General features: G+C 36.1%; 15 protein-coding genes across 23 annotated transcripts; 9 read left to right on the forward strand and 6 right to left on the reverse strand.

The window, feature by feature from the left end:
* Positions 1-12,231: 12,231 nt before the first annotated feature.
* On the reverse strand, positions 12,232-13,212 carry LOC110629299 (glucan endo-1,3-beta-glucosidase). Its single transcript, XM_021776206.2, has one exon. It carries the CDS (start codon positions 13,210-13,212, stop codon positions 12,232-12,234), a length of 981 nt encoding a protein of 326 aa, XP_021631898.1.
* A 1,345-nt stretch (positions 13,213-14,557) lies between these two features.
* On the reverse strand, positions 14,558-15,870 carry LOC110629622 (dof zinc finger protein DOF3.4). Its single transcript, XM_021776678.2, has one exon. The coding sequence runs from the start codon at positions 15,582-15,584 to the stop codon at positions 14,853-14,855; it is 732 nt and encodes a 243-aa protein (XP_021632370.1). The 5' UTR covers positions 15,585-15,870; the 3' UTR covers positions 14,558-14,852.
* Positions 15,871-19,532: 3,662 nt separating this feature from the next.
* On the reverse strand, positions 19,533-21,615 carry LOC110629745 (GDSL esterase/lipase At2g23540). Its single transcript, XM_021776848.2, has 5 exons — positions 21,103-21,615; positions 20,880-21,010; positions 20,479-20,727; positions 20,143-20,398; positions 19,533-19,912 (listed from the first exon to the last, which is right to left on the reverse strand). The coding sequence occupies exons 1-5, from the start codon at positions 21,377-21,379 to the stop codon at positions 19,689-19,691; spliced, it is 1,137 nt and encodes a 378-aa protein (XP_021632540.1). The 5' UTR covers positions 21,380-21,615; the 3' UTR covers positions 19,533-19,688.
* A 506-nt stretch (positions 21,616-22,121) lies between these two features.
* On the forward strand, positions 22,122-25,424 carry LOC110629396. 2 transcript variants are annotated; one of them, XM_021776348.2, is made up of 5 exons: positions 22,122-22,463; positions 22,849-23,085; positions 23,803-23,886; positions 24,017-24,149; positions 24,220-25,424. In XM_021776348.2, exons 1-5 carry the CDS (start codon positions 22,192-22,194, stop codon positions 25,117-25,119), a joined length of 1,626 nt encoding a protein of 541 aa, XP_021632040.1. In that variant the 5' UTR covers positions 22,122-22,191; the 3' UTR covers positions 25,120-25,424. The 2 variants fall into 2 exon arrangements, with proteins under 2 accessions (XP_021632040.1, XP_021632041.1); XM_021776349.2 differs by having other exon boundaries at positions 22,123-22,463; positions 24,020-24,149.
* Positions 25,425-30,259: 4,835 nt separating this feature from the next.
* Positions 30,260-34,419, forward strand: LOC110629417. The gene has a single exon (XM_021776381.2). It carries the CDS (start codon positions 31,083-31,085, stop codon positions 33,921-33,923), a length of 2,841 nt encoding a protein of 946 aa, XP_021632073.1. The 5' UTR covers positions 30,260-31,082; the 3' UTR covers positions 33,924-34,419.
* A 1,223-nt stretch (positions 34,420-35,642) lies between these two features.
* On the reverse strand, positions 35,643-41,301 carry LOC110630520 (protease 2). Of its 3 annotated transcripts, none has more exons than XM_021778049.2 (11): positions 40,847-41,301; positions 40,552-40,730; positions 40,244-40,466; positions 40,009-40,150; positions 39,720-39,920; positions 39,372-39,503; positions 39,145-39,273; positions 38,193-38,611; positions 37,810-38,026; positions 37,410-37,600; positions 35,643-36,264 (listed from the first exon to the last, which is right to left on the reverse strand). In XM_021778049.2, the coding sequence occupies exons 1-11, from the start codon at positions 41,206-41,208 to the stop codon at positions 36,087-36,089; spliced, it is 2,373 nt and encodes a 790-aa protein (XP_021633741.1). In that variant the 5' UTR covers positions 41,209-41,301; the 3' UTR covers positions 35,643-36,086. The 3 variants fall into 3 exon arrangements, with proteins under 3 accessions (XP_021633741.1, XP_021633744.1, XP_021633742.1); XM_021778052.2 differs by having other exon boundaries at positions 40,552-40,750; positions 40,847-40,986; XM_021778050.2 differs by lacking the exon at positions 39,372-39,503.
* A 441-nt stretch (positions 41,302-41,742) lies between these two features.
* Positions 41,743-43,280, forward strand: LOC110630424 (B3 domain-containing protein Os01g0723500). Its single transcript, XM_021777927.2, has 4 exons — positions 41,743-42,068; positions 42,147-42,519; positions 42,594-42,736; positions 42,818-43,280. Exons 1-4 carry the CDS (start codon positions 41,994-41,996, stop codon positions 43,076-43,078), a joined length of 852 nt encoding a protein of 283 aa, XP_021633619.1. The 5' UTR covers positions 41,743-41,993; the 3' UTR covers positions 43,079-43,280.
* Positions 43,281-44,800: 1,520 nt separating this feature from the next.
* LOC122721624 (B3 domain-containing transcription factor VRN1-like) lies at positions 44,801-63,669 on the forward strand. Of its 4 annotated transcripts, none has more exons than XM_043949977.1 (4): positions 44,801-45,286; positions 46,096-46,633; positions 46,789-46,943; positions 63,533-63,669. In XM_043949977.1, exons 1-4 carry the CDS (start codon positions 45,224-45,226, stop codon positions 63,584-63,586), a joined length of 810 nt encoding a protein of 269 aa, XP_043805912.1. In that variant the 5' UTR covers positions 44,801-45,223; the 3' UTR covers positions 63,587-63,669. The 4 variants fall into 4 exon arrangements, with proteins under 4 accessions (XP_043805912.1, XP_043805910.1, XP_043805911.1 ...); XM_043949975.1 differs by lacking the exon at positions 63,533-63,669 and adding an exon at positions 47,392-47,721 and having other exon boundaries at positions 44,805-45,286; positions 46,099-46,633; XM_043949976.1 differs by lacking the exon at positions 63,533-63,669 and adding an exon at positions 47,392-47,721 and having other exon boundaries at positions 44,806-45,286; positions 46,025-46,633.
* A 114-nt stretch (positions 63,670-63,783) lies between these two features.
* Positions 63,784-65,512, forward strand: LOC110629300 (B3 domain-containing transcription factor VRN1). Of its 2 annotated transcripts, XM_043949973.1 has the most exons (6): positions 63,784-63,918; positions 64,022-64,525; positions 64,602-64,724; positions 64,809-64,884; positions 64,962-65,098; positions 65,191-65,512. In XM_043949973.1, exons 1-6 carry the CDS (start codon positions 63,814-63,816, stop codon positions 65,434-65,436), a joined length of 1,191 nt encoding a protein of 396 aa, XP_043805908.1. In that variant the 5' UTR covers positions 63,784-63,813; the 3' UTR covers positions 65,437-65,512. The 2 variants fall into 2 exon arrangements, with proteins under 2 accessions (XP_043805908.1, XP_021631899.2); XM_021776207.2 differs by having other exon boundaries at positions 64,602-64,884.
* Positions 65,513-67,269: 1,757 nt separating this feature from the next.
* On the forward strand, positions 67,270-69,359 carry LOC110630513 (putative B3 domain-containing protein At5g66980). The gene is made up of 4 exons (XM_021778036.2): positions 67,270-67,505; positions 68,039-68,423; positions 68,536-68,747; positions 68,927-69,359. The coding sequence occupies exons 1-4, from the start codon at positions 67,425-67,427 to the stop codon at positions 69,233-69,235; spliced, it is 987 nt and encodes a 328-aa protein (XP_021633728.1). The 5' UTR covers positions 67,270-67,424; the 3' UTR covers positions 69,236-69,359.
* Positions 69,360-70,583: 1,224 nt separating this feature from the next.
* Positions 70,584-74,441, forward strand: LOC110628970 (uncharacterized membrane protein At3g27390). The gene is made up of 10 exons (XM_021775789.2): positions 70,584-71,228; positions 71,314-71,422; positions 71,554-71,752; positions 71,866-71,996; positions 72,126-72,414; positions 72,544-72,650; positions 72,756-72,903; positions 73,270-73,462; positions 73,649-73,892; positions 74,109-74,441. The coding sequence occupies exons 1-10, from the start codon at positions 71,135-71,137 to the stop codon at positions 74,248-74,250; spliced, it is 1,656 nt and encodes a 551-aa protein (XP_021631481.1). The 5' UTR covers positions 70,584-71,134; the 3' UTR covers positions 74,251-74,441.
* A 10-nt stretch (positions 74,442-74,451) lies between these two features.
* LOC110630522 (demethylepipodophyllotoxin synthase-like) lies at positions 74,452-77,425 on the forward strand. Its single transcript, XM_043949528.1, is given in 4 exon segments — positions 74,452-75,557; positions 75,560-75,717; positions 76,724-76,848; positions 76,850-77,425. Coding segments are annotated over 4 exon segments (1,566 nt in total). The 5' UTR covers positions 74,452-74,776; the 3' UTR covers positions 77,352-77,425.
* Positions 77,426-78,450: 1,025 nt separating this feature from the next.
* LOC110630024 (protein root UVB sensitive 4) lies at positions 78,451-82,589 on the forward strand. 2 transcript variants are annotated; one of them, XM_021777318.2, is made up of 10 exons: positions 78,454-79,155; positions 79,417-79,563; positions 79,758-79,904; positions 80,280-80,342; positions 80,437-80,513; positions 81,195-81,300; positions 81,527-81,629; positions 81,742-81,893; positions 81,984-82,049; positions 82,168-82,589. In XM_021777318.2, exons 1-10 carry the CDS (start codon positions 78,691-78,693, stop codon positions 82,399-82,401), a joined length of 1,560 nt encoding a protein of 519 aa, XP_021633010.1. In that variant the 5' UTR covers positions 78,454-78,690; the 3' UTR covers positions 82,402-82,589. The 2 variants fall into 2 exon arrangements, 1 of the variants encoding a protein (XP_021633010.1); XR_002490336.2 differs by having other exon boundaries at positions 78,451-79,155; positions 81,527-81,630; positions 81,740-82,049; positions 82,168-82,251.
* Positions 82,590-83,107: 518 nt separating this feature from the next.
* On the reverse strand, positions 83,108-88,418 carry LOC110630023 (extra-large guanine nucleotide-binding protein 1). Its single transcript, XM_021777317.2, has 8 exons — positions 86,729-88,418; positions 86,493-86,630; positions 86,298-86,402; positions 86,025-86,210; positions 85,288-85,465; positions 84,858-85,099; positions 84,319-84,482; positions 83,108-84,070 (listed from the first exon to the last, which is right to left on the reverse strand). Exons 1-8 carry the CDS (start codon positions 87,908-87,910, stop codon positions 83,479-83,481), a joined length of 2,787 nt encoding a protein of 928 aa, XP_021633009.1. The 5' UTR covers positions 87,911-88,418; the 3' UTR covers positions 83,108-83,478.
* Positions 88,419-90,495: 2,077 nt separating this feature from the next.
* Positions 90,496-92,190, reverse strand: LOC110629301 (protein JINGUBANG). Its single transcript, XM_021776208.2, has one exon. It carries the CDS (start codon positions 92,007-92,009, stop codon positions 90,597-90,599), a length of 1,413 nt encoding a protein of 470 aa, XP_021631900.1. The 5' UTR covers positions 92,010-92,190; the 3' UTR covers positions 90,496-90,596.
* Between the last annotated feature and the right edge of the window lie 35,599 nt (positions 92,191-127,789).

The following is a 127,789-nucleotide window of genomic DNA, read 5'->3' on the forward strand; positions in this document are numbered from 1 at the left end:
ACCACCTTCGGAAGCCAAAAGTGCCTCCGCAACTCCACCATGTTCGGCGGCCGAACTTGGGTTTCTCCTCCAAAACATTTTTTTTTAAAACTCAATTTCTTTCTTCATTAAAACCAAAAAAACATGTTAAAACATTTATAAAAACATTTATAAAAACATGATTTTACCCTTCTAGAGGGTTCCGACATCCGAGATTCCGCCGGAAGGCAGGAATTCCGATGCCGGGTATTACATTCTCTCCCCCTTAAGAACATTCATCCCCGAATGTTCACCAAACAAGCATAACATAGCATAACACACACAAACACATAAAAACACATAGATACTAACCTTAAAAGAGATGAGGGTATTGCTGGAGCATAGACTCCCGTGTCACCCAGGTACATTCTTCTATGTTGTGGTGATTCCAAAGGACTTTCACCATCGGGATTTCCTTGTTCCTCAGCTTTTTGACCTGTGTGTCCAAGATCCGTACTGGCTGCTCAACATAGGTGAGATCTCCTAGGATCTCCACATCAGGCTCACTAAGAACCTTGCCCGGATCTGACACGAACTTTCGTAACATGGAAACATGGAAAACCGGATGGATTCTCTCCATTGAAGCAGGTAAGTCCAACTTGTATGATACATTCCCGATCTTTTGCAAGATTTCAAAGGGTCCGATCTACCGTGGAGCTAGCTTACCTTTCTTCCCAAAACGAATCACCCCTTTCATAGGAGACACCTTGAGCAACACCAAATCTCCCTCCTGAAACTCTACTTGCTTCCTGCGGACATTTGCATAGCTCTTCTGCTGACTCACAGCAGTCTTGATCCTTTCTCTGATGATGGGCACTATTCTGCTGGTGATCTCTACTAGCTCAGGCCCTGCTAAGGCCCTTTCTCCAACTTTTTCCCAGCAAACAGGTGACCTACACTTCCTTCCATACAAAGCTTCATATGGGGCCATCCCTATGCTAGCATGATAGCTGTTATTGTAGGCAAACTCTACTAAAGGTAGATGCTGCCTCCAAGAACCGCCAAAATCTAGCACACACATTCTGAGCATATCTTCAATTGTCTGGATGGTCCTCTCTGACTGTCCATCAGTCTGAGGATGGAAAGCAGTGCTAAAATCTAACCTGGTACCCATAGCATTCTGCAGACTCTGCCAAAACCTGAAAGTGAACTGAGGTCTCCTATCAGACACTATTGAAACAGGAGCCTCATGCAACCTGACCACTTCATCAACAAATACCTGCGCCAATTTATCCACAAAGTAGCCACTCCTAACAGGGATGAAGTGAGCAGATTTGGTCAGTCTGTCCACAATCACCCATATGGAGTCTAATCTGTTGGACGTTGCCGGTAATCCCACCACAAAATCCATAGCTATATTCTCCCATTTCCACTCTGGAATCGGTAGTGGGTTAAGCATTCCAGCCGGCTTCTGATGTTCCAGCTTCACCCTCTGACATATCTCAAAGGCTGACATGAACTGTGCCACTTCTCTCTTCATAGCTGGCCACCAATAAACTCTCTTCAGGTCTTGATACATCTTGGTGGCTCCATGGTGAACACTGTATCTAGCATTATGAGCTTCCCTCATAATGTCACCTTTCAGACTCACGTCATCTGGTACGCATAATCTACTCCCAAAGCGGAGGATCCCTTTCCTGTCAAATCTGAACTCTTCATTCTTGCCTGATTGAACAGTCCTGGCAATTTTCACTAACTCTGGGTCCTCATGCTGTTTCTGAGCCACCTGCTCCAGAAACACGGGTGTGACTCTCATCTGGGCTATCAAAGCACCCGTACCAGACAACTCTAACTGCAACCCTTCATTAATAAGCTTATAGAACTCCCTCACCACCGATCTCCTCTTTGCTATAATATGGGATAGACTGCCAAGTGATTTTCGGCTTAGGGCATCTGCCACAATATCTGCCTTATCCGGATGGTACTGAATCTTACAATCATAGTCACTAAGCAGTTCCACCCATCTCCTCTACCTCAGATTCAACTCCCTCTGACTCAAGATGTACTGCAAGCTCTTATGATCTGTGAAGATCTCACATTTAACCCCATAAAGGTAATGCCTCCACATCTTGAGTGCAAAGATCACAGCTGCCATTTCTAGGTCATGTGTAGGGTAATTCAACTCATGCTTCTTCAGCTGTCTAGAGGCATAAGCAATTACCCTCTCATTTTGCATCAACACACAACCCAGTCCCACACGGGATGCATCGCAAAACACTGTGAAGTCTTCATTACTGGTAGGCAGAGCTAACACTGGTGCTGACGTCAATCTTTTCTTCAGCTCTTCAAAGCTTTCCTCACACTGCTCAGACCACACAAACCTCTGGTTCTTCTTGGTTAATCTGGTCATAGGAGCAGCAATTTTAGAGAAGTCCTGAACGAACCTCCTGTAGTAACCTGCCAAACCCAGAAAGCTCTTGATCTTTGTTACTGTAGTGGGTCTGGGCCAGTTAGCTACAGCTTCTACCTTTTTGGGGTCTACTTCTAACCCATTTTCTGATACAACATGCCCCAAGAATGAGATGCTCCTCAACCAGAATTCACACTTGGAGAACTTTGCATACAAGCCATGCTCCCTCAGGGTTTGCAGAACTAATCTCAGATGATGGGCATGCTTCTCTGCATTTCTGGAATACACTAAGATATCATCTATGAAGACAATAACAAAGTGATCCAGATACTGGCTAAACACTATGTTCATGAGATCCATGAATGCTGCAGGGGCATTGGTTACCCCGAACGGAATTACTAGGAACTCATAATGCCCATATCTGGTCCTGAACGCTGTCTTCGGCACATCCTCTTCTCTGATCCTCAGCTGGTGGTATCCGGATCTCATATCTATCTTGGAGAAACAACTTGCTCCTGCTAGCTGGTTAAATAGATCGTCGATCCTAGGTAACAGATACTTATTCTTGGTAGTGACTTTGTTCAACTGCCTGTAGTCGATACAAAGTCTCAAGGATCCATCCTTCTTCTTCACAAACAACACTGGAGCACCCCAAGGTGAGGTACTCGGTCGGATGAAACCCTTGTCTACCAACTCTTGCAACTGCTCCTTCAGCTCTTTCAACTCTGTTGGTGCCATCCTGTAGGGAGGGATAGAGATCGGTCGGGTTCCAGGCATCAATTCTATTTCAAACACTATCTCCCTAGCAGGTGGTAGTCCTAGAAGCTCATCTGGGAAGACATCTGGAAACTCTCTGACCATGGGCACTAAGGCGGGCTTCCTAACTTGACTATCCAGCTCTCTCACATGAGGTAGAAACCCCTGACAACCTCTCCTGAGCAACCTACGAGCCTGTAGGGCTGATATCAGACCTCTAGGCATACCCCTCCTGTCTCCTCTGAAGACAGCCTCTGACCCATCCTGATCTCTAAACCTGACTACCTTGTCTCTGCAGTCCAAGGTAGCACCATGAGCAGATAGCCAATCCATCCCTAGAATGACATCAAAATCCGTCAAGTCTAGAACCACAAGGTCGGCTGGAAGGCATCTACTCTCCACAAACACTGGACTGAACCGGCAGACTGACTCTGCCACTGATGGGTCACACTTGGGTCTACTGACCCAGAGGGAACACTCTAACCCAGAGACTATCAAACCCAACCTCTCAACAGCTTTCGGAGCAACAAAAGAATGAGATGCACCAGGGTCCATTAAAGCATACACATCTGAACAACCAATGATGAGATTACCTGACACCACGGTGTTGGATGTGTTCGCCTCCTGCTGTGTCATAGTGAAGATCCGAGCTGGAGCTGATGGACCTTCACCTCGAGAACCTACTGAAGAAGAGGCTGCCCCTCTCCCTCGGCCTCTGCCACTGCCCTGAGTCACGGTTGGAGCTACTGGCTTAGCCACACTACCAGAAGCTGTCTGCTGGGATGGTGCCATAAAAGGTGCCCTAGGACACTCCCGTGCCATGTGTCCCTCTTGCCCATATCTGAAGCAGGCTGTGGTCCTAAACCGACACACTCCCTTGTGTAGCTTGCCACATCTCACACATTCTGCACCATCTGAACCCGAGCTCGAGCCACCACCGAGTCCCAGACCTAATTTCAAGCGATTCCAGAACTTATTCTTCTTTGACTTTTTAGTGGTGCTACTCCACCTCTTACTGCCTGAAGCTGCTGCACTCAGAGAAGAGGTGTCCAACTTTCCCCCACCTGGGGTCTTGGAACCCGAGGACTGTGCCACAGACTGCTTAACTGTCCCCTGAATGATGGCATTAGCCTCCATTTTCCATGCTGCATCCACTATAGTGTGGAAGCTCTCCCTCTCCGCTGCAAGAATTAGGGAGGAATACCTAGAGTGAAGCCTCATGGTATACCTCCTTACTTTCTTCTGGTCCGTATCATAAGTTTGCTCCACAAATAGCAACAGCTCCAAGAACTTATCTGTGAACTCGTCCACACTCATCTCTTCAGTCTGCGGCCTCAACTGTTCAAACTCAATTATCTTCAATTCCCTTGAGCTATCAGGGAAAGCCCACCCTGCAAATTCATTAGCAAACTCTTCCCACGATAAACTGTCCAATCTTGGGTCCACATAATTTTTAAACCACTCACGGGCCTTTTTGCATTTGAGTGTGAACCCCGCCATCTGAATGGCTCTACTGTCATCTGCCCCTAACTCATCTGTAATAATTTTTACTGTCTTCAAGTACTCAAATGGATCATCTCCCGTCTTGAACTTGGGAGCATCCAGCTTCAGGTAATCAGTCATCTTAACTCTGCTCCCTCCAAATGAGCTAGGCTTAGGTACTTGGACTTCAGGAGCTACAGATTCAGGGGGTGGTGGAGGAGGTGCAACATTTCCTGGATTAGGGTTGGGTACATTTGGATAGAAAGGTGAGGGTGGATACATTGGATACCGGGGGTATGGTGGATAGAAAGGAGGGTAAGGCATGAAAGAGGGATAAGGGTTAAAGCTAGGGTAATCTGATGTGCCTCCCATCGAATACCTGGGGCCCTGTGGAAAGGGTTGATATTGGGTTGGTTGAGCAAACCCCGAGGCCTGAGTGCCTTCTTGAGATTCTCCCATGCCCTCTTCAGACATGCTTACACCCAAACTTCCATCCCTTCTTTGGTCAACATCCATTTCTTCCCCTTTAGCTGACACTACTCCCTAAACTACTCCCCTTCTTCTTGCATCAAAAGACCTTCTAGGGTCCCTTGACACTCTCTCCCTGCTAGATCTACAGGACATTGCCCTTGGCAATGCAGGGGGATGGGCATCCATGCCCTCATTTTCTGATGGGACTCCAGTCAATCGTGCAGATCGACGAGTACCTCTCATTCTTACTTACTGAAAAACAGCACACATCACACAAAATATTAGCATCATATGGTTCATGTGGAAACACATGACCCTCACCACATACATAACATATCATTAATGCACATGCATAAAATCATGGCATTTCACATCATCATTCAAGACAGGGCTCCACATCCTATCCTAGTGGACATGATTTTTCTATTGTGATTGCCCTTCTATGACAACTATAAGCCCGACATACTCTAGGTCCGACCATATGAACCTAGGGCTTTGATACCAATCTGTAACGACCCGAAATCGGACCGCTACCGGCGCTAGGATCCAAATCGACTTAAGGTCGCCGGGACCCGTAGCAAGCCTAACATACATCATGATATACCTGATAAATCCCATACATGATCATACATTTACATAAAACTTTAAACTTTTTCATTCACCAAGCTTGACCTGTGCATGCATCATAACTATAACATAAACCCCACACAAGAGCGCTCATCAAATGCTCTAGTGGGACATCATATCATACATCAAGCTTGGTCTAATATTTCTTAACATTAAAACATTTTATAACGATCATGTACAAAAGGGGATTAACATAATATTAGAGCCAAGCACAATACTAAACCTCATAACATTTTTACACAATACTTTACATTACATTATCTTTTATGTCCACAACTAACTATTACAAACATGACACCTTTATTCTTGCTGACTTCCTGGTCTATCCCGAACCTGCAAACCTGGGGGTTAAGGGAAAGTGGTGAACTACTAGAGCCCAGTGAGTAGAATAGTAAAACAATATATTAAAATCTATGCTTTCATGAAATGCATCACATCACAAACAAATCACATCAAGGATGGACTTGTCACCAATAGCCCTCAACACATTCCAATGGTGCCAGGGGCATAGAATGGGCCTTACTGGTCTTTCTCTTAACATAACATAACATAACATAATATTCCAATGTGTCAGGGGCGTAGAATGGGTCTCACTGGTCTTTCTCTTACATCGTGCCAAGGGCGTAGAATGGGCCTCACTGGACTTCCATACTGTATCATCGTCATCATATCATATCAAGGGCTACTGGGTCATCCAACATCCATCCACATCAACATCATAGAATGCAATGCAACATATTCATATTTTCTAATGCAAACAACCTAGTATATATCATGGCATTCGTGATGCATGAACATGTTTGAAATTTATTTGCTTTAAAACATAAAGATCCATTCTACTCACCTCAGGCTGACTCTGAAAAGACTCTAAAGCAGCTATCTCACTGCTGGGGTCCTCGGTTCCTCAGGTCTGAACCTACACAGGTGGACTCAAATGAGGGACCAAACATACACTAACATGACTCTAAACATCTTCCCAAAAACCCCCTAAAATACCATAAAATATTCATAGAAAGCATGCAAAGGAAGGCTGAACAGGGCACTTTCGACAGCAGGTTTGGCGGCCGAAAGTCCCTCCAGAGCCGAAACTCAGTCACCTTCGGTGGCAGGTTCGGCGGCCGAAAGTCCCCTCCAGAGCCGAAAGTCCAAATTTTCGGGGGCAGGGTTCGGCAGCCAAAACTGCCTCCTCAGGCAGGTTCGGCGGCCGAACATGGTTTTGGCGGCCGAACATGGTTTTGGCTGCCGAACCTGAGTTCTTCCAGAATGGCAGAACTCGAGCTTCTCTGCCACATTCAGCCAACCAAACCTTCCAACCAAACCAACTCATGCAAAAACATGCAAAAACACATCCTCAAGCATTTAGGGGCTTAGAACTAACCTATACCCCAAAAATATCTCATTTAACAAACAATAAACATACATTTCATCATTAACTCACATAAACCCTAACACTTTACAACTAGCCTAATCATGCATCAAAACTCTCTAAACCCCCCCCCCCCAAAAAAAAAACTTACATAAAACATAAAAGAAGGGTAGGATCTCCATTTACCTCTTGAAAAATGAGAGGAGAGGCGATCCAAACTCGGAGATGGGAGAAATCGAGCTCCGGGGTCTCCGAGCTTCAAAACTTCGTTCTTAGCTCAAAAATCTTTAAAACCAAGTTAAAACTTGTCAAAACTTGAAGGATTTGAGGATAAAACACAAGATCGACAAAAGGGGTGGCGGAGACTCACCTTGCCCGAAAATAGAGAGAGAAAACTCGCCCATTTTCGATCAGGGGGCCTTTTATAGGTGGCTGGCCAGACCACCTTCAGAAGCCAAAAGTGCCTCCGCAACTCCACCATGTTCGGCGGCCGAATATGGGGTTCGGCGGCTGAACATGGGGTTCGGCGGCCGAACCTAGGTTTCTCCTCTAAAATATTTTCTTTCAAAACTCAATTTCTTTCTTCATTAAAACCATAAAAACATGTTAAAACATTTATAAAAACATGATTTTACCCTTCTAGAGGGTTCCGACATCCGAGATTCCGCCGGAAGGCAGGAATTCCGATGCCGGGGTCTAGCCGGGTATTACAACCTCAATGAGGTGGGTGACCGATCTCGGAAATAAGACTGCCGGCATCACAAAATCGATTGAGGAGATGAAGACCTCAATGAAGTTGGTGATCGATATCAAAAATAAGACCTTCGACACCACAAAACTGGTTGAGAAAATGAAGACCTTTATAAAGTGGGTGACCAATCTCAAAAATAAGACCGTCGGCACCACAAAATCAGTTGAGGAGATGAAGACCTCAATAAGGTGGGTGACCAGTCTTGGAAATAAGACTGTCGACACCACAAAACTGGTTGAGAAAATGAAAACCTCAATGAGGTGGGTGACTGATCTCGGAAATAAGACTGTCGACACCACAAAATCGGTTGACGAAATAAAGGTCTCAATGAAGTGGGTGACCGGTCTCTGAAATAAGACCGCCAGCCCCACAAAACTGTTTGAGGAAATAAAGACCTCAATGAGGTGGGTGATCGATATCTGAAATAAGACCGCCAGCACCACAAAACTAGTTGAGGAAATAAAGACCTCAATGAGGTAGGTGACCAGTCTCGAAAATCGACCTCCGACACCAAAAAACCAAGTTGAGGAAACAAAAAAGTCCAATGAGACAGGTGACCAGTCTCAAAAATTGACCTCTGGCACCAGACAATCAAGTTGAGGAAAAAGAAGTCCAAAAGCAGACTAGCAAGCCAAAAAGCTCGGACAACAAAAAGCAAAAGCACTTGGATGAGATCCACTGCCAAGTACCAGAAGGTCCCCTCCAAAAGGAACACGAATTGACAACACATAATGACAAGGCCATCATGGCTAAAACAAGTCGCAAATGGCCTGCGACCTAATAAGACATTAAGATTTCATAGAAATGACAGGGTTGAGCATATTCCACAAGAAACACAATGAAAAGTCCAAAATGCTCGGACTAAGGTATGGGGAAAATAGTCCGGAATATCCTTAAGAGCAAATATCTCAGAATGAAGAATTAAGGCTTTGAGCCCCAAAATACTTAAAGGAAGATAGCCATGAGGAGCAAAATCACTCGGAAGAAGTTTGAGGGCAAATAGCCCGAAAAGCGAATAAGGGCAAGAATAGCCCGGAAAGCATTTGAGAGCAAAAGTATTTAGAAGTTACGAAGAACCAAAGAGCATGAAAGAAAGAATTAGTACTAAAAAGTATGCAGTATCATATAAAGAGTCAAAAGAGCTCGGGTGAAAAATCAAGACTAGAAAATCCAAAAAAGAGTTGAAATGCTCGTAAAAATAGTTAGGGTCAAAGAGTTCAAAATGATATAGAAAACCAAAGAGCTCAAATGAACGTTCAGGGCTAGAGAGGCCAACAAAGAGTTAAACCACTCATGAAACCAATCAGTTGAAATGCTTATTAAAAAACCTAGGGCTTAAAACCTGGAAGATGTCTTAGAATAAAATGCTTAGAAGAAGACCCAAAAGGGCAGACCATTAAGGTCAGATCGGAAAGGCAAGGCTGGAAGGGTAGAACACCCAATTCTGACCTTCCAAAAGAAGAAACTATCAAGGTTAAACTTTCTATGAAGAAGGCCACCAAGATCAGATCTCCTGAATGGAAAATTATCAAAATATAAAATTTGCTCTCTTGGTTCAGTCTATGTTAAGTTGACCAATTCCATTGATCACACTTCCTTTCGAAATTCATAAGCGTCATCCAAACGAAAAGGTGGCGTCGAATTAGTAGGTCAGGTTCCCTTCTCTAACGGTCATAAATAACCATTGGAGAAGTGAAAGGACAACGGATAACATATAACAAATAAGATCCCCCAAGTTTGCAATACGTGAATCGAAAGCCTTTTCATCTGGTTGGACTGAACAGTAAGAAGTCCAACCTATTGAGTATAAAGAATTAGACCAGCAACACCCCTGAGTTTATCAAAATTCACAATTGACAGATTGACCTCCTCAAAGACTGGAGAGGTCAGACAGATCGACCTCCTCAAAAGCCCGTACTACAATAAGGGTTTGAACACCGATGTGGCCTACCTCAGTAACCGAAAGGAGCTCATTTCTATATAGGTCGAATGAATCCGACATGACCTGATGAAGTTAGAGTAAAGAGGCCGACCTCCTACTAACTAGTCGCCTCCTTGGTACAACACGGAGATCATAAGTGTGCATATAAAAGGTACAAACCAACTAGCTCCACCTCTATCGTCCTATAGCCCATCATTAATATATTGCCTGATACATATACACAAAAGCATCCCTACACCATCAGAAGGGGACACCGCACCAAGGGCATCAAATTTATTCAAAGGTATTTATACACCAAACTAACCTTAAAAAATGATCTCTCTTTCTCTGAAAAAATATCTATCTCTCTCTATCACACAAAGAGAACCTGAAATCACTGTTCTATTCTCTTCTCTTTTTTACTTAACTCTACTAAGTTTCCAGATCTTACTTGAGTATCAAAGAGTCTCTATCAGAAACTCTCTTGATGGACCTCTGATCGTCTTCTTCATTTTACAGGACTCCTTCTTCAAAGTCAAGTATAGAGAAATCCAATGGACAATCCAACGAATCAGACATCTATCTAAGTGTCCTCATATGAATGCCTTGCCGAATCTCAACATTATCAGACAATATATTCATGGTATATATACAACAATTGCATAAATAAATTATCTTCTTATATGTAAAGATACTTGATGTCATATGGCTTTGATCTTTTAAAACACTTTTTTAAAAAAAAGTCAGCATCACATCCACTTTCCTTTGATTTCCACGTCATATATCAAATGATCAAAGATGTTTTTTTTTTTAAAAAAAAAAACCCTTAATAATTTAAGAAAAAAATTAATTTTTAAATATTAAGTGAAAAAGATAGTGAAATAAAGGGCCAGCATTACATCCACCTAGTTGTGATTTCCACGTCATAGAGCATAACATAATTGCTGAAATGTGTGAATCCAAATCATGTGACAACAGCATCAACTATCTCACCAACAACTTTCCTCTCCACACTTCATTTGTTTCTTCTGTCTGCTTTTAATATAAAAACGGCATCAAACCATGGCGTTTGCATATGCTCCACCAGAAATGGAAGCTAAGAGAGGCAAAGATCCTTAATTTGCAGGCTTCAATGGTGGTTTTCCAAGAAGAGCTGACATGGGTTTATGGTGTATTCCATCTCTTGCACACTGGACCAGTAAATTTCGGCCACTTCAGCACTGGTTGGTGTGCAAGTGATGGAATACATCATTGATCTATGCAGGAAAAAAGAAAAAAAAAAAAACTAAGTATCCAACCCATGTTTCTTCTTCAATGGAGGTGAGTTCTATTATAACTCAGGCAAACTTATTATATACAACCACAGAATTAAAACAGCTCTTCATCGTTGAGTAATTATAAAAATATTAGGTTAAAATTTTAATTTAGTGGCCAAAATTTCCTCATAATTTGTAATTCCTAATTTTAATATTAATTCCTATTTTTTGTAGGTTTTACATTAATAAAACAAAATCTAACGTTACTTACTTTAAATAAATATAAGCTACAATTATATTAAAATGATGTTATAAATTGTTTTCGTACATTTTTAAATTTAAATTAGTTAATGATTAGAAGTATCATTCGATTGATTTAATTTAAAATTAAATTAAATTAAATAAATTAAAAATTAAAATTTTAATATTTATAAAAATCAAATCGAATCGATTTTAATTAGAAATTTAATTGAAATGTACCGATTTGATTGGTTTAAATTTTTAATAAATTTTTTATTTTTTATTTTTTAATATTTTAAAATTTAATCGAAATATTTTAATTATAATATGATATAATTTTTTTATATTATTAAAAATAATATATTATTATTGTTAATTGGTTCGGTTTAATTTTTTTATTTTTTTAATTAAAACCAAACCGAACAAAAATAATTAAAATTTTTAAAATTAAAAATTAAACGAATTAAAATAAAAAAATTAAATTTAAATTTTAAATTAATTCAATTGAAACAATTTTTTTAATTTAAATTAAATGCTGCTGCCCACAACTATTTAAAAATTAATACATTGGACAAATGGGTAATCCAGTTTTTCACTTACCACAATCCTAACATGCTGGGCCCCAATTTTTTCAATAAAAAGCATATTACAATGTACAATCTGATCTCCATCTTTCATCACCGTATTTTCAGAATTTCTCCTTTTTATAAAAGATAAAATACATACACTAAATTTAAAGATAAAAATGAATTATTATTAAAATCATAATAATTTTGATAAAATTTTTTATCTTATATAAATTTTACTCATATGTATTTCATACTTATTTTTTTTTTAAATATAACTCATCCAATTAAAATTCGAACTCAAAATTTTTTATTCCGTAAAAGAACAGTACGATGTACACTTATTCCATCTCTTATTTGCTTTTTCTTCGATTGCTAAACACTTCTATTACGTCGTCACTTAGACAAATGAAGAACTCAGATCCTATCAGTAGATTTGTTGCTTATTAGGACGAAACAAACCAAAATTTCTGGTTTCTCCAATAGCTTGATTCTGTAAGTATAAATTATATATAAAAATCTGATTTGGCCATCTACTCTTTGGTGATTTGGCAGCTGCTGACAAACGCTTAAACACATTCAAAATATACGTTTCAGCATTCTGAGGGGTTGCAAGATCAACACCTGGAGAAATTGGCCATCCAGTTTCACTTACGTAAACCTTCACATCTAAAACTCCAACTTTTTCCATGGCAAACATAAAAGCGTCAATCAACCCATCAAGCATATTTGTATATCCAATGTTTCCATCTTGAACCATCACAGTAGATGAGCTGTGTAGAGCATAATCCAAGGCAATGTCCTTGTAAGCTGGATTCTGCTTATAAGCATAGTAAGGATACAAATCACACAACATAACAGGAGAACCTTGTTGAAGAAATTCAACAATAGGTTTAATTGTAATCATATATCTAGCATCAAAGGTCGCTGCAGATGGAGGGTGAATTTCCGACAGCCAGTTTATGTTTACTGGGGTGGTCACGTAGATGGTCAGCAGTTCTTCATCAGTATGCAATATATCTTTTAGGGCTTGCATGGCAGGAACCAAAGCTTGTGCCAATCTATCTCCAGGGTTTATGCCATGTCCAACAGCTATCATTGTAAACCCTACTGCTCCTTTATATGGCCTGACGTAAGTATTGACCCAATTTTCAGCGAAGCCTTTTGTAAAGGCTAGCTTTACAATGTCTTCATTTCCAACCCCCAGAATCACTTCCAAGGCTGAATGTTGTAGGGCATTTAGGGCATCTTTATGTGGCTTGTAAAGCCGAATCTTTCTTAGGCCTTTTTGCCTGCAGAGATCTATAGTTTCTTGTGCAGGCGGCAGGTTGTTTGCAAGCCTTGAATAGGTCACGCCGATGCTCACCGGAGGAAAGGCTCCTGCATGCATGTCAAGATAAAACTTCATTGATTAGAAGCTGCAAATTACTAACACCCCATTTGGAATAATTCTTATGATAGAAAATTGATATGAGTTTGTAAGAAAATTAATGGTAAAACAGAAACATACCAGCTAGATTCTGAAACTGACTCAAAAACAGATAAGTTAATACTCCATGGAATAAAGAAGAAAACATTGAAACTAGAGGTACTTGATCTTTAACCGATTTTCTTGGAATTTGAAGAATTTTATCGTATTAATGCGTTCATCTGATGGAATTTGGGTGATTGGCTTCTTGTTTCTTTTGCATATAAGAAAAGCTAGAAGCTAATTAAGATGGATTCTGGGTTGATTTCCCTTAGAGGAAAATTTTGTTGTGGCCTGAAATCATCACCATCTCGAAATGCAATCACATTCACTACCTTCATATATGCTATTTTGAGCCCTGGAACCTGAAAGATAATTACTAATGGATGTTGGATTTCTTCCGCACAATATATCCTATCAATTTTTTGCCACATTTTTTCTATAAATTATTTGGCATTTAAAAATTAACTTATTAATTTAGAGTCACACCGAACAAATTTATTAAAAATACTACTGAAAATTTTAATTTTTTTAAAGAAAATTTGAAATATATCAATTTTAGAAAATAAAAGATGCTTTGATTTTAATTTGGATTTACAAAATTTTGATTTGATTTTAATACTAATTAAATAGGTTTAATTTCAAATTTAAATCAGAATTTTCTCATGTCTAAATTTGGGGCGAGGCATTTTGTCATGCCCACTTGTTTTTTCTTGTTGTGGGTTGGCTTTTTAGAGTATTTGGATCATGATGATGGTCAAGGTTTCTTGCTTGGGTCTAGTCACACACACATTTAGTGGATAATGTTTTAATTTATTTCTTTATATAGCCCAAGATTAATCTTTAATTTAAAACTTTCAGTTTTGTTTTTTCAATGAGTTGGTCTGACGTAATTCAAATCAGTAACTTCAGACGGTGACAAATGCAGGAATGTAATTTAGGTTTAATTTAAATAAATAATTAAAGTAAATAAAATATATTATCTCTAATTTTATTATTTTATCATTTTTTTATTATTATCCTAAAATTATTATTTATATTAATCAATTTTGCATTTGCTTGTATACAATTTGGACCAAATTTTTCTCAAAATTACATAGTTTTTCTCAAATGTTAACAGTCATTGCATGGACAAGATGCTGATTTCAGAATAAATTAAGGATTATAATGCCATAATCCCATTGTGTAAATCACTTTTTCTGATAATTTTTGCAATGATCATCAATGGGATGAGGAAAAAAAATCAATTGATCTACCAATATTGCATTTCATCAAGAAAGGAAAAGAAGATTAATGAGCTCTAATATGAGCATGGGATATTGTAAAGTAGTCAAAGTCAGAAGATTATGTAGCCAAATATGGTACCATGTCAACTGCACATAAAGAGGTACATAAAGCTAACAAAATCAGATGGCATAGAGAGAAAATAGAAAGGGGGACTTCGACCAAAAAAAAATAAAAATACACATTTCTCTTCTAATTTCAACCTAATTATCCTCTCAATACTTGCTAACTAAACTTTTTTTTGGGGAGGGGGCAGGAAAGGGACAAAACCCAGAAGATAAACCAAAAGAACAGCATCATTTTAGACCATTTCCAGGAGTTGAAATAGCAAGATCAGGCCAAGAAAAGCAATCCCCACCAACAAATCCATTATCTCCACTCTCAAACTGCCACGTGTTACCCATTCCGCCTGACATACCACCGTGGCCTCCGCCATCACCAGCACCAACATCTCCCACACTAGGAAAAGGCCACACCCCTCTCCCAAGCCCACAGCCCATGTCCTCAAACCCAGACCCTAGACCAAGCCCAAATCCTCCCAGCGCCAAAAACCCAGGTCCCTGAGTATTCAACAAAGAAGTAAAGCTCCCGCAAACAGCAGAATCAGCCGTGGTGCTACTCCCACCACCCTTCCCATGGCCGCCACCACAGCCAAACTGAACGGACGTTGCATGATTGGTCATGAGTGGCACCAATACAGGAGTAGCAGGTAATGGGAAATTATCACCTGCTGTGGTTGTTATGGGTCCAATAAAATTTGCAGTAGCAGCAGTACGTGACCGCTTAGCATTCTTGCGGGTGCCGCCACCAACAGGGATGTCACGGAGGGTGCCACCATGGGTCCAATAACGGCGACAGGACTTACAGAAGTGGCGTGGCTGGGAGAAATTATAGTTGTTGTAGTAACAAAACTTAGTATTGGTGGAATCACAGCGAGGGCAAGGGAGGTGCTCTTGCTCAGGAGGTGGAGCTCCGGCGGTGTGGGGTTTGGTTAATCTTCGAGTTTCAGTGGAAGTATCTGATGGCATTTTGAGAAATGAGAATTGGGTAAGTGATTGAGAAAGAAGGAGATGAAAAGAAATGTGGCGAAGGAAGAATGTGGAGATGGTGGAAGTATGGATTGAGTGTGGACAGCGAAGGTCCTTTTATGGCGAGAGAGAGAGAGAGAGAGAGAGAGAGAGAGACTGAAAGGTTCTGAGTTCTGAGAGATATATGAACAGAGAGGAGAGAGAGAGAGAGTGCAGCTTTACAGTGTTCTGTTAGGCACGACATTTTCAGTCGGCTCCTCCTCATCTTGAACGGGTCGGCGGCTGTTCTCAGCTAGGTACGCGGCTTCTGTGTTTTTATTTCCACGTTTGCATTTAATATAGACCCTATTTTATTATTAAAATAAAATTTATAAAATAAATATTAATTATTCTAAAATTATATTTTCAAAAAAATTATTATTTAATTTTTATTTCATTGAAAATTGTATTAGTTGATGATCTGATTTTAAAAATTTACATTAAATGTACTCAAAACTTTAAAAAATTTTATTAATTAATATATTTTATTATTTAATTTTTATAATATAAAAAATCATTAATTAGTGTTTCAATTTTATAAAAATATATATTTTTACTGTATATAATTTTGTTTATTTTATTTTTCATAAATATTAAAAAAAATAATTTTTTAATTAACTTTTTTCATTATATCTATTTTAAAAATATTAAATTTATTAAATATTAAATTGTATTTTAAGTGATTTTTTAAAAATAAAATAAAATTATAAAACTCAATTTATATATTATTATAATATATTAAGAAATAAATAATAATTTTAAGATAATCATAAAAAAATATAAAGAAAAATTATGGGGTAAAAAAAATATACAGTCTATCTATATTATATTAAAGATATTTTAAATTTTTATACAATATTTAATCACTACACTTAATAAAAATAAATTAATTAATTAATTTTTTAAAATATTAAAAATATTTTATTTTTTAAAATCAAGTAATTAATTAACTAATTTTTTATATTATATTAACTAAATAATATATATATTTTTAAATTATATATGTAGTGGTGGATCCATTAAAGAAATATTTAAATCTTTAGATCAGAATCATAAGAACTTGGATTTTATAATCCAAACTAGATTAATTTCCCTCATTATCTAAAATTTATTAATTAATATATGTATGAATTTATTTCCATAGTGGATTAATATTCAGCAATAAAAAAATATCTTAACTAGATAATTCATCGTAACTAAACATAACCAAGTTTTTCTTTATTTTCAATTTTTTAAACAAGAATTTCAAAATATATATATTCAATAGTTAAGCATTCGATTAATTTTTTATTATTAATTAAATATTTTTTATTTTATTTTTTATAATTTAATCTATTTCTTTTTATTCGGTGACAGTGAAGGATGTGATGAGTTAGGTAGAGGCAATAAAATTATTGATAAAGAAAAAAAGGAAACTACATAGGAATTGATGGGTCCATCTTATTTGATTTTTCCATGCATTTATCCTAGAGCAATAATTTCCCCAAAAACTAAAAAAAAAAAAAAAAAACACATTATTCACTAAGGAACATTGGGTGACATATAATATATTTTTAGTTATTTTTATATAAAAAATAATAAATTAATTAAAATTAATAATAATGGTATCAAAATCCTTTTCCATCAACCTGAAATCACAGCATGATGACGATGATGAGTAGATAAATAATACAAGTGGATTGCAGCTCACACCATGCGAGAAAATTCTAACTTGGCCTTAGAAAAAAAAAAAAAATACAAATTGTCATCCAACACATAACTGTAATCATTTGAAAAACAGATAAGCGCATATGGCCAAATGCCAATGATGTGCTAGTGTCAGCTTCAGCTTCTTTCTTCCCTACTCACTCTTGGACTTATATAATATATATATTTTTTTTTAAAAAGCCAAGATTATGCCATACACTAATCAAAAGATTATAAAAATAATTCATATTAGATTCCCAAATTGCATAGATTTTGTGGGCTACACATCCTCCCATTATACTTAGCTCAATCCTATCATTACTTGCTAATTTTTTTTTATGTGCATACATATTAATATTTTACATAGCATACAAATTATTATCTTATGATTAAACTTGATTTCTTTGTTTATAATATCTAATATGGAATTAAAATTATTTGTATTTGTGTATATATATAAAAAAAATTGGAAAATGGGAATTAAATTTGTAATTGTAAATATAAAAAAAAAGGGGAAATAAATTGAAAGAGGGAGTGTGGGGCTAGAACTTGAATAAGCTAGGCGGTTAGGTAAGCAAAAGACAGTGAAGTGAGAGAATGAGAGCGACGAGAAGAGGTTGCCTCGGTGGTAAGACCGACAGAATCATGGATGTCGGAGTAGCGTGGATAGTAATTATTGGATCTTCCCTCTGATTTCGGACGCGTCGTGTCCGCATCAGATTCCTCCTCCGTACACTATCACCTATCTCTTCCCGGATTTCTCGCTTCACTGTTCTCCTCACCAAACTACACTCTTCCCATCCTTCCATCCTCACCCTTGATTCTTTTCTTCTCAAATCCTACGGCTGTTGTCCAAAGTTTGCATCATTCATCATGATCGTTTTTTTCATTTTTCTGTCATCATAATTTAAATGTTTTATATATTTTTAATATTCTCATTTAAATTTGAAAAATAAAAAGGAAAAAAGTTGATTTTAATAATTATTAATTATTTGTACATGTGATACAATGCAAAGCACGCACTTATCCAACGTTGATTTCGTTGGACGGACGGTCCACGTCCTTTCTAACATGAGATATCAACCATTCACCTTTTTCTTCATTTTATATTATTATTTTTACTTATTATTATTTGCAAATTAAGTTAATGAATACCCACCTCGAAATTTTAAAAATTAAAATTTTTTTATTGCAAAGGTAAGAATTAAATTATGAATTTTGTTTTGTAAATTAAATTACCCTTCGATTTAATATAGATATTTCTTACTAATGTGGAAAATGAATCCAGCTGCAGCCAAATTCGTGAGATAATCGTAACGAAAGGGTGCAAGTGAAGAAGTCAGGGTGTGGGGTCCGGTGGGGGGAGAGGCGTCAGAAGTGTCGGTGGATGATGGTGGTGGGGATTCTCTCCGGTGGCACGCGCGGCCTCAGTATAGGCATCTAAATGTCTACTTGAGAACATCATGTGTCGCTTTCAAGAGAATATTATTAAAAATGGTCGAGAGAGTCTTGTCTTCCCCTACAGCCCACTGTCCTACTCTGCCTCCCTATCACTGTTCATTCGGTCGCCAATAATAGCTGACAATTTCTCCTTTCTCTCGTTTCATCTGCTTTAGAATTCTGATTTTTCTTTTTGGCATTTTCTTCTTGCTTATCTCCCAAGTTTTTATATTCCCAAATGCCGATTTTTTTTTTCTTATCTCTCACCAACTTCATTCCTCATTTCCATCATTTCCCCCCAAATTTGTGAAATGAGATTATTTAAAATTAAAAAATATTTTACATTTTAATATATTATTAATGGCTGAAAAATTAATTTATATGTATTTTCTTTAATCTCTTCATATAAAATAATATATTACAAATTAGGTGGTTTATATTGAATTTTAATAAAACTAGATTATATTATCAGGCAGATCTTAATAATAGACCTAATCCCTATGAAGAGAAGTCATCATCATAGGCAACCTACTTCACAGCATTTCTTGAAGTAGGCCCAAGGTAGTTGGTCTAACAATTCAAGGACTACTAACCTTAGGGCATGTCATGCATTCCTGTTGATTTGGCCCAGGATTTTAGCTCATTTTTCCACATCTCCCCTCGTGTCCTCAACTAACATTGTTTTTTTTTTTTTCTTTTATCAGAGTTTGAGGCAGGAATCATATTCATTAAATTAAAATTAAAATTACAATTACAATCGCAATTATTAAATTTAAATTAAAATTATGATAATTTTCTCAAACTGTATATATTGCAAGAGAAAATAAAGAGATTAAAACAAATGAAGTTTTACCATATAGGTAGAGCAAAACCCTGTTGACAAAAGAAGGAGAAATTGGATTACTGCTCAAACACAGAGAAACAGAAACCTTTTTATAATCAAAGGTCTCTGAGTTGCCTAAGATTTATAGGAGATATGTATCTCTTGTCTCCCTCTAGCAGTTGCTTGGCAAGTAGAAGATTTGCAGCTTCACTTGGATGGTAAGGATCCCAGAACACATGCTTGGATCTATCTTGACACATACTTGAGGATGGTCCACATGGAATTATCCCTGCAAATTGCCCTCCATTTCCACAGCAAGCCCTTGTTGCTGTTGTAAATCCTGCACACATCCACAAATATATGATTTTCCTTTTATTCAGTATTGGAGTTGTCTTCAAGACTGAGAGCACTCGAGCTCGGCCCCAATCGGAACCGATTACCAAAAAAAGCAAAAAAGAAACGTGAGGTATATTAACAACAGGAGTCATCTCCAAAGCTGAGAGCTCTCGTGTTCCAGCCCCGGTTGGAGCCGATTGTACCAAAAAAAGAAACTTGGGATATAGCAGTTACCATATTTGTCATAGTTTGTGATGAGCTCCATGACAAGATCATAGACATTGGCATGAACAAAAGTAGCTCCAGGGAGATTATCATTCAATTCAGCAAGCAAATCTTTCAATCTGCCATTGTATTGAAGTGCTAATTTATTAGCCAACTCCACACATTCATTCTCTTTCAGTTGATTTATAGTCTTCTGATATGGTATGCAGCCTATTGGCCCAACATTTCCAATAACAAATTTTCTAGCATCTAATTGATATAGTCTCTGCCAAGATCAATAATCACTACATTAATAACCATTTTTAAACATAATTAATTGGGATTTATTTAATTAAATTTACTTACAGTAAGTTGGCCTCTTAAATGATTAAGCATATCATCAATGAATGCATCAGGACTTTCAGTAATTCTTGCTCCAACTGAGAGGACTGGAAGTAGATAATTGTTTAAGAAATCATTTGATCCAACAGTGATGGAGAAAATTGATTTCTTCATAATGTAATCTCTTGCCTTGGATGGACCCAACAATTTATCAATCTCTTTTCTTGTAATGTTGAAATAATCTATTTGAATATCCATTCCTAGCCTATTCACCTGCAACATCCATAATCAGCAAATTATGTAAGTATACAAATAATTAAACTGCAATCATCTAGATTTTAAATTCGAATTCCAGTCGAAACCAATTATAAAAAAAAAAAAATTAAAATGGATAAGTAAAATATGTAAATTTATGGAGTTCTTACAAATATTCTTCCAGTTGCATTCATAATCCCTCCACCTCCTGAAGCATAATTCACACCATATAGTATAGCTTTTCCAGTGGAATTTGGGGCTAGAAATGGGATAGCATAGTTTGGTTGCCCTAGTTCTTCCCCTAATTAAAAAAAATCAATAACTACAAAGTTAACAATATTTAGAAATATTAAGTAATTAGAAAGAAAAATCAGCTTAATTAATTACAATTACCTACAATATCACCAATGGTTCTGCCATTGGTGTACCGGCCAGTAGGGTTTCCGCCGGAGGCTTTAAAATCAATCCCATTAGGACGAATATTTGCTCTAGAAAGCGTGGGTAAATAGTTATTATTTCCGGCATCAACTAGAGAATCACCAAAGATAAAAGACGCTCCAAGCTTAGAATTATCATCACCATTAGCTGCCCTACAATGGTAAAAGCTCAAGAAGTTGGCAACAACAAAGAGACACAAGAGGGGCAAGTTATGACCATCGTTAAAGGCCATGTCAAAGCTTCTCCCAAGTGTTTGATGATGTTCTCAAAGAGAAGCATTAGCAATGAGTATTTATGTGGGGAAGAGAGAGGGAAAGAAGCCATGGGTGAAACTTGTAAGATTGATATAATGAAGATGAATTTGGTAAGACTCTTTTAGTATTGGAGAGAGGAAGAAAATTTGCATGAAGGAGGTAGTTTATCAAACATTGTTGAAAATTTCAATGCGTGGTATGAAGTTTTGGATTTTGCTTTTGTAATACGTAAATGGGTTCAGTTGAATGTCAAAGAAAGTGCATTGGATTTAATCAAGGTGACGCCTGCGATTGAATTTGAGTGTTTTTCTACGCAGGAGGAAGCGACTTGGGCAGTGTTTGGTTTGGGTAATGTGGGCTAAGGGCCGAGGCTAAGGCTAAGGCCCAGTACAGTAAACTTGGGCTATAATGGATAATTAAGAAAGGCCTGTTTACACTTTAGAATTTTAGAAATCAAGCTCTTTTTTTTTTAAAAAAAAATTGTCTAAAGAAGAATTTTATTCTGATTGTTAGGGGAAATATTGTTGAAAGAACAGTCATAAATTTTGAAATAATTGTATTTCATAAACGGTAAAATAGACATGAGAGAACAACGGATAAAAATTATTTTTCAAAGTAAAACGATGCCGTTTGTGCGGCTTATGTGACCGGTAGAAGGGCATTAATGTCATTTTATAATATCTATAACCCAGCTTTCCCTTTCCCTCTACTCCCCTCGTATTTAAGCTCAAAAGTGGACCGTTGGGAGAGCATTCACAGAGAGTGAAGTGACACAAACCAGAGCACCACTATGAGAAAGAGGGAAACACAATCTGTAGAAGCCAATACAAACCCTAATTCGCCAATCAACGATGACCAGACACCGAAGATGTCACCCTACGAGCTTTCAAGGGAAGAGAGAATCAAATCAAACCGTGAGAGAATGCAGAAGCTGGGTCTAGTGGACCTCTCTCTCAAGCTCCACTCCCTCACTGCTCCAAAACGCACCCCTAAAAATAACCCATCCCCAGCAAAACTGATCTCTCCTCTGCCGGCATCTGGGCCTGTTCGCCGTTCCTCTAGGTAATTGGATAATCTCCCCTTTTTAGTGACCATTTTGTCCATATTTGACTTGGCAGTGCCCTTGCTTTTGGGAAGTGTATTGATTGGATTTTGAGCTTGTATTTTGTTTGGGGGAATATGGTTTCACCTCAGTCTTCCTATTTTAATCAATTGAAGTTTTTCCATTTAAGTGTCTGTGTTCATTATCTAAGCAAAATCTTCCATTATGAACAATGGGAAACCTTTCTGCCGGTGAAAATTGGAATACAAAAGAGCTAACTGTAATAACCAAATATTGGACGGTTCTTAAATGCTATGAATGGTCTTCTTTGTCTTGTTTTTCCAGTTTTGATGATTGATTGTTTATTCGGGGTGTTTTTCCCCTTTTTCTTTGGTGTGGGTTTAGGTTGCACAATGTGACGCCTGTTAGCTATTCAGAAGCGGCGTTTGCAAAGAAGGATGGATTATTGGAGGAAGAGGATGTGAGACTAGAGGTTGGTTCAAAGCCAGAGGTTTACACTGAAGAGCATGAGAAGCTGTTGGGCAACACTGAGAAGAGCTGGACGCTGTTTGTGGATGGGTATGGGAAGGATGGAAAACGTATTTATGATCAGGTTAAGGGAAAGACTTGTCATCAATGTAGGTTAGTGTACTAACTGCTTGTTTTTAGCCTCGAACATTCTAAAAACATTTTCTAGAGCCTCAGCCTGTGCAGTAGTTAGTGAAGCAGTTCTTTTGCTTGGATCAGCATAACGATATTTTGGTGAATTTGGGGATTCTGATAGTAACGTGAGTGGCTTGGAGCTCACAGGTGGATGCAAAAATACTTGAAGTGGTGCTATCTGCCCGTGCAACATTATCAAGATGTTGATTCAAACATTTTGATATGGTTTATTATGAATGTGGTGTTAGCTGTAATTTGTTTTTTGGTAAACTAGAATTGAAACCTTTTATTCTTTTTGAAAGAGATGAGACTAATGCATTAGGTTCATTTGCCTGCCACTTTATTGTACCATATATATTAGATCTTTGAATCTCCCATTTCCCATTATTTTGTAATTGTTAAGTAGAAAATGCTTCCACGGAAATCTTTAAACATATTATTTATTTTATGTTTCATTTGGTGGTTCACAGTTCTAATATAGCAATCCAACAACAGAGAGCTGGACATAATGCATTCATCATGGATTTGAAAGTTCATAATATGAGATGCACATTCAAAAATGAAGTTCCCCTGCTGCCTTGTTTTGCTTATTCTGTAGCTATAATGTTATATGCAATTCGGTTTTTAAATCATATTCTTTTACAAAATATTTGTAATTTTGATCATTCACAAGATTGAAAGGATGCTTGTTAACAGGCAGAAAACTCTTGGTTATCGTACCTATTGCAGCAAATGCAACATTGTCCAAGGACAGTTTTGTGGAGATTGTTTGTACATGAGGTATATATATAACTTTTTTCCCTGAAGATTCTTTAGTTTGTTGTTATCTGTTCTGCAGTTTTTGTTCTTTTCAAGCTTTTAAACCTGTCAAAATGAAAACAATGTAGCATTTCCATCCTTTTTTGGCTAGTAGATATGGGGAAAATGTACTTGAAGCCATGGAAAATCCAAATTGGATATGCCCTGTCTGTCGTGGAATTTGCAACTGCAGTTTGTGCCGGCAAGCAAAAGGATGGGCTCCCACCGGAGCTCTTTACCGGAAGGTAACTCTCTATTAAATATAAATATTTGTTCTTTTCTTTTTCCCTGAGATAAAATCTGACCTACGTTCAGATATCAAGCTTGGGCTACAAGTCAGTGGCGCATTATCTCATTCAAACTCGACGCTTACAAAATAATTCAGGAAAAGATCTAGCGACTGCCAGTCACGTTTCCGCAAAAAGGTCACTGCCCTTCTCAGAAATGGAAATACCCTCTGAGAGACCTCCAATTATCAATGATGAACATAATGGACATTGTGAACACACAATGCATGATGAGTTAAAGATTAAGAGAGAGAAACAACTACCAAACAGTGGAAATCTGATCACTGATGGTCAGACAAAGTTGTTGTTGCCCAGTGAAGTCAAGTCTGAGAATATGGGATCCATAGAGGTCGATGATGAGGCTAATGAGCACCTTGGATTTTCAGAGCGTACCTCTGAAGACAAGAAAGAAAGTGAAGCACATTCTGAGAATTTGGAACCTGCAGCAGCCAAGCATGAATTTTGCGGCCATGCCAGATTATCAGAGCTGCATGTACTTGAAGATAAACGAGAGATTAAGTCTACGGATGCAAAGCGTAATAATTGCAATATTGTACTAGAAACCTCTCCCAACCTTGAAAAGAAGAGGGCATTGGCCTGCAAACCAAACCCAGATGGTGTTGCTGGAAGATTGAGGCAGCGGCATCAGAAAACCAATGGCCAAGGTATTATGGAGCCAACAGGTGTCAAAGAGAAGAATTCTGATGGCAAGCATTCTGTGAACATGTTTTCTAATAAAGAAGAGCCAAAAGAGGAGGAATTGCTAGTTGAGGATGACAAATGCACCGACAGGGATATCGTCTTAGACATTAGTCCAAAGCTCAATAAGAAAACTGCACGCACTGTTGAACCAAATCCAGACAGTATTGGTGGAAGATTACGGCAAAGGCGCAGAATGGGCCAAGGCAATGAAGAAATCAGAGTTTAGGAGCCAACCAAAATGAAGATGAATGTTTATATTTTGTGTCAAACGAGGCTTGAGCTTGGGATTTTCTTTTTGGCAAATGCACCTGATTTTTGTCTTAGGCGTTGTTTCAGGTTGCTTTCAGCATATTAGCATTCCATTAATGCTTTGCTTAAATTTGGCAAAAGCTTCTTTCTAAATAGACCTTGAATATTAAACAAAGTTGTACAAGTTAAAATTTGGTATGCTAATTTTGAGATCCATTCTCCAGTTTGGATTGTAATAGGTAGATGCATGAAGATCCATTTATAATAAGTTCTTTCTATTTATTTTCTATTTTTAAATTTATAAATATGTCACTTGCTTATGAATGGAAAATTGTATCGGAAGTTTTTTAATTTCCAAATATAATCAAAGTCCTAACAGCCCATGCAGAGCCTTTAAATATTTGGAGGCCCAGCCTAAGGTTGGCCCTACACTGATAACCAATCAAATCTATTTTGGGTGGAAAGAATCTACATCATAATGAGCACTTCAATGCATTGGGTCCTAAACTCTGTTATTAATGCATAAACAGAATCATTCTCACTAACTCTGCATATCATAAATTAAGGGTTAGATTTATTTCTCTGTGTCCTATAATCATATTGCTAATACATAAGAAAGAAAGAAATGGACATAGTGGGGAGATAGAAAAGCAATAAGGGTGAATGAAGAAAAAAGAAAAAGGGCATAATTACGAAAGAAAGAAGATCCATACATGGCCTTGCCTTGCTACTCATTGTCTTTAATTCATAATGAGCTTCTTAAACTTAGCTTTTGACGAAGTTACTGTGTCTTTCTGCCCTTAAAGTACTTCATTTTACTTTATCTTTATTGCTCACCCTGCAAAATCTTCTTTCAATCAATAAGATTTCAAATTTTAATTTGAAGTCAAATAAATAATACCAAAATTAATAAAATTGTTGAACCCATTTGAGATTCTTCTAAATTAATCGCACAAGGTTAACAATTGCCAAAGTTAAGTGATGCACGTGGTCTCCACGTGAATGATATGTGATTTGAGTGTTCAAATCCCTGTTTGGCTGCTGATAAATCAACAGTATATTCCTTATAAACAGATTTTGAGTTGCTTGGCTTTTTATACATGTCACTCTATGGGTTTTCAGTTTTGACTTTTATGTTTGTTTGCTTTGTTCAAAGTCATAATTTTGACCTTTAAACCTAATTACTATGATGAGTTTGATTAGTCAACATAATCACTATCTGCTGTTTACAACACTTTCTCCTCTCTTTTTTTACCCCTAATAATGTCATTTATTTATATTTTTTAAAGAAATTATGCAATTTCTAATTTTTTTTTTTTAAGCAAGTGGTGGGCTTTAGTCAATTTAACAAACTTTGTAAAAAAACCAAAAACAAAAAAAAACAAAAACAAAGCAGACAGTAATATAAATAGTTGGGTGGCTTTTACCTCTAAGGAAGCTTTTGGGGGTTTGTGCATTGCTCCTCCTCCGTTGAGCAGGGGAATCCTAAGGCTGCCTCCCTCAACTTTTCTACTCTTGCTTACTTAGGATTTTCCCTTTTTTTTTTTTTTTTTTCACTAGTTTTAAAAATAATAAAAATATATTGGAAGATATTAGGGACATAAGCCCCCACAACACCTACCATCTTAAATTGCCTTCTCATCACCCCATAACATTAATCATATTATAAAGTATTCATCATTTAAATATTCCTTAATTAAATACATTTTTTATTGCTAACAGTTAAAGGGTTGGCTCTGCCCTTCAGATTTTGCCTTTTGGACCCATGAATTTTCTTTTTCTTTTCTCTTCTTGGGCAAGAAAATGATGCATATTCAAGATACTATAACTAATTAGGAACCAATGAGACTCATTGGCTCTAATGAAAAATTTTACTTTTTTTTTTCGAATTCAAATCATTTAAATAAAAATATTTTCATTAGGAGAATTTCTCTTATTTAGATCGGATGGTGATAAGACGAAAGAGTTTCTCTTATTTAGATTGAACAACGGTTTAAGATTAAATTAGTCGAAATTAATGGTATAAAAATTGATTTGAAAAAAATAAATGGAAAAACAAGATGTGGAAGCATATGAACAAGTTGAGAGTTGTTGAATTGTATGTTTTAATAGGTTAGTATCTTGAATATATTAAACAAAATAAGCAAACATTGACAGTGAACTTGGCAGAGTTTCTATTATTTTATTTTTATTTTCTCTAAATAAATTAATAATACTCATCTAGAAGTTGACCAATATGTCATTTTGTGGTGATGGGCATAAATTAAAATTGGATTTTGAGATGTCTCATCTTGTCTTATTTTCTTAAATATTTTTTTTACAAAAAAAAAACCCAATCTTGATCTTATCTATTTATTTTAATATCATAATAAAAGTGTGTTAATTAACGTTTCTTTATTGCTTTTTGAACATTATTAAATTAAAAAAAATCCATATTAATTAAAAGAATTATTAGCTAAAATTCATTAGTTATTTTAATTAAGTTATATACTAAATTAAAATATTGTTCATTAGACTCAATATAGTTTAATTACAAGAACTTTAAAATAATTAATTATTCTTGAGATGCATTCAAAAAAAGTTTTAATAAATAACTAAAATGACAGTTTAAGAAATTAATTTAAAATTATAATTTCAAATAGACTATTGACTACAACAAAATGACAAGCTCCTCTCATATTAATTAGGTTAATTATTTCTTATATTGGTAGGAATTTAAATTAATTTAACCGCATTTATATGTGGGTATTTATAAAAAAAATTAAAAAAAAAAGAGACAACATTGACATAGTAAAAAACACCCACAACTAGATCCATTGGACTGGAAAAAAGAAATTAAGTTTAATGAAAGAAACTATTCATAATAATGAGAAATAACAGTTTTTTTATTATGCAATTGTAAAGTTGCATTTTCAAAATCAGGAGGCATAATTACAAAAAAAAATTACAAAAAATATTAAAAATTTAATATAAATATAAATAAATTATAATTTAAAATTAAATTTCAAAATTCAAAACTAAGGAAACGAAAATTACCGATGCAAATCAACAAAGCAAAATCAGAAATCTAACATTCAAACAAATTAAAATCAACGGCTAAATAGCAAAAGTCAGAAAGCGACATCCACCATTGCACTGCTGCAATGCTGGTGGCGGCCGACTTTCTCTATCCAAGAGGCGATGCTTAATCCTGAAACAAGATAAGAGCTCAAAGTCTATCGAGCCGTATGCAAATAGGTCAGTTCATTAATGCATGATCCAGCCTTGTGATCAGAAGTTGACCGAATTGATTACGCACGCGAACCTACCTATGAAAAACCTGGTCTGGTGATGTGACAGAAGAAGTAGTCCAGTCACTTCGTAGCGCTATCAATATGCGTGCCAAGGAAATTAAATGGTCGTCTGGCATAGAGAGATACTTTGACCCGTCCATACGTACAGCTCGAATGACAGAGATAGGTAACACTATAACATGAATACAGTTATACGTTATTAGAGGATAAAAGGAGAATGATTAAAGGAGAAGGGCAGCAGGAAGGCAATTATATGTTACTAGAGGATAAAAGAAAAATGAATAAAGGGGAAGGGTGTGATCTTCCCATAAATTTTATTTTCTGAATTTCATAATATCAACCGGTAAGCACAATAAGTATTAATATAGATCAAAAAAGCTAAAATCGATGATGTTTAGCGTGAAACCACCGCAATAGTAAAGCAACAAGAACGAAGAAAATAAAACAACCTAACAAACTTGCAAACAAGAAGAAAAGAGACTTAAAAAATCATCTATTGATAAAAGTAATCTAAGAGAGAAGATGTTGCAGAATCCTACTAAAAAAGGCGGACGTGAACATTAACTTAAATAGTTCAGTCCAAATTAATCGAATTATTTAGCAGTATTAAATTAAAATTTATATATTATTAATTTACTGATATGAGATTCTTTTCATAATAGAGTCCAACAATCATTATCTGTATTGAAAATTAAAGCCAAAATCTCTAAAAATAAGTCCTACTAATTAAAGTCACTTATTAAAATCACCATCAAAACATGTAAAAATAAATCAACATCAATAGAAAATAAAATAATTCAAATAAAAAAAACAAAAAAAACCACTATGTCCATCCCAATAGAAAATAAAATAATTCAAATAAAAAGAAATAAAAAAAAACCATTATGTCCATCTACGATAAGGGAAAGGCGAGAGAAACGGCAATACCAAACAAAATCTTCTTATTCAAAAACAGCAAAATAAAATAACTCTCTAAATACTAAGAGCAAATGAGAGTAAACAAAAATCGGAAAAAGGTAAAATCCCAAAAACCATAGCGACAAAACCCTCACCACCTTTCTCTTTTCCCTTTTCACTACCTTCTCTCCCTACCCAATTTGTATTTATTGCATTATTGTATTTTGATGATAAATAACAGCATACTTGACTTGAGAAGAAAATAAGTAAAAGAAGAAAGGAATAGAGTCTTTATTTATAATATTAAATAAATAAACTACTGATTAATATACTAGATGGATAAAGTAAATTTTAATAAGTACTTTATTTTAGTTTTATAGTTAATGAGAAAAAAAAAAAAAAAAGAGATGGGATGAGAGGGTGTGGACTTTGGTGGTAATTTTGGCTACAGCCTTAGCCTGCCTAGTTGGACAGAAAACAGCTTTTAAAAGCTAGCTGCTTATTTGACTTTTAGCAATGACCATGTCAAGAAAATGGCTTTTGTGGGACCCACACATCACAAAATAACGACAATAATAATAATTTTATTTACAAAATTTTTTATTAATATACTTTTTAAAAATAAAATGAATAATTTTTATTTGTGAAATTATGTTTTGCTTTTATTATAAATGAAAATTTTAATCATTTTACATGAACTATTTTAACGTTATCCTACACCAAGGACAGAAGTGTAATTTTAGCTTATATCAATTAGTAAAAATATTTTTATTTAACTAATATTTAATATGTTATAGGTGAAGGGAGGGGAAAAGAAGCTAGCATTTGGTTTGTGAAAGTCAATGTGCTTTCGCATTGTTTGTTAAGGGAGGCCATTGTGGAGAAGGGAGAGGGAGGGGGAGAGGGAGAGGGGTCAATTGAGAGAGAAAGAGAGCTTTGGGCAAAAAAAAAAAAATTGAGAGAGAGAGAGAGAGACACTGAGTGGGGCTGTCAATACTGGTATGTGTTGATTTGGATTTACTAGTAACACAGTAAATGAGCATTTAATGTGGAGAGGGGTTTGCTTTGCTTGCTTTTATTTGTGCTGCAGTGGAGAGAGAGAGAGAGAGAGAGAGGAAAGAGAGGTTCTTTTTGAGCTCTCTCAGGTGTGTTAATGGAGTCTTGACATCTCTTCTTCACTCACAGATTTGAAGGTTTTAAGGGCCTTTTTTGCACTCACCGTCTACAACACGTGAAACCCTTTTCTCCGTATTTCTTCCTGTGTTTCTTGCTGAATGCGAGGTTCTTTGCAAAATTTGGGGATCTGGGTTTTGGGTTCTAGGGTTTGACTATCTCTCTTTCTTGGGTTTCTTCCTAATTTCTATTTCTTGTTCAACTCTTCGCTGGAATGAGGCTTTGACTTTGTTGAATTCGGTCATTTCAATTTTTGGTCTTGTGTTTCTGGGGGTTTTCACCTGAAAATTTTTGAAGCTGAGCTGATATTTCTTAGCTTCTGCAAATTTCTCTTTCGTTTTTAGGTTCTTCATTTGCAGATGGACTTTTGAAGAAATCTAAATTTACAGTTACGTTGATCTGATTCTAGAGTCGAGACACTCTCTTTCTCGTTGCAGTGCCTAGGGTTTTAAACTGACCCTCCTTTGTTTCTTGTACATGGGCTAAACTCAACTGAATCCATCTGTTTTTTTGAGTATTGAGCTAGGTTTGCTTTCTTGGTTCTCTCTCCGACTGGTGGTTAAAGTCAAAAGCTTTCATGCATCTTTCACTGTGGAAGCCCATATCTCATTGTGCTGCTCTAATCTTGGATAAGAAGGGCAGGAAAAAGGATGGGTCTGAATCCAATCTTGAAATCAAGAAAAACCCATCAATTCTTCGGAAATTGCAAGAAAATAAGCTCAGGGAGGCTCTAGAAGAAGCATCTGAAGATGGGTCTCTCTTCAAATCCCAAGATATGGAGTCTGAGTCACTTGGAAACCAGGACGAGAGCCTTGGGCGATCAAGATCCCTAGCAAGACTCCATGCCCAGCGTGAATTCTTGCGAGCCACTGCCTTAGCTGCAGAACGCATATTTGAGACTGAAGATTCCATTCCTGACCTCCGTGAGGCTTTCTCCAAGTTCCTCACAATGTACCCAAAGTACCAGTCTTCAGAGAAGATTGATCAGCTAAGGTCAGATGAATATGCACATCTGACTCCAAAGGTATGCCTTGATTACTGTGGATTTGGGCTTTTTTCATATCTTCAGACTTTGCATTATTGGGAGTCCTCTACATTTAGCTTATCTGAGATAACTGCGAATTTGAGTAATCATGCTCTGTATGGTGGTGCTGAGAAGGGCACCGTGGAACATGATATAAAGACCAGAATTATGGATTACTTGAACATCCCTGAGCATGAGTATGGCCTTGTTTTTACTGTGAGTAGAGGGTCTGCGTTTAAATTGCTCGCAGAATCATACCCTTTTCATACTAATAAGAAGTTGTTGACCATGTTTGATTATGAAAGTCAGTCTGTGAGTTGGATGGCTCAGAGTGCCAGAGAAAAGGGTGCAAAAGTATATAGCGCATGGTTCAAATGGCCAACTCTTAAACTCTGTTCCACTGATTTGAGAAAGCAAATTTCAAGCAAGAAAAGGAGGAAGAAGGACTCTGCAGTTGGTTTGTTTGTGTTTCCAGTGCAGTCAAGAGTTACTGGGGCCAAGTATTCATATCAATGGATGGCGCTGGCTCAGCAGAACAATTGGCATGTCTTGCTTGATGCTGGGTCATTGGGTCCCAAAGATATGGACTCACTTGGGTTGTCCTTGTTTCGGCCTGATTTCATTATTACTTCATTTTACAGAGTATTTGGGCATGATCCAACTGGTTTTGGATGTCTTCTTATCAAGAAATCTGTGATGGGAAGCCTTCAGAATCAGTCTGGAAGTACAGGGTCTGGAATGGTAAAAATTACACCAGAATATCCTTTGTACTTGAGTGATTCTGTTGATGGTCTGGACAGATTGGTTGGCATTGAAGATGATGAAGTTGCTGGGAACGCTGAAACAACCACAGAAACTCGCCCGGGATCACAGTTGCCTGCATTTTCTGGTGCATTCACATCTGCTCAGGTGAGAGATGTATTTGAGACGGAAATGGAACAGGACAACAGTTCTGATAGAGATGGGACGAGCACTATATTTGAAGAAACTGAAAGTATTTCAGTTGGTGAAGTAATGAAAAGCCCGGTCTTTAGTGAAGATGAATCATCAGACAACTCATTCTGGATTGATTTGGGCCAGAGTCCATTGGGGTCGGATACTGCTGGTCAGTTAAACAAGCAGAAAATGTCCTCTCCCCTACCACCTTTCTGGTTTTCTGGCAAGAAGAACCACAAGCGACTCTCTCCAAAACCAACATCAAAGATATATGGTAGCCCACTGTATGATGACAAGGGGATTAACATGGGCCCACATGATGACCACCATATGCTGTCATTTGATGCTGCAGTAATGTCCGTTTCACAGGAATTAGATCGTGTTAAAGAGGTTCCAGAAGAAGAACAATTTGCAGATGCAAACTGCACTCCACAAAATGGTAGAAAGGGTTCTGATCATCCACATGTTCATGAGATCGAGGAAGAACCTGGAAGTAGCAACACAGTTTCAGTTGGTTCTTTGTCAAATTCTGATGTAAATAGATCTCACCTTAATAATTCAAAATTGGCTGCTGCACATCATGGCCTAGCAAATGGCTTGATCTCAGCAATTGGCTCAGAGGTGAAAGAGAGTGCTATAAGAAGAGAAACAGAAGGTGAATTCAGGTTGCTGGGAAGGAGAGAAGGGAATAGATATGCTGGTGGTAGATTTTTTGGTTTGGAAGAGAATGAACATCCAAGCAGGGGAAGAAGGGTATCATTTAGCATGGAAGACAACCGTAAAGAGCATCTGAGTCATACTCTGGAGCCAGGAGAAGTATCTGTAACCAGCCTGGATGATGATGAGTACACCAGTGATGGGGAATATGGAGATGGGCAAGAATGGGATAGGAGGGAACCTGAGATTATTTGCCGGCATTTGAATCATGTGAATATGTTGGGTCTCAATAAAACCACGCTCAGGCTAAGATTTTTGATCAATTGGCTAGTGACTTCATTACTTCAACTAAGGTTTCCCAGTTCAGATGGGGAAGGAAGAGTCCATCTTGTTCACATCTATGGCCCAAAAATAAAATATGAAAGAGGTGCAGCCGTAGCTTTCAACATTAGAGATAGAAACCAGGGACTGATAAATCCAGAAGTTGTTCAGAAGCTTGCTGAAAGAGAAGGCATCTCTCTTGGCATTGGTTATCTTAGTCACATACGGATCTTGGATAGCCCGAAACAGCAGCGTGGTGCTTTGAACCTTGAAGATACTACTCTCTGTATGCCGATGGAGAACGGGCAAAACAATGGAAAAAGTGGGTTCTTAAGGATTGAGGTGGTCACTGCATCTCTGGGATTTCTTACCAACTTTGAGGACGTGTATAAATTATGGGGTTTTATTTCCAAGTTTCTTAATCCAGCCTTTATCAAAGAGGGTAGTCTTCCAACGGTTGAAGAGGGAACAGAGTCGTGATCTCTCGGATAGCTATCAATGCTACAGTTGCAGGTTGAAAAAAGAAAGGATGCTGTTGGCATGGAAAACAAATTTGGGTTACAAAATCTGAGAGTCAGAGCTGAAGATCAAAAGCTAGAGAAGCTCAGAGGGTGTTGGTGGCCATATACTTTTGCTCTTCCTTTGGACTCTTTGATTCAACGGGTGAATTTGTTAATTCTTGTTTGTTTTATATTTTCCCCCTTTTTTCTCCTTTGGGTTCTTGTAGAAGGTGGCATTAGATTTTGTATCAACTCGGGAAGTTATGTTGACCTCAAAGCAGATTAGTATGGACAGCACTTTCACCACCACCGCAAAATTCTGCTTTCGGCCTATACAAAATCAAAATTTCTTGCTTTGTAAAAAAAACAAAACTTGACCTTTATTTTGCCTGTTGTAGTCTATAATACAATTCAGTGGCAGGAAGGTGTTTGCACATCTGATTGGAAATTGCAAAATCCCAAGTATTAACTTTGTTTCCAAATCCTATTGATGTGATGTAAAAACAGAATCAATGTTTATTTTTTTTCACATTTATGCAGCAACCTTCAGCTCTAAGAAAACTCAAGAGTCTTCAATTTTGCACTGTTGCACACATCCTAGGATATTTGCGTTTGAAAGTCAATAGCAAAGAGCTGTCTCTACACCAACCAGAGAGAGCCTTTTCTAAGTTATGTTCGGCCTTTACAGTAGCCTGTTGTCCAACTGTTTTACCAACTTTGATATCTCTGGTCAAAGAAACAAATCTTAAGGTCTTAAGAGTGGCAATATAAAACTTAACTGACGATGTTCCTATTCTTTGGTTGAGTTGGTAAAGTGTTCAAGTCCACCTCAAAATGGGGTCATTTTCTTGACATGGAGGCAATCAATTTTCTATTGCAGACAAATGTCTATTCAAGAAAGCTCAATGCATTTTCCCTTTATTTTAACTAAGAAAATCGAAGTCTATAAGGGACTAGAATGGGAGAAATCATGCACAAGGAACAGGGATTTGATGTTAACAGGAAATAGAGATTCCTTCTGTATAATGCAAAGCTCATCATCATAATTGTGGTATCTTTTCTTATGGCAATTATCAAAATTGGGCCATACCCATTGAGTTTTGTTTGCCATGGAAATATTTATGGATGCATGTATAATTAGTTCTCCTTTGCTTTTTTATTTTGTGTATTGATCAAGAAGAGTTTGAGTGGTTCCTTTATATAAAGTTGGGTTGGACATAGCACTGCAAATTTCTTTTTGAAACCAGATAATGATGGCCAAAACCTGCTTTTCCTTAAAAAGATACAAAATAAAGAGATCTCCAACCCTTCAGTTTCACTACAATATACTCAACTGTTTGAAATGAGAAATCTTCTGGACAATCCAAAAGATAGCATAAAGATTAAAGAAAAATGAAATAATGGTTCCATGTTTGACCAATTGTTTTGAGAGCATTTGTGGGGAAGTTGCATTCAAAATGGAAACTTATGTGGTGGTTGAAGATAATGAGACGTTGACAAATTTCAGCAGATTGAGTCGCAGTAGCCCATTTGGCTACTTAACTATTAGATTTCAAAGATTTTGCATATCATATTCATCATGAAGAAAATGTTATTTACATATAAAAAGAAAAGAAGAAAAGTATCCATCGTGAAGCTTCCCAAATTTTATAAGCTATTATCACAAGATAAGCCAAGGGTACCATCTTCCATATCAAAATTAAATTTGACTTTTATCAAGTTTTATAATAAGGGATTAGATTGATATATATACAAACGTTAAACTTACAATCTCAATATATGAAAGCAACCCACCAGCAACTGGACGTCTGATTTTCGAATATAATCTTAAGTTTTTCTGTCCTGATTCCATTGGCCGCTTTAGCAAGTTAATTCATTAAAAATACGCCAGATCAGCCAGTCTCACAAAGTTGATTCCTAGTCCCCACATATATATATATATATATAGATATATATAATAAAATTTAAGTGGGAGAAGAAATGCCAGTGCTATAGCTCCTGATTGGATCCTGGTTGGCAATTAAAGGTTGATTCGGATCTTAAAGATTGCTCTTTGCAAAGATGAATTCCCACTTCCTTGCCTGTCATAAAAATCAGATAGATTCAAAGATTGGATGTTGCGGTGGAACTAATAAAATCAAACTCATGATTCCATCATTTTTATGAGAAATGCAGTTTCCAGCGCTGACTCCTTGCACAGCAAGTATCTGTTCTCCTCCACAATATCTGTTGTTAAATTAAGCAGTATCGGTCGGTTGGGATCATGAATAGTACGTTCACGAACTCGAGCAACCCATTTTGCCGCTTCCCAAACTCCAAAACTGAAAGATGCCAAACATGAAGTATGAACACCTCACTCATAACAAAAGCAAATGCCAAAAAATGTTTATTTCTTGAAGATGAAAGGCAGGTCCACTTTATCATCATAAATATTTATACTAATATAGAAAGGAAATCAAAAGGAGGCTTCAATTAAGCATTGTTTCGAGCATCAAGTGTTTAGGAGGGCTTTTGTGGAAGGAACAATAGTTCAACCAAGATACATCAGCATCACCAATATATAACATGCATTTCAATGCTGAATAATTTGATATAAACAAAACTTATCTACTAGCACAAGTTCCGACCTCTTTTCTGCGTTTAATTCATAAATTGCATTTAGCATTAAAAAAGTTTCACTTGTGCTAGCATTGTTTTGGAGCAAACATAAACTCAAGTTGGCAGCTCTCAATAAGAATCAGATGCTGTATTTCAAAAACATTAAATTAAAAAGATATAAATGAATGAAACCACTAATCACAAATTGAAAATTTTCAGTCTTTTCAAATCATTTTATTCAGCCAGATGGCAGGATAGGTATGCTCAAGATCTTTTGCCACACATTTACTTCAAATGAACAATACCTGTAATAGGAATACAGATGTAGGCATATACTTGAAAAAGTCCCACAGCATCCATCAATACACATATATCTCAACAAATCAAGCAAAAAATGTTTTCCCCATTATCCATCAACCATGATCCAGCTGAATGGAGTAAATCTAATCTCATCTCAGATCAAACCTAGGAACATCATAGTCTATCACTGGAATTTAATTCTCAAATAAGTGAATGAGAAAAAAAAGATTACACACACACACATATATATAGTATGAATCCACTATAACACCAAAAGCACATGAAGTTACTAAATTGGAGAAAGCAATGGTAATAAGTTTTGAATATCAAGAGAAACCTCACTGCCACATTTAGGTCCTACCTATTTGATAGTTCATAATCATGTTTAAAGCTTATAATTTCTTTCTTAATTTCCTGATCTTTGCATTTCCATTATCCTATAGTTTGAAAACATGCATCAACAAAAGATGGTTTGGATTTTCAATTTAACACCATCCAACAAGTTCATGATTGTTTGTCGTTAGTATTGACGATATACAAAAGCCAGCACATTATGTTAGGGAATTACCGTGTATTAAAAGATGAAGTTATCAATACAGCAGGGTATAGAACATCTTTCTGAACATTTTCATATGGAGACAATTCCCGTATGGCATGAAATTCATCAATGTCCCCAGGGTATCCAAACTCTTCAAAGTCAGCTGCAGTAAGTGGTAAAACAGGATAGAGAAGGGTGTTGGTCGGATCCAGAAAGGGAACCTGAAACAGATGAAATATGGAGCGATACACAGCATAAATGGGTATATTGAAAATAATTCCAATTCTGTGTTTTATTCATTAAATGCTTCCCTGTTACTGGATCATTTAAAACATGTCAAGAAACTAGGAGAGCAGTGAACCTTCATCTGACCAGAATGCAAAAAACAAATGACAGAAACATAAACATAAGACATATATTTGATGCAGACCTTCAAAACTGCAGCACGAAATAAATATGGGCAACAGTTGATGGCAGAAGCAACCAAAAGTCCACCAGCACTATACCCCCAGCCTGCAAGCTTTTTATCTTGCACGATTTCATTTTCAATAAGAAATTTGGCACAGGAAAGATAATCTTGTATGGTATTAAGTTTCTTCGTACGCCTGCCATTGTGATGCCACTTCTTACCTTGACCGCCTCCTCCTCTGCAAACAAACCTATTAATTAAGCTAAATGCTCAAAATACTTGCAGTATATCTAAAGTAAACAACTGAAAGAAAATGACAGTCATTTACGTATCAGGAATTTAAAACACTTCACGTACATAAGTTGAAACCGTAAAAAAAAAGTAGTAGTGCAGCTGAAACAGACCTAACATCGGCGTATGCAATAACCCAACCACGATCAAGAAGGCTTTTCAACTCACTACGCCATCGTTTTTCAAGTAACTCACCATAAGCTCCATGCCCATGAAGCAACCCGGGGTTTTGATTTGCACATTTGTGTTTGTGTGAATATATGATAGTTAGAGGAACTGAAACTCCATCGTGAGATGAGACATCATAATGTTCACAAGCATAAAACTCAGTAAGGTCATTCCACAAGTTATCATTTCCAGATCTCACTTCACTAGAAGATCTAAAATTCACATTATTCGAGGATTTATTGGCAACACTCGTAGAAGAGGCAGTGCCATACAAAATTCTAGTTCTTTCATAAAGCATATTTTGTTGTTGAATGATATTCCACTTGCCATTTGATAGGTCGTAATCAACTACAGCATCTGGCATCTGTTAGAAATTTGGAGGCCAGGATGTGAGTAAAGATGCACAAATCTACTTAAAACAAACAGAACAAAAACAAAATGCATACACAAATAAATACATACATAGCTAATATAAATGATAAAAATTAATAAGTGTTTCCTCATCACAACTGAGATTAAACAGATATCCATAGACGGAATGGCATAAACAGAGTCAGTTGTGAGCAAAGGCTATTTGCAGGATCTTTAACCTCTAAATCTCACTGAACACATAAATACAGTTGATGAGCTCAGAGTCAACTATATGCCAAAAATTTAAACATCTTTAACCAGCAATTATCTGCATAGCTAACCTAGTACGCCAACATCTAAAAACAGTCTGAAAAGGGTATGGTATTAAAAGTAACTCATTGATATCCATTCGTATCTTCCAAATGTTATCAAGTTTAGGATCCATGTAAGAGTAATTGACTAATACAGCAAACTAGATATGATACAAATATAAACCGTAAAGCATGCCAAATCCCTTTACTGAAGTTTGGGCCAAATAACTTGTACCACAGGTGATGATACTGTAAAGCGCATGGTTGATGACTTGTAATCATAATTCGGTCCAGCTGAGATTTGAGAAACATATTTCGGAAGAGGAAGAAATCTGGGGTTAAGCTCTTCTAGATTAAATCCTTTCTGCAATCAATAACAATAGAAGACAAGGTGAGAATAACAAACGAGGACAACATAAACACACACATGGCGACTGTTAAGCCCAGTGCTTGGTTTCTTACCTTCCCAGAAGGCAAAGGTAAAGGAACCGAACAAAGTCTAAAGCTCAAACCTTCCCTTATAATTAGTGCCAAGTGTGTGTAGCAAAAATCAACATCCTCAACAATCAAATCTTGGTCATCATTGAATATACTCTGCAATAAATGACATGGGCTGATGAATGATACCGGCACTCACTAGTGTTAACTGAAGAAAATTTCTAAAAGAAATTAGATAACATCTAGAGATTAATGGAAGTAAGAAGACATACTAACTAAACACATGCAAGTGCCAAACTGTAATGAAATGAAAGAAACTAGTTGGAAGAGAACCGGAAAAAGAACAAGTGAATGTAGAGAAAACCAACTAACCTCCCATTTCCTCGGACTGGAAGAAGAATGAATAGGACTACATAGAAGATAATGGTGATCAACCAACTGGCCATCCCTGGCAGCATCAGTAAATAAATAAAGGTACCCTTGATGATGTTCAACCACGCAGTGGGCTAGACCCTCACACTCCCAAACTAATGTCATACCAGATAATGGATCAGCTGCATTTATCAGAAATACCTAAAACATGGTCATGATCGTTATACCATTTCATCGACTATCAACTAAAAGATCTCAAGTCTAGCACAAAGTAATCTGAAGGTGATACCTTTGAAAATGTTGTAGAAAAGACATTGACAGTCACAAAGTGAAAATCCTTTGTGTGTCTAATGTTCACAAAAACGTTGTCATTTGGTTCATCTAAAAGCAAAGCATCATCATCAGTTGATCCAATCATGCTACAATATATCCTGATGAGAAAAAGGAATAGGAACTTTAGTTTGTTGAATACAAGAAAGCCCATAGCAAGATAAAGCACATTAAAAAGATGCAACCATATTTACCGACAGGGCCTCTTATATTGATCAGTAACAACATAAAGCAATGCCTGACCATCCTTCGCCCAAGCCAAATTTGAAACCCTATCGGCTTGAGGCTTACTACACAATGCACCAGAATTCAGATTCCTTACAGATAACTTAAACCAGTCGTTGTCCTTATCATACATAGTATATGCGAGAAACCGATGATCAGGTGACACTTCCGACAATTCTTCATATGCATAGCCTATAAAAGAGTACAAATTTCCAATAAACAAACAAATCAAAGGTTGTCCAAAGAGTAGGAAAGGAATAATAAAATTTCAAAACACCTCCAAATCTCTCTGCTTCTTGATTGTAATCAAGCAGTTTCTGCTCAATTCTTTTCCCAGAGGTAAAATCAAATCCGCCAGCAGGAGATTTGCTGGAAATGAATTCTTCATTTAAGCTCAACAATCTCCGACAAAGCACTGGATACTGCATCCCTTCTTCAACTCTTCGATAGTATAACCTGCGGCGAGGAAAATCCACCTTAAAATAGTAAAACAAGGATTATTCAGATTCAAATCTTCCTCTATTTTTTTCTTCTCACAAGCCAAACAGATTGAGGAATTTGTCGAAACACACCATGGTCCCCAGCGAATGGGAGGAGTGGAGAGGTCAAATTGCATTCTTGGCGCCATTTCAGACTGAAGCTTACTTTGAAGCTTCTCAGTGTCAGACATTACGGCTTCCGTGTACTTCTCTTCTTGCTCCATATACACGTCCATATGGCGCATCGCCACCTTGTCGTTCAAGCTCGACATCCAGCTGTACGGATCCTCCCATACCGCGTCGTGGAACGTGAAGGATTGGGGTCTCTGCGGCGGTTTTGGAGGTTTTGGTGGGGCTGGTGGCATAGGCTGCTTTGGCGCTTTGTAGTGGCGAACATGGAGGACAGCTGAGGTGAGACGGTGGTGATGCCGGATGGCCGATAGAAGGGGCCGCATTATTTAGAAGGGGTTTAGGGGTTTGGGCGGTCAACAGGATTGTCGGGGGGTTTAAGGAGAAAATTGGCAATAGCAGAGACGAAATTCTAGTGTTCCCACTGCTTAAGTAAGAAGTGTGCATTCGCCGACGTCTCAATAATATATTGGCCAGAATCAAAAGTGGGGCCAAATTTTCATATGAATCTATGCAACTTATTTAAAATTTAGAAAAAATATTTATTTATAGAAAATATTAAATTTATGAAATTTATTACTTATTCCGTAAATTTTAATCAAACAATATCTAAATTAATAACAAAAATTAAATATTAAATTCAACTATAGAATTTATTTATTACTAATTATATTTTATTGAATTAATAACAAGTAAAACATGATAATGATTACAGTATCCAGTAACAGGGGATGATCTTGTTTGGATTCAGTTCTCGGCCGACAATTGGAAGCAACTTTGAAACTAGAAATAACAAAAATTGTCTGCCGTGAGAATGCTTCAATGATAATGATTATATTCTTTTTCAGCTTTTCTCGACTCCAATAACCCTTCAAGAGCATCAATCATCATCCAGAGCGATCGTCGCAGAAACCAAATCCACTTAAAGCGAAGAAGCGATGGATTTTCTCTCACGCTTACTTGATCTGCGTGGCTGCTGCAGCTTTTAGCCATTCTTTTGCATATCATATCTTCATATCCAAATCGACATGAGCAAATTTTTCTCTCTGCATGTCTTGTATATAAACAAGTCTCTGCATGCTTAAACAGAAGTCGTGTTAAGAAGAAGATTATGGCTAGGAAGCCAAAACGGAACGCTGGAGCTAAATTCTTCAAGATTTTGTTTGGTGACTTCACAAAGAAACTTGTAATGTTTCTCTCATTACGTTTTGCTTTTCTTATTGTATTATATATGTTGATGTTAATTAACTCGGTTGTTTGGCAGGCGATACCACCATTGTTTATAAAGACATTCAAGAAAAACATACCTAAGGAGCCAATCTTAAAGACTGAAAAAGGAAAATTTCTTGTATCAGTAAAATTTGACGACAATAGATATTTCTTCAAGAGTGGATGGAATAAGTTTGTTAAAGATCATGAGTTGGAGACGGGTGATTTCTTAGTTTTCAATCTTGTTGATGATAAAACTTTTGAAGTTGACATGTATGCGCCAACTTGTTGCTTGAAGAGCCTGAAACTGGCGTTTCATGAGAAGCGTAGCTGCAAAGATTGGGAAGCCAAGGTTACAGCAGAGCAAGAAATGCTCTCCAAGAAACGGGGTCGTCCGAGGAAACCACAAGTTTCTGCTAGAAAAGCTCGTAAGCTCTGTCTCCCTCTCTCTCTCTCTCTGTGTTATTTTAGAAACTGACACTTTTCATTTGGTTCATGCAAGATGGGAATGCTAAAAGAAGGCCAAATGTCCAGGGGAACACTGAAACAAGCCAGAGAGAAAGAGTAGCTGAAGCAATACGAGCTATCGACCCAAAGCATCCTCATTTTGATATGGATTTGAAGCATAACCAAAAATATATTTTGGTATTTCTCCTCTTTCCCTTATACAATCTATTATATTTCGCTCAATAGTTCGGAAAAATTAAGATTACTTTTATGCAATAGGTGATTCCCAGAAGGTTCGTGGACAAGACAGGGCTCGACAGCAAGAGGAACACATTGATGAAAGATCCGCAGGGGAGAGTGCACACAGTTGACGTCAAGGTCCGCAATAGGCAGGTTCGCCTGAGCAGTGGCTGGTCTGCATTTTATAAAGCTAATGGGCTAGCTACAGGGGACACTTGTGTCTTCGAGTCTTTACCCGAAAAGGGTAATCTCATTGAAGTTCAGATTATAAAAAAAAGGAGGCAGAGAATAAGTCATTGAACTTTTGGTTTTTGTGATAGAAATAGAATGCGAGACAGAGAAAAGATTTAGTGCTTTATTTTGTTCTTGGGGTTGAAAATATGGGATTTTGTTTAGAAGTTGGAAAGCAGGAGTTTTGGTAACTGCAAAATTTGTTTTGCTAATTTCTCTATGCAGATGATGTTTTGTTTATTCTTGACTAATGTATATATTTACTAAGGATTTATTTATTTAACTAATTAAATATGAAATTTATATTTTATATATTATTTAAAGTGTAATAAATTAAAAATTACTTAACGAATTCCTTATTATTTAAATTAATTTTCTTGTGCAAAATAAATAAAATAAGTTAATAATAAACTTTAAAGCTCTATATATTTAAAAAAAAATATTTTTTTTTGTATGCTATAGTGTTTGAAACATTAAAAAGAATTTATATACTAAATTTTTAAGTGAATTAGACTCTCATAAATTTAAAATATATAAATATGAATTTAATTTAATTTTTTAATAAAGAAACTCTATATTCACTGGGTAAATCAGTTCAAATAAGTTATATATATATAATCTACCACTCTTGATTTCTCCGAAAAATGAAAAATTTCATTTCCAAAAATTAAAAAAGCATAATGCATTTTAATTTAAAAATTCATTATAATTAACGTAATTATTGAAAATTATTTTCATAATATTTGTAATATTATAATCGAATTATTTTTTTTTATAAAATATTAGTTAATTAAAATTCAAAAAAAAAAAAACAAATATGACGTGCTTCTTGTAGGTATTTGATAGGTCCTTGCAGCTTTGTTATAGGCATGGTCAAATTAATAAAATAATTAATTAATAGATTTTTTTAAATTTTTAAAAATTAATAAATATTATTATAAAATGAAGATTAAATATTATTTTTTTAAAATCATTTACATGTTTAATTAAATTTAAATTAAAAAATTTAAAGTTGAATGGTCTTAATTAAAAATTAAATTTAATCAAAGTGGAAACCAGAACAGAATCAAAAACCAAAATCATTAGTGAGAGAATGCAATGAAGGAATCAATCACCTCAATCTGATTCTGATTGAGATTCATTTTCAATCAGTCATTGTTATGCTTTTGTTTTCTATTCGGCAATGATTACAGTTATGACTGAAACTAGTTAATAGTTTATAGATATGAATCAAATTGAAAACGGAAATAACTCTAAATAATTTCTCTCTATTTTCTAAGTTTAATTTAAAATTTTAAATCAATTAAATTTATGTATTTTTATTAAAAGTTAATAATTTTACTAATAAAATATTATTTATAGTTATTATTTTTTATAATTTTACTCATAATATTAAATATATAATCATTATTTCACTAAAATAAAATATATTTATTATTTGCATAACAAAATTATTGTTATATATTTTATTTTTACAATTAATTAATAATATAAAATGTATTATTTTATTTTATTTTAGTTAATTTGATTATAACTAAAAACTTTTTTTTAATTTCAATTCAATGGACAAAGTGCTCTTATGGGATGTAGCTATATGGATTTAAAATTCTCTGGAAATCTACCCTTCAAATCAAAGAAAGAGACTGATTGTGATCTGCTGATCCTTGAAAAAACTCACCATGCCATAAAAAAATAAAATTGAAGTCAAATAACTCTGCATGATGCAGGCTGCAGTTACTCTGTTTATTACATAGAGTACTTTCTTTTTCTGTGTACATGAACTGAGAAAAAAAAAAAAAAAGATAAAAGCTACCCAAATAATTCACTATCATGGAGAGAGAATGTACACAGAAGGGAAAACTTATAAAACTTTCTTGTTTTCTCGATGTTCCTACTAAAATTAATGTTCTTGTTTCTTTCTTATTAATTGTCTTGTTTTTAGTGGATGATGCTAAAAGCTGATTTGAGCTGTGCATGATTTGTCGTGTTTATATGGTGCTATGTTCTTTTTCTTTGCCCTTTCACAGTGAATAAGCCAGGATGTGTATTTGTTTTGCTTTAAAATCCTTTTACTGGACAAATTATTGAAGTATTAGTAACCATGAAATCTTTCGTCGATTTCTTTTGAAAACCCATTTAGATTCTTAACCAAGTTCTCTGTCAATCTGTTAGGCTTTCGCAGATGGGCTTCCATTAAGCTTATAATTCACTATCATGGAGACAGAACCCCATTTCTTCAAGCTAATTCTTGATGCTTCTATCCAGGAGGGAAAACTTGTAAGCTTTCTTGTTTCTTTCGATTTCCTGCAACTCTTAATATTCTGGTTGCTTTCTTGATATTTCTCTGGTTTTTGATGGATGATGCTAAGCATAAACTGATTTGAGCTGTGCATGATCTTATTGGAGTATTAGTAACCATGAAATCTAGTGTCACTTTCTTTTGAAAACGCATTTGGGTTCTAAACCAAGTTCTCTGTCAATCTTTTAGTCGATGGGTCTCCATTAAGCTTATCATGCAAAGCTATGTTGTACTGATAGCAAATGGGCAAATGCTTCCATAACTTAAACTTTAATGCCATCCAAGTTATCAAATCTCTTGCTTCGATTTAGGCTTGTTTAGTTGGGGTAATTCAACAAATAACTTCATGAAGTGTCAAGACTGTGTCTGTTGCCTGGGAAGTTGAAGGCATTTCTTAGGGGAGGTAATGACCTAGTTAAGTCAATTCCTGGAAGTTCACACCCATTTGCACCAAACAAGGCCTTAGTTCAGAAATATCAGTGCAGTACCCTTGATAGGTTAGACTTAGAACTGTTGGAATTCAATGTTCTGTAATTGATTATTGGTTACATATCCTTTTTGAGAAATTTCATACTGAATAGATCATAATTTGTGCATTTGATGCTTTGGCCCATGAAGAGTAAATATCTATAGCAATCTAGTGGTGGCAAAATAGTGTGATATTTTCATCTTATTGATGAATACTTCAGTAAAATTAAAGGCTCAAATCATTTCAGTTTTATGATTGCTCTGTATTTCATCTGCTGAGTGGATATGTGGGATGAGTTAGATTCAATATATGAATCAGGAGATTCCCAAAAAGTTCATAAGGAAGCATGGAAAGGATTTGCCAAGTCCAGTGATCCTTAAGGTCGCCAATGGTTCTATATGGAAAATAGAGTTGTCCAAATGCCATGGTGAAGTTTGGCTGGAGAAGGGTTGGCAGGAATTTGCTAAGCATCACTCTCTGGACCATGGATACTTTTTAGTCTTCAAATATGAAGGACATGGCCATTTCTGTGTGTTCATACTTGACAAGAGTGCATCAGAGATACAGTATCCATGTGAAGGGATCTGCACTGCAGATCAAAAGCCTGAACCTGTGGTGGAAAATAATGAAGATGGTTTCTCTGTTGAAATCATGGATGATCCGTCTCAAGGAAGAAAAGCTGGGGAGATGTCACCATTATCACCACATCAGCAGTCTTGCAAAAGAACCAGAACTGATCCAACTGCTAAAACATTGGATTCGATGTTTTGCAGTTCAACTGAATATCTTAGCAATAAAGCCACTCCATCTACTTGTATAAAGGTTGAGAGTTCAATTTGTTCCAAGGGATTTGGAGGTATGTTTTTACTAATATCATCTGCTTTTCATCCTAAAAGTTTAAAAAAGGTCCATCTTAGCTATGGTGATGCTCAAATTTTGGCACTTAAAAATGATGAACTTTAAGTATTGAGAAGAAACACTGTTCATTCATTATTTGTTGATTTAATGTAGGAATGCTCAAGCAATTAACAGGAAGCAAAAAGGATGCCTGTAGGAAGAGAACAAGGAGTGATTCTAAAGCTCTTGCGAATGCAAACAAGTTCGTGTCGAGTAATCCATTCTTCAAGTCTGTTGTCTGGTTAGATAAGCGGAAGAATTCTATTGTGGTAAGGCCATTAACACATTTATATCCAAACAAATAAATTGCCAGAGTTTGCATCAATCTTGATAGTGAAGAACAGTCATTTTTGGCTTTCTTGACAGAGGAATCTATCTATCTTTTGCATAAAATTCAGTATCTAAACTAACATCTAGGCGGTTTATTTTACGTGCCCTTCTCTCCCAAAGGAGAATTGTTCAATGCAATGTTGTATATACAACAACTAGATATTGACCATTGATCATGATAGTACCTATATAAAACTCACCATAATCAATATCTATAATAAAACCGTTGCACAAAAAATGGTTGTACTGTAGAATGTCTCCTCCCAGAAACACACACATACACTGCTTGCCTCTCTCTCTCTCGAGAAATTTTATAATACAACCATTGTATATATAACAATTATAATATAGTTATTGATTATGGTGGGCCTTATGTAAATTGTGCAGTGTGTCCCAGTGAGCTTCAGCCGGAGAAACATTAAGGACTGCGTAGCAAATTTAACACTTCAATTTGGTGATAGATTATGGCCTGTGAAGTTGATAAGATATTCAAAGTGGAATGTAGTAAGGTTTTGCAGCGGTTGGTCTGTATTTGCACGGGAAAATTCACTAGAAATGGGAGATGTTTGCATCTTTGAGCTGATAAAGATTGATGTGTTGAATGTATACATTTTCAAATGTGATAAATAAATGCTTTGTGTTGTTGCCATTATTTTCTTTCTCTTGGTTAGTACTTGGAACTTGGAAACCGTAAGAAGACAAGAAATCATTGGACAATTTCTATGTATCTTCTCTATTGAAATAAGTGTGTTTATATACATATTACAAGGTTTTATTAAGACAACTTCTAAGAATCCTCTATCAATCAATTAGTATTAATCAGCCTATGATTATGTAATCTTGAAGAATTTATATACAAAAAATCAACCTAAATTAGAAATATTTACAATAAGAATAAAATCCCTTAAATCAAGCCTAATTAGGATCTCAAAAATTTGAATCCTCCTAATTAGGAACCTCCCATGTTGGTCAACACTTTTCCTCAAGTTGCTGCATAGATATCACATATGTCCAAACTTGCAAACCAAGGTATGATAGGTCTTGTTGTCGAGCCATTTGGTAAACACATCAGCTAACTGTTTATCGAAAGTCACATAATCTAACCTCAAGATACCATTTATTAACTTCTCTTTAATGAAGTGTCGATCAATCTCTATGTGTTTCATTCAGTCATGTTGAACCGGAATGTGAGCTATACTGATGGCAGCTTTGTTGTCACAGTAGAAGAGGAGTTTGTCCCTCTCCAATAGTTTTAATTTCTCAAACAATCTCTGCAACTATAGGAGTTCATAAACATCTTGTGTCATCGCTCTATATTCCGCCTTAGCACTTGATCGAGCAACAACACTTTGCTTTTTGTTTCTCCAAGTGACAAGGTTTCCTCCCACAAGTGTAGAGTAACCACTAGTTGACCTTCTATCATCAAGGGATTCAGTCCAATCTGTATCTGTGAATGAATGTATGCAAGATGACCATATTTAGAGAATAAGAGATCTTTCTATGAGTAGACTTCAAGTATCGTAAAATGCAAAAAATAGCTTGCATGTGAAACTCACGAGGATCACGCATAAACTGACTGACTAAGCTGATTGTATATGTTGTGTCTGGTCGAGTATATGAAAGATAAATCAGTTTGCCTACCAACCTTTGACATCTACCCATATCTACTGATTTATCAATCCTTGCTTGTAGCTTGTAATTGCTCTCAATGGGAGTTTCTACTGGTTTGCAACCTAACATACCAGTTTCTTCTAAAAGATAAAATGTATTTTTCTGAAAAATAAATATTCCTTTCTTTGACCTGGCAACCTCGATTCCCAGGAAATATTGCAGTTTTTTCTAAATCTTTAATTTTGAACTCCTGAGCCAGAAGCTTTTTCAGCCGAGTCATCTCTTCAGTGTCATCCCTTGTCATTATTATGTCATCAACATAGACTATAGACTATAAGAAGAGTAATTTTACTCTTGTGATATATGATAAATAGGATATGGTCAATATTGCTCTGTTGATAGCCAAAGGAAATTATAACTCTACTAAATCGATCAAACCAAGTTTTGGGTAACTGCTTCAACCCATACAAGGTCTTCTTTAGCCTGCACAACTTTTTTTGTATTTTTTCATCAGCAAATCCAAGAGAAATTTCCATATATACTTCATTCTCCAAGTCTTCGTGGAGGAATGCATTTTTCACATCAAATTATTGTAGATCCCAGTCAAGGTTGACAACGCAAGATAATAATACTCTGATTAGGGCTGTAAATGAGCCAAGCTATTCGTGAGCTACTCGAGACTCGACTCGATAAAAACTCGACCGAGTTCGGCTCGTTTTTTAAACGAGCCAAGCTCGAGCTCAATTTTGAGGCTCGTCACTTAAACGAGCTGAGCTTGAACTCCATGGTATTCGGCTCGTTAAGGCTCGTGAGCTGGCTCGTTTTTAGGCTCGCGAGCTGGCTCGTTGAGAAGGCTCACGAGCAGGCTCGTTAAATAGGCTCGTGAGTAATATTGTTTAAATAAATTAGTGAACCAATTCGTTAAATAAATTTATGAACAAGTTCATATATTATTAAAAAAATAAAAATAACTATAAAGTTATAAAATTTAAACTATTATAAATACTTGAAAATTATAGTATTGAAAATTACAAATAATTAAGATTAATTATTATAATTAATATTCTTTAAAATTAAATTATAAAAATCTTTTGTATATAATTATTATAATAAGATTCCATAAAATTAATGTATAATCACAAATAATTAATATTAATTATTATAATAAGTATTCTTTAAAATTATAGTACTGCATGATAAATTGAGTTGTAAAAATTATATACATTTTAAAATTAAAGTATAATTATAAAAAAATTTTTGTATATAATTAAGCATACAATATAAAAGATGATAATAATTATCAAAGTATATTAATAATAATTAATTAAGGTTATATGAATGTTGAAGTTAAAATTCAAGTTAACTAATTGAACAAGCATGAAGATGATTATGAAGATAATTAAATTATATTAGCTTGTTTCAACTGTTGGAAGTTGGAATCAACTTTATTCGTTTGATATTAAACTTTGTGTGTAATCTAATTTTATTATGTTGTTGAATTTATATTTATTTGTGTTATTTTAGTTATAAATTGTGTTACTTAATTTTTTTTATGTACACTCTCTTTTTTTTTATATTATTTAAATTAATGATGATTAAAAACTGATTAAAGTGTAATTATTAATTCGAGCTCGAGCATGAACTTGAGCTCGAGCCTGAACTTGAGCTCAAACCAAACTTTTTAATTTTGAGCTCGGTCTCGAGCTTTTTTAATGAGTTTCTTAATCGAGCTTTCCAAGTTCGAGCTCGAGTTTTATTAACGAGCTTCTTAATCGAGCTTTTCGAGCTCGAGCTCGAATTAGGCTCGTTATTAAATCGAACGAGCCTTTCACGAGTCGAGCTCGAATCGAGCTCGATTATAATATTTAATTCTCGAGCCGAGCTCGAATCAAATATTAGATGTAACGCCCCGGAAATCCGGACCGCTACCGGCGCTAGGATCCAGATCGGCATAAGGCCGCCGGGAACCGTAGCAAGCCTGACATATAACCTGTAAACCTGTTTAATCCCATACATGATCATACATAACATAAACCTGTAATTTCTCTCATATATCAACCAAGCATAACCTGTACATAAACATAAACGTGAACATAAACCTCCACTGGAGCCCTCATCAAATGCTCCAATGGGGTACCTCATCATACATAAGCTTGGTTGAATCATAAACATTATAAACATATCGATCATGTATCAAAAGGGAATAACAATACTCATAGGGTCAAGCACATCTATAACTTCAATATACCTCATTACATAACATACTATGATCTCTTACATTATATCATAGTACAATTGTCATGTCCACAATCTAACTATTACATAACCATACTTCCACAACTCTGGCTAACCTCCTGGTCTACCCTGTACCTGCACATCTGGGGTTAGGGGAGAGGGGTGAGCTACAAAGCCCAGTGAGCAGAATAGAGAAAACATATATTAAAAATTTCATGCTTTCATGAAATGCAACACATCACAAACAAATCACATAAGGATGAATTTGTCACCAATAGCCCACTACATAATCCATAATGCCAGAACGTAGAATGGGTCCTGGTCTTTTTCTTATATAACATAGCATAACATTCCAATGTGCCAGGGACGTAGAATGGGTCTTCCTGGACTTTCTCTTAACATGGTGCCAGCGAACGTAGAATGGGTCCCACTGGTCTTACTTTCCGTACCGTACATAATCATATCATAGATTGTGGGCTATGGCTCATCCGCGTTCATCCACATCAACATAAAAATATGCAATGCAACATATTCGTGAATTCTAATGCAAGCAACCTAATTCATCACATGGCATTCATGATGCATGGAACATGCTGAAAAGTTCATTCTTCGCTTTAAAACATAATAAGTCATTCCACTCACCTCTGGATAGCTCTGACCAGACACTGGGGCAACAGACTCACTGCTGGGGTCCTTGGTTCCTCTGGTCCGAACCTACACAGGTGGACTCAAATGAGGGACCAAACATACATGAACATAACTCTAAACATCTCCCCAAAAAACCCCCAAAACATCATGGAATAATCATAGAAAAACATGCAAGAAATGGCTGAACAGGGCACTTTCGGCGGCAGGTTCGGCGGCCGAAAGTCCCTTCAGAGTCGAAAGTCAGGCACTTTCGGCGGCACCTTCGGCGGCCGAAAGTCCCAGACAGAGACGAAAGTCTCTTTTCGGGGGCAAGCTTCGGCAGCCGAATGCTGCCTCCACAAGGGGGTTCGGCGGCCGAACCTGGTTTCTGCCAGAAGGGCAGAAACTTGGTTCACATGAACCCCTTGCCTCCCAAAATCTCCAATCATGCATAAACCTTAACCAAAACATGCATACAAGTTCCTAGGGGTCTCAAACGGTCATATACCCCAACTACAACACTTCAAACACACACAATCAACACACATTGATCAAAACATCAATATTAACCCATAACTCAACATATAACCTAACATGCATTTCTACCCATAGATCTTGCATAAAACTTATTTAAAACACATAAGGAGCTTAAGATCGGCTCTTACCTCTTGAAGATCGAGAGGGAGACGACCTAAACTTGGAGATCCACGAAAATGAGCTCCTGAGTTCCCAAGCTCCAAAACTTGGTTTAAATGCTCAAAACTTGCAATGTGAGTTTAAAACTCAAGAAAAATGGAAGAGATTTGGAGGAAGAACACAAGAGTTGCAAAGGGAAGGTCGGAAGCTTGCTGTGGCCGAAAATGGGAGAAAGCTCGCCCATTTTGGCTAAGTGACCCTTTTATAGGTGGCTGGCCAGGCCATGTTCGGGGGCCGAATGCGCTTCCGCATCCATGCAATGTTCGGCGGCCGAACTTGACTTTCGGCGGCCGAACCTGGACTTCCCTAACTCATGCTTTCGGGGGCCTAACGTGCCTCCAAAACGCATGCATGTTCGGCGGCCGAACTTGACTTTCGGCGGCCGAACCTGGGTTTTCCTCCAAGGACTTTTCATGCAAAAACTCATTTAAAATTATACTCAAATCGTTAAAAACATGAAAATATTTCATAAAAACATGCTTTTACCCTTCTAGAGGTTTTCGACATCCGAGATTCCACCGGACTGTAGGAATTCCGATACCGGAGTCTAGCCGGGTATTACATTAGAGCTCGAGTCGAGCTCGAGCTCGAGCTCGAGCTTCCAAACTTTTTTAATAAACGAGCTTGAGCTTTACAAAACTCGGCTCGGCTCGGCTCGATTACACCCTAACTCTGATTGAGTTCATTTTGGCAATAGGCGCAAATGTCTCCTAGTAATCCACTCTATAGGTTTGAGTGTATCCCTTAGTCATTAGTCTAGTCTTGAATCTTTCAATTGATCCATCTGCTTTGTGTTTCATAATGAACACCCATTTGTAGCCAACAAGTTTCTTCCCATGTGAGAGAGTGACAAGCTCCCAAGTTTTATTTTTTGCCAGTGTTTTCATATCTTCAATCATTGTTTCCTTTTATTTAGGATCTGCAAGAGTTTTCTTCTAATCCTGTGGAATAGACATAGAAAATAGACAAGACAAAAACTCTATAGGATGGAGACAAAGAATCATAAGAGAGAAAGTTAAAAATAGAGTGCTTTGTGTAAGATCTAACTATTTTTCTTTTAGGAATTGGTTTATTTATATCATCAAAGGGATCAAGGTTTAGGGATGACTCACCAGATGGAGAAAAGAAAGATTTATAACACTGAGTAGGCTGCACAATGACTTTTTTTGCTTCTGTTTTGTCTCTTCTTGAGTATCTCCTTAAATCTAGTTTATCCAAACGCCAATTTGGTCCCCAATAGTCTCCCCCTGTATAATAGTCTCCTACTCACCAATAGTTTCCCCTTATATAGTAGTCTCCTCTAGAGTAAAATATTCTAGAGTTATAGGACTAAGAATCATCTTTTCTCTCTCATTGTCCTCCCCTTGAAGAGGTGATGGGATAATACTGAAGTAAGGTTCAGTCTCTCCAAATGTAACATCCATACTGACAAAGTATTTTCTAGATGGAGGATGGTAACACTTATAATCCTTCTGTGTGAAAGAATACCCAACAAACATACATTTAATAGCTCTCGAATCGAGCTTCCTACCTGTCCTAGTATGAACAAAATACGTGCATCCAGACACCTTTGGTGGAACAATATAAGCATTTTTCTATTGTAGTACCTTTAAAGAGCTTTTAAAGTCGAGTTTTGAGAGACATTCTATTAATGAGATAAGCTGCGGCTAAGACTGCATCTCCTTAATAGGTTTTTGGAAGGTTCATGGTAAAAAAAAGAGATTGGGCTACTTCCAACAGATGTCTTGATTTTAGCACAAAAGGTAAAAAAATGAGGAAACACTTCTAAACGATATTTCATAAAATAAATCCAAGTCATTCTGGAGAAATCATCCATAAAAGTGATAAAATATCTGAATTCAGTCTTAGATCCGACCGGACATGGGTCCCAAACATCCAAATTAACTAATTCAAAAGCAGACTCAGCTCGTTTATTGACTCTAGGACTTAAAGAACTTCAATGATATTTTGCAAAATGGCATGACTCACATTCCAGTGAAGATACCTTATGAAATTGAGGGCATAACTTTTTCAAAATCGATAAAGAATGATGTCCCAACTAACAATATGCTTCGAATGGAGACACGACACTAGAGCAGACAACAGACCGAGGCTCCCATGCATCCAAAATGTAGAGACCCCCAAATACATTTCCTTTACCAATAATCTGCTTCGTTACAAGATCCTGAATGAGACAATGGTTAAGAAAAAATGAAACACAACAATTTAGGTCTTTGATAAGTTTACTCACAGAGATTAATTTAAAGGCAAAATTAGGTAAATTTAGCACAGATGATAGGGTAATAGAAGGAGTAGGTTTAACAGTTCCAGAACACTCAGCATTATAGATTGACCCATCAGCTATAGTAACAGGAGAAGATGCTTTATGAGATTGAAAGATAGAAAAAATATGAGGATTACCTGTCATGTGATCCGTGACACCAGAATCAATAATCCATTTGTGTGAAGAGGAGATAAGGTAAGTTTTACCCGTTTCAGCAATAGTAGCTACAGGAGCGAACTTATTACTTGTATCTGTAACAGCCCGGAAACCGGTACCCTCTTTGTAACGGCCCAAACTGCTCGGCACTAGGATCCAGATCGGCTTAAGGCCGCCGGGACCCGTAGTAAGCCTGCTATGAACTCTGTGTACCTGTTAAAATCCCATACATGATCCGACTGGACTATTACTTTTTAAAACTTTTCTTTACAACTACCAGACTTAACCTTTAAAACACTGTACTATAGGTCCAATCATATGAACCAAATGCTCAGACCTACTAATCTGAACTAGCCCTCAGGGCTATCTGTAATAAACCAGTGATACTTTACCAAGTAACCTCCATGCACTATGCTCTGAAACATAGAACCCACCCTGTAGGGTCAGCATATCATAAGTTAACTTGGCTACCATAGAGTCACAGGAATCAAACCTGGTCTTCTCTATTGGCCTTTCTATGGATCACAGGAATCAAACCTGGTCTTTCCTCTGCACTGGTCTTTTGGGTCAAGGGAATTAAACCCTGTCTTCCCTCACAGTTATACTTCACTGGGTTTTTGAACCACAACATCTATTAAGCCTGGTTGACTCATTTCTCATCAAGAAACTTAAAACAGGATACATGCATATACTCAAGGGATCAACATACACTACTATAGGCAAAAGCACATTCTTAGCTCATAAGCACACTGACTTATTACATCACTTGCCAACTCTTTCTTTATATTTACATCATGTCCACACTATGCTATTACACATGCAATACTGCAATCGACACTCTGCTGCTTCTCACTTCCCAGCTACTCTGTACCTGCAACACTGGGGTTAGGGGAAAGGGATGAGCTACTAAAGCCCAGTGAGTAGAAACACTGAAAAACAGTTCATTCATACGCATTTACTATGAAAATGTATCACAACTCAAGCATCTCAATATATCTTGGATTAGACATGACCCCAAAACTCCCTCGACGGGCTATTGAAGTCGCCTTGGTCCAATCCCCACTAAGGTAGACATGACCCCAAAAATACCCTCTGTCAACACTGACCTGACACAATGACAGGAGCCGAAGCTTAGGCTATTGGAGTCGCCTGGGTCCACCTAATCTCTGATCACATAATATGCAATGCAACAACTTCGTGATTCTAATGCAAATCACCCTAATATAAATCATAGCATCCATGATGCATGAACTATGCTCATACAGTCTGTGTCTGTAGTAAAAAGAAGATTAAGTTTCGTTCTACTCACCTCTGCTCCTCTGGCAGAACTGTACTGACTCTGAAACCTCTAACACTGATGACCTCCTCGATCTCTCGGGTCCAATCCTAAATCAAATGGACTCGAATGAGGTGTCAAACATACTCAGAATCACTCTTAAACAATCCCCTATAAACCCCTCTGAACCTCTGAAAACCATCACATAAAGCATGCAAAAGAAGGCTGGACAGGACACTTTCGGCGGCAGGTTCGGCGGCCGAATGTCCTGAACAGAGCCGAAACTCACATACTTTCGGCGGCCGAATCTCCTCTTTCGGCGGCCGAACCCTTTCGGGGGCAATGTTTCGGGGGCCACTATACACTCCAGAGACGAAAGTCCCTGTCCTTCGGCGGCACCTTCGGCGGCCGAATCCCCCTAACAGAGCCGAAAGTCTAATCCTTCGGGGCAGGTAGGCAGCCGAAACCACCTCCTCATCACGTTCGGCGGCCGAACCCTCTTTCGGCGGCCGAAGCTGGGTTCTCCAGTTAGGCAGAACCTCGCTCTCCTCATACTCAACTTCCCCCAAAACTCACTCAACATGCATCTCAACACACATATCAAGCATATACTCAAAGATATGCACAAAGGGGCTTAGCCCAAGCTCAAAACCCCAAAAACAACTCAAACAACATACAAAGGCACAAAGGGTCCCTAAACCCTCACATGCACAACTCATGCAAAAACTCATGCATAACTCCCTTCTCCCTCCATAAAACTTGCTTAAAACATCATAAAACATAAGGATCAACACATACCTCTTGAAGAACAAAGGCTGGTGTGATCCCAAACTTGAAGATATGGAGATCCAAGCTCCAAAAGTCTCCAAGCTCCACCTCCTTGCTCCAAGCTCACCACTCTTGAATTCAAGGAGAAAACTCATGAAAACCTTGAAAGATTTGAAGAGAAACCATGAAATCAACCCAAGGAAAGCATGAACTCACCTTAGCCCAAAAGAGAGAGAAACCTCCTCTTTTTCCAGAGCAAGGAGCCCTTTATAGGTGGTCAACCGCCCCTCTTTCGGCAGCCTAACCTGCATGCGAAACCATGCAACGTTCGGCGGCCTAACTTGGCGTTTCGGAAGCCGAACCTATAGCACTTTCGGCGGCCGAACATTACCTTCGGCGGCCGAACCTGCATTTTGCCTCCTTAGTCTTTTCTCTTCAAAACTCATATCCTTTCTAACATAAAACCATTAAACCACTTAAAACCATCTTAAAACCTTTGTTTTACCCTTAGGGAAGGCTCCGACAACTTCGAATTCCACCGGACGGTAAGAATTCCGATGTCTGAGAAAGCAGGGTATTACAATCTACCCCCCTTACAAAAACATTCGTCCCCGAATGTTCTTGCTCTAAAACATGCATACATAAAAGAGACTCGGTATTACTGGAGTGAAAACTCTCGGTCTTCCTAGCACAGTAAACACAACTGAGCTAAGCAGGTGAGATCTCCGGAGATCTCCCCCTCTCTAGGAGACACCTCCAGTACTACCACAACGTCTCTTACACAGCAACAGCTTTCGCTGCACACTCTGATCCTTGCCCTTCTCTCTTCATCTGTACTAAACTAGCTGCTCCTCTTCTGACTTCTCACGACTAACTAATACTAACTTGAACTCACTACAGGTAGTACCCGGATCTCAGATCTATCTAGGAAACACGACCAGCTCCTGCTAGCTGATCCAATAGATCATCAATCCTGAATGGGAATACCTGTCCCTGGTAGTGACCTTGTCCAACTGCTTACAGTCGCTACAAGCCTCAAGGATTCATCCTTCGTTTCCCGCAACTATTCTGGATCATTCCAGAGTGAGGTACTAGGTCGGATAAAACCCTTATCTACCAAGTCTCACAACTGCTCTCTACTACTCGCTCAACTCTGCAGGTGCCATCATGTAGGGAAAGAAAGAAATGGTTCTGGGTCCAGAACCATTTCTATCCCAACTCTATCTCCCTGACAGATGATAAACCTGACAGCTCGTCTGGTCAGACGTCTAAGAACTCTCTCAACCACAGACACAGAGGCTGGTTCCCTAACCCAACTACTAAACTCTCTCACAGGAGTTAGAACCCTCTAACGACCTCTCCTGAGCAAACTCTGAGCCTGTAGGGCTGACATCAAACCTCTAGGCAATCTACTCTGTCCCTCCTAGGGACTACCTCTAGTCTATCCTAAACTGTGAGCCTAACTACCTTGGCTCTACTGACTCGGTAGCACTACGAGTAGCTAGCCACTCCATCACTAGAATGACATCGAACAGTCCAATCTAGAACCAAAAGGTCAGCTGGAAGGCATCCACTCGCTACATGCCCCGCCTCTGATGGATCATACTCGGGTCGGCTAACCCAAAGAGGTAACTCTCACTCTAAGCCTAGAAGTCATCAAACCCATCCTATCTGGCTCTCACAGCAACAGGAGTAGAAAAACAATAGGGTTCACAAAAACATGCCCATCAAAACACTCTAACGTGAGCATACCTGGCACCACTGTGTTTGATGCGACTGCCTCCTGTTGAGCCTGGGTGAAGATCCTAGCCGAAGCTGACGGACCTTCTCTATGGAAACCCCTGAGGGATAAGAGGCTGACCCTCTTCCTCTGCCTCGACTACTGGTCTAATCCCAGACCGGACTCTAACCTCTCCTAAACTCACTCTTCTTTTTCTTCTCTTCCTTTCCTGCTCTTACTTTTCTTACTCTTCTTGCTCTTCTCTTACTCTTCCTTTACTCTTTCTCTTACTCTTCTCTTCTCTTAGGGGTTGCACTTAGAGATGAGAGATCACTCTCACTATACCTGGGGTTATAAAACCCGAGACCATAGCATCTCCTAGCAACTCTCTCAGTACCCTCTCTGGCACACTAACCTCTAGCTACTATCTCTTCTCTGAACATCTCTCTCTGCTAACCTCGCTCATCAACTGACATCCTCTAGGGTCCAGTCCTCCTCTGACTGTATCAAAGGACTTCCTAGAGTCCCTTGATATACCCTCTCTATGATGCTATTATGCTGTGCTCAAGCAGAACAGAGGAACAAGTATTTCTACCTTTTCTCTCAGATGGAACTCCTGTCAATCCCATAGACCAACGAGTATCCAGCATCCTGCTTACTAAGAAAGGAGCACACACACAGAAACCATAGCATCACATAGTCCATGTGGCAACACATGAACCCACATCAAACATGGCACCACATAAACATAACATCATATGGGCATATCATCATGATATGATCCATGTGATAACACATGAACCCCATACACATGCAAAGCATCTCATCTCATACATCCTGAGGGCTAAAGGATCTTCCCAACATGCATCCATAACATCAGATATCTCATATCATCAATGCACATGTATCTCACATGGCATTACACATCATCATATAGACAGGACGCAACATCCTATCCTAGTGGACATGATCTTATCTTATTGTGCTTGCCCTCTACGACAACCTCTTTCCGATGTGAGATCTCTCTAATCCCTGAGCATCTTAGCTCAGCACACCGTACTCTAGAGGCCCTATGCTCTGATACCATCTGTAACAGCCCGGAAACCGGTACCCTCTTTGTAACGGCCCAAACTGCTCGGCACTAGGATCCAGATCGGCTTAAGGCCGCCGGGACCCGTAGTAAGCCTGCTATGAACTCTGTGTACCTGTTAAAATCCCATACATGATCCGACTGGACTATTACTTTTTAAAACTTTTCTTTACAACTACCAGACTTAACCTTTAAAACACTGTACTATAGGTCCAATCATATGAACCAAATGCTCAGACCTACTAATCTGAACTAGCCCTCAGGGCTATCTGTAATAAACCAGTGATACTTTACCAAGTAACCTCCATGCACTATGCTCTGAAACATAGAACCCACCCTGTAGGGTCAGCATATCATAAGTTAACTTGGCTACCATAGAGTCACAGGAATCAAACCTGGTCTTCTCTATTGGCCTTTCTATGGATCACAGGAATCAAACCTGGTCTTTCCTCTGCACTGGTCTTTTGGGTCAAGGGAATTAAACCCTGTCTTCCCTCACAGTTATACTTCACTGGGTTTTTGAACCACAACATCTATTAAGCCTGGTTGACTCATTTCTCATCAAGAAACTTAAAACAGGATACATGCATATACTCAAGGGATCAACATACACTACTATAGGCAAAAGCACATTCTTAGCTCATAAGCACACTGACTTATTACATCACTTGCCAACTCTTTCTTTATATTTACATCATGTCCACACTATGCTATTACACATGCAATACTGCAATCGACACTCTGCTGCTTCTCACTTCCCAGCTACTCTGTACCTGCAACACTGGGGTTAGGGGAAAGGGATGAGCTACTAAAGCCCAGTGAGTAGAAACACTGAAAAACAGTTCATTCATACGCATTTACTATGAAAATGTATCACAACTCAAGCATCTCAATATATCTTGGATTAGACATGACCCCAAAACTCCCTCGACGGGCTATTGAAGTCGCCTTGGTCCAATCCCCACTAAGGTAGACATGACCCCAAAAATACCCTCTGTCAACACTGACCTGACACAATGACAGGAGCCGAAGCTTAGGCTATTGGAGTCGCCTGGGTCCACCTAATCTCTGATCACATAATATGCAATGCAACAACTTCGTGATTCTAATGCAAATCACCCTAATATAAATCATAGCATCCATGATGCATGAACTATGCTCATACAGTCTGTGTCTGTAGTAAAAAGAAGATTAAGTTTCGTTCTACTCACCTCTGCTCCTCTGGCAGAACTGTACTGACTCTGAAACCTCTAACACTGATGACCTCCTCGATCTCTCGGGTCCAATCCTAAATCAAATGGACTCGAATGAGGTGTCAAACATACTCAGAATCACTCTTAAACAATCCCCTATAAACCCCTCTGAACCTCTGAAAACCATCACATAAAGCATGCAAAAGAAGGCTGGACAGGACACTTTCGGCGGCAGGTTCGGCGGCCGAATGTCCTGAACAGAGCCGAAACTCACATACTTTCGGCGGCCGAATCTCCTCTTTCGGCGGCCGAACCCTTTCGGGGGCAATGTTTCGGGGGCCACTATACACTCCAGAGACGAAAGTCCCTGTCCTTCGGCGGCACCTTCGGCGGCCGAATCCCCCTAACAGAGCCGAAAGTCTAATCCTTCGGGGCAGGTAGGCAGCCGAAACCACCTCCTCATCACGTTCGGCGGCCGAACCCTCTTTCGGCGGCCGAAGCTGGGTTCTCCAGTTAGGCAGAACCTCGCTCTCCTCATACTCAACTTCCCCCAAAACTCACTCAACATGCATCTCAACACACATATCAAGCATATACTCAAAGATATGCACAAAGGGGCTTAGCCCAAGCTCAAAACCCCAAAAACAACTCAAACAACATACAAAGGCACAAAGGGTCCCTAAACCCTCACATGCACAACTCATGCAAAAACTCATGCATAACTCCCTTCTCCCTCCATAAAACTTGCTTAAAACATCATAAAACATAAGGATCAACACATACCTCTTGAAGAACAAAGGCTGGTGTGATCCCAAACTTGAAGATATGGAGATCCAAGCTCCAAAAGTCTCCAAGCTCCACCTCCTTGCTCCAAGCTCACCACTCTTGAATTCAAGGAGAAAACTCATGAAAACCTTGAAAGATTTGAAGAGAAACCATGAAATCAACCCAAGGAAAGCATGAACTCACCTTAGCCCAAAAGAGAGAGAAACCTCCTCTTTTTCCAGAGCAAGGAGCCCTTTATAGGTGGTCAACCGCCCCTCTTTCGGCAGCCTAACCTGCATGCGAAACCATGCAACGTTCGGCGGCCTAACTTGGCGTTTCGGAAGCCGAACCTATAGCACTTTCGGCGGCCGAACATTACCTTCGGCGGCCGAACCTGCATTTTGCCTCCTTAGTCTTTTCTCTTCAAAACTCATATCCTTTCTAACATAAAACCATTAAACCACTTAAAACCATCTTAAAACCTTTGTTTTACCCTTAGGGAAGGCTCCGACAACTTCGAATTCCACCGGACGGTAAGAATTCCGATGTCTGAGAAAGCAGGGTATTACAGTATCCATGTTAAAATTCACAACAAGAAGAGTGCCACACAAAGGATCAAATGTTCAGACTCAAACAAGGCACATCACCTGCCTTCAAATAGAAACAAAAAAATACAGACCCAGCACAATACCAAAAAATAGAACAGAAAGGTATTGTACTACCCAAAAGAAAGATCCTTTAATCAGCCAAGCCCGATGATAGAAAAGGTACCAGAGGATGGTCGGAAATGTCGAGGTAGATGAAACGGGAGGTCCAATGGACGTCCCACACGCCTCCACTCGCTGGAGCGTGAAATCTGTAGCAGAGACAACGAACGGCGTGTGAGACCCTCTCACTTGCCGCTCGGTCACCGATCTTTGAAGATCGGCCGAAAATGCTTTTGCGCTTCTTCCTAGGGTGGTAGTGAGACAAAATATTCATTAGAAGAGGTGATTCAAACAAAATAGCCTCCTTTTCTAAGAAGACCATAGAAAAAAAAAATTTAGAATAAATCCAAAAACTCAATTCCAGAACAAGCTAAGAGACTCTTATACCATATAAGCAGATAAAAAATAATTAGGTAATTTCTGTGTATTTTCTCTATTTTATATACAGATTACAATATTTTATTAAGTCAACACTTAAAAATTCTCTATCAATCAATTAGTATTAATATTGTATAATCTCCTTAAATTATGGACATATTATATTCACATTCTAATAGAAATAAATTATGAAAATTTTATAAATTAAAAAAAATAAATTTTTTATTCCGAATAATAAATTTGATAGAAAATAAATAAATCAAGTGGAATTTTTGTGAAATCTTTGATTTCAAACCAGAGACTTAATTAAGTTTTTGAGTTCTATTTAACTTTATAATAATGCCAATTAAACTATGATGTTTTAGAGTCTTTGGTAATCTGTTTGCTCATTTGTATTGAAAATTTGAAGAAAACAAAAGCTTAGAAATTAATAAAGGACCATAAGATTATAGTATAATAATGATTTATTTCATTGTGAATTTTTTTTCTTCCTTTTGTGTATATGAAAATGTTTAAAGCAAATAACATTTTAAGTATGAATTTCTAATTTTATACCTCATAAAATATGCCAAAATTACTGAATTAATATTTTAATTTAGTTAAAGCATTTTTCAAGTAAAATACTAAATACAGATAAAATAGATGCATAGTTAAAACACAGAACTTATTACTGTATTTTTATATAAGTAAATTGGAAATAAATTATTTGTAAATAAAATAACTTTGATTTAAATGATTTAATCATGTTGATTAATATTTAAACTGAATAATTGATGGGAAATATGTTCCACTTGGAACGACATATTACCCCCTGTCCCTGATGTCGGATTCAACACAGGACTTCCCGTTCTAGCTGGAAAGGCAAGGTTGGCTAACCCATGGGCCCAAAAGTTGGCTTCTTTGTCCACAGGCTGCACCTAAGCTTGCCAGTTTCTGCTAAAAAGATTTTAACTTGCCAGTTTCTTTGATTATGGTTTTGCACTGATTTTTTTTCACACATCATTTTCTGGTCAATGTTTCAGAAATTCAGAACCAGCTCCCTGCAAGCTGCAACTTACACCAGAGCAGAAAACTGAGACCGAAGACAAGTCTACAGTAAAAAAGCTTGCCTTTTCCTTGCCCTTCAGTACTCTCACGAAGAAAAACTGCAGATTTCTCCAATTAGAAATCAACATAGGGAGCCGAATGAAGAACAAATTGGTTCCAATGCCTTCAAACTTTACTACTCTGCTCATCTGTCCTTTTTCTCTTCAGTAGTAATAAGTAGATCTCCACTGTGGATTACTTGTTTCCAGCCTCCAACATGGCTTCTTCTTGTTCCGAAAGACATGATGGTTCCTTGTTTCAATCCGAGAAAATCTTTTTCTTCAAGATAATTCTTGAGGACACTGTAAGAGATAAGAAACTTGTAAGCTTTTTGATCTCTCCTCTGTAATTCTTTGCTGCGGCTATGCATGGGATTTTTCTTAAAACTATGTTGAGCAGCTTTTGTATTCCCCCTTTTTTCACAGGCGATTCCCAGAAGTTTTGTGAAAAAATATGGAAATGCTTTATCAAACCGAGCAATCCTTAGGATCCCAGATGGTGTCTCGTGGAAAATGGAGTTGTTCAAAGGTTCTGATGTTTGGTTGAGTGAAGGTTGGCAAGAATTTGCAGATTATTACTATGTGAAATTAGCACATTTGCTGCTTTTTAAGTATGAAGGAGATTCCCAGTTCTCTGTAGTCATTTTTAGTAAAACTGCTGTAGAGATTGATTATCCACTGAGAAGTACCCATCAAGATTTCAAATTTCAGAATCTCAAAAGGGAAGAAACCGAAGATGGCGTCTCTGATGAAGCCATGGATGTTCATTCTCCTAGCCCAACGAGAAGTCATCAGGAAAGGGAGCAGCCATCGGAAAGACCTTATCACAATGAGAAAACTCTTCAGAGAGCTTCAGCTTTCAAATCCAAAAATCCACTTATGGTGATCACCATGAGACCATCATATGTGCCCCCTGCTGGAAGTAAAATGGTGATCTCATTGAAGCTAGAAAAACAAAGTCCCATGTTTATTTATTTGTTAATTTCTCAATCTTTTTGCTCTGCAGAATCTACCTGAAAGATTTTGCCGGAAATATTTGCTTACAAGTGAAGATTACGTTGTCCACCTTGTTTCTGGTGGGAAAATTTGGCCGGCAGGCTATGCTCATGATGAGGAAGGACGAGCAAGAGTAAGACTTCAAACCGGTTGGAAAGCTTTTGCAACAGACAATCACTTGGAAATTGGTGATGTATGTGTGTTTGAATTGATCAAGTCCACAGGTGGTAAAATTACATTTGAAGTTCATATTTTCAGAGTTGCTGAAGATGGAGCTTCTGATTCTTCACTAGGTAAGCAAAAAATCAATCTGCTAATTCTCCATTAAAGAGCATTTACACATCCTGGTTTTGCTAATCATGATTTGCAGGCAAGCTGCAGAGACATGAGAAGCCACCTCCATGCTCCATTTTTCCTCCACCACCATCTCAATCTGCCAGAAAAATTGTCTCCAAGAATCCATTCTTCAGTGTTGTTATGCAGGAATCTTATCTCCATCTATATTTGGTAAGATCAACAACTAGATCTTTCAATTTTTAAAACCCAGTTGCATCTGCTGATAATGGGTGATTAGCATTTTTGAATTTCACCTTGTGCAGCATATTCCGGCAGGCTTTGCTAGAAGGCACTTGAAGCACTGGAAAAAGAATACTATTACTCTTCAGGTTGAAGACAGATCATGGATTGCTACGTTAAAGAACTTTGACTCATGCAGCAGAATTACTGGAGGCTGGGCTCATTTTGCGAGAGAAAATTTTCTGAAAGTGGGAGATGTTTGCAAACTTGAGCTGATTGACAGGAAAAAAATGGTTCTGAAAGTCTCCATCTCCAGGAGTGAGAATTAAATACTACCTAATATTTGATATTTTGGTTTGCTTCCTACAGGGAATCATTAATAAAAAATATTTTCAAGTTACAAAGAAGGAAAGTACAAAAAAAAAGCTTGGTTTTATGAATTTTTTATTTTAGCACTTTCGTATACATATTTGTGTAATAGTATTATTTATAGTATTGGGTCGTCTTAACTTTTAAATATTAAAAATTATATTTTGATATATTAATTTAATATAAATTAAATTATAAATTTTGATATAAAAATGATCGAAATTATAATCTATTTTTTATAATTTTACTTTCTAATTAATAATTATATTTTAATTATTATATTATTATTTTTAATAATATCAAAAAATTATCATTATTTGCAAACAGTTTAATATTAAATATATATTATATGTATTATTTTGATATAAGTTAGCAAAATATTATATGTATATTATATGTATTATTTTGATATAAATTAAACAGAATATAATTTTTTTATTTTTTTTTTAAAAAATTAAGAAATTTTAAAGCAAAACGGCTAAAACTTTTTAAAGAATTTTTTGAAACTTTAGAAATTTTATATCAGAGTGAAATAAATGTATAATGTTAGTTAATTGGTCATTAAACAATAGAAAGTATAAAGTTCAAAATGAAAAAACAATATAAAGTATGATATTTTCTTGAAAAATAATTCTCTTAAAAACTATTTTTTCATACATAAATTATCTTCTATATTTTAATTAAATTTAATTTAATCGGGATAAATCAATTCAAAATCTTTAAATTTTTAATAAGTGCTAGAATTTAAATTTGTTTACTATTTTTTTTTTAATTTTCTATAAAATCAAAGCTCTTATTTCTATCGTCATAGGAAAATAATTAATTTCGAGAAAATAAATTATCACCATTTAAATCAAATAAAATCAAAAAATAGAATAATTAGCTCATCTGCTAAAGGCATGAGTTTTAGTAAAGGACCCATAACTTTATCAATTAGTGCATATATAACGTTACCATAATTTTTTTGGTAGTGACTCTCAAGGTTCCTTTGATTTTTTTACATAATTTATGTTTTATAATTTTTTTTATAAGTAAAAGAATGGAAAATAATTTGAAAAAATAAAGAGAAATATGCAAATTTGAGAAAAAAAATTAAAAAATATATATGCACCTTAAGATCTAAAAAGAATTCTCAAATTTTATTATTTTATAACTATAATTTGAACTCAGAAAGAAAAAACTACAATTTGAAATTTTCTTTTAATTATTGCACTTTACCGTAATTACATCCTTAACGGGTAACTGCATGTTACAATTAAATTGCCACCAAGAGTTGAAAAATAACTGTTAAAATTATAGGATCCGTCTCTCTAAGTCTCTAGTTTAAAATTATTTTATAGGCTAGAATTATGATAAATTATTTATAAAATAATTATTTTTTTAAAAATAGAAATTAAAGGAGTAGAATTTAAGTTTTCTTAGAATTATTCATATATACTTACCACCCGATTAAATCTGTGAGCGATAAAATAAAATTAAATATTTTTAATTTATTGGACTTATATTAAATTTTATTCATGTTACACGTATTATTAAAATTATAGTGTTTTAAAAATGTTTTGAATGATTATTCGCTTGATTTTAAGAAAAATAATTACCCAACTACTAATCAAGAGAAGATTACGGAATGAATAATCAAAATAATTTTTATTTACAAAATCATAAAGAGGGAAAATTTTAAGTTTTATTTTTATTCATACTATTTGCTCTTAGACGTAGCATGCAATGCAAAGGTGGCATGATTAGTGTCACAACTCTTCCCAACTCTCCCAAAAATTCAAAATTAATCACTTATTCCGTGACATTAGGTATGGAGGTTGTTGGATAGATTTGTACTCCCTCGCTGAGGTTCCTTGCTTTTCCGAGGCAGAGATAAATCAATCCTGCAGTAGTAGTAGTTCTCATTCCCATCGGTCAAGCTTCTTTCTTTCTTACCCTACTCCGAAAAATGGTGAAATCTCCCACAAATCTTCCCTCTTCCCTTGAGTTCTTCAAAGTTTTCCTCTCCGGCATCAGCTCTCAGCAACTGGTACTCTCTCTCTCTCTCCGTGTTTGCATTCGAATTTCTTTGATGGTTCTTTTGGTTCCTGAGTCAACCATAGTTGATTGTTTTATTTATCATGTACATAATCAAATCCAACATATGGGTTTCACTTCTTTTTACCATTTATCCAGGAGTCGGCTTTCTTCTTGATATAAGAAGAAATTACTATTTAGTTGCTATTCAATTAACCATTCAAATATTTCATGTGATTTGAAAAAATTCATCAGCTCGTTTTTCAATTTTAAAAAAAGTCTACTTATACTTTTACTTGGAGAGAGACTAAACAATGTTGTAATATTTTTATATTTTTTTTAAATTTGATAAATTAAATAATGAGTTTCACTCTAAAAAAAGACTGAATATCAAATTTTAGACTATAGTAATTTGGATTCTATTTTTTTTTTTTTTTTCCATGTCCCATGTATGGACACTTTTATTATGCAGTATTAATTCTTTAATTAGAGGTTTTGTTGCTTATTTATGCATTGATATTAAATTAAAGAATCTTAATGTTTCAGAGCTTACCTCCGGCTTTTGTCATGCAATTGAATGGATTTGCACTGAAAAATGCTACTCTAAAAGATCATACTGGAATGATGTGGAATGTCCAATTAGAAAAGACTGAAAACGACTTGATTATTAAAAAAGGTTGGCAAGAATTTGCAAGTCATCACTCTTTAGTTGATGCAGATTTTCTAGTTTTCAAGTATGATGGGAATTCTCAATTTTCCGTCAAATTATATGGTAAAAATGGGTTGAAGAAGGAAAACACTCTTCCTAGTAAAGTGTCCAGCACTCATATGGATGAATCAGAAACAGAAGAAGAGAAGAATAGGAGCCCCTCTACTGGTGGCTGCAAGCTGAAGTACTCAGAAATGACATCCAAAGAAAATGGAAGACAAGGTAGAATAAGTTGAAATCAACTATCTGTTATAATCTATCAGCCGCACTATCAAGTTATATCCAACACCTAAATCAAACAGATCCTTAATCTAAAACTTCCTTATGTTTACAGGTCGATATGGAGGAAGTAGCAAAGCTGCAGGTTCATCTGGAAGACGTCAATACAAGTTCAGACAGGCTGCAGGTTCATCTAGAGAAAGAAGAAGAGAATTAAGACAGAATACAGTTGCAAAAAATGAGAAATGCAAGTTGGGTAGAGCTTATGTTACCCCAGAAAATCCACATTTTGTGACAATTATGACTCGGTCAACACAATACACTGTGGTATAAGTTTTCTCATCTTTCCTTTTTTCCTGCCATTATGTGTTCTTGGCGTTTTCAATTGCATCATCTGTGATGGACCTATAAGAGGGACTGGTAGAGACTCGCAAGGCTGCTATTATTTGTAGTGTTTTTTTTATTACTTTCGATTGGATGTCTTACATAACTGTTGCTGATTGCAGCATATTCACAAGTCAGTGGTGAAAGCACACAACATTAAGTTGCAGGAAAAGGTGACACTTCGTGATGAGAATGGTCAGTTATGGCCTGTGAAAATCATTTTCAGAGATGATGGTCGGATTGGTATTTCTGAAGGCTGGTTTAATTTCCGTGTGAAGCACAAATTGGCAATCAAGGACATGTGTGTTTTTGAGTTTATGCCCAGAGAAGATAACATTTGCAATCTAATTCAAGTGCATACTGTTCAAAGAAATGGTGAATTTGATAAGAAACAAGCTCAACCCAACACGCACGTCCAGTCGAATGAGTAAACTTATCCCCCAAGGAACATTGCAGTTTTGGTTATTGATGAAGTTTGACATTGTATATTTGTAAGATTGCTGCAGGTGTGGGTCATATATACCATCAGGGCTATGCTAGATTTGGACATCTTTGTTAAACTAGCATCAAGAAAAAGGCTTTTAATTAATGGGAATGACTGTAGTGTATATTCAATTTCGCACAGTTAATTCAGTAGCTGGTAGAAGCAATCAAATAATAATAATAACAATAACAATATGCTTCATTTTCTACTTGCCTTGGTCTCATTCATCAAGTAAGCACCAGAAATGGAGCATGTTATTTGGAAAGGAATATGATGTGGAACCTAGCATCTGATAAAAAATTTCATTGCATAACTTGACAAAAGACGATGTTAAGATATTTTACAAAGGTTGATCTATTATATCTCTAATCAATAAATGTGATTAGTAATATAGATAATTAAGCAATTCTAGCTAGAGAATACAGGCTACCGAAAAATATAATGTAATCAATATCTAATCCTACTAATTTGACTTCTAAACCACAAAATGCACTAAGATGTTTCGTATATAAAATTTTTTAAAAGTAAATAAATGATTATTGAAATTTGATCTATGAATTTTAAAAAATAAGATCATTTTTTCTATTTAAAATTAAATTTTTAAAGAATGAAGATTTCAGTGCATAACTTACTGTATAAATTATGTTATTCCCATACTTGGCATTATAATATAAGTAGAAGAAGAAAGGAAAACACTAGAATAAACAGTTATTGGGCGATTGGGGCAATCTGAAAGGGAACAAGATCCCTGCAAAAGATGTCCTTACAGGGTAAAAGCGAGCTATTATTCTGTTTATGCTTAACATACTTAAACTTCCATGTGTTGTCCGTATGCCATGTCCTATTTTTGTGTTCCTTACATGATTGCTTAATTTTTAGTATTTATTACAGTAAGATTCCATCTTTAACCTGTGTGTAATGAGTCAAAACCTAATATATATATATATATATATATATATATATATATATATTAAACTAAAGACCAGAAAGAGTGAGGTTTTGACTGTAATAATTTGTATTCTCAAGCACTTTTGTCTATACTAGGAATAGGATATAGACACCGTTCAATTAATAAACCATTTATCACTAAAGTAATAATAACGATGAGTTTTAGAATAAAATATTGTGAGATTCATTAAAAAATGTATTTTCTTGAATTTTAATTGGTAAGGCATATAAATTAGTTTATTAATAATGTTCCATTTTTGTTATGCATATTGTGTTGGACTGTTTCATAGTTTCCTTTTCCTTTTCCTGGGATGTTGACTATAATCTGATCTCTCTTACAGGTCATAGCGAACTGCGGAACATTTCAAAGATGGGTTCTCTACTGACAACACTTAGTACTATACGAACATTGAATTATGCATTGTCTTACTCATCCATGCTAGAGATTCTGTGTGTTGTACGGTTTATCTTGTTCAGAACCTTATGCAGAAGTACATCAATGTTTGACTGAGATCTCTTTCTTTTATAGCTTTCATCTAAGCAAAGATTGGCTTCAAGCTCTTTGCTTTGGCTTTCTGGGAAATTTCCATCATTAATAGATGTTGAGAAAACAAATGGCTTAGGTACATGAAAATTTGCTTTTGCATTATGCTTCATCTTGGTTTCTGAGAAAATGCAGGAAAGTTGGCATCTACAAATGCTTGGTTTAATTAGGCCCCATAATTATTCCGGATTCTGATAAGTTTTTTTTTTTTTTTTTCCTTTTTTCTTTTTTAACTTTTATTTGCTTCCAGTTCTCTTTTCCAATATCAGGGCCCATATACTTGCTGTTGCGTCTGGAGAATAACAGAGAAAGACTCAATTTCAGGGAACTCAAAGTAGAGAATTCCCAGAGAAAATGGATGTTCCTGTGGGATTCTTGAACTACTTTTGTTACTTTATCTTTTTTCTTCCAGTTTTTGTGGTTCTATTCATCCTTGGAATGATCAAAGGTAGCTATATTTTCTTGTATGTTTGTATATCCGAATCTTTGTTAATCCATTGTAACTTGTTGCAAACCATAAAACAATGAGACAGGTGCTATTTTCAGCCCCTTTGTTTTCCTGGTCATTGCTTTTGGAGATACTGGCATTGTTATAGGTTTATGGCCACTTCATCTTGTTTGGAGCATCTGCTGCTTACTCAAGTAATCTTTTCCCTTTTCTTTCCCTCTTTATTTTCAGTTCATAGTAAAAAGTTGAAAAAGCTAAAGAGTATATTGTCAGTTCTATGAATGTTAACATCAGATATTTTTTGTTCTTTAAACATTGGAAACAGAACAAAGAAATTTGGCCCATATATGAAGTGCCTCTTGATTTTACTAGTTCCAATACCAATAGCACTGTGGACTGCCATTGGAGTTGCTGGTAGTGCTATTATGGGTGCTGGATATGGTTTTGTTTGGCCTGTAATGGAGACATTTAAGGCTATCAGCAAGGAAGGTCCAATACTCATGAAGCTGATTAGATGCTTGACAGTAATGTTCTTGTAGCTTTTCTCCAGTTGATATTTTTATAATGAGTTGAATATGTGTATCCAAATGCATAGATGAGACCAGTCAATTAATTGCTTCTATCATCACCTTAATAGGATGGCACCTGGACCTGTGTTTGGGGAGCATGGACTATTGTTCGTGATTTTGCAGATTTTTCCTTCCATTCGTACTTTTCTGTTATGGATGGGCTGGTCGGGTCAAAGGACGAGGAACCCATTGAGCTCAAGTATTAATCTTTTCCTTTTCATGCCAATTATGTTTGGTATCATTGGACTGTTTAGTTAGTGGATTTTTTATTATAGATTTTTATTTTCCCTTATGTGATGTATTTGATCTTCCATGGCATTTTTGATAGGGTTGCTCAGATACCAGGTTGCATTCTAGTAGCAATTCTTGGGATTTTGGTTGATGTGCCTGTTATAACCTTAATAGTTCTGTATAAAGCACCAATATTACTGTTCAAAGGATGGCACCGGCTAATACAAGATCTTATTGGGAGGGCAGGCCCATTTTTGGAAACTGTTTGTGTTCCATTTGCTGGGTTTTGGATTCTGTTGTGGCCAATTTTGGTTCTGCTATCAATTTTGGCAGGCATGATTTCAAGTTTCGGGTTTGGCTGTTATGCTGCAGTTGTTGCATATCAGGTGAAGCTAAATCACCATTTCATTCTACAGCTAGAGCTGATCTTTATTTTTAGAATTTTCATTAAATGCCTCTTTATTTGTGATTAATGTGGTTAGTTTCTGATAAAGTTTCATCATTTTTTGTATTAGGAAAATTCTACTAAGAAGGGATTGCTTTATGTGATTGCTTCTGCATCTGTATTTGATGAGTACACCAATGATTTGCTGTACCTGCAAGAAGGTTCTTGTTTCCCAAGGTATGTTTGCATCTTCTGCAGTACTTAGATATATGGTATCATTATTGTGCAATGCACAGGCCTTAGCTAAATTGTCTGATAGCTTCTGTTGTTGTCGCCAACCAGACCTAAATATCGTGAACGAGTTAGTTCCAGTTGTTCACTGCATCCACTTCCAGCAAAGAGACTGCAGGAACAGTTTGGTGGTGCTCGTGCTGGTGAATCATTTAAAAGAACTTCTGTTGAGAAAGCTAATACACTGATGACTCCAGTGGTAAGCCATTAATAATATTATGTATAGAGTAGGAGCTCTAATTATAATAAACACCACCAACAGAAATTGTTTTCTGAAATATTTGTCACTCACCAAACCCCAAAGAGGTCCGAGTACGAAATGGAGATCTAAAATTTGAGTAGGCCATGGATGCTTTATTTAAGATAATTGCATTGTGCTTCTCAAATTTGTTGATGAAAATGGTACTAATGTTCTTGTGAGAATGGAACCCCAATAATCTCTACAAGTTGTATGTAGCATGAAAAGTAATAAGTAAAATATCAAATATTATGTTTTTAGATACTTCAAACATCTTTTGGTTGCTTTATTTTCAAGATGCTCAATTCTGCATTGTATGTTAACCAGATATGGGATAGCTTCTTTAAAGCATTTGAAGATATTGGTAAAGAGCTTCTTAGAGATGAAGCAATAGGAATTTCAGATCTAGACGCCTGGAGAAACTCAAAATCAAATATTATCAACATGGGAATTCCTGCATATGCATTTCTTGAGTGCTTCCTCTGCTCCATTAAGACTAGCTCCAGTGGCTTCATCCTCCGTAAGAATCATTTCTGATTACCACTCTCTTTCTCTGTCTCTATTCTCTCTGCATTGTCTCATGCTAGGTTCTCTGAAAGTTGGTATCTAGTATCTATAAGTTTGTGAATCATATCTGCAAGTGCTAACCTCTGTATCATTTTCTAAAATGACCTGAAATGATATCCAATTCCCATTATTGTTTCAGGCGATAATGTTGAGATAACAAGTATGAATAGACCTGAAGGCCGTGTTTTCGATTGGCTGTACGAGCCAATGTGTATCATGAGAGAGCAGATTAGGAGTCTAAATTTAAACAAAAATGAGGAGTTGTACTTCTATAAACACTGCCTCTATGGAGGTGAACCTGTAAGAATCGAAGCTTGGAAGAATGGTGGTATCCCTCCAGAAGATAAGATTAGAAGAGCTCAGTTGGAGGGTATGAGTAGAAGGTATATCTAACGTTTCCATTAGATCTCTGAAACACTCAAGCTGTCTATGTTTTGTATTCAAAATAGTTGACAATGCATATAAGGTTTACGTTTACTTTCTCTTGATTTGGCTACAACACAATTGATTCTCGTGCATATTTTCTGTTTTACATTGCTTGATCTTATTTATTTTGCAGATTATGCTTTTAGTAAACTAATATTATATATTGAAATCAGGCTGCAAGGCTTTTGTTTGACACTGTCAAGGCTGCCAACTTCTAGACGTCGCTTCTTTGAGGTAGTGAAAGCTATTGAGCAGTGCTCGAAGGACTTGAACAGCCTTGCAGGTGGAAACAATGATATAGAGACAGCCAGATAGGTCCTTTCTGCAAAGACACATTTGGAATATCTACCTCTTAGATTGATGTGAAGTAGCTTATCATCTGGTCTAAGGAATACATATTTGTTAAGTGCAGTATCCACAGTATATATTGATGCTAATTCTAATTTATTTACCCATCTATATTTCATGAAGTTTTGAAGATACGCAGCTGATACACTCAATGTTAGACGGGGCTTTTTGCAATTTCAAGTTAAAAAAAATAATAATTCTGAAATTTTATTGGAACATATTTTCAGAATTTTTTTTTTTAACTTGAAATTACAAAAAGCCCTTTAAACTGAGAAATTTTGGAATTTTCCACTCTAGTGTCTTTGGCTTAATTGAGATTTTTTTTTTCTTTGGATAAAATGCCGTTTATTTTAGTTGGATTTATATGGATAATGGTCCCACATGTGAGTTGTACTTTTCTCCCAATTAAATGAAACCCAAATACTATTTATGAAAATCCAAGACCAAAAAAATATGTTCTCCTTCTATCTCTGTGATCTCTAATCCAAGCTTAATGGATCCTCTCAAATTATTATTAACTTTGATCTTTACCCTCTTTTCCCTTATATTCTATATCTACTTCTATCACGCAAGGAGAGCAACTAGCTGCTGCAGTGTGCCGCAGGCAGGTGGTGCTTGGCCTGTGATTGGCCACCTGCACCTCTTTGGTGGTCAGCAGCTAACTCACAGAACACTAGGGGCTATGGCCGATAAGTATGGACCTGTGTTCACTATAAAACTAGGTTCAAACAGAGTTTTAACTGTGAATAGTTGGGAAATGGCAAGGGAGTGTTTCACTTCACATGATAGAGTTTTCTCCACTAGACCAAGCATTGCAGCCTCAAAGTTGCTAAGCTATAACTTTGCCATGTTTGGCTTTGCCCCTTACGGTTCTTACTGGCGAGAGATGCGCAAAATAGCAATGATCGAGCTTCTGTCGGCCCATCGGATGGATATGCTGAAGCACATACGAGCTTCAGAAGTGGAAACTGCAATAAGGGAACTATATAAAACATGGGTTGGCAGAAGCAGAAAAGAAAATGGAGTCTTGGTGGATATGAAGCAGTGGTTTGGAGACTTGACACATAATGTTGCTTTGAGAATGGTAGAAGGGAGACGATGTTTTGGACCATATGCTGACATGGAGGAAGGAGAAGCACGAAGATGTCAGAAAGTGATAGGAGATTTTGGTTACCTGTTTGGGGTTTTTGTGTTGTCTGATGCAATACCATTTCTTGGTTGGTTAGATTTTAATGGATATGAGAAATCTATGAAGAAAACTGCTAAGGAATTGGAATTCTCATGGAAGGTTGGCTGAAGGAACATAAACGAAAGCGACAGTTCAGTGGGAAGGAAAAGGAAGAACAAGATTTCATGGATGTGATGCTTAACATATTGGAAGAAGCGAAGATTTCAGAGTTTGATGCAGACACCATTAACAAGGCTACTTGCCTGGTAAGTACCCAAATTCATCTATTTCATTTCCTATGATTGCTGCACAGTCAAATCACTTCAAGCTACTCAATTGTTTTCTAATTAAACTATTTCTTCCCGAGTTTATATAAAGATCCACTAGGCCCTGGAGGAGGAGTATCTTCAATTTCTTCCTATGCTTTGTTGCACATACACGTAGTGTACCGACTGTATTTTAGAATTTGACCGTAGGGGGAAATGGAAATTCCTTGTTGATGCAGGGAAGAAATGGATATCTCCATCCTCTGTCTATCCTATTGCCACGGCTATTTTTTTTATTTGGGATAGTTCATAGTATGAAAAAATTTACTAATTGATTCTTTAATTTTAAAAAATATATTAAAATATCTATAACGTTTTAAAAATCTATTATTTAATTTTTCTAATAATTTTAGCATATTACTATTTAATCGCTGTAGTTTGAAAAAATTTATTAATTGATACCTTAGTTTCATAAAAAGTATATTAATTTTTTTCGTGTATATTAAGAGTATTCTAAATTTTTTTTTTATAGTTTTAGACTTTTTTATAATATTTAACGGCTAAAATTAATAGAGGGACTAATTAGTACACTTTTTAAAAATCAGACATATTTTATTATATTTTTTAAAACTGATGTATCAACTAGTAAATTTTGCCATAACATACTAACTAAATAATATTTTTTCCTTTTTTTTAGCCCTTATCCTATTCATCTTTGCTGCAGAAAACTTGGGCTTTTTGTCACAAAAGTCAAGTAACAAGATAAGAATTACATAGTCCTTTTGTTTTTCCCTATTTAATGGTTGTAATGTTGTCAGAAATTGGATTTGCAGCTTGTGTCAAAGAGGCTTAGATTAACTTTATGTTTATCCAAAAGCCAATATGAGACCTAGAAGTTTTTAGAAAAATAATGATGGTAGCCGGGATCTTTGTGGGCAAAGATCATCATCCTTGTTTTTTTCTTCTGATTCAAACTTCTAAGTAAACTTGATTGTTATTTTGGCAGAATTTGATCTTAGCAGGAAGTGATACAACCATGGTCACTCTTACGTGGGCATTATCTTTATTGCTCAACAATCCTCATGTGCTCAACAAGGCTCAGCATGAACTAAACCTCCATATTGGCAGAGACAGAGACAGGCGATATAAATAACTTGATCTATATTGAAGCCATTGTCAAGGAAACGGTACGCCTTTATCCGCCAACTCCTATACTAGACCTTCGTGCTGCAATGGAGGACTGCACCCTCTCATCTGGCTGCCAAGTTCCGGCTGGCACACGCCTGATGGTAAATGCCTGGAAGATTCAACGTGATGAGCGAGTTTGGCCAAATCCTGATGAGTTCCAGCCTGAGAGATTCTTGACAAGTGCCCATAAGGATATAGACTTGAAGGCACAGAGTTTTAAACTCATCCCTTTTGGCTCAGGAAGAAGGTCTTGTCCTGGCATCTCACTAGCACTCCAAGTAGTTCATTTCATCCTGGGTAGTTTCTTGCATTGTTTTGAAGTTGCTAAGCCATCGTCAAGTGAAGATGTTGATATGAGTGAGAGCCCTGGCTTGACAAATTTAAAAGCAACACCACTTGAGGCTGTCCTTGTGCCTCGTCTTAATTCCAGGCTCTATGGATTGTAAACTCAAAACTAGGGTCGGCAATGTATCCAAATTTTCGGTACCGACCAAATCTAAGGAAGAATAATTATAATCGAGTTTGGAATGGATTTATATTTAAAAAATAATATTAATTGTGAGTTCAGATTGAATTCAGATTTTATGTATGGAGTATCACCGTCCGAACTCTTTTATATAAATAATTAATTTAATATAAAAAAATATATTTTATAATAATATTTATAAATTTTTTTATATATTTTTATTTAAAAATTAAAATTTAAATATTTTTTCAAAATATTAAATTTTTTAAGTGAAAATTATTAATAAAAATAATTTTATATAAATTATTAATTAATGTATATAAAATTAAATAAGTTTTAATTTTATTTGAATAGTAATAATTAAATTAAAAAGAAATTAAATATTTAAATTAATTTTTAATTAAATTTAAAATATATTTAAATATTATTAATATAAATCGAATGGAGATGATTTTTAGTTTTACATCCCTACTCAAAACTGGGACACTGTATGGGAGAAAGCACAAGCATGCAGAGAATAAGTAAGGGAGTGTTTAATTTAATGTTAGATATAACCTGTAGTTATAAATATTTAAATAGTTAAATTATATATTTTCTAAAATTTAAAATTATTTTGATTTTATTTTTTATTTAAATTATATTACTTTTTAAAATTTATTAATTATATTTTAAAAATTTATTTATTTATATTAATAAATTATTTAAAATTATAATAAACTGATATATATTTTATTAATTATTTTACATTTCATCAATAATACTTACATATAATTTATCAAATATTTAATTTAATAAAATCAATTATCCATTATCAATTATAATGTTATAGATAACCACCATCATTTAAATAAAACTGTCCAAATATATAACCTCAATGCTAAAACTGTCCAAATTTCTACAACCTGCGTGAAAGAAAAGCCATGTCAAAGGAATCTCACTGCCATGGCGAGCCTAACTACCGGATGTTTTTAAAGACAAAGATTATCGGTGAAAATAATCATTATTTTAATTTAATTTAATATTAATTTAGTATTAAATTAAAATTAGTGTCTATTTATTCCCTAATAACTTAAAACGACGCCGAGCCTAGTCAAAACGGAAAGAGGAAAGGAGGGAAACATTCCTCAAAACCACACACTGTCTTCTCGCTTCAAGTCCCCTCCACAAACAGTTGCCTTCTCCTCTTTGGTTCGCCGACCAGCGACCCTTCTCAACCTTAAAGCCGGGAACTTTAATGCCAGCAACCAACTTTGGCGGGAAAAAATAACAAACGATTCCTCTGTTTAACTCTCACTTGATAGTTGTTGCAATTCCTTTTCATGCAATCTACGTTATACTCACCCACTAATTCTCGCCAATTCCATTTTCCATGGAGACCCCATCATTTGAAACCCATCTCCAAGAAGCTCAAATTATCCTCACCCAGAGCCCCAACTCTTACCGCTTCACTCAGAACCTCCATCAATTACGAACCTGAAGAAGGTCTTAATGAGGGGCCGAGACCCATCTTGCCCGTGCGGCTACCGGTGGTGATTAGGCACTCCGGTAGGGTCTCCAGGTATTCGTGGGACGGGAGCAGCTTGAAATTGGTGAGTGTTGATGGCGGTGCGTTGTCTTTTTGTCTTGATTTCGAGGATGGGTTTCGTAAAATTTTTCGGGTTTCCAGTTTGGCTGTTAGGAATTTCTTTATTCCTAAGCAAGTCCCTGATAATTACATGGCTTACGTGAAATGGAAGCTCTTGCACCGCGTTTTTAGCTCCGCTTTACAGGTTCTTGCTACCCAGGTATTTCAGATATGCATTAAAGATTCTTTTTTCCTCTGATATGTATAGGCCAGTTGGTTGCTTTTTGCATTTGAACTTTTGCAATCTCTATCTGAATTCAGATTGTAGTTCTGAAGACAGTTTCTTTCCTTAATGAAGCTTGTGAAAATTCCTTGATTGATGATAGAACTTGAGAACTCGTTATAAAAATGAGCTGTTGATTAGAGAAAGCGACTACTGCATCTGCATGATTATTTATTTGGGAAAATGAATTCATCGCAGGCCATGTTTCGGGCTATAGGCATTGGTTATTCTCGTTCGCTTCCATCTGCAGCTGCTCTTAACTGGGTCTTGAAGGATGGACTTGGACGGCTGAGTAGGTGCATCTACACTGCTAGCTTGGCTTCTGCCTTTGATACCAATTTGAAGGTACGATTTCTATCTCCATTAGATTGTCTCATGTTTTATGAGATGCCTTTTTGTTTTTAAATGCTGAGTTGTGAAATTTTTGTAGCTATCAGCAACATATTTTGTTATTGGGGAAAAAAAAACCATAAGCTGCAAAATACGCTAATGTTTAGTAATCGTTTTTTTTTTTTTTTTTTCCATTTTCTTATGTGCAGAGAGTTAGGTTCTCAACATCTGTTCTCTTCAGTTTAAGCATTGGAGTGGAGCTGCTGACTCCTGCATTTCCTCAACAGTTCTTGCTTCTTGCTACTTTAGCCAATGTTGCAAAACAAATAAGCCTGGCTTCCTACTTGGCAACTAGTGTAAGATTTCTTCCTCTGCAAACTGCTGTTCCCCTTTCTATAAAACAAGTTGTCTTAGTTTTCAAAGTTTTGTGAAGAATAGCTTCAGCATTTTGCATTCAGTTTGTGTACTTGACCAGTTTAGCACAGTACAGCTTGATTGTGGTATGCATAAATTTCTTCCAAGTCCATTTCCTGTACAAATCTAGGTAGTTGGCTCACAAGTATTTCTACCTGGTCCATTATAGAAATTTTATCCTCACTTGGGGGTTGATGGATGTTCTCTACTCCTGTTTCACCATCATTTTCAGAGGCCCCACTCCTTGCAATCACTCCCCAAAAGTTGTTAAGCTTATTATTCAATGTGAAGAATTAATATCATTGCTTCATATGCAGTCCGCTATCCATAGAAGCTTTGCAGTAGCAGATAATCTTGGTGAAGTTTCAGCAAAAGCACAGGTTCTCTTTTCGTCTTTCTTTTAGCTTGTGCTTTTTGTCATCTGCATATATTTTTTCACATGTAATATAGCCTGACAAATGGTATGGACTTCAGATACAAACGGTATGCTTCGATAATCTTGGCCTCTTGATTGCTGCACTTTTGAATATGCTGTTCAAGAACAATCAAAGGTTTTCTTTTATCTCATTTAACATGTATTCTCTTAGGTGAAATTTTATGGTTATCTCTTGGTGTCCTTTCTTCCATTTGTCTTCCATAACTGAAACAATTGAGTTTGTTTTCAATTAATGATATTTTGCTGATGCATGTCTGGCATCTTTGTTCACATATAGTTTTGGTAAAATTGAATTGATATCCCCTTAACTGTAGTTCAAGTGTGCTTCAACTAAACATCTTTTTATTCGGGCCCCTTTAATTCAGTAAGAAATTTTTTTTGGCAAATTTTCCATGTGCCATCAAGGGAATGTTTAAACTTGCTTTGAGGGAAAAGATTATTTGCCTTAAATAATTGGTAGTAATGTGAATTAGCACAACTTTTCTGACAGTAATACAAATTAGAATTTCACAAGTTTAAGGGATGTTAACTAAAGCAAATATTATATCTCCTGTATTCAAATTAAAAAGGAAATTGAGATGGTTGACAGCACTGTTTTACCAATGTCTTTGTTCCCTGCTTCAGATATGAGCTTGTTTGGTAATTTTTCTTTCTATATTATCAAAATACTGAAACTGAAGTAGACCTTACACATTTTAGACAATTTTTTCTGCCTTTGAAACCTTTGCTGGGTATTTCCACTGGATTGCAGAAACACATGCCAGCTTATTTTGCTAACCTTTTATTATTACACAAGATTGCTTGCAGGGTTGCCTTTTGTTGTTTACCCTATTTTCTCAGCTATAGACCTTTTTGGAATATATCAAGGGCTTAAACATGTCCATCTGCAAACATTAACTAAGGTAAAGTTTGTGTAGCATCTATCTCTTTCTTTTCAGTACCTTTTTGGGAGGCATCCCAAGCTCCAGGCTGCCCAATGATTAACATTGTTATGGCAGAAAACAAAAGATCATCTTATTGCATTTTGGCATATGGACATCAGCATTGCTTCTTTACTTTTAGAAAACAGGGAAGCATTATCCTCATAAGGAGATGAAGTTCAGCAAACACTTTTTTTCCTCTATCCAGGATAGGCTTGAAATCATACTAAATTCATGGATTGAGTTAGGACATGTACTTTCACCTGCAGAAGCGAGTAAAATAGAAGGAATTGATTTTCTGCGCAGCAAAGGTGAGTTTTTTCCCATGCTTAATTGTTTGTGTTCTTTTTCTTCGATGTTAGCTGCTATGGAATTTGTGCACATCAATGATGCACCTTAAGCTACTGTTGAGTTCTTGATCAGGAAAAGAACTATGGCCCATTAGAATTGGGTGCATAAACACCAAGGATCAGGTACCTAAGTTGTCAATGATGGCAATGCAGTCTTTGAGTGAGAAGGATTTTTACTTCATATGCATGGAAAACTCTCACAGAAGATTGACAAGATCTAAGCAAGTAAAATATCAAAACCTAAAGTTTTTGTATAATTATGAAATTACTTCTCCATGTAAGACTTTTTCTTCCTTTTAACTGCTGAATTTCTAGCAAGGAATTCTTCTATGCATACGCGAGGGGGCTGGCACTGCAGATGTTATAATGGGTTTGTTGCAGGTAAGAGGAATAGATAAGGAGCTGCTGTGCTGTCTCTATTGGTTCTAATTGCATTGATAATTTTTTGTGGCATTGCCATAATTTTTTGTGGCGTTGTCATATTTTTGCTGTGATGTAGGCCTGCTACATTCGGAAGGCTCTACTTCTTAGTAGGTTGGGAACTATTTTGGAGGATAATGAACCAGAAGGCTCCGTTCTGAAGGAGTGGACTAAATTGATTGAGGATAGCAAGGGAGCAGCAGAAAGAGATTTGTCCCCATTAGCTAGTCAAATGTTGGCACTGGGCTGGGCTATCAAGAATATATTACTGAGCAATGAGGAGCAGGCTAGATACAGTTTTGTAGATGATTGAGCAATCAAACATCTGGGTGTACACTACTGTAAAGTTAAGGTGGCTCTCCCACTGACCGTAGGAGAGTTTTTGGGATCATTATTATTTTTATTCAAAAAGAAAAAAAAATTGCATGCAGCAATTTATCTGATGTGTGTCTACTTGTGTCAATAATATGCAGTCAAAAAGGTGAAATCCATGATTATTCAGATTTCATTTTGTCTCATATATTTATTAAAGGCAATGTTCTTTTATTCGTCTCTCTGTGTGGCCTGTGGGGCTGATGATTTTGTGGAGTGATATTTACCAATAATAGCTGGAAGCTAGTGTAGGAACAAGATCTTGTCGGCAGGTCCAGCTATAATGCACAAATGTCCATGCGAATTTGTTCCTGCGTTGAACAGAAGTCGCAGATTAACTGGTAGCTGAGCCTGAGGTCATAAATCTCATGTGATGAAGCCAATCAAAATCCACCATCCCCGGGGAAACGTGTGTAGATTTGGATCACTCTCCAAGTGCTTATCTTTTGACATTCAGTTCTGCAAAATCCCATGTTCAAACCCCGTTTTCTCCGATCTGCAAAAAAAATCTGGATAAAAGAAGCTATTTTATAACTAGAAATATCAGGTAAACACAGTAACTTGCATTTTAAAGCATCATTTCTCTGGTGGGGTCAACTGTGCTTCAGGTTTTACAATGGAGATGGAAAAAGATGGAATGAAGATACGACAAAAGCAGATCACTCTCAGGGATTCTACATTCTACCTGTTAATGGATCCAACTTAATATCATCTTATATTACAAATGAATATTTGAATCCTGTTTTAAAGGCAGAATAACTACACTGAATGGTACAGAAGGGAAAGAAAAAAAACACTAAAAACACAATATTCTGTTTCGTTCCTAACTGTATTCTGGCAATCTACGAAAGTATATAGCTGCATGACACTTAGTAATACGTAGATGGTTTGAGAGATCTTCTAGCTGCAATGGCTCATGGAAGTGAAGCATCTTCACTTGTTTCATTTACGTGACATTATATGTACATTGGGAATGACAAATGTTGTTGGAGATCCATTTACAAGCCTTTTTCTGAAATTAAGGGGAATAGGAGCTTGCCTCGGTGCTATAAAATGAATATTCGCTCAGGCTGAAGTTGGGTCTTTCTTCTTCCCACTTCAAAATCTCTCTTGCATATTTAAGAGCTGCATCGACACTATCAGGTTCCAGCCCCTTGACCGAAGAAACATACAACTTCTTTCCCGTGAGTGAAGCATAAAGCTTCTTGAACTTGACTGCAACGTAGTGGAAAACCAACTGACCGAGTGAAGGGTTACTATTGATGCTATTGCTGTTGCTGCTAGATTTATGTTGGCTGATCACAGGATGGAAATCATCAAACCATTCACACCGAGTCAATGGAACACGTTCAATCTTTTCCTCCAATAAATCAAATTTGTTCAGTAACAAAAGAAAATCCATATGCTCAAAAGTGGGATGAGTAACAATACTCTCAAAGAATCTCCTGCTCATCATCATCATGTTAGTAGAGCACCCATTGACATCAATTGTATATTGGTCATAGTCACTCAATGCAACACAGAAAATGACCATCCCAACATCTTCAAACATCTCAAGCCACTTGCAGTTCTCTCCAAGGCCTCGTGCATGTAAACTAATCAGTTGGTATCTGGAGAACCACCACAGAGAAAACAACAAATATGACAAGAATAATAAGAAACCACTTTATATGCAATATAGTAATTTCACCTATTATATTATACAGGTCAAGTCACTAACTAGTCCCTGTCAAAATCGAGGATGTACTTTTACGATATAGCAGCCACATGCACATATGGTAATTGCTGAATAAAGCACCCAAAATGGGGGCCTCTCCTATTAAAATGTGAGCAATATGCTTCAAACATTGGCACCTACCTGAGAAGAGAATCATGAGGATCATCAGTGTCAAATTTATCATCAAGTGCTGACTGGGGAAATGAGAAGTCCATACAAGAAAGCCCATTTGATGAAGTAACACCCTCAGCATACAGGATATCCAAATCTGAGGGTTCATAGTCTGTTCTCAATACATCAACAGCCTGAGAGAGAGAAATTATTCTTAGCAACAACAGCAATAAACTGCATGAATTTGTCATTCTTTACATCCATGTGTTAGCATGAATAGTAAGATTGGTGGAAGAAAAACATCTAACTGCAACTGTGATGCAAGTTGAGATTGATCAACTATTTGACAGGTCAACTTTGAATCATTAAAAACACATCCCATGTCATTGTTGACCCAAATATTGCTATGAGATCTATGCTCGAGCTGTTCTTGGCTCAGCTCAGTGTGGTTAAAACAAAACATTACAAGCCCATGAAAATCCCATTTATCATCCACTTATATTTTAATATTATGCATGACACAATTTAACAAATCTAACCAAGCAAAAGAACCTGAAGCATGATCTTACCCTTTCTAAAAAGTAACTAGCAACACTAGGTAGCATTTCCAGTTCATTTTTCCGGTTGTATGTAGCCTGAATGGCACGATCCTTCCACAACTCTTCTACTAATGGCGCATATTCACGAGTAGCTGCTGGAAAAATCACTTCCAAATTTCCTGCCGCCATTATCTTCAGAAGCCAATCCGAGAATGCTTTAAGCCTTGGACCGATAGCATAGATAGTTTTGCATTTGACGCTATTGCTACTCCCTGTTATGAACCAACATCTTGCTCAGGCTACTCTCTATTGACGACTTCATACATTAAAGCTCTAAATGCATGTTCTTTTGCCTTTTCTTACAAGTAAATGAATGCAAGATTGTGCAGATGTTCAGGTGAGAAAAAACAAATATATACACAGTACTGGATAATAAAAGAGAATCAAAAGGCATTAATACCAGTGGGGTCAGCTTCATCAGAACATTGCTCTTTATTTTCAGCCAAACTTTCTTCTTCAAAACGATCACGTCCCTCAAGAAGTATACCAAGATAACGATACACATTGCTCTGAATTGTCATTTTAATATTTTCACGCTCATCCTCTGTGAAAGGAACAGGTTTGTAAAGTATCTTGGCCTGAAAAGAAAAAAAAACGCATTTCAGTTAATCAAGTGTACCAATTTGTTTATGCTGCAGGCCAAACAATTTAAAGATTAGGTAACACACTAACAACAACATTTCTCAATAAGCTATTAAATAAGAAAAGGATAAGAGTAGCATAATAGGATTTATATCCATGCTAAACTAAAATGTCTAGAGAAAAGAATTTATCTACAACAATTTCCCAATGTGCAGCCATATACTACGGAGGACAACAGCATTAAAATGTGCATTTAGTAACTCAACAATCCTCAAAAGGGTTGACAACAAAAATTGATCTTCACCATTCAACCCCATCTAGGGAGATATAAACTACATTTTTCAGAATACATATAGTAATGGTTGCTATGATATACACTGCTTATCATCTGTTCCTTGGTAGATCATTTACGTTCCCCAGTTTAACCTGATGTTCAATAAATGTATAAACAATCATCCATTTCCTGAAACAAAGTTCGTATATCCTTGGATGGAAATGGAAAAAAATATATATATTAAAAGTGTCAAGTGTCACCACAAATCTCTAAAGAACTACCTGCTTAAAAATAGTACTTGTCCCTGATCCGCTGTATCCAACTAGGAGAATCTTCAGAAGCGTTCTTTGCTCAAGGTAGTCTGGGACACTTTTGCTCATCATACTGTTAACTTGTTCTCCACAAGAATTTGAAGATTTAGAGGGAACAGGAAGTGATAAGAAGGTACAGACAAGCTTCATTCCCGCCTGAAAAGTAGCTTAAAAGACCATGGATAAGCAATTACAGGTAAAATAACAAGGGAAATTTTATAAGCATTCACATATACACCATACCTTGCCCCAAATGTAACCTTTAGTGTTCTTCTGCCCCTCTTCTTGGTATGATCCATCCTCATTCACCCAAAAATGTGGGTTGCCAGCACACTGAACTCCAGCCAGCTGCAATGTTCAACAAAAATACCTTAACAAACCCTTCACGTTGATAATTGAAAATAGTAAAAGCAGAAGAAGATGTATATAAATTTCAACCTGCAACATCCTAAGCTCTACTTTTGTGATCTCTCGGCCATTTATGTACACTTGTGTGTTTCCATTGCTAGCATTTACGTTAATGGGACCCCCAACATTCAAATGGGGACTTATGATCTGGGAAGGCTTCTGCCCTTCCTGTTAAATTTAAATTAACACAACAATCAAGCTCCAAAACGAAAAAAGGAACAAAATGGGAAAAAAAATTGTAATTCTCAAAAGCACACTATATTCACCTTTCCCCAAAGACCAGACACTTTATCATACCAATAGTGTCCGGGTTTCAACTTCTTTGGTGGGTTCGGACATGCCTGCAAAACAACCAACTCCTCATGGGAAAGGGGCATTCCATTAACACAAACATACTCCGGGGGCAGCTGGTTTGCCTCGCACAACTTCTCAGCCTTCATTATCTGTCTAATCTCCAAATCATTCAGCAATCGCTTAAGCATTCTCGAACACTTACCCAAGTTCCCTCTTTTCGATTCATCAATGGGATACCCAATACAAGTAACACATTTCCTTCCTTCCGGCATCGACCCCATAGCTCTAAGCACACAAATACTACAATACTTGGCATCGCAAACAAGGCAAACTTCCTTCTCAGTAAACCTATTCCCCTTAAAACACCTATAACAAGTCCCTTTCTTCCCTTTACTCTGCGGTTCTCTCCTAACCCGCACAAATCTGGGCTCCTCCTCGCCAAACTCTTCACTATCGTCACCACCAACACCAACACCACTATCTGAATCAACATCACAAAAAGCAACAAACCGGGCTCGCCTACCATCCTCATTTCCCTCATTATGACTATGACACTCCCCAGAAGGTTTAAGACTAGAAACCCGCGAAGATGGGTAATCAATGCTCAAAACTGACTCACTTGAAGCCCAGTCCTGACTTAATTCATTAGAAACCCTCAATCTCGATGTACTGTCCCGCGATTTATTATCAAAACTATCAGAGAACTCTATAGCACTGGAGCTCCTGCCCCCATTTAGCAACTCGGTAGAAAGCTCCTTGCTAATAGAAGACGACCCACAACGCTCAGTGGAGAACTCCAGTGCACCTGAGCTAGTCAGCTCGCCGGACAACCCGCAATCCTGGTTACTTTCAGTGGCTCTATCGATGACTGAAGTTGGAGACACAGTTGTCGCTGCTTCTTCGGACCCCGGCTCTTTTTGAGGGACAGCAGATTTTAGCTCTTTAGATAAGTTTTTACCTGGATCGGCAGGTAACAGTGGTTTAACGACAGGCAAAGATAGTTTATCCGGCAGAGAAAGCTGAGATACGACGGAGGCAACCGGAATTTTGTTGACGTTAATCGGAACAGCGCGTGGGAGGTCGTAAGGTAACGGCGGGCCATTATACTCCAATGCGAAGGAGTAGTGAACCCCATCTTCGGTCTCCAGTGTCATCCTTGTTTTCCCTTTTCTTAGTTCCTTGTTTAAACCGATAACCGCTAAATTACAAGCCCAACTTCAACAAACATGGTTAAAGCGGAGGACGAGGAGGAGGAGAAGGAAGTGATCGCTGTATCTTTATCTCTTCTTCCTCCCTTTTGAGCTCAAATTTGAATCAAAGTGGAAGTACCCAATTATGTAGCTAGGTTTACAAGGAAAGAAAAAGGGGAAGAAAAGCGGATGGTGAATTAGAAGGAAGTGTAAAAACTTTAAAAAGAAAGAAAAAGGCAGTGGAATAAGGGTTTGCTTGGAAGCAGAGAGAAATGGAGGTACCCTTGAAACACACACAAACACGAATAAGAAGTTTTAAAAAATGGATTTTAGATTAACAAGAAGTAACTAATTAAGAAACAAGAGACAAAAATGAAAATCATAGGGAAAAAATGGAAAGGAGAGAGTGTTTGGGAAGGAGGAAAATGAGGTGGGAAAATGGAGAACGGGGGGAAAGAGTGAGAAAAGCGAGGGGCTTTGGGGGGGGAGGGTGGGTTGTTGGTGGGGATGGGGGGTGGGAGTGGGGACAAGAAGTTTTGTCTTTTTGAACATTGGTGGAGGAATCAGAAGAAATATATGTGCTTAGGATGTGGACCGTGGTGGGGGCCCACGTGGTGCTGTGTAAGAATTTTGTTTTTGCTTTGGTGTGCCACCATCCATGTTAATATTCCCATGGAATAAAGACTGATCATACGATTAGGTTTGATGATAATCAATCACAGCCAGTTTTTCCCGTCGCTGTGGGCTGCATCCAACCATGCCGTCTGCGAATTTTATTTATTATAAAAAAATTTTCAAGAATTTCAATTTAATTAATTTTTTACAATAATTTTTTTAATTTTAAAAAAATTATTTTAAAATAATTAGAAAGTTTGTCTAATTCTTTTTAAAAAAATAAATAAATATTTTTTTAAAAATCTTTTATTATAAAATAAATTATATCAGAGAGAGTTTAAAGTGAGAATAAATAACATAAATCAAGCCTAGTTTAGATTGATACTGTGATTAAATTTATCACTCTTATTTAGTAAACTTAAATTTAAAATTTTACTTTTCATTAATAAGTTCAACATCTACAATATTGAAAAAAAATAAACAATTTAAAATTAGATGAAAACATAGTCAAAATAAATTATAAACTTTCAAAATTAGATTAATAATCATTTAAAATTATTGATTTTAAATTGAAATTTTACGTACCATTTTGTAATGGTTATGAGATTAAATTTATTTTTAAATTATATATAAAATATTTAAAAAATAAATTTTATTTTTTCTTTAAATTTATTATTAATCTATCATTAAAAAAATTAAATAAAATTTTCGATTATTACAATTTAAAAAGTTTAAATTATATTTATTTAATTTTATTTAAATATTTTTAACTTATTATATAATAATAATTAATGAATATGTAATTAATTTGTAATAATTTTTAAATTTATTAATTCGATTAATTTATTTATTTGCGCCTTTTAATTTGTACATATTTATTTAGTCAGGAGAAATATAATATAATATTTATATTGGTTCAAAAGAAATTGTAAAGTTGTAAATTTAAATTTTAATCAAAATTGAACAATTATTAAATATTTTTATGAAATGTTTAAAATAAAGTTTAAATATCAATTTTATAGAAAAGTATGTTTAAAATAAAAACAAACAAGATAAGTTCACAAGCAAAGCCTTAACAGGATGCCTTTTCTAAGCTGCCAAAATGGGACCCAAGTGTTGCATTTTTTGTCTCACTTTTCGATTCTTGTAGGGCTGGGTAATAATTCGATTCTGATTTGAAATCGGATTTAGACCAGTAGTTTTGTAACTTTTGTTATACAACTGAAATTAGATTAATAATTTTCAAATTTTGATTTTTGTCTCAATTCTCCTTGTAATTTACTCTAAAATTAATTCAATGGAATTATCCTCTTTTTTTAAGCTGAAACAAGCATAATTACCTCTGCTTCACCCAATTTTTTTAAATTATCACTGTATATTTTATATTTTAATTAATATCTTAAATTTAATTATAATTTAATGTTTATAAATATCAAAATAAAAATTTGATACTTTAATTTATAAAATGAAATTATAAATAAAAAAAATATAATAAACAAACAAATTAGTTTATTAAATTAAGTCAAACAACTGTTAATAGTTCTACTTATATATGCAGAGACATCAAAATTAATTGGAAATAAAATTAAGAAAAGAGCTTCAAAATTAAAAAATAGACTTTTTACCTTTTTTAATAAAAAAAATAATAAAATGAGATGTATATTAGATATATCGATCCTTTCAAAATTAATTTTATCCTTTTCGATGTATATTAGATATAGATAAGTCATATAAATAATTATTGTTTTAAAAAATAAAATGATATATATAAGTAAATTAATTTATTTTTATGGATATATGAAATATATAATATATTTATAATAAAGAAGGATAAATATTTTAATATTATATTTTTTTTATACATATATACTTTTAAAATGAGTATATTAAAAAAAAAGTATAATTTTTATTTAAATGGAATCTATATATTGGCCTGATATAAATATATAATAGGTTTATATTAAATTTTATATATTTATATTATGAGTTACGGTAGATTTGGTCTAAGCATTGTAAGAAAAGCACTCTTTTGTTTCTAATACCTTGTATGCTTCCTTCTGCTACAATCAGAGCTTCGAGCAGGCGGCAGCGAAATCGGCATGGCATTAGCACACCCATTCCAAGCCACCGGAGGAGCATTTTCAGACACCCGCCATAGCTTCACAGACTTATCAAGACTTCCACTATACAAAATCCATGTGGTCTCTTGTGATGTATCATCTTTCTCGGCTGCCAAACACTTAACAGGCCCTGTATGCCCACTTAACAATGACAAGCATATATGGTCTCTTCCTAATCTTCTCCACACGCATATTCCTGTATCCTCTGACCCACTAAACACAAGGCTCCCTGCTGTGATTAAACACAGAACCGCCGACGTGTGCCCTCTTAAAACGCCGCCATGGGAGAGATTCATTTTCCTTTCCCAGAAGTTAACGAGCCCTTCTGATGAACCACCGTAGATAACGGTGGCTTCAGGGTTTACAGCGAGCGTAGTAATTGCACTTTCTTGTTTCAATAACGTTTGAGAATAGAAGTGCTTTGTTCCTTTCCCCATCATTTCTCTTCTCCAAACTTTGATGCTTCCATCTTCTGAGCCTGTAAATACCAAACCATCAAATCCTGATACAATGGAGTTCACTGCATCCCTGTGACCTGCGACGGTTTCGAGGCATTTTGAGTCTGAAATTCTCCACACTTTGAATGATTTGCCCCGTGACGCAGAGTAAAGAAGTGTCTTATCTTCGCTTAAGCTAAGACATGAAATGGCATCAACTTTCTTGAGCCAAACCATGCTTCTGTTGCGTTTAATGGGTTTCATTGAGCTCTTGACATGATCTTTAAATTTTGGTAGAGTCCCAACTCGCTTGTGAATGCATGGATTTTCTGACGATAATTTCCATAACCTTATTTTCCCATCTTGATGCCCTGTGAATATTCTATCTTCAGATATTAAAATTGCTTTAACAAACCCAGTATTCCATCTAAACCCAGAAATCTCCTTCCGGTTTTTCCACACTCGAATTTTCTTGCCATCAGAACCCGTATACAAAAGATCACCAGACGTGGCCAATGAGCATATATGTCCCTCTTCACGTATCAATGATCCCATAAGCACATTAGGAGATTTACATTGATCATCATCATTATTCCAATAATCTTCATCTTTATCTTGACAGTCTCGGTTCACCTGAGGCTGAGGAGGCCATGGATAATTTCTAAACGGAGAAGAAGGGGAGACGTCGTTATTATTAATGGCAGAAGAAGCTACGTCAAACTCGAAGAAAGAAAAACCTTGAGAACTTCCATTCGTGCTTAAAATGGAAGAACAATCACCAACACTGGAGTTTTTGTTTCTGCGGCCATGACCAAGGCCAGGGACCATGCCTCTTTCCCCAGAGAAAAACCGAGCTGCTGCCTTTCCGCCCTCCAGCATCGAGCCCTTCATTAAAGATCACGACTTGATATTCTTGAACAAATCTAAATATATTATTACAATGTTAGAGACGAACAACAATGGAATAATCTGAAGGTCGCATCAACAAGGGAGAAGAAGGAATGAAGAGGAAAACCAGGTGGGAAGGAAACCGAAAGCAAAGAGAAGAAGAGGAGAGCCAGAGAATGAACAAGGGGATCCTTGGATATGAACCCGTGATTACAAATTTTTCCATTTTTTAAAATTTTTTTGGGGCTGTCATTAACGTTTTCCTTTTCAATTATGTCCCATATTCGACAGGTTAAGGAATGTAAGTTTTGCCACGTGGAAGAAATTAATTGGCAGTTACGATGATGTCCTTACTTCTGACAGGCTGGCAAACGTAATTGGCCCGAAGGAACCGGGAAGGTTTGGGGTGTTATGACGTGGAAGGAACAACAATGGAGTCAGCAGAAGAAACAAACTTTTGACTTGCTCTAGAGGCTATAATTTGATGCGATTTGTATTATGGTAAATTTTAGTTTGTATTTCTACTCTCTCCCAATTCCCAAAAAAGGGATTTAACCACCTAACCATTAAAAAATTATTTTTAATATATTTAATTAATAATTTTTAAAAGTGCTATTTTTATAGCAATTTTAATAATAATAATAATAATATCAAATACATTTTTATTTTATATAAAAAATTTCAATCTATTTAAATAAAATTAATAAAATATAATGCATTAAAAATATTAACTTATTTAAATTCTTTTGAAATATGTTAATTTAATTAAAAAACTTACACATTTTAAAAGTCAAACTATTTTGTTTTAAAAAATCAAATATTTTATTATTTTTTATTTTTTAAAAAATATAAATTAAATAATTAATATATTACGTATATTTAATACTAACTGTGGTGAATTTGTCATGAAACTCAAAGTGGCATAGATGGGATGGCTGATAAGAAGACTGAAATGAATGACAAAACTGTAATGGAAAGAGTTTAAAAAAATAAATTAAATCTTTAAGGGAGAAGATGTGATGATATATGAATGTTTTAGATCTCTTTTAATCAGTGATTTTAATTTTGAGTTTTAAATATAATATATTTTAAAATTTGAAAAAGTATATTTTACTTTTATTAATAAATTTATATGAATCTGAATTTATCGAATAAAATAAGTTAAATATTAAATTATTTTTAAAAAAATTAAAATTTAAAGAATTAAATTAAAAATATATTGAAAGTTGAAAAAATGTGAGTGAAAATTGGCTTGCGTAGAGCTAAGTAGAATGTGCGATTTTGGTTCTGAGACTGTTCACGGTAGAAATTGAAATCCAAGGTGAAAGTTGATTTTTTAAATTTTTTGAAATCAAAATCAAATTTTAATAGTTTTATGTTTTTTCAATTTCAGTTTAGTTCTAATATTAATTCTGATTCAGTTTTATTATGGATTCTTTTTCGATTTTAATTTTGATATAATCTCTTATTTTTATAATAAAATTTAAATTTAAATAAAATAATTAAATATTTTTAACATAATATTAATATTATTTATATCAAATTAACAAATCTTACATTTCTACTTTAAAATAATATCCAATATTTATAATATTATATAATATTTTCATCTAAGATATATTAAAATATTAAATAACTACATATAATATGATTTTTCTATTACAATTTTTAAACTTTAAAAGAAAAAAATAAAAAAAACAAAAAAATTCAATAGAATTTTTAAAAACTTTATTATAACGTTTTCATAAGAAATAATTCTAATTAAATGAGTTTTTACCATTTGTCTAATATATTATAAATATATTTATTTTTTTTTGGCAAAACTAAATAATTTTAAATAAAATTGCGTAATATCTAAAATCATATAATTTAACTTAATAGTATTTTTTTAAAATAATCACAATTATTTTAATTTAATTTGCTTTTAATTTTATCAAATTATATTTTATTAATATATAATTTAATTAAAAATTATATATATAGGGTAATAATAATAATTACAAATATATGTATACGTAATTGATTTTAATAATTTATATTATATTAATATGAAGATAGTGTATAATATAATATATTTAAATAGAATGAAATGTAATTAACGAATTAAATTAATTGAATTATATTATTATAAAACTTTAATAATTTACTAGTACCTAAAATATATAATAATTATATATATACATATAGCTATTAAAAACAATTATAAATACATATACATATATCAATTTATATATAATTATTTTAATAATTTATATATTATTAATATTGAGATAGTATATATATATAATATTTTCCGCGGCATCTCTTTCTGTAATGCCAACTCTTTGTTTATAAATATTTCCTACTATGACCATTTCTTTGGTTATTTGTATTATTTCTGTTTCTGATAGATCATCTATGTTCCATTCGTAAATATTTTTTGCATTATATTGTTTTTGTTTTCTATCTAGAATTTGTAAATCATCTGGTCTCTTATTTTGTCTTTCTATGGTGTTTATGGAAACATTAATGTCTTGGTCAGAGTCTGATACGTCCAAGGGATTGTATATAGTTTCATTATCTGAAGAGGAAGAAGTTTCATTATATTCAGTAAGGATGGTTATTTTTCCTTTGTCTTTACTAGGTTCTTCTATCTTGATTCCTCCTAAGGTGCTAGTTTTTGGAGACATACTCTGTTCATTTATTATTTTTTGTAATAATTTTGACATATCACTTAATTCTGTCTTTGGATTTATTGTTACTGGAGAATTAAGAACTTGGTGGGATAAATTATTAAGCAACGAGATAAAAACTAATATATTAACAGCAAGAAGAATTGATAGTACCACAGGTGAACCAGTTATTGATCCAGCAACAGGACAACCACAATCTTTTACCCTAGCATATCTAGTATATAATATTATATCACATTTCATAGGAGACTTAGATTTATATACAGAAAGAAACAGTGAAATTCTACAAAACCTCAAATGTAGAAAACTAGAAAATTTTAGATGGTATAAAGACAATTTTCTCAAAAGAGTTTATGTTCTAGCAGATCCTAATGCATATCATTGGAAAGAAAAGTTCTTAACAGGACTACCAAGATTACTTGCAACAAAAGTAAAAGAAACAATTGAACAAAAATTTGGCCATATATCATACGATGATTTAACATATGGAGACTTAATAACATGTGTTAATTTAACAGGAATAAGATTATGTAGGGATATGAAATTACAACAGAAATTAAAAATAGAAAATAGACAATCTAGAAGAGAACTAGGAAATTGGTGTGAACAATTCGGTTTCGGAACCATAAAGAAATATAAACAAAAGAGATATAGACCTTTTAAGACAAATAAGATTTATAAAAAATATAATTACAAACATAAACGATATAATAAACAAATAGACAAGAAACCCTTCAGAAGAAAACAATTTAAAAGAAATAATTATAATAGAAAAAATAACTTCAAAAGACCAAATAATAAAAATAATATAACATGTTATTTATGCAACCAGAAAGGACATTATGCAAAAGAATGTCCTGCTAGAAAGAAAATATATGAATTAGGTTTAGAATTAAAAATTGACAACATAGAACAATTATTAGATAAGATTGACCAAATTAAATTATCTTCTTCAGAATTAGATGATGAATATAGTAGTGACAATTCATCAGACACAATAAGTAGTACAGATAGTAACCATAATTGTCAAGGAGAAATTTGTAATTGCAACAATAAAATAAATGTCTTAACAGAATACTATCAAGTATTAGAACAAATAGAATAAGTACAAGATTCTAATATAAAACGTAAAATGTTTAAAAAATTAACCAAATTAATCAATGAAGAAATAAAACAAGAAACTGAACCTCCAACAAAGTTTGAAGATATTGAACAAATGTTTAAAAACAAAAAATCAGTAACCACAATTTCTTCTATGGATTTACAATTAGAAATAAGACAATTAAAATCAGAAGTAAGACAATTAAACTTAAGATGTGACCAATTAGAGCAAAATCAAATTTCTAAACAAATTCTACATGAAAGTCAAAATATAGGACAAAGTTCAGGAAAGAACAAAACTAAAATAGAAGAATTAATAGATACAGACACAGAAGAAGAACAAGCTTTGAAATTCAATGACATTACTAGAATTAAATATCAAAAATGGTATGTACGAATAAATTTGACAATTAAAGATTTTAATATAGAGACCATAACTATGTTAGATTCAGGTGCTGACATGAATTGTATAGATCAAGGGATCATCCCAAGTAAATATTTTCATAAAACAAAACAAACTCTATCTGCAGCAAATTCCACTAAAGTCAAAATAAATTACAAAATACCTAGTGCACATATTTGTAATAATGGAATATGTTTTAAAACCAGTTTCATGTTAATAAAAAACCTTAATACACAAATCATATTAGGAAATCCATTCTTACAAATGTTATATCCCTTTAAGGTAACACAAGTAGGATTAGAAACCAATGTGTTAGGACAAAATATTCTTTTTCAATTTATATCCCCAATAAATTACCATGATGTAAATTTATTTCAACAAGAAAATGTAAGTAAAATTAATAATCTAGAAAACCAAATAAAATTTTTAAAAAAAGACTTACATTCAATAAAAATAGAAGAACAATTAGAAACCCCAAGGGTCAAACAACACATAAAAGACATTCAAGAACAATTTGAAAAAGATTTATGCTCAGATTTACCAACAGCATTTTGGAATAGAAAACAACATATTGTAACCCTACCATATGAACCAGACTTTAAAGAACAAGATATTCCTACAAAAGCAAGACCAATTCAAATGAACCTAGAAATGTTAGAATTTTGTAAAAAAGAAATTCAAGATTTATTAAACAAAAATTTAATTAGACCAAGTAAATCACCATGGTCATGCGCAACATTTTATGTCATTAAAAATTCCGAGATAGAACGAGGTGCACCAAGATTAGTAATCAATTATAAACCATTAAACAAGGTTTTAAGATGGATCCGATATCCCATACCCAACAAACAAGATCTCTTAAATAGATTATATAACGCATAAATCTTTTCAAAATTTGATATGAAATCAGGTTTTTGGCAAGTACAAATAGATGAAAAAGATAAATATAAAACAACATTTACCGTACCATTTGGACAATATGAATGGAACATTATGCCATTTGGCTTAAAAAATGCACCAAGTGAATTCCAAAAAATTATGAATGACATCTTTACACCATATGGTTTTATCATAACTTATATAGATGATGTTTTAGTATTTAGTCAAAACATTGATCAACATATTAAGCATTTATATATCTTTTATAAAATCATAAAAAGAAATGGATTGGTTTTATCCAAACCCAAAATAAAAATTTTTCAAACAAAAATTAGATTCTTAGGTCATGAAATATATCAAAATACTATAGTACCAATTCAGAGGAGTATAGAATTTGCAGATAAATTCCCAAATGAAATTAAAGATAAAAACCAATTACAAAGATTTTTAGGTTCTTTAAATTATGTTGCTGATTTCTTACCAAATATTAGAATATTATGCAAACCGTTATACAATAGATTAAAAAAGAATCCCAAACCATGGACAGAAGAACATACTAAATTAATACAGAAAATTAAAAAGCATGTAAAAACCTTACCATGTTTAAACCTTTGTAACCCAAATTATCCTAAGATTGTAGAAACAGACGCATCTGACCAAGGATATGGTGGAATATTAAAACAAAATATAAATCATAAAGATTATATTATAAGATATTATTCTGGTATATGGAATCCTACACAAGAAAAATATTCTACAATTAAAAAAGAGATTTTAGCAATAGTTTTATGTGTTACAAAATTCCAAAGTGACTTGTTAAATCAAAAGTTTACCATTAGAGTTGATTGTAAAGCTGCGAAAGATGTTTTGACCAAAGATGTAAAAAATCTTGCAGCCAAACATATTTTTGCTAGATGGCAAGCATTTTTGTCTATTTTTGAGTTTGAAATTGAACATATTAAAGGAACTGATAATTCCATAGCTGATTTTCTAACTAGAGAATTTTTGCAGGGAACACCATGAACAAGGATAAAGGCAAGGAAGAAATACCAAAAGTCTCTTTAAGACAAAAAGCCAATTTGACCAATGCAAATATCAATTTATTTTCGGGACAAAGTCCTCGACCAAATTTAAACTTATCATCAATATCAGGACAAAATCCTAGACAAAATGCATACATGCATAGGCCCATGTTTACTAGTAGTACAAGTATAATGAATAGACCCTTAAGCCCAATGTCCAGCGCTCTTATTGTCAGACCAAGTTCTCCTCAGCCCAAGTCACCAAGCCCACAATTTACTTTACTAAATAAATTTACCCCTTTACAACCTCAAGAGTTAATCACTCCCTCTACCTTCAAACAAGCTGTCACAGGACAAAGCTCAAACCCAAATCCATCACCAATAAGATTCTCACCAATAGAGCAATCAGAATATAGTTACAAAGATCTTGAAGACATTATTCTTACCATAGAACCAGAATATTGGATACAAAATCCAAACCTTAATGCCTACCAAATTTGCAACTCCATTTTCCCAAAAACTCATTTTTATATTCCAGACAATTTCTCTAAAAATCAGTCTTTTTATGAGTCTATCCTTGTTAAAACCAATTCTATAATTATGCATAATAATTTTGATCCTCATATTCCGAATAAAATAAGTATGCTCTGTGCTTGCAGTATAAACTGATCTGGCACATCAGAAACTGTATTCACCATGGAAATTGAAATAGGAATATTTTATTGTCATATTTGTAAACAATTTTACATTTTATATTATTGTTATGACTGTAGGAATTGGTATACTGTTGATATTACCGATCCTTATCTTAGTCTTGATATTGTATAAAATAAAATAATGAAATATTTATTTTATGTTTAAACAGTAACAGTTAGACCATGTTTATCATTTTATTTGATACTATTGAAATAGAAAATGGGTATATTCTTAAATATTATATTTCAACAAGAACTGAATATATTATTGCATATTATTTTTATGAATATATCAATTAAATTATTATCATGAGATTTATAATATCTGCATTAGAACAGTTAAGTTTAATTGATTTAACAAATAAAGGTGAAGTAGAAATTTTTAGACATTGTTTAGTACGACAAGGAACACATATGTATGAATGGCATATAACAAACCATAACAATTTTTGTGATTGTAGAGAAACACAAAGAACATTAGATTTATTTAATTGCATCATAGCCTACTTAGATCAATTATTAAGAAACAATAATTTTTAATCAAAGTAATTAATTGGATAAACTGTACAATTCGTATTAAAAACTGTATTAAGAATTAAATCATACCTGTACAATTCGTATTAAAAACTGTATTAAGAATTAAATCATACCTGGGATCGTTTTATGGTATCAGAGCCAGTGAAGGCTTTATTTATCTTAAATAAATTCAAATTAAATTTTTAGGGTTGGAACTGTGTCACGAAAGTCATAAGTCAGGCAAAAGGTGTAAGTCCTGCAGAACGAGTAGAGAAGGAAGTGTATGCGAAAACCCTAGACGTTTAAGATGAGTTTATTTAGGAGAAATAGATCTTCTAGGTCCAGACAACCAGATGACGAACTTATAAATGATTTAAATATTAATACAGATAGTAGTAAAACAATATTATCTAGAGAAAGTATTTGGAATAATCAACAATTAACAAATTGGAAACCTCCCAAAACACCAATAGATACAATATATAAAACAGGTATATTAGATTTTAAATCAGCGAGAGCAATTAAAACAAAAGAAAAGGTAGTACCTTTATATTCTGAAAACCAATCTATGAATCTATTAAGTAAAAAGACCATCTTAAAATATATCAATCAAGGATACAGATTTATGCATATAGGATTAGTACAAATTGCCATAAAACCATTAACAGTAGAAGGATTAAATACAAGTATGCATGTAGCACTAAGAGATTGTAGATATCTGAATTACAAAGATTCTTTATTAGGATTATTTGAAACCAGTTTAACTAATGGACCCATATATTCAAACTGTTTCCCTAATTTTACAATCTCATTAACTGACCCTCATATAATGAAAATATTAACATTAGACATATTAACACATAATTATAATATGTTAAAAGGATCCCATATTTATGAAGTATTTTATAGATTAAATTATAAAATAATGAATACAAGATTATGCCCTAATGCCATTGATCATAATAGACAAACAGGAGAAACAATTTTTTGGGAAATTGACCAAACCAAAGCTAATATAAATATACCAAAGGCTATACAATGGAAAGATATTAACCTACCAGATACATGGAAATATCCAGTCAAAACTATGCCAAGTTTACCTGCCAAAGAAAATACAGAAATAGATTACATTATTCAAAACAATGATGGAACGGTAGAATTAAAATTCAAAAGATCCAATTCTTTTAGACAAACTACTCCTAGTATATACCAACCATCTAGACATTCCTTAGAATCCTCCCGTAGAAGACCTAACATAAACATACAAACAGATACTAGTATATCAGATGATTCTACCATCCCACATTACCAAGGACCTTTTGTAGGAGAAACCTCTGGCACTAAACCAGTAGAAGAAACATTTGACCAACATACTAAACCACAATATACGACTCAAGGTATCAAAATACAAGAAGGAGTTTTTAGACAAGGACAATTTAGTCACCCATATGAAGACAGTACTTTTACCATTAACACATTGACTCAAACCTTTGAAATTGATAAAGACCAAGTTCAAGCTGACTATATGTCAGATCAAAACCGGGGGAAAAGAGACACATTTTTACAAACCTATTCCAGAAAAGAACAGAGTTTAATTAAAAAACAATTTTTTACATTTTGTGATTGTAGAGAAACACAAAGAACATTAGATTTATTTAATTGCATCATAGCCTACTTAGATCAATTATTAAGAAACAATAATTTTTAATCAAAGTAATTAATTGGATAAACTGTACAATTCGTATTAAAAACTGTATTAAGAATTAAATCATACCTGTACAATTCGTATTAAAAACTGTATTAAGAATTAAATCATACCTGGGATCGTTTTATTACTGTTTAAACATAAAATAAATATTTCATTATTTGATTTTATACAATATCAAGACTAAGATAAGGATCGGTAATATCAACAGTATACCAATTCCTACAGTCATAACAATAATATAAAATGTAAAATTGTTTACAAATATGACAATAAAATATTCCTATTTCAATTTCCATGGTGAATACAGTTTCTGATGTGCCAGATCAGTTTATACTGCAAGCACAGAGCATACTTATTTTGGTCAAGGTTCCTGCAACGTTAATCTGGAGTCCCAGAATTAACTCAGATTGTTGAATGAAGAGAGAGAGAAATAGTTGCCGTCAACACGGGCTTACTTTGTAACAATTGTATAATACAAATATTATTAATACAAAATACAACTTACTTAATTACAAACTTTGTTTAAACATAAACTGCTACGTTCCAGTTGTAGTAAACTTGGAACTCCTTACAATTTGTAGAAAAATAAGCTAAACTAAGCATGAAGTACATGGAGAGAGAAATTTCTTGGTGAATTTCAGTGTGGAATTCAGTGTGTTCTCCTTTGAGTATGAGAGTGCCTTATATAGGCGACGGATTTCAAATTTTTCTTCATTTTGGTTGAGCGGTCCGTGAGTTGGTTTTGTCTTTTTCTAGTAGTGCTTTGTCGAGTCACTTGTCTTTTTCGTTTTTCTTTTTCTTTGTCTGCTTTGTCTTTTTCTTTCAGTGCTTTGGTGAGTCACTTGTCTTTTTCTCTTTTTGTCGGCCACTTGGTGTCATTTCTGCTTTGTCTTTTTCTTTCAGTGCTTTGGTGAGTCAATTGGCTTTTTCTCTTTTTGTCGGCCACTTGTTGTCTGCGTCTTATCTTTGTTGCTTACATCATATGCCTTTTGGTGCTTACATCATATGCCTTGTGGGTCCTGTGGGGGCCATTTATATCTCTGCTTGTGTGAAAAAATCATCATTGTCGTTGGAGAGATCTATAGGAGAAGAGACAAAGCTTTTGGTTTCTTTTATTTCTTCCAATAATTTGTCATATTCTTCTTCTGAAGTACATTTGGCCATTTGGGCCATGACTTGTTGTTTCCTGGCTAGGAATGTTTCTTGTTTGGTAATTTGAATTGGGCTCAAAGTCTTACAATATTGAGGTTGAGAGGACAGAAATTGGTCTACAGCTTTTGGGCTACAATTATTTGGATCGGTTTTCGTCCACCATTTTATTTTGTATTTGCGGACGAGATTTGGTATTTGAAAATTATCTAGGGTTTGGTCTTTTATTTGGTATTCTGACATATAAATCCATGGAATATGAAAAAGGTGGGAATAAATAAGCCATTTAGGAGATGTGATAATATGGTCAGGTAATTGGGCATTATCAAAAAATTGATCATGGGCTAGGTGAACTGACTCTGGTATAATACTTGAATCTATACCAAATTTATTCCACCAATGATGGAACCAATAAGGTATTGGATAGGGAAAGTCATCAGAGATATAAAAGAAAAATGAAATGGACATTTGGTCATTTTGCTTTAGAAACGTTCGTTCCCAAGCATTTTGGCAATCATAGTAATTAAATTTGGTCAATTGTCCATTAGACAAAGAAATATCTTTACTTTTGTGGGGCTCTTGTCCCCAATCAGAAATGGTGAGAACTTTGGTAATTCTTACTTTGCAATATCTTATTTTATTCGGAATATGAGTATCAAAATTATTATGCATAATTATAGAATTGGTTTTAACAAGAATAGACTCATAAAAAGACTGGATTTTAGAGAAATTGTCTGGAATATAAAAATGAGTTTTTGGGAAAATGGAGTTGCAAATTTGGTAGGCATTAAGGTTTGGATTTTGTATCCAATATTCTGGTTCTATGGTAAGAATAATGTCTTCAAGATCTTTGTAACTATATTCTGATTGCTCTATTGGTGAGAATCTTATTGGTGATGGATTTGGGTTTGAACTTTGTCTTGGGACAGCTTGTTTGAAGGTAGAGGGAGTGATTAACTCTTGAGGTTGTAAAGGGGTAAATTTATTTAGTAAAGTAAATTGTGGGCTTGGTGACTTAGGCTGAGGAGAACTTGGTCTGACAATAAGAGCGCTGGACATTGGGCTTAAGGGTCTATTCATTATACTTGTACTACTAGTAAACATGGGCCTATGCATGTATGCATTTTGTCTAGGACTTTGTCCTGATATTGATGATAAGTTTAAATTTGGTCGAGGACTTTGTCCCAAAAATAAATTGATATTTGCATTGGTCAAATTGGCTTTTTGTCTTAAAGAGACTTTTGATATTTCTTCCTTGCCTTTATCCTTGTTCATGGTGTTCCCTGCAAAAATTCTCTGGTTAGAAAATCAGCTATGGAATTATCAGTTCCTTTAATATGTTCAATTTCAAACTCAAAAATAGACAAAAATGCTTGCCATCTAGCAAAAATATGTTTGGCTGCAAGATTTTTTACATCTTTGGTCAAAACATCTTTCGCAGCTTTACAATCAACTCTAATGGTAAACTTTTGATTTAACAAGTCACTTTGGAATTTTGTAACACATAAAACTATTGCTAAAATCTCTTTTTTAATTGTAGAATATTTTTCTTGTGTAGGATTCCATATACCAGAATAATATCTTATAATATAATCTTTATGATTTATATTTTGTTTTAATATTCCACCATATCCTTGGTCAGATGCGTCTGTTTCTACAATCTTAGGATAATTTGGGTTACAAAGGTTTAAACATGGTAAAGTTTTTACATGCTTTTTAATTTCCTGTATTAATTTAGTATGTTCTTCTGTCCATGGTTTGGGATTCTTTTTTAATCTATTGTATAACAGTTTGCATAATATTCTAATATTTGGTAAGAAATCAGCAACATAATTTAAAGAACCTAAAAATCTTTGTAATTGGTTTTTATCTTTAATTTCATTTGGAAATTTATCTGCAAATTCTATACTCCTCTGAATTGGTACTATAGTATTTTGATATATTTCATGACCTAAGAATCTAATTTTTGTTTGAAAAATTTTTATTTTGGGTTTGGATAAAACCAATCCATTTCTTTTTATGATTTTATAAAATATATGTAAATGCTTAATATGTTGATCAATGTTTTGACTAAATACTAAAACATCATCTATATAAGTTATGATAAAACCATATGGTGTAAAGATGTCATTCATAATTTTTTGGAATTCACTTGGTGCATTTTTTAAGCCAAATGGCATAATGTTCCATTCATATTGTCCAAATGGTACGGTAAATGCTGTTTTATATTTATCTTTTTCATCTATTTGTACTTGCCAAAAACCTGATTTCATATCAAATTTTGAAAAGATTTCTGCGTTATATAATCTATTTAAGAGATCTTGTGTAATACCCGGCTAGACTCCGGTATCGGAATTCCTACCGTCCGGTGGATACTCGGATGTCGGAGACCTCTAGAAGGGTAGAGGCATGTTTTATAAAATGTTTTCATGTATTTTAATGTTTTAAAGTATGAAACTAAATGAGTTTTTGCATGAAAATAGCATTGGAGGAAAACCCAGGTTCGGCCGCCGAAAGTCAAGTTCGGCCGCCGAACATGCATGCGTTTTGGAGGCACGTTAGGCCCCCGAAAGCATGAGTTAGGGAAGTTCAGGTTCGGCCGCCGAAAGTCAAGTTCGGCCGCCGAACATTTGCATGGATGCGGAGGCACATTCGGCCCCCGAACGTGGCCTGGCCAGCCACTATATATGGGGCACTTAGCCGAAATGGGCGAGCTTTCTCCCATTTTCGGCCACAGCAAGTTTCCGACTTTCCCTTTGCAACCCTAGTGTTCTTCCTCCAAATCCCCACCATTTTTCTTGAGTTTTAAGCTTGCATTAAAGGTTTTGAACTTTTGAAACAAGTTTTGGAGCTTTGGGAACTCAGGAGCTCATCTTCTTGGATCTCCAAGTTTAGGTCGTCTCCCTCTCGATCTTCAAGAGGTAAGAGCCGATCTTAAGCTCCTTATGTGTTTTCAATAAGTTTTATGCTAGATCGATGGGTAGAAATGCATGTTAGGTTATATGTGGAGTTATGGGTTAACCTTGATGTCTTGGACAATGTATGTTGTTTTTGTGTGTTTGAAGTGTTGTAGTTGGGGTATTTGATGTTTTGAGGCCCCTAGGAACTTGTATGCATGTTTTAACTGAGGTATATGCATGATTGGTGAGTTTGGAGGCGAAAATGCATTTGGGAGCCAAGTTTCTGCCCTTCGGCAGAAACCAGGTTCGGCAGCCGAAGGCACTTTCGGCCGCCGAACATGGCTGGTGAGGCAGGCCTTTCGGCTGCCGAAGTTGCCCCCGAAGGGAGACTTTCGTCTCTGTCTGGGACTTTCGGCCGCCGAAGGTGCCGCCGAACATGCATGAGTTTCGTCTCTGTCTGGGAGTTTCGGCCGCCGAAGGTGCCGCCGAACCTGCCTGACTTTCGGCTCTGGAGGGACTTTCGGCCGCCGAACCTGCCGCCGAAAGTGCCCTGTCCAGCCATTTCTTGCATGTTGTTATGTGATTGTTTCAGGATGTTTTAGGGGGGTTTTTGGGGAGTATATTAGAGTTATGTTTATGTATGTTTGGTCCCTCATTGGAGTCCACCTGTGTAGGTTCGGACCCGAGGAACCGAGGACCCCAGCAGTGAGCCAACTGCTACAGAGTTTGTCAGAGCTAGCCAGAGGTGAGTGGAATAAACCTTAAGTTTTAAATAAATGAAATATGAATTTTGAGCATGATCCATGCATCATGAATGCCATGAGATATAATAGGTTGCTTGCATTAGTATTCACGAATATGTTGCATTGCATTTATGATGTTAATGTTGATGTGGATTGGTTATTGGATGATCCTTTAGTCCTCCTATGATATGATTGATGTTATGGCATGTTATGGTATGGAAGTCCAGGTTGTACCCATTCTACGTCCCTGGCACGATGTAAGAGAAAGTCCAGGTTGTACCCATTCTACGTCCCTGGCACAGTTGGTCCATATAATATGTTATGATAAGGGAAAGACCGGTTGACCCATTCTACGTCCCGGCACAGTTGGACCTATGTAGAGGACTATAAGTGACAATACCATCCGAGATGTGATTTGTTGTGATGTGTTGCATTCCATGAAAGCATAAAATTTTAATATAATGTTTTATACTATTCTGCTCACTGGGCTTTGTAGCTCACTCCTCTCCCCTAACCCCAGATGTGCAGGTACAGGGTAGATCAGAGGGTTAGCCAGAGTTTTGAAGTATGTCTTATGTATGTAATAATTAGTTTGTGGACATGACAATTGATGAAATGTAAAAATATTCAGAATGTTATGTAATGAGGTTATTGAGGATAGAGTTGTGCTTGACCATAATGTATTGTTAATCCCTTTTGTCTATATATGATCTTATGTTATGATGTTTATGTAAACTAACTCAACACAGGCTGTTTGCCTTTAAGGCTTGATGAGATCCCACAGAGGGACTATGTTATGTATATGTTCAGGGTATGCACAGGTTGAGTTAGTTGATGACAGTATGTATGAGGAAAAGTTTTAATTTTTATGTATGATTGTTGATCATGTATGGGATTGAACAGGTTTACAGGTTACATGTCAGGCTTGCTACGGGTCCCGGCGGCCTTAAGTCGACCCGGATCCTAGCGCCGGTAGCGGTCCGATTTTCGGGTCGTTACAGAATGGTATCAGAGCCCTAGGTTCATATGGTCGGACCTAGAGTGTCGGGCTCATAGATGTTATAGAAGGTCAAGCACAATAGGAAGGTCATGTCCACTAGGATAGGATGTTGAGTCCTGTCTTGCATGATGATGTGAAATGCCATGACTTTATGCATGTGCATTAATGATATGATATACTATGTGATGTATGTGATGAGGGTTCATGTGTGCTCACATGAACCATATGATGCTAATGTTTGTATGTTGTGTACTGTTTTCAGAAAACAGGATGAGAGGAACTCGTCGATCTGCACGGTTGACTGGAGTGCCACCTGAGGATGAGGGCACGAGCGCCCGTCCTCCTACATTGCCTAGGGCAATGTCTTGTAGAGCCAACAGAGAAAGAGTGTCAAGGGACCCTAGAAGGTCTTTTGATGCTAGCAGAAGGGGGACTGATAGAGGAGGAAGTTCTTCAGATGTGAGGGAGGTTATGGAAGAGGATCAGAGGAGGGATGGGAACCTGGATGTGAGCATGCAGGAAGAAGGGACAGGGGAGTCACAGGGAGGCGTTCAGGCCTCGGGGTATGGTTTTCCACCCCATTATCCACCCTTCCCACAGGGTTCAGGGTATCCGATGGGAGGTACATCGGATTACTCCAGCTTTCACCCCTACCCTACCTACATGCCTTATCCACCTTTCTATCCACCCTACACACAGTACCCAGCTTATCCACTGTTATAGATTTGTAAATTAAGAAGAATTGTAGAACAAGAAAGAGAAAAGAGAGAGAAGAAATTAAGATAAGAATTTGAGATGAGAAAAGAGAATAATTGTATTCATCCAAAAAACTGACAATACCGTTCAGTACTGACTCATATATAATCATATTACTAACTAACTTGACAGCTAGGAATATTCCATCAGCTCATTAAGTAAATAACAACTAAAAGCATAAATGGTAAATAACAAAATGGATAGATTAAGCCTTGTTCTTTGGCCCAATGACACCTCTCTTCCTGAGCCCATAACCATGCTTCACAATTCCATCTAAGCCCTGGCCCGATTCTATGACATTACTCCCCCTTTTAAGAGACACCTTGTCCGCAAGGTGAAGTTCTGGAAATTGAGAATAGAGGAAAGTCAAATCCTCCCATGTGCTCTCATCTGGATGTAGATTAACCCATTGCACGAGTGCTTGCTTAACCAGTTGACCATTCCGAATGACTTCTCTCACCTGAAGAATTCCTGCCGGTTCTACCTTAGTAGTGCCATCTGTCGAACAGAGGGGAAGTGGAGTTGTCACAAGAGGATTTCCGACGGCTTTCTTCAGCAGTGATACATGAAAGACGTCGTGGATCTTAGCTTCTTCCGGCAACTTCAACTGGTAAGCCACCTCTCCTATTTTAGCCAAGATCTGATATGGGCCATAATATTTAGCACTTAATTTGAGATTTCGGCGAACTGAGACTGAGCTTTGCCGATATGGTTGTAATTTCAGGTATACGAAATCACCAACTTCAAAGGTTCTTTCCGATCTACCCTTATCGGCTTGCTGTTTCATTCTACTCTGAGCAAGCAGTAACTGATCTCGGATTAAGGAAGTCATATGCTGCCTTTGTTGAACAAATTCCTCAGCCGCGGCAGAAGGTGTGTGAAAATCAGAAATGAAATGGAAGACCGGAGGTTTTATCCCATAAAGAGCTTCGAATGGAGTCATTTTAAGACTGGAGTGGTAATTGGTGTTATACCACCATTCGGCGAGGCTCAACCAATTACTCCAAGCTGTCGGTTTATGGAAGCACATGCATCGGAGATAGTTTTCAAGGCACTGATTAACTCTTTCAGTTTGACCATCAGTCTGCGGATGATACGATGTAGACAACTGTAACTTAGTCTGTAATAGCTTAAAGAGCTCCTGCCAAAACAAACTAGTGAAGATCTTGTCCCGATCCGACACAATGGTGGAGGGTAATCCATGTAACTTAAAAATAGTGTCGAAGAACTGTTGAGCTACACTCTGGGCTGTGAAGGGATGCCGCAGTGGGACGAAATGGGCATACTTGGTAAATCTATCAACCACCACCAGAATGGTGTCTTTGCCATTGGAGCGAGGAAGTTGCTCGATGAAATCCATAGAAATGTGTTGCCACGCTGACTGGGGAACTGGCAATGGCTGTAGCAGTCCAGGATAAGCTACGTGTTCTGACTTACATCGTTGACACACGTCGCAGTTACCCACCCAATCCTTGACTGATTGTATCATATTAGGCCAGTAAAATAAGGTACTCAACCTCTTGTGGGTTCCTCCTACACCGGCATGCCCACCCAATGCAGAGTTGTGAGCATTATTTAGCAGCTGATCTTTCAATTTACTATCTTGACCGATATATAATCTTCCTTTGTAGTAAAGCAGGCCTTCTTGCAGGGAGTAATGTGGCTTAGCAACCGCATCAATTAGGAGGATTCTAATCATTTCCTTAACAGCTTCATCGTGTTCATAGCTGGTAAGTACCTCTTGGACCCAAGTAGGAACCACTGTGGAGATGAGCAAGTTCATTTCACCCATTTCTGTCCAGTCTCTTCTTGATAGGGCATCAGCGGCCTTATTTTCTTTCCCTTTCTTATAACAGATTTTGTAGTTCAAACCGAGAAGCTTAGTAATCCCTTTTTGTTGGATGTAGGTGTGTAGTCGCTGGGACAACAGGTGCTTGATTGCCTCTTGATCGGTCTTAATTATGAACTCTCCACAGTCAAGATAGTGCCTCCACTTCTGCACGGCTTGTATGATGGCTAACAATTCTTTTTCATAAATGGACAGCCCCTGATTTCGTTGGCTCAATGGTTTGCTCATAAATGCTATCGGCCTACCGTCTTGCATTAGAACCGCGCCAATACCAGTACTGCTTGCATCAGTCTCAAGCACGAACGTTTTAGCAAAGTCAGGAAGAGCTAAAACTGGTGCTGAACCCATAGCCTTCTTCAGTTCAAGAAAAGCCTGTTGTGCTTCATTCGACCATTCAAACGCGTCTTTCTTGAGAAGATTGGTCAATGGCCTAGCTATAGCCCCATACTGATAGATGAACTTCCGATAGTAGCCCGTTAACCCCAAAAATCCCCTCAAACTCTTGAGATTTGTTGGTACTGGCCAATTCTGCATAACCTCTATTTTACTGGGGTCTGTGTGTACACCGTTTTCATCAATTACATGACCCAAGTATTCAACTCTAGTCTGAGCAAAGGAACATTTTGACTGTTTGGCAAACAACTTGTGTTCACTAAGTATGTCAAAGACTTTCTTTAGATGGTTTAAGTGCTCCTCAAGAGTTCTGCTATATATCAAAATATCATCGAAGAAGACTAGAATAAACTGCCTCAAATAAGGCTCAAAGATTTGGTTCATCAAGGATTGGAAGGTAGCAGGAGCATTAGTCAAGCCGAAAGGCATTACCTTAAATTCGTAGTGCCCATGATGAGTTCGGAATGCTGTTTTGTAAACATCTTCCACTCTTACTCGAATTTGATGGTAACCGGCTCGCAAGTCGATTTTGCTGAAGAATCTTGCTCCATTTAATTCATCCAGTAGATCATCTATGACAGGTATTGGAAATTTATCTTTGACTGTCATCTCATTCAATTGTCTATAATCCACGCAAAAACGCCAAGTTCCATCTTTCTTCTTAACTAACAGGACTGGAGAAGCGAAAGGACTGTGACTACATTGAATCACTCCAGTGTTGAGCATTTCTTTTACCTGTTTTTCTATTTCCGTTTTCTGAAAATAGTTGTGGTGATAAGGTCTGATGTTAACAGGTTTTGTGTTGGGCAGGAGATTAATAGCATGGTCATGTGATCTTTCCGGAGGCAGAGCCGTAGGTGTTGCGAAAATGGTCTCATATTGCTGCAATAATGCCTGAACTGGTTCTGCTATTCCGGTGTTCAACTGATTTTCCACCGTGGGTTCTGTAATTTTGATGGAGAATAGCTGAGCAGGTAGTAACGCTCCCCCTTCTTTGATAAGCCTTGTCATCTTCTTCCCACTCACACAATGCAGCTCTCCTTGGTCTTGGATGCCCTGTAATTTAACCTCATTCCCATCTCTGTTGAAAGTAAGAGTCATGCCCACAAAATCAAAAAGCAAAGGATTATACATGATCATCCAATCCACTCCTAATACAATATCATACCCAACCACTGTAAGAACCCGTAAATCAAAGGCGTACTCCTGTCCCTGCATATTCCATTTCATTCCCTGACATACTGTTTGGCTGAGTATTTGTTCTCCATTAGCTACTGTGACCGAAAGAGTAGCTGTCGTGACAATAGCTGCCTGCACTCTCGCAGCTATCCCAGCATTCATGAAACTATGGGTGCTGCCCGTGTCTAACAAGATTACCACAGGAACTCCATGAATGTTTCCCTTGATCCTCAGCGTATTGGGCGATTTCTGACCTGTTACCGCTGCGAGTGACAGTTCTCCTTTGAGATTTTCTCCTTCGGTTTCCTCACAGGTAAGTTCTTCTTGAACAATGTCATCTATATTGGCTTCCATAGCCAAGAGCGTCTTGTTCTTGCACTGATGTCCAGGGCTGAACCTATCACCACATTTAAAACATAACCCGGCAGCTTTTCTTTGTTCCCATGTATTGGTCTTCCCTCCCGAATCCTTATTAGTTTCTTCTTTCGGTTGCAGGATTGTGGGTTTTGGCGATGGAAAACTGATAGGATAGCTTGACTTCCCCGTAGTAATCTTACCCGGAATCAGTTTATGCCTCCTAAGGACAGCTTCAAACGATTGCTCCTGATATTTTGCTTGAGTGAAAGCCTGATTCAAGGTGATTGGTCTGTGTACCATTAACATAGCTCTGAGTTCCTCACTCAACCCACTTATAAAGCTCGAAATAAAGTATGATTCCGATAGCCCAGGATTGAATTTCTGCATTATTGCCTTCAGTTGCTCAAACCTTTCTTGATAACATACCACAGATTCAGCGCCCTGCTGCAGTTTGTTAAACTCAGCCACGATTTCCATGCTTGATTTCTCTCCAAACCTTTCACACAAATCTTTGGAAAACTGAGACCATGAGGAATTGGTTTGATTGCTGACCCATCCTTGAAGCCAGTTGTCAGCTATATCACCAAATCGCATCGTCGCAATCTCAATCTGTTCTTCTTCTGCAATACTATAAAACCGAAAGTATTTTTCACATTTCCGAATAAAGTTCCTTGGGTTCTCACCATTAAAATCTGAGATTTCCACCTTGGGCATTTTTGCTCCCTTAGAGGAGTAGCTACCCTTTGTAGAGGTCGGGCTGTATCCTCCTTTGTCGGTTGTTTTGGGTGTAGGTAAAATTCCTTTACCTGTATTGGATTGAATCTCAGATCCTGAAGCTATTGTGTTAACGGTAACAGCAGCAGGTGAGTCTCTATTTTGCGAGATTTGATCCATCAATAACGTGAACTTGGATTCAAGATCTTCCATCCGTTTGGTTGATCGTTGCTGATTCTCCACTACTTGCTTCATGATTGTAGACTGTTCAGCGAGATTAGCAGATAATTGTTGAAATTGGGTTTCTAATTCCTTGATTGTCATTGTAATAGTCCCGGATCGATTGCTTAATGGTAGAAATTAAGCAATCTGGCTCTGATACCACTGTTATAGATTTGTAAATTAAGAAGAATTGTAGAACAAGAAAGAGAAAAGAGAGAGAAGAAATTAAGATAAGAATTTGAGATGAGAAAAGAGAATAATTGTATTCATCCAAAAAACTGACAATACCGTTCAGTACTGACTCATATATAATCATATTACTAACTAACTTGACAGCTAGGAATATTCCATCAGCTCATTAAGTAAATAACAACTAAAAGCATAAATGGTAAATAACAAAATGGATAGATTAAGCCTTGTTCTTTGGCCCAATGACACCTCTCTTCCTGAGCCCATAACCATGCTTCACAATTCCATCTAAGCCCTGGCCCGATTCTATGACATCCACCCTCACCCTTCTATCCAAACCCGGCAAACCCCACCTCGGGGAATGCTGCACCTCCACCTCCGCCACCTACAGAACCAGCAGCCCCAGTTACTCAACCTCCTAGACCTAGCTCAGTTGATGGGAGCAAGGTAAAGATGACAGACTACCTCAAGTTAGATGCTCCCAAATACAAGTCAGGGGATGACCCCTTTGAGTATCTGAGAGTGGTGAAGACGATAACTGATGAGCTAGGGGCAAGTGACAGTAGGGCCATTCAGATGGCAGGGTTCACTTTAAAGTGCAAGAAGGCACGGGAATGGTTCAAGTGTTATGTGGACCCGAGACTAGACGGTATGACGTGGGAAGAATTTGCGAATGAGTTCGCTGGATGGGCTTTTCCAGACAGTTCTAGAGAACTGAAAATGATTGAGTTTGAGCAACTGAGGCAGTCAGAGCACATGAGTGTAGAGGAGTTCACGGATAAATTCTTGGAGCTATTGCCTTTTTCAGGGCAAGCTCTAGATTCAGATACGAAGAAAGCCAAGAAATATGTTATGAAGCTGCATTCCAGGTACTCCTCGTTGGTTCAGTCAGCTGAGAGAGAAAGTTTCCACACTGTGGTGGATATGGCTCGAAGAATGGAGGCAAGTGCTATAGTTGAGGGGTCAGTGAAGCAGTCAGTGACCCAGTCTTCAGGGGTTAAGACCCCAGGCAGAGGAGGACCAGGGTTCTCTTCTCAGAGTTCAGGCAAGAAGAGGTGGGATAACACCACCAGGAAGTCGAAGAAGAATAAGTTTTGGAACAAGTTGAAATCCGGTTTGGGATTCGGCGGTGGCTCGAGCTCAGGCTCAGATGGTACAGAATGTCAGAGATGTGGAAGACCGCACAGGGGAGTGTGTCGAGCTGGGACTAACACATGTTTCAGATGTGGACAGGAGGGACACATGGCTCGGGATTGTCCTAGAGCACCTTTTATGGGCCAGCCCCAGCAGACAGCTTCTGGTAGTGTGGCACAGCCAGCAGTTCCAGCCACAACTCCGGGCAGTGGCAGAGGTAGAGGGAGAGGGGCAGCCTCTTCTTCTGGTTCCCGAGGTGAAGGTCCATCAGCTCCAGCCAGGATCTTCACCATGACACAGCAGGAGGCTAACACATCCAACACCGTGGTGTCAGGTAATCTCGTCATTGGGTGTTCTGATGTGTATGCATTAATGGACCCGGGTGCATCTCATTCATTTATTGCTCCGAGAGCCGTTGAGAGGTTGGGTCTGATAGTCTCTGGGTTAGAGTGTCCCCTATGGGTCAGTGGACCCAAGTGTGACCCGTCAGTGGCAGTGTCAGTCTGCCAGTACAGTCCAGTTTTTGTTGAGGGAAGATGCCTCTCCGCCGACCTTGTGGTTCTAGATTTGACAGACTTTGACGTCATTCTAGGGATGGATTGGCTATCTACCCATGGTGCTACCTTGGACTGCAGGGACAAGGTAGTCAAGTTCAGAGATCAGGACGGGTCAGAGGTCGTCTTCAGAGGAGACAAGAGGGGTACACCTAGAGGTCTGATATCAGCTCTTCAGGCTCGTAGGTTGCTTAGGAAGGGATGTCAGGGGTACTTAGCTCATGTGAGAGAGCTAGACAGTCAGGTCAGGGAGCCAGCCTCGGTGCCAGTTGTCAGAGAGTTTCAGGATGTCTTTCCTGATGAACTTCCAGGTTTACCACCTGCTAGGGAGATAGAGTTCGAGATAGAGTTGGTACCTGGAGCTAGACCAATCTCTATCCCTCCCTACAGGATGGCCCCAGCAGAGTTAAAGGAGTTAAAAGAGCAATTGCAGGAGCTGGTAGAAAAGGGTTTCATCCGACAGAGTACCTCACCTTGGGGTGCTCCGGTCTTGTTTGTGAGGAAGAAGGATGGATCCCTTAGACTTTGTATCGACTACAGGCAGTTGAACAAAGTCACTACCAAGAATAGGTACCCATTGCCAAGGATCGATGATCTATTCAACCAGCTAGCCGGAGCAGGTTGTTTCTCCAAAATAGATCTAAGATCGGGGTACCATCAGCTAAGGATAAGGGATGAGGATGTGCCGAAGACAGTCTTCAGGACCAGATATGGGCATTTTGAGTTCCTTGTAATGCCGTTCGGGTTAACCAACGCCCCTGCAGCATTCATGGATCTCATGAACAGAGTATTTAATCAATACCTGGATCACTTTGTTATTGTCTTTATAGATGATATCTTAGTGTATTCCAGGAATGCAGAGGAGCATGCCCATCATCTGCGGTTGGTCTTGCAGACTTTGAGGGAACATGGCTTGTATGCCAAGTTCTCTAAATGTGAGTTCTGGCTGAGGAGCATTTCGTTCTTGGGGCATGTAGTGTCAGAGAATGGTATTGAGGTAGATCCCAAGAAGACAGAAACTGTGGCTAACTGGCCTAGACCCACTTCAGTGACAGAGATTAGAAGTTTCTTGGGTTTGGCAGGTTACTACAGGAGGTTCGTTCAGGACTTCTCAAAAATAGCAGCTCCTCTAACCAGACTAACCAGGAAGAGTCAGAAGTTTCTGTGGACCGACCAGTGCGAGGAGAGTTTCGAAGAGCTTAAGAAGAAGTTGACTTCAGCACCAGTGTTAGCTCTGCCATCTAGTGGAGAGGACTTTACAGTCTTTTGTGATGTGTCCCGTGTGGGACTGGGTTGTGTACTGATGCAGAATGAGAAGGTGATTGCTTATGCTTGTAGGCAGCTGAAGAAGCATGAGTTGAATTACCCCACACACGACCTTGAGATGGCAGCAGTAATCTTTGCACTCAAGATGTGGAGGCATTACCTCTATGGAGTGAAATGTGAGATCTTTACAGATCATAAGAGCCTGCAGTACATCTTGAGTCAGAGGGATTTGAATTTGAGACAGAGGAGATGGGTGGAGCTGCTGAGTGACTATGATTGCAAGATTCAGTACCATCCGGGTAAGGCGAATGTTGTGGCAGACGCCTTAAGCCGGAAATCACTCGGTAGTTTATCCCACATATCGGCAGAGAGGAGGCCAGTGGTGAAGGAGTTCTATAAGCTTTTTGAGGAAGGTCTACAGATGGAGTTATCTGGTACAGGTGCCTTGGTGGCCCAGATGAGAGTGGCACCCGTGTTTCTAGAGCAGGTGGCTCAGAAACAGCATGAGGACCCGGAGTTAGTGAAGATTGCCAGGACTGTTCAGTCAGGCAATGATAGTGAGTTCAGATTCGACAGTAAGGGGATCCTCCGCTATGGGAGCAGACTATGTGTACCAGATGACATTGGGCTAAAAGGAGACATTATGAGAGAAGCTCATAATGCGAGATACAGCATTCACCCCGGAGCCACCAAGATGTATCAAGATTTGAAGAAAGTTTATTGGTGGCCAGCGATGAAGAAAGAAGTGGCACAGTTTGTGTCCGCCTGCGAAGTGTGTCAGAGGGTGAAGCTGGAACATCAGAAGCCGGCTGGAATGCTTAACCCGCTACCTATTCCAGAGTGGAAATGGGAGAATATAGCTATGGACTTCGTAGTGGGGTTACCGGCAACGTCCAACAGATTGGACTCCATATGGGTGATTGTGGACAGACTCACCAAATCTGCTCACTTCATCCCTGTCAGGAGTGGCTACTCTGTGGACAAGTTGGCGCAGGTATATGTGGATGAGATCGTCAGGTTGCATGGGGTTCCTGTTTCGATAGTGTCAGATAGAGGGCCCCAGTTCACCTCCAGGTTTTGGCGGAGTCTGCAGAATGCCATGGGTACTAGGTTGGATTTCAGTACTGCCTTCCACCCCCAGACCGACGGACAGTCAGAAAGGACCATCCAGACTATCGAGGATATGCTCAGAATGTGTGTACTGGACTTTGGCGGTTCTTGGAGGCAGCATCTACCTTTGGTGGAGTTTGCCTACAACAACAGCCATCATGCTAGCATCGGGATGGCTCCATATGAAGCTTTATATGGGAGGAAGTGCAGGTCACCTGTTTGCTGGGAGGAAGTTGGAGAAAAGGCCTTGGCAGGGCCTGAGCTAGTAGAGATTACCAGCAGGGTGGTACCCATAATTAGAGAAAGGATCAAGACTGCTGCAAGCAGACAGAAGAGCTATGCAGACGTCCGCAGAAGACAGTTAGAGTTTCAGGAGGGGGAGTTGGTATTGCTCAAGGTGTCTCCAATGAAGGGAGTGGTTCGCTTCGGGAAGAAAGGTAAACTAGCCCCACGATACATCGGACCCTTTGAAATCTTGCAAAAGATTGGGAATGTGTCGTACAAGCTGGATTTACCTGCTTCAATGGCGAGAATCCATCCGGTTTTCCATGTTTCAATGTTGAGGAAGTTTGTGTCAGATCCGAGCAAGGTTCTTAGTGAGCCTGATGTGGAGGTCCAAGAGGATCTCACCTATGTTGAACAGCCAGTGCGGATCATAGACACCCAGATCAGAAAGTTAAGAAACAAGGAAATCCCGATGGTGAAAGTCCTATGGAACCACCACAACTTGGAAGAATGCACTTGGGAGACACGGGAGTCCATGCTCCAGCAATACCCTCATCTCTTTTAAGGTTAGATCCCTATGTGTTTATGTGCTTATATATGTTGTGTTGTTTGCTATGCATGTGCTAGTTGAGGAACATTCGGGGACGAATGTTCTTAAGGGGGGGAGAATGTAATACCCGACTAGACTCCGGTATCAGAATTCCTACCGTCCGGTGGAATCTCGGATGTCGGAGACCTCTAGAAGGGTAGAGGCATGTTTTATAAAATGTTTTCATGTATTTTAATGTTTTAAAGTATGAAACTAAATGAGTTTTTGCATGAAAATAGCATTGGAGGAAAACCCAGGTTCGGCCGCCGAAAGTCAAGTTCGGCCGCCGAACATGCATGCGTTTTGGAGGCACGTTAGGCCCCCGAAAGCATGAGTTAGGGAAGTTCAGGTTCGGCCGCCGAAAGTCAAGTTCGGCCGCCGAACATTTGCATGGATGCGGAGGCACATTCGGCCCCCGAACGTGGCCTGGCCAGCCACTATATATGGGGCACTTAGCCGAAATGGACGAGCTTTCTCCCATTTTCGGCCACAGCAAGTTTTCGACTTTCCCTTTGCAACCCTAGTGTTCTTCCTCCAAATCCCCACCATTTTTCTTGAGTTTTAAGCTTGCATTAAAGGTTTTGAACTTTTGAAACAAGTTTTGGAGCTTTGGGAACTCAGGAGCTCATCTTCTTGGATCTCCAAGTTTAGGTCGTCTCCCTCTCGATCTTCAAGAGGTAAGAGCCGATCTTAAGCTCCTTATGTGTTTTCAATAAGTTTTATGCTAGATCGATGGGTAGAAATGCATGTTAGGTTATATGTGGAGTTATGGGTTAACCTTGATGTCTTGGACAATGTATGTTGTTTTTGTGTGTTTGAAGTGTTGTAGTTGGGGTATTTGATGTTTTGAGGCCCCTAGGAACTTGTATGCATGTTTTAACTGAGGTATATGCATGATTGGTGAGTTTGGAGGCGAAAATGCATTTGGGAGCCAAGTTTCTGCCCTTCGGCAGAAACCAGGTTCGGCAGCCGAAGGCACTTTCGGCCGCCGAACATGGCTGGTGAGGCAGGCCTTTCGGCTGCCGAAGTTGCCCCCGAAGGGAGACTTTCGTCTCTGTCTGGGACTTTCGGCCGCCGAAGGTGCCGCCGAACCTGCCTGACTTTCGGCTCTGGAGGGACTTTCGGCCGCCGAACCTGCCGCCGAAAGTGCCCTGTCCAGCCATTTCTTGCATGTTGTTATGTGATTGTTTCAGGATGTTTTAGGGGGGTTTTTGGGGAGTATATTAGAGTTATGTTTATGTATGTTTGGTCCCTCATTGGAGTCCACCTGTGTAGGTTCGGACCCGAGGAACCGAGGACCCCAGCAGTGAGCCAGCTGCTACAGAGTTTGTCAGAGCTAGCCAGAGGTGAGTGGAATAAACCTTAAGTTTTAAATAAATAAAATATGAATTTTGAGCATGATCCATGCATCATGAATGCCATGAGATATAATAGGTTGCTTGCATTAGTATTCACGAATATGTTGCATTGCATTTATGATGTTAATGTTGATGTGGATTGGTTATTGGATGATCCTTTAGTCCTCCTATGATATGATTGATGTTATGGCATGTTATGGTATGGAAGTCCAGGTTGTACTCATTCTACGTCCCTGGCACGATGTAAGAGAAAGTCCAGGTTGTACCCATTCTACGTCCCTGGCACAGTTGGTCCATATGATATGTTATGATAAGGGAAAGACCGGTTGACCCATTCTACGTCCCGGCACAGTTGGACCTATGTAGAGGACTATAGGTGACAATACCATCCGAGATGTGATTTGTTGTGATGTGTTGCATTCCATGAAAGCATAAAATTTTAATATAATGTTTTATACTATTCTGCTCACTGGGCTTTGTAGCTCACCCCTCTCCCCTAACCCCAGATGTGCAGGTACAGGGTAGATCAGAGGGTTAGCCAGAGTTTTGAAGTATGTCTTATGTATGTAATAATTAGTTTGTGGACATGACAATTGATGAAATGTAAAAATATTCAGAATGTTATGTAATGAGGTTATTGAGGATAGAGTTGTGCTTGACCATAATGTATTGTTAATCCCTTTTGTCTATACATGATCTTATGTTATGATGTTTATGTAAACTAACTCAACACAGGCTGTTTGCCTTTAAGGCTTGATGAGATCCCACAGAGGGACTATGTTATGTATATGTTCAGGGTATGCACAGGTTGAGTTAGTTGATGACAGTATGTATGAGGAAAAGTTTTAATTTTTATGTATGATTGTTGATCATGTATGGGATTGAACAGGTTTACAGGTTACATGTCAGGCTTGCTACGTGTCCCGGCGGCCTTAAGTCGACCCGGATCCTAGCGCCGGTAGCGGTCCGATTTTCGGGTCGTTACATCTTGTTTGTTGCGTATGAGATATCGGATCCATCTTAAAACCTTGTTTAATGGTTTATAATTGATTACTAATCTTGGTGCACCTCGTTCTATCTCGGCATTTTTAATGACATAAAATGCTGCGCATGACCATGGTGATTTACTTGGTCTAATTTAATTTTTGTTTAATAAATCTTGAATTTCTTTTTTACAAAATTCTAACATTTCTTGGTTCATTTGAATTGGTCTTGCTTTTGTAGGAATATCTTGTTCTTTAAAGTCTGGTTCATATGGTAGGGTTACAATATGTTGTTTTCTATTCCAAAATGCTGTTGGTAAATCTGAGCATAAATCTTTTTCAAATTGTTCTTGAATGTCTTTTATGTGTTGTTTGACCCTTGGGGTTTCTAATTGTTCTTCTATTTTTATTGAATGTAAGTCTTTTTTTAAAAATTTTATTTGGTTTTCTAGATTATTAATTTTACTTACATTTTCTTGTTGAAATAAATTTACATAATGGTAATTTATTAGGGATATAAATTGAAAAAGAATATCTTGTCCTAACACATTGGTTTCTAATCCTACTTGTGTTACCTTAAAGGGATATAGCATTTGTAAGAATGGATTTCCTAATATGATTTGTGTATTAAGGTTTTTTATTAACATGAAACTGGTTTTAAAACATATTCCATTATTACAAATATGTGCACTAGGTATTTTGTAATTTATTTTGACTTTAGTGGAATTTGCTGCAGATAGAGTTTGTTTTGTTTTATGAAAATATTTACTTGGGATGATCCCTTGATCTATACAATTCATGTCAGCACCTGAATCTAACATAGCTATGGTCTCTATATTAAAATCTTTAATTGTCAAATTTATTCGTACATACCATTTTTGATATTTAATTCTAGTAATATCATTGAATTTCAAAGCTTGTTCTTCTTCTGTGTCTGTATCTATTAATTCTTCTATTTTAGTTTTGTTCTTTCCTGAACTTTGTCCTATATTTTGACTTTCATGTAGAATTTGTTTAGAAATTTGATTTTGCTCTAATTGGTCACATCTTAATTTTAATTGTCTTACTTCTGATTTTAATTGTCTTATTTCTAATTGTAAATCTATAGAAGAAATTGTGGTTACTGATTTTTTGTTTTTAAACATTTGTTCAATATCTTCAAACTTTGTTGGAGGTTCAGTTTCTTATTTTATTTCTTCATTGATTAATTTGGTTAATTTTTTAAACATTTTACGTTTTATATTAGAATCTTGTACTTGTTCTATTTGTTCTAATACTTGATGGTATTCTGTTAAGACATTTATTTTATTGTTGCAATTACAAATTTCTCCTTGACAATTATGGTTACTATCTGTACTACTTATTGTGTCTGATGAATTGTCACTACTATATTCATCATCTAATTCTGAAGAAGATAATTTAATTTGGTCAATCTTATCTAATAATTGTTCTATGTTGTCAATTTTTAATTCTAAACCTAATTCATATATTTTCTTTCTAGCAGGACATTCTTTTGCATAATGTCCTTTTTGGTTGCATAAATAACATGTTATATTATTTTTATTATTTGGTCTTTTGAAGTTATTTTTTCTATTATAATTATTTCTTTTAAATTGTTTTCTTCTGAAGGGTTTCTTGTCTATTTGTTTATTATATCGTTTATGTTTGTAATTATATTTTTTATAAATCTTATCTGTCTTAAAAGGTCTATATCTCTTTTGTTTATATTTCTTTATGGTTCCGAAACCGAATTGTTCACACCAATTTCCTAGTTCTCTTCTAGATTGTCTATTTTCTATTTTTAATTTCTGTTGTAATTTCATATCCCTACATAATCTTATTCCTGTTAAATTAACACATGTTATTAAGTCTCCATATGTTAAATCATCGTATGATATATGGCCAAATTTTTGTTCAATTGTTTCTTTTACTTTTGTTGCAAATAATCTTGGTAGTCCTGTTAATAACTTTTCTTTCCAATGATATGCATTAGGATCTGCTAGAGCATAAACTCTTTTGAGAAAATTGTCTTTATACCATCTAAAATTTTCTAGTTTTCTACATTTGAGGTTTTGTAGAATTTCACTGTTTCTTTCTGTATATAAATTTAAGTCTCCTATGAAATGTGATATAATATTATATACTAGATATGCTAGGGTAAAAGATTGTGGTTGTCCTGTTGCTGGATCAATAACTGGTTCACCTGTGGTACTATCAATTCTTCTTGCTGTTAATATATTAGTTTTTATCTCGTTGCTTAATAATTTATCCCACCAAGTTCTTAATTCTCCAGTAAATCCTAAGATGATATTTTCCGCGGCATCTCTTTTTGTAATGCCAACTCTTTGTTTATAAATATTTCCTACTATGACCATTTCTTTGGTTATTTGTATTATTTCTGTTTCTGATAGATCATCTATGTTCCATTCGTAAATATTTTTTGCATTATATTGTTTTTGTTTTCTATCTAGAATTTGTAAATCATCTGGTCTCTTATTTTGTCTTTCTATGGTGTTTATGGGAACATTAATGTCTTGGTCAGAGTCTGATACTTCCAAGGGATTGTATATAGTTTCATTATCTGAAGAGGAAGAAGTTTCATTATATTCAGTAAGGATGATTATTTTTCCTTTGTCTTTACTAGGTTCTTCTATCTTGATTCCTCCTGAGGTGCTAGTTTTTGGAGACATACTCTGTTCATTTATTATTTTTTGTAATAATTTTGACATATCACTTAATTCTATCTTTGGATTTATTGTTACTGTATCTATTGGATTTTGTGAGGGTGGTATCATTTTTGTGAAAGGTTTATTACTTTGTTTTTTAGCTGGATCTATGTCATAAGGTTTTGGATTACTATATCGTTGGGATAAATATGTTGTGTTTGGTTTAGGAGTTATAGGAGATGGTGCCTGAGGTGTTTCTATATGTTCTATATTTGTAATTTCTTCATGATTTCTATCTATTTTTCTTCTATTCTGTGTAATTGTTGGCCTATTATATGTAATGATACATTGGTCCAATTGTTTTGTAAATTAATATCTCTTATATCATTATTTTGTATATTTGTAGTATTTACAATTGGTTGCATTCCATGAGAAATTTGGTTCTTTTTGAAGAATATTCTATCCAGTGGTGGTCTTTCAGTTTCATGAGCTATATCACTGGGTTTTCCTGTATTATTGACCTTGTGCCATTTATGTATTTTCTTTTCTAATATATTTAATTTATTTTCATGAAAATATTTTAAGTATGTGAAAAATAGAATAGTTTTCTCTACTTGTTCACAAAATGTAAAAAATTGTTTTTTAATTAAACTCTGTTCTTTTCTGGAATAGGTTTGTAAAAATGTGTCTCTTTTATTATAAATATATTTATTTTTTTTGGCAAAACTAAGTAATTTTAAATAAAATTGCGTAATATCTAAAATCATATAATTTAACTTAATAGTATTTTTTTAAAATAATCACAATTATTTTAATTTAATTTGCTTTTAATTTTATCAAATTATATTTTATTAATATATAATTTAATTAAAAATTATATATATAGGGTAATAATAATAATTACAAATATATGTATACGTAATTGATTTTAATAATTTATATTATATTAATATGAAGATAATGTATAATATAATATATTTAAATAGAACGAAATGTAATTAACGAATTAAATTAATTGAATTATATTATTATAAAACTTTAATAATTTACTAGTGCCTAAAATATATAATAATTATATATATACATATAGCTATTAATAACAATTATAAATACATATACATATATCAATTTATATATAATTATTTTAATAATTTATATATTATTAATATTGAGATAGTATATATACATAATCCAGAGGGGATGAACTTTAATTAAGTAATTAAATTAGTTAAATTATATTATTATAAATATTCAATAATTTATTAATGATTAAAAAGTATAATAATTTTATATTGCTATTATATATATAGATAATAAAAATAATAATTATAAGTATATATATAATTATTTTAATAATTTATATTTTAATAATATAATTCTATTAATATATTATATATATATAATCTATTTAAATAAAATAAATTATAATCAACTAATAAAATTAGCTAAATAAAATGATAAAAAATATTTAATAATTAAATAAGATTGCAATTATATGTGTAATTTTATTGAAATTATATGATATATAAAATATATTATTGAAATTATACATTAAAATTATAATATTACTATAAATTATTTAAAAATATATATATTTTTTATATAATAAAGGGTGGTTAGTCCATAAACACTATAATTAACAGTATTCGGCAATTGATTTTATTTTTATTCAATTACGTTTTTGTCCTCCTAAATGTCCTCCTAAATGCCCTCCTTTTTCTGTTTTCTTCATTGGTTTTGAAATCTTTCCACTTCCACGTCCTTCCTTGTCGGACACTGACACTGTTAAATAAACCGGTATCGTTTCAAATTCATATTTCCCTTATCAAAGCGACGTTGTTATTTATCTTCTTTGGCTCCATTGTCTCTTTTCTTTCTTTCTATTTGTTTGCTATAGTAAAAGCTCATGAAAAGATGAAAAGACAGTGGTGGGAGAAAAAAATAGTGGAGAGTTGGTTATACACAATGGTTGCATACATACAGCCTTATCAAATCTGTAAAACACCAACATATAATAAATCATTCTCAAGTTTATATTTAAAATGGTTGATATTTTTGTGAATTCTTAACCTTTTTTATTCAGTAATTGGATATCTTTAATTGGATATCTTTGAATAGGAGTATAGAAGCCAATCTAAGGTGAATAGTTACAAGAGATAAATACAAGTTGTTACAAAATATTTAAATCGTATATTATATACCCTTATTAGGTCCCCTCAATTCGAGCTTCCTTTAGCAAAGGTCAAATTGTCAAATTGAACATAATCGCTTGATGGCATGCTTTGGGCAACGACTTTGTCAAAATGTGGACTAAATGATCCTTGAAACAAATAAATTTGACTTGAAGCTCTTTCTTTTGTACCTTGTCATGAACAAAATGAAAATCAATTTTCAAATGTTTGGTCCTTGCATGAAAAATTGGATTAACAGATAAATATGTTACACCGATATTATCACATTACAAGTTGAGAGTTTGTGTGGAAAAATGTCCAATGTCATGCAATAATGCTTGAATCCAGGCTAATTTTGTGGTTGCAAGTCCAATTGCTCGATATTCTGCTTCAGTTGAAAATCTAGCCACTGTTTGTTGTTTTTTAGAATTCCACGAAATAAGATTTCGGCCCATAATTATTGCAAAACCTGTTGTTAATTTTCTATTGTCAAGATTACTTGTCCAGTCGGCATCAGTATATACATTCAACTCGTACTTAAGGATTTCGTGATCAGTAGCCCATGAGAAACGATATCCTTTAAGTACCTTAAAATACGCTTGAAAAAACTCCAATTGGTTTCAGTTGGAGCACGAAGGAATTGAGAAACTTCATGAACCGAAAAATATACCTTAGGCCTTGTAAGACTTAAGTACTGCAAACCAACAACTATACTCCGATACAAAGTGGGATCAAAAAACAAGATACCTTGCTCAGTTGTCTGTTTGTCTTTCGAATGAGCTGGTGTTGAAATACCTTTGCAATCAGTTATGTTTGCTTTATGTAGCAGATCCCATATATATTTTTGTTGAGTTAACAATAACCCTTCATCCGTTCAGATCGCTTCCATACCAAGAAAATATTATAATCTCCCCAAATCCTTTAGCATAAATTCGGTTTGAAGAGATTGAATAAGTTGACATAAAACATTAGTATTTGTTCCTGTTAAAAGGATGTCGTCAACATATACAAGAGCAAAAATAACAACATCATTCTTTTTAAACTGAAACAATGATGGATCAGCAGGGGAAGCAAAAAAACCATGAGTAAGTAAAGAAGAAAAGAGCCTTTTATACTATTATCTTGGTGCTTGACGAAGTCCATACAATGATTTTCGCAAGCGACAAACGTAATCAAGCTTTATTTTATCTTGAAAACCCGGGGGCTGTTTCATAAAAAATGCACCATCTAAATCACCATACAGAAACGCGTTAGATACATCTAATTGTTTAACCAACCACCTGCTAGAAACAACTAGTGACAAGATTATCCAAATAGTAGTAGGCTTTACTATATGAGAGAGTCTCAAAGTAATCAATCACAGGTCTTTGATGAAAACCCTTAGTTACAAGCCTTGCTTTGTAGCGATCAATGCTACCATCTGCTTTCTGCTTTATTGGAAATACCCACTTGCATCCAACAATATTTTGTGCATTACTGCTAGGTACTAATTTCCAGGTTCCAGTTTGAAGTAGAGCATTTAACTCTTGAATCATTGTCTCTCGCCACTGAGAGCTCTGAATTTTTTGTGTATAGCAAGTTGGAATGAAGGAAGAAATTCCTGTAGCAATATGACCTTGAGGCGATCAGGGAACCCGTGGTTTTAAAGTCCCAGTTTGTTGCTGTGTTATCATGGAATGGAGCTTGGCTGGTTGAGAGTCATTTGGTGGTGAAGGCTGATTCAGTGGTAGACTGAAATCAATGGTAATCGGTAATAGAGTAAAAATGAAACGAAATCAATTTGATGTTCGTTTTGGTCACTAGTTTGTGAGTTGGCTTGAATAAGATTCAAGGAGGGCATTCGATTTGAAGGAGAAGGAAGTGATTGGGTGGGGTCATGGTTTAGTAAAACAGTGGGGATTAAGGTTGTGTTTTGGTTTAATGAAACGGTGGGGATTGAGGGGAGTGATGCTGTGCGTTTTGACTAAGCACCAAGAATTCCAAGTTGAAAAGTTTGTTGATAAATTGGTACTGGTGGTAAAGGGACTGACGTATGATGAACTTATTCAATTGATCTAAACGTTTTTACTTAAACTCGCGTAATCGTAGAGAAGATCCATGCCTTTGTCATGATGGGGATATGAAGTTTTGCTGAATTAAATTAAAGAAATTGGGAAAGGCAGCTTTGGGGACGTTGGATCTGTGAGAGTTGTTTGGGTGATTAGGAATTGAGATGGTTAACTGAGAAATGCAGCAGAGAAGAGACGCGCCATCGCAGAGAAGTCTAGTTTGTTTGTCATGGTGGTAGCGTAGAGAAGAAGGTTAGGACCGAATGTGTTAGGTTTAGAGAACCGGAAAAAGCGTTTTTACTAAGAATTTTAAGATCTAGAATATACAATATGCACATCTCTTAGAATTGTTAGAATTGTTGAGAAGCATTAATTAACATATTATATATCGTTAGTGTAATTTTTTTGCAATTAAAATTTGTTACAAAAAATTACATTAACTTGATGATAATTTCAGTTTATTTAAAAAATAAAAATTAAAATTAGTTATATTTTTATTTTTGAAATTATTGATATATTTAAATATAAAATAAATATTTTATATGTAGATACCATTTAATTAGATTGCTTATAGAAGATCAATTTAATACTTTGATGAATTGAGATCCAGAAAATAGGGTTTACAAAGGGTTATGTGAACTTAAAAAAACCTCCTCTATGAGGAAGGTGTCTTTCCTTTTATCATGCTTTTCCAGTGGCGTTTATGTGAACTTAAAAAAACCTCCTCTATGAGGAAGGTGTCTTTCCTTTTATCATGCTTTTCCAGTGGCGTGTCACGATCTTTCTGCTACAGGATTTCGTATGGGCTCGTACGTACGGATAATGCAGTGACTCTCTCTGTGTCAGGCGGCCATTTAATTCCTTCCGGTGCGCGAATGGATAGGGCTGCGAAGTGATTGGGCTTATTGTCCTTTCCTCTCACAACAGGGTTAGAGAGAAAGAGACCGAACCCAATGGTGATCCGGTCTCAGGGCCAAATGGACTGGGCCGGTCTGAATGGGGAGTTTAGATGAACTCCGGTCTTAAAGCTGAGCGGGTTGGTCCTACTTTATGCGAGAGACTGGAGGGCCTCCAAGTGATAGACTGTCGTCATGGGTATGGCGGTCATGAAGAAATCCAAGTCATCAACCAGTCATCAATATTTATTTCATTTTACTTTCAAAAATAGACTTCAGTGCATTAAATTAAAAAAATAATTTTATTTTCTAATGCAACAGCTCTTAATATATGCG

The sequence above is a fragment of the Manihot esculenta genome, chromosome 13, assembly GCF_001659605.2.
Source record: "Manihot esculenta cultivar AM560-2 chromosome 13, M.esculenta_v8, whole genome shotgun sequence".
NCBI classification, from domain to species: domain Eukaryota; kingdom Viridiplantae; phylum Streptophyta; class Magnoliopsida; order Malpighiales; family Euphorbiaceae; genus Manihot; species Manihot esculenta.

Excerpts from the sequence above, each read along its gene's own strand:
- LOC122721624 (XM_043949974.1), top strand. The coding sequence starts at position 45,224 with ATGGAGACAGAACCCCATTTCTTCAAGCTAATTCTTGATGCTTCTATC. Across the intron at positions 46,634-46,788 it reads TTGTTCCAAGGGATTTGGAG|GAATGCTCAAGCAATTAACA; the intron begins GTATGTTTTTAC and ends GATTTAATGTAG. Across the intron at positions 46,944-47,391 it reads AGCGGAAGAATTCTATTGTG|TGTGTCCCAGTGAGCTTCAG; the intron begins GTAAGGCCATTA and ends TAAATTGTGCAG.
- LOC110628970 (XM_021775789.2), top strand. The coding sequence starts at position 71,135 with ATGGATGTTCCTGTGGGATTCTTGAACTACTTTTGTTACTTTATCTTT. Across the intron at positions 71,229-71,313 it reads CATCCTTGGAATGATCAAAG|GTGCTATTTTCAGCCCCTTT; the intron begins GTAGCTATATTT and ends ACAATGAGACAG. Across the intron at positions 71,997-72,125 it reads GAGGAACCCATTGAGCTCAA|GGTTGCTCAGATACCAGGTT; the intron begins GTATTAATCTTT and ends CATTTTTGATAG.
- LOC110630513 (XM_021778036.2), top strand. The coding sequence starts at position 67,425 with ATGGTGAAATCTCCCACAAATCTTCCCTCTTCCCTTGAGTTCTTCAAA. Across the intron at positions 67,506-68,038 it reads GCATCAGCTCTCAGCAACTG|AGCTTACCTCCGGCTTTTGT; the intron begins GTACTCTCTCTC and ends TTAATGTTTCAG. Across the intron at positions 68,424-68,535 it reads CAAAGAAAATGGAAGACAAG|GTCGATATGGAGGAAGTAGC; the intron begins GTAGAATAAGTT and ends TTATGTTTACAG.
- LOC110629622 (XM_021776678.2), bottom strand. The coding sequence starts at position 15,584 with ATGCCATCAGATACTTCCACTGAAACTCGAAGATTAACCAAACCCCAC.
- LOC110630520 (XM_021778049.2), bottom strand. The coding sequence starts at position 41,208 with ATGCGGCCCCTTCTATCGGCCATCCGGCATCACCACCGTCTCACCTCA. Across the intron at positions 39,274-39,371 it reads TACCTTTGCCTTCTGGGAAG|AAAGGATTTAATCTAGAAGA; the intron begins GTAAGAAACCAA and ends TATTGATTGCAG. Across the intron at positions 37,601-37,809 it reads TTCGTGCTGCAGTTTTGAAG|GTTCCCTTTCTGGATCCGAC; the intron begins GTCTGCATCAAA and ends CATCTGTTTCAG.
- LOC110629417 (XM_021776381.2), top strand. The coding sequence starts at position 31,083 with ATGCATCTTTCACTGTGGAAGCCCATATCTCATTGTGCTGCTCTAATC.
- LOC110630023 (XM_021777317.2), bottom strand. The coding sequence starts at position 87,910 with ATGACACTGGAGACCGAAGATGGGGTTCACTACTCCTTCGCATTGGAG. Across the intron at positions 86,403-86,492 it reads TAGAGCTTAGGATGTTGCAG|CTGGCTGGAGTTCAGTGTGC; the intron begins GTTGAAATTTAT and ends TGAACATTGCAG. Across the intron at positions 84,483-84,857 it reads CTAGTTACTTTTTAGAAAGG|GCTGTTGATGTATTGAGAAC; the intron begins GTAAGATCATGC and ends TCTCTCTCTCAG.
- LOC110629745 (XM_021776848.2), bottom strand. The coding sequence starts at position 21,379 with ATGGCCTTTAACGATGGTCATAACTTGCCCCTCTTGTGTCTCTTTGTT. Across the intron at positions 21,011-21,102 it reads AACCATTGGTGATATTGTAG|GGGAAGAACTAGGGCAACCA; the intron begins GTAATTGTAATT and ends TTTTTTAATTAG. Across the intron at positions 19,913-20,142 it reads CACAAACTATGACAAATATG|GATTTACAACAGCAACAAGG; the intron begins GTAACTGCTATA and ends GGATGTGTGCAG.
- LOC110629299 (XM_021776206.2), bottom strand. The coding sequence starts at position 13,212 with ATGAAGTTTTATCTTGACATGCATGCAGGAGCCTTTCCTCCGGTGAGC.
- LOC110629396 (XM_021776348.2), top strand. The coding sequence starts at position 22,192 with ATGAGAAAGAGGGAAACACAATCTGTAGAAGCCAATACAAACCCTAAT. Across the intron at positions 23,086-23,802 it reads AAGACTTGTCATCAATGTAG|GCAGAAAACTCTTGGTTATC; the intron begins GTTAGTGTACTA and ends GCTTGTTAACAG. Across the intron at positions 23,887-24,016 it reads GGAGATTGTTTGTACATGAG|TAGATATGGGGAAAATGTAC; the intron begins GTATATATATAA and ends TTTTTTGGCTAG.
- LOC110630024 (XM_021777318.2), top strand. The coding sequence starts at position 78,691 with ATGCAATCTACGTTATACTCACCCACTAATTCTCGCCAATTCCATTTT. Across the intron at positions 80,514-81,194 it reads CTGTTCAAGAACAATCAAAG|ATTGCTTGCAGGGTTGCCTT; the intron begins GTTTTCTTTTAT and ends TTATTACACAAG. Across the intron at positions 81,301-81,526 it reads ATCTGCAAACATTAACTAAG|GATAGGCTTGAAATCATACT; the intron begins GTAAAGTTTGTG and ends TCCTCTATCCAG.
- LOC110629301 (XM_021776208.2), bottom strand. The coding sequence starts at position 92,009 with ATGAAGGGCTCGATGCTGGAGGGCGGAAAGGCAGCAGCTCGGTTTTTC.
- LOC110630424 (XM_021777927.2), top strand. The coding sequence starts at position 41,994 with ATGGCTAGGAAGCCAAAACGGAACGCTGGAGCTAAATTCTTCAAGATT. Across the intron at positions 42,069-42,146 it reads GTGACTTCACAAAGAAACTT|GCGATACCACCATTGTTTAT; the intron begins GTAATGTTTCTC and ends GTTGTTTGGCAG. Across the intron at positions 42,520-42,593 it reads AGTTTCTGCTAGAAAAGCTC|ATGGGAATGCTAAAAGAAGG; the intron begins GTAAGCTCTGTC and ends GGTTCATGCAAG.
- LOC110629300 (XM_021776207.2), top strand. The coding sequence starts at position 63,814 with ATGGCTTCTTCTTGTTCCGAAAGACATGATGGTTCCTTGTTTCAATCC. Across the intron at positions 64,526-64,601 it reads CCCCTGCTGGAAGTAAAATG|AATCTACCTGAAAGATTTTG; the intron begins GTGATCTCATTG and ends TTTGCTCTGCAG. Across the intron at positions 65,099-65,190 it reads CTTATCTCCATCTATATTTG|CATATTCCGGCAGGCTTTGC; the intron begins GTAAGATCAACA and ends CACCTTGTGCAG.